The 144,179-nt window shown below is 43.4% G+C and overlaps 2 protein-coding genes across 6 annotated transcripts; both read left to right on the top strand.

Annotated features, from left to right (window-relative positions):
* Nucleotides 1-5,934: 5,934 nt before the first annotated feature.
* On the top strand, nt 5,935-16,835 carry LOC120064109 (putative methyltransferase DDB_G0268948). Its single transcript, XM_039014464.1, has 7 exons — nt 5,935-6,167; nt 14,240-14,364; nt 14,672-14,835; nt 15,788-16,001; nt 16,118-16,221; nt 16,351-16,488; nt 16,604-16,835. The coding sequence occupies exons 1-7, from the start codon at nt 6,140-6,142 to the stop codon at nt 16,695-16,697; spliced, it is 867 nt and encodes a 288-aa protein (XP_038870392.1). The 5' UTR covers nt 5,935-6,139; the 3' UTR covers nt 16,698-16,835.
* Nucleotides 16,836-45,314: 28,479 nt separating this feature from the next.
* Nucleotides 45,315-139,728, top strand: LOC120064108 (NEDD8-conjugating enzyme UBE2F-like). Of its 5 annotated transcripts, XM_039014460.1 has the most exons (11): nt 45,315-45,530; nt 48,838-49,002; nt 49,298-49,434; nt 55,144-55,173; nt 55,809-55,874; nt 71,793-71,860; nt 75,783-75,853; nt 76,333-76,390; nt 105,369-105,401; nt 107,896-107,958; nt 137,923-139,728. In XM_039014460.1, exons 3-11 carry the CDS (start codon nt 49,317-49,319, stop codon nt 137,971-137,973), a joined length of 558 nt encoding a protein of 185 aa, XP_038870388.1. In that variant the 5' UTR covers nt 45,315-45,530; nt 48,838-49,002; nt 49,298-49,316; the 3' UTR covers nt 137,974-139,728. The 5 variants fall into 5 exon arrangements, with proteins under 5 accessions (XP_038870388.1, XP_038870389.1, XP_038870387.1 ...); XM_039014461.1 differs by lacking the exons at nt 48,838-49,002; nt 137,923-139,728 and adding an exon at nt 108,255-108,876; XM_039014459.1 differs by lacking the exon at nt 48,838-49,002 and having other exon boundaries at nt 45,316-45,530.
* Nucleotides 139,729-144,179: the final 4,451 nt, after the last annotated feature.

The following is a 144,179-nucleotide window of genomic DNA, read 5'->3' as shown; positions in this document are numbered from 1 at the left end:
TCTAGATGCAGAGACTGGGCCAGAGAACAGAAAACATAACTGAACGTTCCCCTCTGAAAGAACAGAATACCGTAATAATAACAATAATAATGTAGGTCTAGTATATATCTGGTCAATGAAACATGTCATTTTGTGGTTGACAATCAGAGAACCAACATTAGGCTACTTGAGCAGAGAGTGTTTGTTCTCTCATTGAACATTGTTAAAAGACAAAAGCAAAGTTACCTTGAATGGTTGTGAGTTGAACATAAGACATAAGGTTGTTATTAAAATGACATCTGAACACTCCTCCATCCTCAAATGCCACTGGTGAAAGTCTCAGGGGAAAATCTTGCTGGTTGAACGTGGGAGATGAGAACCGGTCAATTTCTAGTCTATCATCTGATGTCAGAGTCGCAGGTGCTTCCGCTGGAGATGAGGCCTTGGTCCAGGAGGCTTTTCTGTACCCGTATGAAGACCTGCACATCATCTCCACCTCACTGCTGTTGCTGCTCTCTCTGAACAAAGTTACTGGCATGTTGAATGTGCCTGGAAAAAATGTACATTGTGGGAAAATACTATGAAGAAGAATATCTACAACAATCAAGTTAATCTACACATGATGAGTGAACCTGCAGTTACTGTTAATTAATTCATATATTACTGTTAATATCCATGAATCTAGCTAACTTACTTTTCTGAACATTCAAGGTATTATAAACTCCATATAACAATGTTCCATTCTGTCTGAGAGCACAGTTGCATCTCCCCTTATTGCTCTGATCAACACTATGGATGACCATGTGGACAGTGTTGTTGTAAAACAACGTGGTGTTAGAAGTGGGATCTCCTTTTCTTTCCCACTGAAGTGTGGTCCCTTCTGGTAGGCTGGACAGCTCACAACTAAAACTCACATCAGAACCCAGACGAAATGAAGGCCAATTATGAAGGCAAGCCCCATGCCTTATCTGTGGACATAGAAATATAATTATTCTAGTTCTGTTCTAAGGTGACAAACCAATGCCACTTAATCAGCTTAGTGTCATACCAGTCAAAAGTTTGTTCAAGGTTTTTTTTTTTTTTTACTATTTTCTACATTGTAGAATAATAGTGAAGACATCAAAACTATGAAATAACACATATGGAATCATGTAGTAACCAAAAAAGTATTAAGCAAATCAAAATATATTTTATATTCTTGAAAGTAGCCACCCTTTGCCCTGATGACAGCTTTGCACACACTTGGCATTCTCTCAACCAGCTTAACCTGTAATGCTTTTCCAACAGTCTTGAAAGAGTTCCCACATATGCTGGGCACGTTGGCTGCTTTTCCTTCACTCTGCGGTCCAACTCATCCCAAACCATCTCAATCGGGTTGAGGACAGGTAATTGTGGAGGGCAGGTCATCTGATGCAGCACTCTCTCACTCTTCTTCTTGGTCAAATAGCACTTAAACAGCCTGGAGGTGTGTTGGGTCATTGTCCTGATTAAAAACAAATGATAGTCCCACTAAGCGCAAACCAGATGGGATTTCGTATCGCTACAGAATGCTGTGGTAGCCATGCTGGTTAAGTGTGCCTTGAATTCTAAATAAAATCACTGACAGTGTCACCAGCAAAGCACCCCCACACCTCCTCCATGCTTTGCGGTGGGAACCACACATGCAGAGATCATCCGTTCCTCTACTCTGCGTCTCACAAAGACAACGGTTAAAACCAAAAATCTCAAATTTGGAAAGATTTCCACCGGTCTAATGTCCATTGCTCGTGATTCTTGGCCCAAGCAAGTCTCTTCTTCTTATTGGTGTCCTTTAGTAGTGGTTTCTTTGCAGCAATTCGACCATGAAGGCCTGATTCACGTAGTCTCCTCTGAACAGTTGATGTTGAGATGTGTCTGTTACTTGAACTCTGTGAAGCATTTATTTGGGCTGCAATCTGAGGTGCTGTTAACTCTAATGAACGTATCCTCTGCAGCAGAGGTAACTCTGGGTCTTCCTTTCCTGTGGCGGTCCTCATGAGAGCCAGTTTCATCATAGCGCTTGATGTTTTTTGCGACTGCACTTGAAGAAACTTTCAAAGTTCTTGAAATGTTCCGTATTGACTGACCTTCATGTCTTAAAGTAATGATGGACTTTTGTTTCTCTTAGCTTATTTGAGCTGTTCTTGCCATAATATGGACTTGCTCTTTTACCAAATAGCTATGTTCTGTATACCACCGCTACCTTGTCACAACACAACTGATTGGCTCAAACGCATTAAGGAAAGAAATTACACAAATTAACTTTTAACAAGGCACACCTGTTAATTGAAATACATTTATAGTGAATACCTCATGAAGCTGTTTGAGAGAATACCAAAGGTATCCACCAAAGGGTGGCTACTTTGAAGAATCTCAATATAAAATATATTTTAATTTGTTGAACACTTTTTTGTTTACTACGTGATTCCATGTGTTATTTCATAGTTTTGATGTCTTCACTATTATTCTACAATGTTGAAAATAGTAAAGAACCCTTGAATGAGTAGGCGTGTCCAAACTTTTGACTGGTACTGTACATTGAGCGAATAAAACATTATAAACACCTGCTCTTTCCGTGACATAGATTGACCAGGTGAAAGCTATGATCCCTTATTGATGTCACTTGTTAAATCCACTTCAATCACTGTAGATCAGCGTTTTCCCAAACTCGGTCGTTAGTTTTCCCCCCCCAACACTACACACCTTATTCAAATTATCAAAGATTGATGATTAGTTGATTATTTGAAATCAGCTGTGTAGTGTTACGGCAAAAAAATGACAGCACTTGGGGTCCCAAGGACTGAGAAACCCCGGTGTAGATGAAACCCCAGGAGAAACCCCGGTGTAGATGAAACCCCAGGAGAAACCCCGGTGTAGATGAAACCCCAGGAGAAACCCCGGTGTAGATGAAACCCCAGGGGAAACCCCGGTGTAGATGAAACCCCAGGGGAAACCCCGGTGTAGATGAAACCCCAGGAGAAACCCCGGTGTAGATGAAACCCCAGGGGAAACCCCGGTGTAGATGAAACCCCAGGAGAAACCCCGGTGTAGATGAAACCCCAGGAGAAACCCCGGTGTAGATGAAACCCCAGGAGAAACCCCGGCGTAGATGAAACCCCAGGATAAACCCCGGTGTAGATAAAACCCCAGGAGAAACCCCGGTGTAGATGAAACCCCAGGAGAAACCCCGGTGTAGATGAAACCCCAGGAGAAACCCCGGTGTAAAGCCTTTTAGATCTGAATTTAACGATAAACTGGGTGGTTCGAGCCATGAATGCTGATTGGCTGAATACCGTGGTTTACCAGACCGTATACCATGGGTGTCACGTTCCTGACCTTATTTCCTTTGTTTAGTCTTTGTTTAGTTGGTCAGGACGTGAGCTGGGTGGGCATTCTATGTTTTGTGTTTCTATGTTGGGTTTGTTGTTTGGCCTAATATGGTTCTCAATCAGAGGCAGGTGTTTGTCATTGTCTCTGACTGGGAACCATATTAAGGTAGCCTGTTTTCACTGTTTGTTTGTGGGTGATTGTTCCTGTTCGTGTGTTCATCTGTTCCGTGTAAGAAATTTAAAAAACAAAGAATAAAAGAGCAGCAGTAAATAACAATAGCGAGGTTATACACAGGGGGTACCGGTACAGAGTCAATGTGGAGGCTATATACAGGGGTTACCGGTACACGGTCAATGTGAAAGCTATATACAGGTGGTACCGGTACAGAGTCAATGTGGAGGCTATATACAGGGGTTACCGGTACAGGGTCAATGTGGAGGCTATATACAGTGGGTTCCGGTACAGAGTCAATGTGGCGGCTATATACAGGGGGTACCGGTACAGAGTCAATGTGGAGGCTATATACATTTGGTACCGGTACAGAGTCAATCTGGAGGCTATATACATGGGCTACCGGTACAGAGTCAATGTGGAGGCTATATTCAGTGGGTACCGGTACAGAGTCAATGTGTACATATAAACAGTGGGTACCAGTACAGAGTCAATGTGCGGGGGCACCGGTTAGTTGAGGTAGTTTAGGTAATATGTACATGTAGGTAGAGTTATTAAAGTGACTATGCATAGATAATAACAGAAAGTTGTAGAAGCAGCGTAGTGGGGAAGGGGGGTGCAAATCTTTACGTCTGTCTTGGTGTGCTGGGACCATGTTAGTTTGTTGGTGAAGTGGACGCCAAGGAACCTGAAGCTCTCAACCTGCTCCACTACAGCCCCGTCGATGAGAATGGGGGCGTGCTCGGTTCTTTTTCCTGTAGTCCACAATCATCTCCTTAGTCTTGGTTACGTTCAGGGATAGGTTGTTATTCTGGCACCACACGGTCAGGTCTCTGATCTCCTCCCTATAGGCTGTCTCATCGTTGTCGGTGATCAGGCCTACCATTGTTGTGTCATCAGCAAACTTAATGATGGTGTTGGAGTCGTACCTGGCCGTGCAGTCATGAGTGAACAGGGAATACAGGAGGGGACTGAGCACGCACCCCTGAGGGGCCCCCGTGTTGAGGATCAGCGTGGCAGATGTTTTGTTACCTACCCTTACCACCTGGGGGTGGCCCGTCAGGAAGTCCAGGATCCAGTTGCAGAGGGAGGAGTTTACTCCCAGGGTCCTTAGCTTAGTGATGAGCTTTTAGGGCACTATGGTGTTGGTATTACAGACTCAGACATGGACAGGTTGAAAATGTCAATGAAGACACTTGCCATTTGGTCAGCGCATGCTCGGAGTACACGTTCTGGTAATCTGTCTGGTCCTGCGGCCTTGTGAATGTTGACCAGTTTACAGGTCTTACTCACATCGGCTGCAGAGAGCGTGATCACACAGTCGTCCGGAACAGCTGATGCTCTCATGCATGTTTCAGTGTTACTTGCCTCGAAGTGAGCATAGAAGTTATTTAGCTCATCTGGCTGGCTCCTGTCACTGGGCAGCTCTTGGCTGTGCTTCCCTTTGTAGTCTGTAATAGTTTGCAAGCCCTGTCACATCCAACGAGCATCAGAGACGGTGCAGTTCGATTCAATCTTTGTCCTGTATTGATACTTTTCGTGTTTGATGGTTCGTCGGGGGGTATTGCGGGTTTCTTATAAGCTTCCAGGTTAGAGTCCCACTCCTTGAAAGCGGCAGCTCTAGACTTTAGCTTAGAGCGGATGCTGCCTGTAATCTATGGCTTCTGGTTGGGGTATGTACGTATAGTCACTGTGGGGACGACGTCTTCGATGCACTTATTGATGAAGCCAATGACTGATGTGGTGTACTTATTCAATACCAATGGAGGAATCTTGGAAACATATTCCAGTCTGTGCTAGCAAAACTGTCCTGTAGCTTAGCATCTGCTTCATCTGACCACTTTTTTATTGATCTAGTCACTGGTGCTTCCTGCTTTAATTTTTGCTTGTAAGCAGGTCAGATTTGCCAAATGGAGGACGAGGTAGAGCTTGTATGGGTCTCTGTGTGTGGAGTATAGGTGGTCCAGAGTTCTTTTTCCTCTGGTTGCACATTTAACGTGCTCATAGAAATTTGGTAAAACAGATTTAAGTTTCCCTGCATTAAAGTCCCCAGCTACTAGGTGCGCCGCCTCTGGGTGAGCGTTTTCTTGTTGGCTTATGGCGCAATACAGCTCATTTAATGCTTTCTTAGTGCCAGCCTCTGACTGTGGTGGTATGTAAACAGGTACAAAGAATACAGATTAAACTATCTCGGTAAGTAGTGTGGTCTACAGCTTATCAGGAGAAACTACCTCAGGTAAGCAATAGCTCGATACTTCCTTAGATATCGTGGACCAGCTGTTGTTTACAAAAATACATAGACCATCGCCCCTTGTCTTACCAGACGCCGCTGTTCTATCCTGCCGGTACATCGTATAACCAGCCAGCTGTATGTTGATGTTGTCGTTGTTCAGCCACGACTCTGTGAAGCATAAGATGTTAGTTTTTAATGTCCCGTTGGTAGTTTAATCTTCTGCGTAACTCAGCGATTTTATTATCCAAAGATTGCACGTTTGCAAGCAGAATGGAGGGAAGTGGGGGTTTATTCGATCGCAGCCGGACCCCTCTTTCTCCGCCTCCTCTTCAAGCAGATCACGGGGATCGGGGCCTGTTCCCGAGGAAGTAGCGTGTCCTTTGTATCGGTGCTCGCCAGAGTCGTGAAATGAAAAAGAGGATTCTGCTAGTCCGTGGTGAGTAATCGCAGTCCTGATGTCTATGAGTTCTTTTCGGTCATAAGAGACGGTAGCGGCAACATTATGTACAAAATAAGTAAAACAATAAGTTACAAACAATGCAAATAAGTGAACAAAAAACACAATCGGCTGGTGTTGATAATTCGTTTTACTTGAGACAGGAGACCAAGTGGAGACATAGGACGAGGTGGATAATTTTATAATAAGGCAGGTTTATTCAAGTGTAAAAATATTATGCAAAGCGTGCAGCACGGCTCTTTCTATCTGATCCGTATGGGGTCGTCAGGAAAAGAGAGAGTTTCCACAGTAGTACAGTTTTATATATAGACAACAAGCAAAGTAGGTTGATCTGCGAGTCTGGCCTTCCGATTGGACGATCTGGGTCTTGGGTAGTCCTGTACAGGCCTGGTGTCCACGTTCCATTGGTTCCTGAGGTAGTTCTTTGTCTGGAGCTCCAACCCTGAGTTGTGTGTGTCTGAGTGATTGTCATGGGGGAGGGGAGTTGTGGGTGTCGTGCATTTGTCCAATGAGTCCAGCTTATGTCCAATATAAAAGGGAGTGTGTATATTGTGTCAACCATAGCTAATGTTGAGAAGTTGTTAAAACAAGTTACCAATATCTAATACAATTCCTTACAAATCCCCCTCTTCACGTCTCACCAGAGACGTGACATAAAGTATATAAAAAGACAAAACTAAAGGATAAAATTTGTCAGAAGACAAATTTTTGATTCCCTCTCTTCACGTCTCACAAGAGACGTGACATAAAAGTATATAAAAAGACAAAGCTAAAGGATAAAATTTGTCAGAAGACAAATTTTTGATTCCCTCTCTTCACGTCTCACAAGAGACGTGACATAAAAGTATATAAAAAGACAAAGCTAAGGGACAAATTTTTTAATTCCCTCTCTTCACGTCTCACAAGAGACGTGACATAAAAGTATCTTAGTCCTCAAATAGATAGACAGGTCCAGCTTCCCCATCCTCAAGCAATGGGAACATTTGGGCCCTTTCCTGATTAGGGTCTATGGCTGCAGTTATAACACGGCTAGCAAGCGTGCGCGCACATGGAATGCAACAGCATCCACAAAGTACAAGAATGGCCGCAAAAACAGAAATTGATACTAGGATGGAGGAAACCAGCGTCTTATATTTACCAAAAGCATCCATCCATGAGTCCCACATAGTAGTGTCCACTCCAGAATGCTGTTTCATCTTACCATTAAGGGTACGAAGTCCCTCCAATGCTACAGTCAGACTCCCATCCGTAGCTGTGTTATTGGGAATGAAAGTACAACACTGTTCACCAAACATTTGCACAGACCCCCCCCCCGTTCAGCCAATAACATATCAACCGCGATTCTATTTTGAAATGCCATCAGGGACGTAGCTGCCAATTGTCCATGGACCGCCTCGAAGCCTTGTTGAGTCCAATTGCCCAGTTTCTGGACATTAAAATGAATGTAGTTAATTCTGTCCACATTTTTATTAACTGTTCACCACCAACAGACAGAAGATTCAAACCCAGCTTTCACTTGGTCCACCAGTTTATATTCATCTGGCACCCCCTAGGGACACCAATAGCATCAATGTAAGTTGAGTCGTAAATGAGCAAGGACCAAAAAGGAGACCACTCCAATAACTACCCCTGGAGTGGCCAACCACACATTAGTAAACCAAAAAACGAGAATATGTTAAACCCTCCGGTCCATCCCTCTATACAACCTGTACCAGGTGGGCTCGTCGCCACCCGGGAACTTCAAACCTTCACAACAGGGAGGACAAACATCACTTTTTATTCATTCAACAACATCATCTACAGCAAACCAAGGGTCCTCCTCTGTCAGCCCACTCTCCTGCGGAAGCTCGTTTTCGTATCAGCCTCTCCAACTGGAGCATCAACCAGAGGCCCCTTACACATCTGTAACAAACTTCTTCAAACAAGGTATGATACAGGCAACACAGAAATGAAAAACCACAACTAGTGTCAGAAATCCAGTAATCGTCCTTGCAGTGTACTTACCAAAACAACCACCCAGCCAGGGGAACAGTCCACTCTCCTCCACACCTGCAAGACCCTTCATCTCCACTGATAACCTTGCCAACCCACTCAGAGCTTTTGAAATGCTCCCATCCGGACTAGTATTGTTAGGAACAAACGTGCAACACTGTTACACCTCCCTTGTTGGCCAGACTTATGTCCAGTGTTAGTCTATTGTGTCTACTGGTTTGTGAGGCAGCATCCAATTGTTCAGCCATCCCTGTAAGTCCTGTGTGGGTGTGTTTGACAAATCATCATTAATTATAGTAGATATAATTGATCCAGACCTTTTGTTTTAGCATCAACAATAGCTGGGCCAATGATGGGCATCAGATGCCACAGGCCATCATTCCTGGTTAATGTCTGGAATTCGTGGGGGACCCCTATTGGGACCCCCAACAGGTTGGTGTGCATGTTATCTGTACCCTCGGACCAAGGAGCGTCACGTTTCTGCCGTCTCCTGGGTTGGTCCCAAGCCTCTGTGTCCTGTGTAGCTCCCAGAAGTTGATTAGCTATAATAATAGGCAATGGTGGTATCCGACTGGCCAAAACACATGAGCAACGACAATTTCCTTTCAAAAATAGGGTCAACCGCCTGGCAGGTCCACACATCCACCATACATCAGCAACACCTCTAGTTAATAGTGGTATTAGTGATGCAGGTAGTAGCAGGGAGCCTTCCATAGTCTATACCTCTACCTGTACCAGTGATACAGCTGTTATGTCCCCCATATGCCTTAACTCCCCACGGTACCTTCTGGGGAGGGACCACTGGGAACACAAGACTCAGAGTCTTACACAGGGTTGAATTTGGCTTGAACTTTTCCAATATGCACATCCAACCTTCCCCATTACTTAGGACAAATGGGTGAGCAGCCAGAATAGGTCTGGCATGTCCACATACGACACAGTCCTTTCTATTAAGTGTTTTGTAGGCCAACCACATATTCTCCCTTTCCTCATAACCAGTTTCAGTCCCCAAATGTTCACTATCTGAAATGTCTTTTATATTTATTATCTGTACCAGATTGGAGAGCTTAGGTGATGGCGTGGGACTTGGTCTTGAAGTGGTGGAGGAGACCGGCTGAACCCTGGTCCGTTGGAACTGGTGGTGGTTCTGGCAGCACCGCGATGGTAACATCCCCATCGTATCCTGATCAAACAGCTCAGGACTACAAGCAGTCCTGTAAAACCCCACCCTCTCCCAGAGAACACATCATCAGCCAGAGATCAAGCAACACTTTCACTTCTATGAACGTACACAGGGTTGAGAGGTCAGGGTCAGGGATTCTTCATTAAGGAGTTGATCCCCGAGCTCTATTAGCAACGGTTCTTCTCCTTAACTCTGTGTTCATTCGGCAGTGTCAGTGTGTCTCACCCTCCAAGTGCGATATGCCCCCAGGTCGAGTGATTCACCTTCTCCCTTGATTCACCTGCAATGTATAAACTCTTGGACATACAGGTTTGGTTAACAAACAGTTCCTCATTTGTTCTTTCTGATTATATATTTAACTTCTATGCCTAATTTTTTAGCTATAAATGTTTAATTTTAAATAAGTTTATTATCCAATGGGCCCCATCCTTTCCCAGTCCACAATGTACCCTCCTTCGTTTGATACCTGGCTCTGGCCAGGTATCAACCTTACCTACTCTAAATAATAACCTTGTACATCATATTATAGGAACGTCCCTTCTATTCCCCGCATATCCAATTCTCCCCTGGGCGCACATCCATATCTATTCTTTTCCAATTCTCTGTCAAGTGACCTTTCTACTTTGAAATGTATCTGTGCTGCTTATATATGTTAACCCATTTCCCTCCTATCTTATTTCACAGCCCACCTTGCTCATTTCCTGGTCCACCCTCCCCACTCTGCTCTCAAACCTTCAAGGTCTCAACAGTGCGGGGTAGACCCATCTGTCTGCCTTTTTCTATGTGTTCCTTTACAATATTAACTAAGTGTCTCACTGTTTTGACTTTATCTGCATGGATTTAAAAATAACAACAGGTCTTATAGTGTCAACCTTTAAAGTCCTAACATAACCTTAATTAACCTATCTCTATCTTCTAATGGCCAATACAAATGCTTACCTTATGGTCAAGAGTTATAAACTCTATTATAATCAATTTACCTCAAAACTAGTATCCCAAATGACACAATCTCATTATTCTCACCACATTTCCCCGCGAGTGATCAAGTCGCCGGAAAATGCAATGGAAACAGAAAACAGGTCAAAATGTTACACCTACATTCGTGTTCCATATCTAAACATACCAAAAGAACCCTTTATCTTCTCAAAGTCCCTTGCCTAAATAAAACTCAGAAAGTAAAACTCCTATTCCCATATGAGTGTATTCTTTTAAGATATCTTATCTCTGGGTACACGGAAACCCTTAACCTTAATGTTTACTCCAAAAAACAAAATTATGTCACCAGCATTCAACCAGTCGGCTGGGAGACCATTGGGTGCTGCAATACTGCCATCTTCTGTCCATTCTCTGCACAGCTCTCCACCCACTCTTATTCAACCTTCTCAATTTGAGCCATTTTAGTTTCTTATTTTAACTATTGTTTTCTAAATTTTTTAAATTTTTTTTAATTTTTTAATCTATTATTACCTAGTTAGACTAGAGTGTCCGTGACATACATCCATGGGGATCCGGTTATAGTTATTCTATTAACCATGTGAAAGTGCCCAGGGACACCCCAAATATCAGTAGGAATATCACAAATAAGGGGCCAGATATCCCTAGCCTTGCCCAGGGAGGGAGAAATATCCCTCTAACTGGGCGAGGTTCCTTTATCAGGGGAGACGGAGTTTGATTCCGCATCACCTGAGTCAGGAATGTCTTCCTTTGGAATCGAATTTAAGCTGTTTAAATCAGCTCTGACTTCTGTCAGTGTTCTAGAAGGGATTGGGGCTGGAGTGCAATGTGTGAGGTGGTGCCAAGGTGCGCCTGATTTACCTTTGACCTGGACTGAGTGTGAAGTAACCTCCCCCACTTCGTACAGTCCAGTCCACCTGGGTTCTAGCCACTTTCTCTTGTGGACATTAACCCCACCCAGTCACCAATTTTTACCTTCCGTGTGCCAGATCTCCCTTCTGCTTCCCCGTTGGACCTTGTGAATCTGTGTGGAGAGAGCTGCAGAAAGTTCCGTCAATTATCAAACATTACAATTTGTTGTACATCAAGGGCGGGCATATGACCTCCCTTCCTTGGTGAACCCAGCATGACTCCTCCAGCCATTGTCTCATGAGGAGAGAGATGGGTGCCTGCACCTGGAGAGGCTATCATGGCCAGCAACGCCAGGGGCAGGACTTTAACCCAAATCAACTTCAAACCTGCACATACATTTGATTGGCGCGTTCCACGAGACTTATGAGATTGTGGCCTGTACACTAACCCCATCATTAAACAACATCACTCGGCGGTCACTTAAACACAGCCTCAACCTAGCATATGGCTAATTAGTAGCAATCGGTCTCGTGGAACGTTCAATCACTCTCATTAATTTGGAGAGTTTCAGGTTTAATACCATTACTCCTATTTCAAGCTTAGATTTATCACCGATGCTCCTAGTTGAAGAATATTTCGACTAGTCCCAGATTACTAATGCGACTTGAATCCCAATACGCCAAGCTTAGATTTATCACCGATGCTTCTAGTGGAGTGCCATATCCACTAGCCTCAGATTACTAATACGACTTGAACAGGCTACATTACATTTCAACACTTTGAGTTTCAAGTTTAATACCATTACTCCTATATCAAGCTTAGATTTATCCCCGATGCTCCTAGTGGTGTGCCATGTCCACTAGTCCCAGATTACTAATTCGACTTGAACGGCGTCAAGCTTAGGTTTATCCCCGATACTCCTAGTTGAAGAACAATTCAACTAGTTCCAGATTACTAATTCGACTTGATCAGCCTCAAGCTTAGATTTATCCCCGATACTCCTAGTTGAAGAATAATTCAACTAGTTCCAGATTACTAATTCGACTTGATTTTATACTTCGCAAATATCTTTACACAATGCCTTAGATTCTAAACAATTCCACATAAATTTAGCAACAATTCACACTCACCTCAGTACTTCTGATCATTAAATTTAGATATTGGCTATAATACAATATGCAGATTTTGATTAAACCGGCTCTGCTTACCTTAATATTTTCGAGCTCTTTGATCAGTTTCCTGGGTGAGTTGAATCGCCGACGTCTCCCTCGAGCGGGTCACCTCTCCTTCTTGAATCTTTCTCCCTCTCGTCTCCTGTCCGATGAATTTTCTATTGGGCCGAATTCAAATATGTTTTAACCATCCTCTGCTACCAAGTCTGTTGATAATTCGTTTTACTTGAGACAGGAGACCAAGTGGAGACATAGGACGAGGTGGATAATTTTATAATAAGGCAGGTTTATTCAAGTGTAAAAATATTATGCAAAGCGTGCAGCACGGCTCTTTCTATCTGATCCGTATGGGGTCGTCAGGAAAAGAGAGAGTTTCCACAGTAGTACAGTTTTATATATAGACAACAAGCAAAGTAGGTTGATCTGCGAGTCTGGCCTTCCGATTGGACGATCTGGGTCTTGGGTAGTCCTGTACAGGCCTGGTGTCCACGTTCCATTGGTTCCTGAGGTAGTTCTTTGTCTGGAGCTCCAACCCTGAGTTGTGTGTGTCTGAGTGATTGTCATGGGGGAGGGGAGTTGTGGGTGTCGTGCATTTGTCCAATGAGTCCAGCTTATGTCCAATATAAAAGGGAGTGTGTATATTGTGTCAACCATAGCTAATGTTGAGAAGTTGTTAAAACAAGTTACCAATATCTAATACAATTCCTTACACTGGGGGCACGTGAAACATCTGCCATCTTCTCCGGCGCAATAAAACATGTATGCATGTTGACACATTTGAAACTTCTGTATATTATCAAACTTCAAAAACTTGTCTGGATTTTCTGTTACTTCCTTTTCAATATGGGGCGTATGGGGTCAATCAAGTGTATCATAATATATCAACAGGGTGACGTAACATTGCTGAGAGAAGAACTTGAATTTAAAATTTAGAGAGAGATCTGATTGTACAATATCTGAATAAGCAGGAAGGCTGGCTTTTTTGTCTTTTCCCACCTCCAATCATCACTGAAAAGCCACCTCATTGGCTAAGAAGATTACGATCCCTCCCCCATTCCATCTCCACAGGACTTCTTATTCGTTTTGACACCCCACACAGCTTTCTGTGAACCCATGTAACCCTGGCCCCCTTCTTAAAAGGCCTCATTACCAAACAACCCACATTCCCATGAAGCCACTGCAACTTCCCTTCCTTTCTCTATCCCGGGGCCTCTCTCATACATGCCTGGCCTAACACGTATTGTTTTCCCTAGAACTGGGCCTGTGAAGTAAGGGAATCTCCGGCGGTGAGTGTGCATCTGTATGTTTGTGATCACGTTTGTTTATGTAGCGACCACACCCCAGTGAGAAGGAGCAACCTGGTTTCAGAGCATTTCATATTATTCTGTACGTAAATCCGATACACTCCATTTAGGGGAAAGGGGGATACCTAGTCAGTTGTACAACTGAATGCATTCAACTGAAATGTGTCTTCCGCATGTAACCCAACCCCTCTGAATCAGAGAGGTATGGGGTGCTGCCGATTTAGTATGATATGTTATGTTTCGTATGGTCTGTATTAATTTGTGGATGTCCATCATCAATTTCATATGAAATGTTACAAATAATAATTCGTATGATATGTTACGAATTACAATGTGTTGTTGCTAATGTTGGCTAGGCTAGGGGTTAATATTAGGAGTTAGGTTAAAAGAATAGCTAAGAGGGTTTGCCTTAAGTAATCTTGTCTTATGTAACCATACCAAACATTACATATCAATTATCATTTGAGTGTCTAATTTAATTTTAGTCTAATAGACCAGGCTGGAAAGAGAGCTTGCCTGAGTAAAAGTCGTAAAGTAGCAGGAATCTTTCTGAGTAGAAGAGAACATTTCTATTCCTGTTGTTTTCTGCTGTAGTACAGCTCAGTGGCATGGCCCATCGTCTGTTTGAAGGTAAAGAGCATGCTACCTCCTACTGGAAGTACAGGGTCTCTCCCTCAGCTCAGCTCATTGAAGAAGTCATGTCCTTCCTAAAGAAAAAGGTTGGTGTGACATACGTGTTTCACAGAATACAAAGACTAATTGTTTGTTCTTATTTTAACATCATATATCACGCAATATGTATGAGTTCAAATCATATAGTTACTGTCTGTGGATGTAAAATATTTTCAATGACAAATAGTATTGCAGAATTAAATTACAGAATTATATTGCTGCATGTTTTATTCCTGCTTTTCAATGTTTTACTAATAAACTGGTCAATTGACATTCTCCTGCCTTAAAAAATATTCACATATACTAATGATGTCTCATACCTATGTGTGATGATCATGTGTCTTGTCCTGACAGAGGGGCGTGCAGCCCTGTGACCTGGCAGTAGACGTAGGCTGTGGGTCGGGTCAAGGGACCGTGCTTCTGGCCCCTCACTTCTCCTCAGTGGTGGGGACCGACATCAGCCCTGCCCAGCTGGAGGTGGCCCAGGAGCACGCCACCGCCCCTAACATCTCCTACAGGTCAGAGCCAGCCCCAGAGAGGTGGAGGTCTTCAGGAGGAGGATAGGGTTGTATTTTGTTGTGGTGACACTGACACTGATTCAAACCCTCTGATTCAAACACATTATCGTCACAGAATGAGTTTTGGTATAAGTAGGCCTACTGTAGAGGGTAGATTTTACCTACAGATTTATTTATTTCTGGGGCATTTCTCTGAAACCTAAGAAGAGTCCTGGTATAATGCAAATAATAAACTGCGTGGTTCGAGCCATGAATGTTGATTGGCTGCCAGCCATGGTATATCAGACCGTACACCACGGGTATGACAAAACACGGCTCTAATTGCGTTGGTAACCAGTTTATAATAGCAATAAGGCACCTCAGGGGTTTGTGGTATATGGCCAATATACCACAGCTAAGGGCTGTATCCAGGCACTCTGCGCTGTGTCGTTCTTAAGAACAGTCCTTAGCCATGGTATTTTGGGCATATACCACACCCCCTCGTGCCTTATTGCTTAACTAAACCAGTGTGATGGGAGAAGGAACGATAGGGTTAAAGTCCTTTGTTGAGGGGGACACGGTGAAATTAGGCAAAGGACCAAGACAGACAATGGGACCCTTGTCTGCTCAAACTCATGCATTTCTCCCTCTAGTGAGCAAACAAAGAAGCTACAGCTACTAATACTGTTCTGGAACACATCTACATGTACAGTAGATGTTCCCAGTTAGGACTGAATGAAGGGAGCCATATCCAAGGAACCAAACCAAAACACAACATTGTGTATGAATTCTAGTCTGGTTCCAGATTTGTTTGTGCTTTTTTGTCAACTCCTATTGTGACAATAATCTTAGGAGTTGGCAAAACAGCACTAACTGATTTGGTACCATTCTGTCGGATATCTTTAAATTACAACATGACCTGTGTTTGTATGTGTGTATCCATGTGTTAGTATGTCTCTGTGTCTCTGTTTAGACAGTGCCAGGCTGAGGAGCTGCCGTTTGCAGACAGCTCAGTGGACCTGGTGACGGCCATGTCTGCCTTCCACTGGTTTGACCGGCCGCGGTTCCTCCAGGAAGCCCACAGGATCCTGAAGGCTAAAGGTTGCCTGGCTCTACTCAACTACACCATGGATATGGAGCTTGAGTATGGAGACTGCTCCCACACACTCAACACAGTCTGCAAAAAGGTCTGGAAACTTTATAAAATAGAATACACGTGTATTATCCAAACACATAATGATAAGTCGATCACATACATGTTTGTTTTTTAAACATTTGTCTTTTTAAAATGTTATCTCATCAGTTTTATGCTGCACTCCTGCCCTATCGTAACCCCTGCCTGGGCCCTTGCTCTGTTGCTCTTTACAAGCAGTCCTACGGTTCCATCCCCTACACAGAGAAAGAGTGGTGAGGCCTGAGCTCGGATACATCCACTGCCCTCGTTGCTATTACCTATGTACTTACAAGAAGTGTTTGATTTGATGTACAAGATGGGTTGGGTATAACCTTAAGGTAATGCTAATGCTGTGTTGTTAGGCAGGAGTGTATGTGGGTGAAGAAGTCCATGACTCTGTCCAACTACATGGGTATGATAGAGTCCTTTTCCAGCTACCAGGCTCTACTAAAGAAAGACCCAGAGGAAGCCAGCAGACTGTCAACTGACATCACCCACAGGTTGGTCCCTGACACAATCCCTAGTTGATGCTGGTCAAAAACGTAAAAGTAACATTTCATGTTACATCTCACATCCATCTCTCCCCCTCTCTCGTTCTCTTTCTCTCCTCTCCAGACTGTTGGCTGTGATGGGGGTGACCTCCCCAGAGACTGAGCTTGTGGTTGGAGTAAGGTATTTCTTCCTGCTAGCCTGCAAGTCAGAGGACTAGCTACCGATCGATGACTGAGACTACACTGTGTCCCCTTTGGTGAAACTGGACACTAAGATGTGCTACTACTTATCTGTCTTGATTGTGTTATTGACTGTACGTTTGTTTATGTGTAACTCTGTGTTGTTGTTTTTGTCGCACTGCTTTGCTTTATCTTGGCCAGGTCGCAGTTGTAAATGAGAACTTGTTCTCAACTGGCCTTCCTGGTTAAATAAAGGTGAAATAAAATAAAATTGATTCATGGTGAACATGAAAAATGATAGAATTAGTGATTACATTTGTATTATAACTTTCCAATGATTGGTATCTCATTTGTTATATTTGTCACTCTGGCTCCAGTTTTGTTTACTTTACAAGCACACGAACCTAGCCCAGTGGTATGAGTGATACAGTGTGTGTGTGTGTGTGTGTGTGTGTGTGTGTGTGTGTGTGTGTGTGTGTGTGTGTGTGTGTGTGTGTGTGTGTGTGTGTGTGTGTGTGTGTGTGTGTGTGTGTGTGTGTGGAGAGTAGAGGATTCCTAGCAGAGGATTCCTAGCAGAGGGATCTCTTTATGGCTAAAATAACTGGTACCTAGCATAGCACTTTCAGTATCTAGTTTTCCTTCATGGATACAAGCTTCTATAGATTACTTTTCAGAATGTCTGTGTGTGGTGTTTCTAAGTCCTAAACTCCAATGGCGGTCTCTTTAGCTACACAATCTGGTCATGATCATTTATTGTTGCCAAACCAGAATTTTTCACATCAGATTACATGACATTTGTATAGATGCTACCTGTACTCTGCTGACTAAGGTGCTGTTCCAACTATGGTCACTAGAGGTCATTGTTTGAATGTTCTATTCTCAGTCAGGCCAATCTTTTCAAAGAAAACACATTTTAATTATATCTCTATTTGAGCAAAATAAGTAGTGTTGTTATGATCACAAGAAAATCTTAATAATTATGGTCTAGAGCCCCACAAATCTGAATGTTCTATCATAAAGTGAGAACAATTCGTTTCGCTGGCTGATATGGCTTCTACTTAGAAATGCTACAAGAGTAAATTAATAGATGACATTCACTGCTATAAACCTGTCTCCAATATAATCACATCATTTACACAGACCCACTTCGGACCTTCGTGTGAAAAGGCATTCCATTGTCTGTTTTGTCAACGAGCTCCATGCATTCCAAAGACTTGTGGGAACCAGATGATCCCAATAATGGTAGCCTAGTAAACGACGCCCCCTCTGGTATGATATTTTTGATTGATTTAACCTTTATTTAACTAGTTATATTACGAACTGTCTGGGACTTGTTGTTGTTTCCCTGTTTACAATTCAAAGATATTTTACTTATTAAGTCAAAGACAAAATTATCTGCAAATATATTAGCATAACTAGGCTACAAAGAACCATGGCGGACGTATTACAACGTGTCCCAGTCCAACATACCTAGCCCTCGTCGTATTCCACCGGATTGAGTTCTCATCACACCTGTGAGGAAATGTAATAGCCCAACTCTAAAAATAAAAAAAACAGGAAAGATTTTCTGTTAAAAAAATCCAAATGACATCAGTTTGACCGGTTGTCAGGAAATAGAAAGCTGTGAAAATGACCCAACATGTTTCTGATTAGATTTCAGTTCGGCTTCGACGCATATTATATGTGGTTGAAATACTATCAGCTTTTATGATGCTAATAAATATAGCATCTCTACAGACGGTATATAACTGCACATTCAGATTTTCTCAATATGCTAAAAGAAAGAAATAATTTTTTTTTTTTTTAAATACAACCAAATATATCTCTCTCTCTTGCTTCTCCTTAATTTTTGAAGGAATTAATTTGTTCAAAACTGTTTAACTATTGTCTTTTTCTCTCTTTGAGTCAGCTACTCACCACATTTTATGCACTGCAGTGATAGCTAGCTGTAGCTTGTGCTTTCAGTACTAGATTCATTCTCTGAACCTTTGATTGGGTGGACAACAATGTCAGTTCATGCTGCAAAAGCTCTGATAGGTTGAAGGACATCCTCCGGAAGTTGTCATAATTACTGTGTAAGTCTATGGAAGGAGGTGAGAACCAAGAGCCTCCTAGGTTTTGTATTGAAGTAAATGTACCCAGAGGAGGACAGAAGCTAGCTGTCCTCTGGCTACACCATGGTGCTACCCTACAGTGCTGCTGAGGCTACTGTATGTAGACCTTCACTGCAAAACTGTCACGACTTCTACCGAAGTCGTTGCCTCTCCTTGTTCGGGCGGTGTTCGGCGGTCGACGTCACCGGTCTTCTAGCCATCATCGATCCATTTTTCATTTTCCATTGGTTTTGTCTTGTCTTCCCACACACCTGTTTTCAATCCCATCCATTACCTCTTGTGTATTTAACCCTCTGTTTCCCCTCATGTCTTTGTCAGAGATTGTTTTATGTCAAGTGTTGTTTCTTGGTGTATAGGTGCGCGACGGGTCCTCGTACCCATGTATATTTTATGTATGTACATTTTTGTGTTTGGAGCATGTTAAGTGGACATTTATTAAAAGTCTCCATTTACACTCCGTTTAACTCTCCTGCGCCTGACTTCCCTGCCACCTATACACACGACTCTGACAAAAACAGTGTGTTTTAATCAATTATTTGGTGATGTGCATATATTTGGTATAGTTTTATCTAAAAAGGATAACTTTTTAAATGTTTCAATATTTTTATTTTTATGAAATTCAATGAGGAGGATGGTCCTCCCCTTCCTCCTCTGAGGAGCCTCCACTGGTCTAAGCCCAGATCTGATCTTATATTGAGCAATGCTTAAGCAACAATGGCCTATAGCTCCTATTTAAATATCTGTAAACTGAAGCCTGGCATGGATGGAGAGCGGCTTGGGAGACTGCTGGTGGCTTTAATTTCTAACAGGAAACGATTTTGGCTGCAGTGTTGACTGTCTGACTCACTGGAGGGCTTGTTTCTAATATAACGAGTCAAATCCAGATTGGGGTATAAATAATGAATCTAGCCTGAAAAATGGGTTTCCCAAGCCTGCCAGCATGCTTACAGTGTGCTGAAATGTTACAATGGTGTACTGACCAGCATAAGTACCTTAGGCAAACAGTTTCAGGCAAAATACTGTTTTTGATTGCCAAAAGCTTGAGTAGTTTTTGATGGATGACAGAGACTATGGCAGCATCCCAAATTAGACCTGTTTAGAAATAGGGTGCCGTTTGGGACTCATGCAATATGAAATAAGTGGCCATGCCTGTTATCATAATCCAAAACACACAGCGAATACTTAGTAGCAGAAATGGTGTTGGTGTTCTTCCACCGAGAAACAAAGTGCCTCTGCCCTGATCTATAAAACATCGGATGAAAACAGGAAGCCTTTTTATCTCTTTTAACAATGCATTGAATGCACTTTCCTCTTACATCAGATCTTTAAAGGCAATCAAAAGAATCCCACGTGGGTATATTTTATTACATTTCAGTCTCCTCCTCTTTTCAATGATTCAGCCTTAGTTTCTCTTTTTCTTTATTCAGGCATTGAGTTGTCCATCGTTAATTCATATCGTACGTTTTTCTCCCTCTTTGATTTCAATGATACAATATCATGGAAGGTTTCTTACAGATTGACATTATTGCCAAGTCTCTATACAAATAGTGGCCCTACTTCATAACTTATCTAACTTTGCTGTTGAAGTATAGACACCTGAGTTGCCTATCCCGTTCACAAGATTGGGTAACTCTTCAGGTTCCTAGGGTCTACACCGAGCTAGGTCAATCTGCTTTTAGTTTTAATGCACCGTGTTACTGCACATTTCAAAATACAAAATGGTTGCTGATAATGGGCCTCTGTACACCTATGTAGATATTCCATAAAAAATATGCCGTTTCCAGCTACAGTAGTCATTTACAACATTAACAATGTCTACACTGTATTTCTGATTAATTTTATGTTATTTTAATGGACAAAAAAATGTACTTTTGTTGAAAAACAAGGACATTTCTGAGTGACCCCAAACTTTTGAACGGTAGTGTACATTTAATATTGATGTTCTGGTGCCATTCGTGCAATTTAAAGTATTGATTGGGGACTTATTTGTGGAGCAATGTAACTGTTTTTCAGGGTAATATATGATGTTTTATTTGTGCTTCCCATGACTGTATTTTTGTATTTTAATGTGTATACAATGTGTATATATAATGTGTATATATCGTGGCCGATGCCTCCCCCCGAGCCCAGATGAGCGACCTAATGCGCATCTCCAGGGCGGGCTCCTAACCGACGTATCCACCCTCTCCATCATAGACAAAGTGGTCATGGATCGCTTCTCATGGGGCGCTATCCCACAACATTAAGAGGGCAGTGAGTCTACGTGCACCTCAGACCTTGGAGGGCCTCTTGCGAGCAGTGGAGATGCATCAGAACACTGAGGCCCTGCTGAAGGGGAGCCGGGCCGAGTCGGGGTCCCGTCCGAGGGGACGGAAGGACACTCCCACCGCTGTTTACCCCGAACCGACAGTCGGCGGGGCCAAAGGGCCACAGACCCGTGGAGAGACGGCTGGGGGAGAGCCGACCCGCCGACGACGACCCCAGATAGATGGTGACCAAAGGAGGTGTTTTGAGTGTGGCCCGGGGGCCCCTTGAATGGAATTGCCTGGCTCGAAATGAGTCGATGCCATCAGCAAGCCCCGGAGGCGAGGTGGGCCACTCATTGAACTATGTCACCTCCTGTTGGGCGCGCCACGAACCAACGGCACCCATGGTCCCGGTAAAAGTCGATGGACATGTCACTAAATCTCTATTGGACTCCGGGAGTGTGGTTTCGCTCGTAGCCACGAGTTTGCTGGCCCAGGGGGGCCGAACGTGGCTGGGAGATGTCCATTTTCTGTGTCCACGGTGACAGCAAGCGGTATCCAACCGTACAGGTCAACATCGTGACGCCACAAGGGAGCTGCCAGATGATGGTGGGTGGCGTACCGGAGTAGCCGGTACCCCTCCAAGTAGGACGAGAATGTCCGCTGTTTGCGGCACTGTGGAGGCACGGGCTGAGGAAAAAGGTACGAGCCGGCAGGAGACAGGAGCGAAGACGACCCGTCGTCTGCGCGGCTCGGAGGCAAGCAGTTGACAAACCCGTATTTACGGGTCCGGAGTCCGAGTCCGAGGGGGCACCGGAACCCGACCCCCCTGGTGAACAATTGGAGTAGGAGCCCATTCTCCACTTCATCGATTTCAAGGGACCAGCCGAGACAACCGCCATTGGCCAACTGAGGGGACAGTTCAGGACTGCCCAGTGGGAGGATCTGAACTTGAAAAGGTGTGTGACTGGCGATACCCCCATTTCCAAATCAAGAATAACCTTTTGTATCAGGTGTCGTGCCAACAGGGGGAACTTCGAGAGGTACTGTTGCTGCCCCGACGGTACGTGGCAACCGTTCTTCAGCTGGTCGACACCCTTTTGTTGGGTTTTGCAACTGGGAATGATAAATACCCGGGAACGGATCGCCGCCTGGTTCCACTGGCCCGGGATGAGGAGGGCCATGGAAGACTATTGTTGCAGCTGCCCGGAGTGTCAAATCACTGCCCCAAATGCACACTTCCGAAACTCACTGGTCCCCATACCAATCATCGGGGTGCCTTTTGAATGCATCGCCATGGACATAGTGGGACCCCTGGTAAAAACGGCACAAAGACACCGGTGATATCCTGGTAATAGTAGATTATGCCACCCGGTATCCCGAGGCCATTCCCCTGCGGGAATCACCCGGGAGCTGTTCCACCTCTTTAGCCGGGTGGCCATCCCGAACGAGATCCTGACCGACCAAGGTACAGAGTTCATGTCCCGCCTAATGAAAGATTTGTCTGCTCTCCTGCAGATCAAACAGATAGGGACCGCCGTCTTTCACACGCAGAAGGATAGGCTCGTCGAGCAGTTCGGGAAGAACAGGGACCAGCTACTACACCACCTAATGTTCTCCGTCCAAGAAGTGCCCCAGTCATCCACCGGGTTTTCCCCTTTCGAACTCCTCTACGGGAAGAAGCCACGTAGCCTAGTGGATCTCACCAAGGAAGTGTGGGAAGCCCAGCCGACCCCCTTATGCAGTGTGGTGGGATGCGTGGAGACGATGAGGGAGCGGATGACAGCCATATGGCCAGTGGTAAGGGAATGCGCCCAATCCCAGGTCTACAATCGGGGAACCCAATCCCGAGAATTCCAGGTGGGAGACAAGGTGCTGGTCTTAATCTTGGTGAGTAGTCAAGGGGCTGATTGCTCACCAGCTGGACGAGTCCCATAAAGGGGGTTTTCGAAGTGAGAAGGAGGATTCTTTAATATACTGGTTCAAGAGTTAAAATTTCAGTTGTTTTCAGAAGATGGGCAGGGACTGTTTAGATCCCTGTTAGTGAACATTTCTCCTTTGTCAAGATAATTCATCCACCCGACAGGTGTGGCATATCAAGAAGCTGATTAAACAGCATGATCATTATACAGGTGCACTTTGTGCTGAGGACAAAATGTGCAGTTTTGTCACAAAACACAAAACCACAGATGTCTCATGTTTTGAGGGAGCAGGAATGTCCAACAAAGCTGTTGCTAGAAAATTGAATGTTTATTTCTCTACTATAAGCCGCCTCCAACGTCATTTTAGAGAATTTGGCAGTACGTGCAACTGACCTCACAACCGTAGACCACGTGTAACCATGCCAGCCCAGGACCTCCACATCCGGCTTCTTCACCTGCGGGATTGTCTGAGACGAGACACATGGACAACTGATGAAACTGTGGGTTTGCATAACCAAAGAATTTCTGCACAAACTGTCAGAAACCATCTCAGGGAAGCTCATCTGCTTGTTCATCGTCCTCACCAGGGTGTTGACCTGACTGCAGTTCGGCGTCGTAACCAACTTCAGTGGGAAAATGCTCACCTTCGATGGCCGCTGGTATGTATGGTGTAGTGTGGTGTAGTGTAGGTGTGCGGTTTGCTGATGTCAATGTTGTAAACAGAGTGCCCCATGGTGGCGTTGGGGTTATGGTATGGCCAGGCATAAGCTACGGACAATAAACACAATTGCATTTATCGATGGCAATTTCAATACACAGAGATACCGTGAGGAGATCCTGAGGCCCATTGTCGTGCTATTCATCCGCCACCATCACCTCATGTTTCAGCATGATAATGCACAGCCCCATGTCGCAAGGATCTGTACATAATTCCTGTAAATTGAAAAAGTCCCAGTTCTGGCCGAATACTCACCAGACATGTCACCCATTGAGTATGTTTGGGATGGTCTAGAATGACGAGTACGACAGCGTGTTCCAGTTCCCGCCAATATCCAGCAACATTCCACAGGCCACAATCAACAGCCTGATCAACTCTATGCAAAGGAGACGTGTCGTGCTGCACGAGGCAAATGGTGGTCATACCAGATATTGACTGGTTTTCTGATCCCTGTCCCTACTTTTTTGTTGTTGTTGGTATCTGTGACCAACAGATCTATATCCGGAGTCATGTGAAATCCATAGATTAGGGCCTAATGAATAGTATTTCAATTGATTCAGTGTATATAGGTTAGGTATAATGTGTATATTTACAGTGCATTCGAAAAGTATTCAGACCCCTGGACTTTTCCAAATTTTGTTACGTTACAGCAACAAACTGAAATATCACATTTACATAAGGATTCAGACCCTTTACTCAGTACTTTGTTGAAGCACGTTTGGCAGCGATTACAGCCTCAAGTCTTCTTGGGTTTGACGCTACAAGCTTGGCATACCTGCATTTTGGGAGTTTCTACCATTCCTCTCTGCAGATCCTCTCAAGCTCTGTCAGCTTGGATGGGGAGCATCGCTGCACAGCTATTTTCAGGTCTCTCCAGAGATGTTCGATCGGGTTCAAGTCCGGGCTCTGGCTGGGCCACTCAAGGACATTCAGAGACTTGTCCCGGAGCCACTCCTGCGTTGTCTTGGCTGTGTGCTTAGGGTCGTTGTCTTGTTAGAAGGTGAACCTACGCACCAGTCTGGAGCAGGTTTTCATTAAGGAACTCTCTGTTCTTTCCCCCGTTCATCTTTCCCTCGATCCTGACTAGTCTCCCAGTCCCTGCCGTTGAAAAACATCACCACAGCATGATGCTGCCACCACCATGATTCACAGTAGGGATGGTGCCAGGTTTCCTCCAGAAGTGACGCTTTGTTTCATCAGATGAGAAAATGTTGTTTCTCATGGTCTGAGAGTCCTTTAGGTGCCTTCTGGCTTTAGGTGCCTTTTACTGAGGAGTGGCTTCCGTCTGGCCACTCTACCATAAACGCCTAATTGGTGGAGTGCTGCAGTGATGGTTGTCCTTCTGGAAGGTTCTTCCATCTCCACAGAAGAACTCTGGAGCTCTGTCAGAGTGACCATCGGGTTCTTGGCCACCTCCCTGACCAAGTCCCTTCTGCACCGATTGTTCAGTTTGGCTGGGCGGCCAGCTCTCGGACGAAAGTTGGTGGTTCCAAACTTCTTCTATTTAAGAATGATGGAGGCCACTGTGTTCTTGGGGACCTTAAATTCTGCAGACATTTTTTGGTACCCTTCACCAGATCTGTGCCTCGACACAATCCTGTCTCGGAGCTCTACGGACAATTCCTTCGACCTCATGGCTTGGTTTTTTCTCTGACATGCACTGTCAACCGTAGGACCTTTATATAGACAGGTGTGTGCCTCTCCAAATCATGTCCAATCAATTGAATTTATCACAGGTAGACTCCAATCTAGTTGTACAAACATCTCAAATATGATCAATGGAAACAGGATTCACCTGAGCTCAATTTCGAGTCTCATAGCAAAGGGTCTGAATACTTGTGTAAATAAGGTATTTCTGTTTTTCAATACATTTGCAAACATTTCTAAAAACCTGTTTTGATTTTGTCATTATGGGGTAGTCTGTGTAGATTGATGAGGATTTAAAAAAAATGTAATACATTTTAGAATAAGGCTGTCACGACTTCTACTGAAGTCGATGACTCTCGTTGTTCGGGCGGTGTTCGGCGGTCGATGTCGCCAGTCTTCTAGCCATCGCCGATCCATTTTCCATTTGTTTTGTCTCGTTTTCCCACACACCTGGTTCTCATTTCCCTCATTATGTGTTGTGTATTTAACCCTCTGTTTCCCCCATGTCTTTGTGTGGTATTGTTTATCTGTTTCATGTATGCGCACGTTAGACTGGTTGCGCCTGGTTATGTCAACCCGTATTGTATTTCGTGTTCGTTGTGCCGTGTGCTTTTGGTTCACATAAATAAAAGGCTCTGTTTGCTACCCAATATCTGCTCTCCTGCGCCTGACTCCCTTGCAGCCATTTACGCATACCTGACAAAGGCTGTAATGTAACAAAATGTGGAAAAGGGTAAATGGGTCTGAATACTTTCTGAAGGTACTGTATGTTGTATTATACACGGCACATTTGTAAAAGAGACCTAGGTCTCAATATATCTTCCCTGTTAAAATAAAGGTTAAATTAAAAAATCTGATCAAAAGATCAGTGTGTGTGTTTGTGTGTGACAACACTTGCGTATCTGTGTGTGTAATCAGATGTAGAAAGAGCGGATGTCACATGAGCTTGTCCTAACTGCGTGGGCACCACAGGGGACATAATTACCTCCATCTGTAAAAACCATCACAGAGACAGTAAATTACCCTGCCTTAGGAAAATATGCCTCTCCATGCCCCTTGAGTCCATCACAATGTTTGGTATAAAAAAAGCCAGCCAGAAATTGAAAAGTGAACTAAAATAAGCAGCTTGCTGTGCTGGATGTCCACCCGCTCTAAGCAGGGGAAATGTGTGTGTATGTTTGTTTATGTGTGATATAGGGCAATGGTTTCACATGTGAATACTTCAAGGGGGCCAAGTTGGGGGGGAAAAAGGGATCACAGATCGTATCCCCTAAACCCCTTTCCCTCAGTACCACAACATCACTTCTGGAGCCACTGTCACACCAAGGAGTCCAGACCAGGACCAGACTGCAGGAGTAAAGAATGTGTAGATACTGTAGATACACCCTCAACGCTGGGATTTTTAAATTTAAATTATTATTATTTTAAAAAAATTATTGGGTCCTCAGAGTCTATACAATAATGCTGACACACAAATGATATAATAAATCCGACCTCTGGCCTGCTCTGTGGATGTATAAGGTGGAAATGGAGAGCCATCAATCAGAGGCTGCCTGGTGGTGAACACATGTTGTTCCAGAGAGAACAGACTTTCATTGACAGATGTACTGCACCACGTTGTATTAGCTTTGTGAGAGGTCCTTGGCTAACAGCTTACACGTACATGCCAAATATTTTATTCATGAATATTGAATCAAATAAAATGCCTTAAAGAGAAAACTTTTTTGGAGCTCACGCGACTCTCGCTTCATCTAAGCAAATTCCATTTGTGGGGGCTGGGCTTGGGAACATTTAAAATTGTGATTGACAACTCAGTGTGCCGTGACAAAGCATGGATATTTCTGTCATAACTTTACAAAATATAGGCTATTTACATGTTTTATATTCACATGTGCAAGAAAATCATGGATATGTTCCTTCCATATATTTTCAAAATAGTACATTTACATAATGTTCAACCATATGTCTTCACCTGTCAAATACGTCCATACAACTAATCTTGACCTTCCAGAACACAATACACACATTTTCCACTGCCAAGGAGGCTCAAGACTTCTTGGAGAATAACATCAAACCCAACACACAAGGGGACAAGCCGACAGATGGAACCCCTTGACTGGCTTATTATTCAGGTATGCTATCCATGCAAAATCATGCAGCCTAGCCTATGATGCTGCCCTCCGCATAAGACAATGATGAGGATACCCCTTGTGTAAAAAAAGAAAAAAAAGAAATGGAATATCCCTTTGAGCATGTTGAAGTTTTTAATTACACTTTGGATGGTGTATCAATACACCCAGTCACTACAAAGATACAGGTGTTCTTCCTAACTCAGTTGCCTTCGAGGAAGGAAACTGCTTAGGTGACTTTAAAACAGTTACAGAGTTTAATGGCTGTGATAGGAGAAAATTGAGGATGGATCAACAACATTGTAGTTACTCCAAAATACTAACCTAATTGACAGAGTGGAATGAAGGAAGCCTGAACATTATACAACTATTCCAAAACATGCATCCTGTTTGCAATAAGGCACTAAAGTAAATTTGCAAAAAATGTAGCACAGAAAGAAAAAAATGTTCTGAATACAAAGCATTATGTTTGGGGGCAAATCCAACACATCACTGAATTCCCACTCTTCATATATCCAAGCATGGTGGTGGCTGCATCATGTTATGGGTTTGCTTGTCATCGGCAAGAACTAGGGAGTTTATGATAAATAGAAACGGAATAGAGCTAAGCACGGGAAAAATCCTAAAGTAAAACCTGTTTCAGACGGCTTTCCAACCAACTCTAGGAGACAAATTCATCTTTCAGTAGGACAATAACCTAAAACACAAGGACAAGTATATACTGGCGTTGCTTACCAAAACGACATTGAATGTTCCTGAGTGGCTTAGTTACAGTTTTGACTTAAATCAGCTTGAAAATATATGGCAAGACTTGAAAATGGCTGTCTAGCAATGATCACAATATTGTACAATCCAGGTGTGCAAAGCTCTTAGAAACTTACCCAAAAAGACTCACAGCTGTAATCACTGGCAAAGGTGATTCAAACATGTAATGTCTCATGATGATTCTAACATGTAATGTCTCATGATGATTCTAACATGTAATGTCTCATGATGATTCTAACATGTAATGTCTCATGATGATTCTAACATGTAATGTCTCATGATGATTCTAACATGTAATGTCTCATGGTGATTCTAACATGTAATGTCTCATGATGATTCTAACATGTAACGTCTCATGATGATTCTAACATGTAATGTCTCATGGTGATTCTAACATGTAATGTCTCATGATGATTCTAACATGTAATGTCTCATGGTGATTCTAACATGTAATGTCTCATGGTGATTCTAACATGTAATGTCCCATGATGATTCTAACATGTAATGTCTCATGGTGATTCTAACATGTAATGTCTCATGGTGATTCTAACATGTAATGTCTCATGGTGATTCTAACATGTAACGTCTCATGGTGATTCTAACATGTAATGTCTCATGATGATTCTAACATGTAATGTCTCAAGATGATTCTAACATGTAATGTCCCATGATGATTCTAACATGTAATGTCTCATGGTGATTCTAACATGTAATGTCTCATGGTGATTCTAACATGTAATGTCTCATGGTGATTCTAACATTTATTAGATATATCTATTTTTTGTATTATATCAGTTTCAGGTCAACATAAACAAAGTGTACATATATTTAAATTTCAAAATGAAACAAGGTAATGTACATGTATAACATATCTTAACAAACAAACACCAAAACAATGACAGTAAACAAAAACATACAGAAGCAATAAGAATTATACTGTACATTCACTTTCAGTTCTCTGCTCTTCATTTTTCATTACTATAATATACTTTTTTTCTCATTCATCTTTTATTTTCCTTACATCCCATTAATAATTTGACTGTCGCAAAATATGTGGCTGTAGTGTGTAATATACCTCTAAGACAGTATAGAGGCCTATGCAACAAGATAATTATTTTCTACAAGAAAGCGACCAGGGGCCAGTTAACCCATAAATTCATTTAAGTTTTATATTGACACTTCTTACGGTATCTGCAAGATTAGGGGGAAGAGATAGCAAAAAGGTGTCCCATATTGTAAAGAAATCCCCTTCCTTGCTACTGAATATAGCACAAATTTTCTCCAGTAGTAACACTTTAAAGATCTCACAATACCACTGATTTATTGTTCGTGCCTGGTCTTTTATCCAGTGAAGAAGAATGCATTTGCGGGCGACAAATAGTATTTTTTTAAGAAGATTGAGCTGTGCTAAGGTAAGTAAGGGCCTGTTCCCAACGACAGCCAGTACAAATCGCCATGGGTCCATTCTTATAGGACAGTGGTTCCCAAACTTTTTATAGTCCCGTACCCCTTCAAACATTCAACCTCCAGCTGCGTACACCCTCTAGCACCAAGGTCAGCGCACTCTCAAATTTTGTTTTTTTGCCATCATTGTAAGCCTGCCACACACACAAACACACTATACAATACATTTAATTAAACATAAGAATGAGTGTGAGTTTTGTGGGAAGTGACAAAGAACTCTTATACGACCAGGGCACAATTAATAATATAATAATCAATGTTGCTCTTTATTTAACTATCTTACATATAAAACCTTATTTGTTCATCAAAAATTGTGAATAACTCACCACAGGTTAATGAGAAGGGTGGCTTGAAAGGATGCACATAACTCTGCAATGTTGGGTTGTATTGGAGAGAGTCACAGTCTTTTTCCACACACAGTCTTTGCCTGTATTTAGTTTTCATGCTAGTGAGGGCCGAGAATCCACTCTCACATAGCTATGTGGTTGCAAAGGGCATCAGTGTCTTAACTGCCAATTTTCCAAGGCAGGATACTCTTGAGCGCAGCCCAATCTAGAAATCTGGCAGTAGGACTGGCAGAACATGAAAGGGATAACGAATGCAGTTGCTTGTGTGATCCGTTTCGGGAAAGTACCTGCGTAATTGCGCACCCAGCTCACTCAGGTGCTTCGCTATATCACATTTGACATTGTCCGTAAGCTTGAGTTCATTTGCACACAGAAAATCATACAATGATGGAAAGACCTGTGTGTTGTGATTGTTAATGCAGACAGAAAAAAGCTCCAACTTCTTAATCATAACCTCAATTTTGTCCCGCACATTGAATATAGTTGCGGAGAGTCCCTGTAATCCTAGATTCAGATCATTCAGTCGAGAAAAAACATCACCCAGATAGGTGAAAGTGAAAATAAGTGAATAAATGAAAGTTATGGTCAGTAAAGAAAACTTTAAGCTCTTCTCTCAATTTAAGAAAACGTGTAAATACTTTGCCGCTTGATAACCAGCGCACTTCTGTATGTTGTAAAAGTGTTACATGGTCGCTGCCCATATCATTGCATAGTGCAGAAAATACAAGAGAGCTCTGGGGCCCCTTTAACAAAGTGAACCATTTTCACTGTAGTGTCCAAATCGTCTTTCAAGCTGTCAGGCATTCTCTGGGCAGCAAGAGACTCTCGGTGGATGCTGCAGTGTACCCAAGTGGCGTCGGGAGAAACTGCTTGCACGAGCGTTACCACTCCACTATGTCTCCCTGTCATGGCTTTTGTGCCATCAGTACAGATACCAACATGAGCAGCAGCTCCATTTGGCTACATACGAACCATTAGTGGAATTCCTGCGAGAGAGTAAAGGTTAATGTGATTGGATATTAATTATTTGACTAGGCTACCTGTATTTGACATTGTGTTGTTATTTCGCTGAACACTAGAGGGTTGAATTTTATTTTTGGCAGTGAAACGAGGCTACTCAGGTGAGAAAAAAACCTCACCCAAATGTATCGCCCCATTGGAAAATATAAATGGACTGTTTGAAAATGTGAAGAAAAAAATTTACATTTTTATTTGGCGTACTCCCGACGGCATTGCGCGCGAGTACCCCAGTTTGGGAATACCTGTATAGGACATACAGTATGAACATGCCTTCCAGCTCCATTTGGACATCGTCCCGATTTTTTTTAACTGAATGAGTAAGTCCAAAACAGATGGCCATGAGTGCCCTTTTCCTTCTTACACTTACAACAGGTATCGGAGAATTCTGCTTTAATTTTATTACCTATCATGGGAGTCCTATGAATCCTTTGCAAAATCTTCTATTGCACCATGTTGCAGGTGAACAGTCGTCTTGCTTCGAGCCTTTGTCCAATTACGATTTTCTGGGCCTCTCCCCAGCTCCCTTTCCAATACCCTAATCAGAATACTTACTTTCAACATTAGAGTGTATGGCAGCATAAAATGAAGAGATAACGTGTTTAGGTCTTTTAGCTTCAACAGGAGATTGTCCACTGGGGTTCGTATTGGGTTGAACATCATCTTGGATTCAATTAAATGTCTTACTTGCAGATACCCCAAAAATGTTCTGTGTGGTACAGCAAATGTTTGTTGGATTTGCTAAAACGCCAGGGGGAAAGACCTTGTTATTAATAAGGGGAGAAAGTAATCCTTTCTCCTAAGGTGTTTGAAAATATCTCTACAGATCTTAAATAAATCCTCTTAAGGATCTCTACAGATCGGTGTCCCACACACAGGACGGTTGAGCTAATGTACGATAATGCAATCAGCATGAAGTTGTCACGCCCTGATCTGTTTCACCTGTCCTTGTGATTGTCTCCACCCCCTTCAGGTGTCGCTTATTTCCCCCAGTGTATTTATCCCTGTGTTTTCTGTCTCTCTGTGCCAGTTCGTCTTGTATGTTTCCAAGTCAACCAGTGGTTTTCCTGTACTCCTGCTTTTTGCATTCTCCTTTTTCTAGTCCTCCTGGTTTTGACCCTTGCCTGTTTCTGGACTTTGTACCCACCTGCCTGACCATTCTGCCTGCCTTGACCACGAGCCTGTCTGCCACTCGGTACCTCCTGGACTCTGATCTGGTTTTGACCTTTTTGTCTGTCCACAAACATTCTCTTGCCTTTGGATTAATAAACATCGTAAGACTCCAACCATCTGCCTACTGTCTGCATTTGGGTCTCGTCTTGTGCCTTGATAGATTGTAAGTAACAATAATATTTCCCAGGACATAGACATATTGGATATTGGCAGAAAGCTCTCGAAGCTAGGTGGCAGAATTTTTATGTTTGGAAAAATAACGTTCCCATTGTAAGCTGCCTATTTCTCAGGGCCGGATGCTAGAATATGCATATAATTGACAGAGTAGGATAGAAAACACTCCAACCTTTCCAAAACTGTCAAAAAATTGTCTGTGAGTATAACAGAACTGATTTTGCAGGTGAAAACCTGAGAAAATCCAACCCGGAAGTAACTTCTATTTTGAAAAATCCTTGTTCCATTGCCTGCCTATCCTCCATTTAGAGGGATATCAACCATATTCCTTTTCCTGTGGCTTCCTCAATGTGTGAAGTCTTTAGACATAGTTTCAAGCTTTTATTTTGAAAAATTAGCGAGATTTATCAAAACGCGTCAGTGGATAGACGGATGTTCTTGCGCGCGACACTGGTTGCTCAACATTTTCTTTCTCTCCAGTATTGAATAGTTTACAGTCCGGTTGAAATATTATCGATTATTGATGTTAAAAACAACCTGAGGATTGATTATTAAAAACGTTTGACGTGGTTTTACGACCTTTACGGATACTATATGGAATTTTCGTCAAGCCTTGATGACTTGCCTAAGGCTGTGGAATACTGTACATAACACGCCAAACAAATGGAGGTATTTTGATATAAAAAAAATCTTTATCTAACAAAATGAACATTTATTTTGTAAATGGGAGTCTCGTGAGTACAAACATCCGAAGATCAGAGGTAAGCGATTCATTTTATTGCTTTTCTGGCTTTCGTGACCATTCTACATGGCTGCTAGGTGTTCTTACTGTTTTGTCTAGTGATCGATAAACTCACAAACGCTTGGATTGCTTTCGCTGTAAAGCATATTTTCCAAATCTGACACGTTAGGTCGATTTAACAACAAGCTAAGCTGTGTTTTGGTATATTTCACTTGTGATTTCATGAAAATAAATATTTGTAGGTTTTTTTATTTGGCGCTCTGCAATTCAGCGGTTGTTTACGAAAATGATTCCGCTAAAGGGATCCGTGCATCAAGAAGTTAAAAATTCTTGATAATCTAACTGCACTGTCCAATTTACAGCAGCTGTTACAGTGAAAAAAGACCATGCTATTGTTTGAGGAGAGTGCACAGTTATGAAAAGTGATTAATATTTCAATTAGGCACATTTGGACAGTATTGATACATCATTTTGAAGATAAATGCAATGGTTCATTGGATCAGTCTAAAAGTCGCACATACACTGCTGTCATCTAGTGGCCAACATCTAAATTGCGGGCTGGATTTCAAAGATGATGGTACAGTTGTTTTTTTCTTTGTATTATCTTTTGCCAGATCAAATGTGTTATATTCTCCTACATTCCTTTCACATTTTCCACAAACTTCAAAGTGTTACCTTTCAAATGATATGAAGAATATGCATATCCTTGCTTCAGGTCCTGAGCTACAAGCGGTTAGATGTGGGTATGTCTATAAAGGCAAAAAAAATAATTTAAAGGGCGGATCCTTTTAACCAACAATGCAGTTAAGAAAAATACGTGTTATGTAAAAAAAAATAAGAAAAAAAAGTAACAAATTTAATTAAAGAGCAGCAGTAAAAAAACAATAGCGAGGCTATATGCAGGGGGTACCGGTACAGAGTTAATGTGAGGGGCACCGGGTATTCCCCGACCCCCTCTTCAAAGGGGGAGACACTAGACTCAAACTGTTACAGACCTACAGTTGAAGTCAGAAGTTTACATACACCTTAGCCAAATACATTTAAACTCAGTTTTTCACAATTCCTGACATTTAATCCTAGTATAGGTCAGTTAGGATCACCACTTTATTTTAAGAATGTGAAATGTCAGAATAATAGTAGAGAATTATGTATTTCAGCTTGTATTTCTTTCATCACATTCCCAGTGGGTCAGAAGTTTACATTCACTCAATTAGTATTTGGTAGCATTGCCTGTAAAATTGTTTAACTTGGGTCAAACGTTTCGGGTAGCCTTCCACAATAAGTTGGGTGAATTTTGGCCCTTCCTCCTGACAGAGCTAGTGTAACGGAGTCAGATTTGTAGGCCTCCTTGCTCGCACACGCTTTTTCAGTTCTGCCCACAAATGTTCTATGGGATTTAGGTCAGGGCTCTGTGATGGCCACTCCAAAACCTTGACTTTGTTGTCCTTAAGCCATTTTGCCACAACTTTGGAAGTATGCTTGGGGTCATTGTCCATTTGGAAGACCCATTTGCGACCAAGCTTTAACTTCCTAACTGATGTCTTGAGATGTTGCTTTAATATATACACATACTTCTCCTCCCTCATGATGCACTCTATTTTGTGAAGTGCACCAGTCCCTCCTGCAGCAAAGCACCCCACAACATGATGCTGCCACCCCTGTTTTTCACGGTTGGGATGGTTTTCTTCAGCTTGCAAGCCTTCCCTTTTTTCCTCCAAACGTAACGATGGTCATTATGGCCAAACAGTTATATTTTTGTTTCATCAGAGGACATTTCTCCAAAGTACAATCTTTGTCCCCATGTGTAGTTGCAAACCATAGTCTGGCTTTTTATGGCGGTTTTGGAGCAGTGGCTTCTTCCTTGCTGAGCGGCCTTTCAGGTTATGTCGATAAAAGACTCGTTTTACTGTGGATATAGATACTTTTGTACCTGTTTCCTCCAGCATCTTCACAAGGTCGTTTGCTGTTGTTCTGGGATTGATTTGCACTTTTTGCACAAAAGTACGTTCATCTCTAGGAGACAGAACGCGTCTCCTTCCTGAGCGGTATGACGGCTGCGTGGTCCCATGGTGTTTATACTTGCGTACTATTGTTTGTACAGATGAACGTGGTACCTTCAGGCGTTTGGAAATTGCTCCCAAGGGTAAACCAAAATTGTGGAGGTCAACATTTTTTTCTCTGAGGTCTTGGCTGATTTCTTTTGATTTTCCCATGATGTCACGCAAAGAGGCACTGCGTTTGCAGGTAGGCCTTGAAATACATCCACAGGTAAACCTACAATTGATTCAGATGATGTCAATTAGCCTATCAGAAACTTCTAAAGTCATGACATAATTTTCTGGAATTTTCCAAGCTGTTTAAAGGCACAGTCAACTTAGTGTATGTAAACTTCTGATCCACTGGAATTGTGATACCTTGAATTATAAGTGAAATAATCTGTCTGTAAACAATTGCTGGAAAAATGACGTGTCATGCACAAAGTAGATGTCCTAATTGATTTGCCAAAACTATAGTTTGTTAACACATTTTCTAAAGTCTTCGAAAGCCATGTGAACAAACAGATCATCGACCATTTCGAATCCCACTGTACCTTCTCCACTATGCAATCTGGTTTCCGAGCTGGTCAAGGCTGCACCTCATCCACGCGCAAGGTCCTAAACGATATCATAACCGCCGTCGATAAAAGACAGTACTGTGCAGCCATCTTCATAGACGTGGCCAAGGCTTTCGACTCTGTCAATCACCATAATCTTATTGGCAGACTCATCAGCCTTGGTTTCTCTAATGACTGCCTCGCCTGGTTTACCAACTACTTCTCAGAGTTCAGTGTGTCAAATCGGAGGGCCTGTTGTCCGGACCTCTGGCAGTCTCTCTGGCCGACTCTTTTCTCTGTATATATCAATGATGTTGCTCTCGCTGCTGGTGATTCTTCTCTGATCCATCTCTACGCAGACGACACCATTCTGTATGGCCCCTCTTTGGACACTGTGATAACAAATCTCCAAACGAGCATCAACGCCATACAACACTCCTTCCGTGGCCTCCCAACTACTCTTAAATGCTAGTAAAACTAAATGAATAGTCTTCAACCGATCGCTGCCTGCACCCGCCCTCCCAACTAGCAACACTACTCTGGACGGTTCTCACTTAGAATATGTGGACAACTATAAATACTAAGTGTCTGGCTAGACTGTAAACTCTCCTTCCAAACTCACATTAAGAATCTCAATCCAAAGTGAAATCTAGAATCGGCTTCCTATTTCGCAAACAAAGCATCCTTCACTCATGCTGCCAAACTTACCCTCGTAAAACTGACTATCCTACCGATCCTCGACTTCGGCGATGTCATCTACAAAAAAGATTCCAATACTCTACTCAGCAAATTGGGTGTAGTTTATGACAGTGCCATCCGTTTTGTTACCAAAGCGCCTTATGCCACCCACCACTGTGACCTGTATGCTCTAGTCGGCTGGCCCTCGAAACATATTCGTCGCCAGACCCAATGGCTCCAGGTCATCTATAAGACTTTGCTAGGAATAGCTCCGCCTTTTCAGCTCACTGGTCACCATAGCAACCCCCACACGTAGCACGCGCTCCAGCAGGTATATTTCACTGGTCATCCCCAAAGCCAACACGTCCTTCGGCCGCCTTTCCTTAGTTCTCTGATGCCAATGACTGGAACAAATTGCAAAAATCACTGAAGTTTGCGACATATCTCCCTCACTGACTGTCAGAGCAGCTTACCGATCACTGCAGCTGTACACAGCCCATATGTAAATACCCCATTCAACCAACTACCTACCTCATCCCCATATTTGTTTTTCTGCTCTTTTGCACACCAGTATATCTACTTGCACATCCTCATCTGCACATATATCATGTGTAAATTCCTAAATTGTAATTACTTCGCCACTATTGGCCTATTTATTGCCTTACCTCCTTACTTCATTTGCACACACTGTATACAGATTTTTCTATTGTGTTATTGACTGTATGTTTGTTTATCCCATGTGTACCTCTGTTGTTTTTTTCCGCACTACTTTGCTTTATCTTGGCCAGGTTGTAAATGAGAACTTGTTCTCAACTGGCCTACCAGGTTAAATAAAGGTGAAATAAAAAATTAAGTTGGGGTAATTGAGGTAATATGTACATGTAGGTAGAGGTAAAGTGACGATTATTTATTGAGTTCATTAAAAGTATTTTTCGTTATATATAATTGGACCATCTAGAGAGGATACAAAAGTCTGGGTAAAACATTCATTTTAATCAGAAACTCTACACATCCATGATAATGGCAGGTCCATCCACCCATCGAGGTCTTCCGTTACTGCCCTAAGGACAGGTGAAAAAGTGCTGATAGACAGGTTGTGAAGTTTATTCAACATTTCTATACTAAGATTAACTTCTCTGATCTACGGATACCGAATACGGGTTCACTTTCCTAAACAACCGCTGAATTGTGCAGGGCGCCAAATTCAAAAATATTCCTAAAAATATTTATAATCATTCAATCACAAGTGAAATATACAAAAACACAGCTTAGCTTGTTGTTAATCCACCTATGGTGTCAGATTTAGAAAATATATTTTACAGCGAAAGAAATCCAAGCTTTTGTGAGTGTAGCTTTCAATGCTACATCAGCTAGCCCCAAATTAGCATGGTCACGAAAGTGTGAAAAGCAATAAAATTAATCGCTTACCTTAGATAATCTTCGGACGTTTCCACTCACGAGACTCCCAGTTACACAACAAATCTTTTTGTTTGATAAATATTACTTTTATCACAAAAAAACGCCATTTGGGCTGCGCGTTATGATGGAAAAAAAACTACAGCCTCATTCCGGTCCTGAAAGGAAGACGGAAATTTCCAAACGTATCAGATTAAAAAATATTACTAAAAATATTTATAATCATGCAATCGCAAGTGAAATATACCAAAACACAGCGTAGCTTGTTTTGAATCCACCTATCATGTCAGATTTTGAAAATATATTTTACAGCGAAAGAAATCCAAGCTTTTGTGAGTGTAGCTTTCAATGCTATAACAGCTTAGCCTTATATTAGCTTGGTTAGCTTGATCACAAAAGTAAGAAAAGCAATTAAATTAATCGCTTACCTTTGATAATCTTCGGGTCTTTCCACTCACGAGACTCCCAGTTACACAACAAATGTTCTTTTTGTTCGATAAACATTACTTTTATCACAAAAAAACGCCATTTGGGTTGCGCGTTATGCTGAGAACTAAAGCCGTGTTCCGTTCGACAAATCCCAAAAAGTATCCGAAATGGTCGTAGAAACATTTAAAATGTTTTTTTATAATCAAACCTCAGGTTGCCTTTAACAAACATAATCGCTAATATTTCAACCGGAGCATAACCTATTCATTAAGAGAGAAAAGGAAAATGGTGAGCTCCTCCCGTGCGTGCAGGAAATATTCAGAGGACACCTGACCTCTTTTGAAACATCTCGCTCATTTTTCAAAATAAAAGCCTGAAACTATGTCTAAAGCCTGGTCACAGCCTGAGGAAGCCATTGGAAAATTAATCTGGTTGATACCCCTTTAAATGGAGGTTAGACAGGCCAGGAAACAAAGATTTAAAAAATATATATATATATACACTGCTCAAAAAAATAAAGGGAACACTTAAACAACACAATGTAACTCCAAGTCAATCACACTTCTGTGAAATCAAACTGTCCACTTAGGAAGCAACACTGATTGACAATAAATTGCACATGCTGTTGTGCAAATGGAATAGACAAAAGGTGGAAATTATAGGAAATTAGCAAGAGTGGTTCTGCAGGTGGTGACCACAGACAACTTCAGTTCCTATGCTTCCTGGCTGATGTTTTGGTCACTTTTGAATGCTGGCGGTGCTTTCACTCTAGTGGTAGCATGAGACGGAGTCTACAACCCACACAAGTGGCTCAGGTAGTGCAGCTCATCCAGGATGGCACATCAATGCGAGCTGTGGCAAGAAGGTTTGCTGTGTCTGTCAGCGTAGTGTCCAGAGCATGGAGGCGCTACCAGGAGACAGGCCAGTACATCAGGAGACGTGGAGGAGGCCGTAGGAGGGCAACAACCCAGCAGCAGGACCGCTACCTCCGCCTTTGTGCAAGGAGGAGCACTGCCAGAGCCCTGCAAAATGACCTCCAGCAGGCCACAAATGTGCATGTGTCTGCTCAAACGGTCAGAAACAGACTCCATGAGGGTGGTATGAGGGCCCGACGTCCACAGGTGGGGGTTGTGCTTACAGCCCAACACCGTGCAGGACGTTTGGCATTTGCCAGAGAACACCAAGATTGGTAAATTCGCCACTGGCGCCCTGTGCTCTTCACAGATGAAAGCAGGTTCACACTGAGCACATGAGCACATGTGACAGACGTGACAGAGTCTGGAGATGCCGTGGAGAACGTTCTGCTGCCTGCAACATCCTCCAGCATGACCGGTTTGGCGGTGGGTCAGTCATGGTGTGGGGTGGCATTTCTTTGTGGGGCCGCACAGCCCTCCATGTGCTCGCCAGAGGTAGCCTGACTGCCATTAGGTACCAAGATGAGATCCTCAGACCCCTTGTGAGACCATATGCTGACACATGCACATTTGTGGCCTGCTGGAGGTCATTTTGCAGGGCTCTGGCAGTGCTCCTCCTTGCACAAAGGCGGAGGTAGCGGTCCTGCTGCTGGGTTGTTGCCCTCCTACGGCCTCCTCCACGTCTCCTGATGTACTGGCCTGTCTCCTGGTAGCGCCTCCATGCTCTGGACACTACGCTGACAGACACAGCAAACCTTCTTGCCACAGCTCGCATTGATGTGCCATCCTGGATGAGCTGCACTACCTGAGCCACTTGTGTGGGTTGTAGACTCCGTCTCATGCTACCACTAGAGTGAAAGCACCGCCAGCATTCAAAAGTGACCAAAACATCAGCCAGGAAGCATAGGAACTGAAGTTGTCTGTGGTCACCACCTGCAGAACCACTCTTGCTAATTTCCTATAATTTCCACCTTTTGTCTATTCCATTTGCACAACAGCATGTGCAATTTATTGTCAATCAGTGTTGCTTCCTAAGTGGACAGTTTGATTTCACAAAAGTGTGATTGACTTGGAGTTACATTGTGTTGTTTAAGTGTTCCCTTTATTTTTTTGAGCAGTGTATATATATATCACTTCCGGGTTACTTTTTCTCAGGATTTCGCTTGCAGAATTAGTATTCTTTTTCTCACAGACAATATTTTTGACAGTTTTGGAAACTTTGGAGTGTTTTCTATCCTAATCTGTAAATTATATGCATATTCTACGATATGGGCCAGAGAAAATGTCCGTTTACGTTGGGTAAAAAAAATCTGACCCATAGCACTAAGAGTTAACAAGACAATTTTTTGTCAAATTGAATGGGAAAACATTCAAATTGTCACTCAAGCTCCATAGGAGCATAGCTTCTGATTCATAAAAAAATAAAATAGTAGCTGGAAAAAGAGGTAAACCTCTTAATTAAATAAATAGGGAGTTGAATACTTATCTAATCAAGATATGGTGTTTAATGTTTCATCCTTTATTTGTTTTATATTTTTTTTACAAAATGTGGAAAAAGTATAGTTTGTGTGAAGGCACTGTATGCTGGTGTATGGTGTCCCTTGAGAAACCCAACTACCGAGCCATTCAATGATTGGATTTATAAATACATTTTCTGGCCTCCCAAAAGGACTGAACTTTATAATCAGACCCCTTGAATTTTTCCACATGTTGTTACATTACAGCCTTATTCTAAAATGGATTCAATTGTTTTCCACCCTCATCAATCTACACACAGTACCTCATAATGACAAAGCAAAAACAGGTTTAGACATTTTCACACATTTATTACAAATAAAAAATGGAATTTTCCATAAGTATTCAGACCCTTTACTCAGTACTTTGAAGCACCTTTGGCAGCAAGTACAGCCTTGAGTCTTCTTGGGTATGACCCTACAAGCTTGGCACACCTGTACTTGGAGTTTCTCCCATTCTTCTCTGCAGATCCTCTCAAGCTCAACCAGGTTGAATGGAGAGCTTCGCTGCACAGCTATTTTCAGGTATCTCCAGAGATGTTCGATAGGGCTGGGCTCTGGCCGGGCCACTCAAGGACATTCAAAGACTTGTCGCGAAGCCACGCCTGTGTTGTCTTGGCTGTGTGCTTATGGTCGTGGTCCTTGATGGAGGGTGAACCTTCACCCCAGTCTGAGGTCCTGAGCGCTCTGGATCAGGTTTTTATCAAGGATCTCTCTGTACTTTGCTCCATTAATCTTTCCCTTGATCTTGGCTAGTCTCCCAGTCCCTGCCAGTGAAAAACATCCCCACAGCATGATGCTGCCACCACCATGCTTCATCATAGGCCTGGTGCCAGGTTTCCTTCAGATGTGACACTTGGCATTCAGGCAAAATAGTTCAATATGGGTTTCATCAGACCAGAGAATCTTGTTTCTCATGGTCTGAGAGTCCTTTAGGTGCCTTTTGGCAAACTTCAAGTGGGCCATTTACTGAGGAGTGGCTTCTGTCTGGCCACTCTACCATAAAGGCCTGATTGGTGGATTTCTGCAGAGATGGTTGTCCTTCTGGAAGGTTCTCCACAGAGAAACTCTAGAGCTCTGTCAGAGTGACCATCAGGTTCTTGGTCACCTCCCTGACCAAGGCCCTTTTCCCGCAATTGCTCAGTTTGGCTGGGCGGCTAGCTCTAGGAAGAATCTTGGTTGTTACAAACTTATACCATTTAAGAATGTTGGAGGCCACTGTGTTCTTGGGGACCTTCAATGCTGCAAAAATGTTTTGGTACCCTTCCCAGATCTGTGCCTCGACATAATCCTGTCTCTGAGCTCTACGGACAATTCCTTCGACCTCATGGCTTGGTTTTTGCTCTGACATGTATTGTCCATTGGGACCTTATATAGACAGGTGTGTGCCTTTCCAAATCATGCCCAATTAAATGAATTTACCACAGGTGGACTCCCTTGAGATGTTTCTACATCTTGATTGATGATCAATGGAAACAGGATGCACCTGAGCTCACTTGAGTCTCATAGCAAAGGGTCTGAATACTTATGTAAATAAGGGATTTATGTTGTTGTTTTTTTACTACATTTGCAAACATTTCTAAAAACCTGTTTTGGCTTTGTCATTATGGGGTATTGTGTGTCGATTTATGAGGGAGAAAATGTATTTAATCAATTTTAGGATAAGGCTGTAACGTAACAAAATGTGTAAAAAGGGAAGGGGTCTGAATACTTTCCGAATGGACTGTAAAACAACTTTTGGAAAGTGTTGAACAGATATAATTGAATCTGAAAAACCCTCTAACTGCAACAGAATATGGAAAAATATGACCTTGTCATCCCATAATACAGTCTGTTCACATATTCTGTATTTAGCACCAAGGAAATGTTTCATGGTGAAATTGGCCTCAACTGTCACTGTGTCCCCCAAAAATGTAAATGCAACAATTTCAAAGATTTTACTAAGTTACAGTTCATATAAGGAAATCAGTCAATTGAAATAAATTCATTAGAACCTAATCTGTATATTTTACATGACTGGGAATACAGATTTGCATCCTTTGGTCACAGATACCTTAAAAAAAAATGGGCCTCAGGATCTAGTCACGGTATTTCTGTGCATTCAAATTTCCATCGATAAAATGCAAATGTGTTCGTTGTCCGTAGCTTATGCCTGCCCATACTATAACCCCACCGCCACCATGTGGCACTCAGTTCGCAACATTGACATCAGCAAACCGCTCGCCATACACATGGTCTGCAGTTGAGAGGCCGGTTGGACATACTGCCAAATTCTCTAAAACGACATTGGAGGTGGCTTATGGTAGAGAAATTAACATTAAATTCTCTGGCAACAGCTCTGGTGGACATTACTGCAGTCAGCATTGCAATTTCACGTTCCCTCAACTTGAGACATCTGTGGCATTGTGTTGTGTGACAAAACTGCACATTTTAGAGTGGCCTTTTATTGTCCCCAGCACAAGGTGCAGCTGTGTAATGACCATGATGTTTAATCAGCTTCTTCGTATGCCACACCTGTCAGGTGGATGTATAATCTTGGCAAAGGAGAAATGCTCACTAACAGTGATATCAACAAATTTGTGCACAAAATGTGAGAGAAATAAGCTTTTTGTACATATGGAACATTTCTGGGATCTTTTATTTTAGCTCATGAAACATGGGACCATCACATGGTTGGAGACATGTTGGCTGGGTGGGGTTTGGGGAATGGGATGGGATGGGACGTTGGGAGTGGAGGCCCACTTATTTTTTGTTTTCATTTCCTGTTTGTATTGAATTTATTATCACTTAAACTATATGTATTTTTTACAGTTTTTTTTCTTGTTTTATGGGTACATGTTTTATAAACATATAATTTGAAATGGATAATGTATTGTAACCCCCCCAACAAAAACGAACAAAACAAATACAAATTTGGTCAATATGTTTCTTTTTACATGAGAGTTCTGAATGGAAAAATAAATGAACATAAATGCCTATGTCAATATCAGCTCAAGAAATGCCATTACAATAGCCATCTTGAACAAGCTGGTCTACCAGCTCAACCATGTTTCCCCCAGCTTGACCAATCTGGTATGGTCTGACTAGCTCAACCAGCTTGACCAAAATCCCTAGGCAGACAGGTTGCCTCCCACATTAGATGGGATTTCCAAGACTATGTAAAATACAGTGAAACCCAAGAAGTTCAAGTTCAAGTCTAAGACGTTGATAAAATATTGAATAACACATTTACAGATGGCAAAAAAATACAGTAAAAAAAGAAATCATAAGGAATATTGTTTTGAAGTGTCTGTCCTCTATCTAGGAGATATAAGAAAGTTTATGAAATTATACTTTTTTGGACACATATTTAACCTCTTATTTGTGTTGGCACAAAACTACCTCCATACTTTAATTTGTTTGTATGGGTTACCTTCAGACGAGCCCTGTGACTCCTGGGTCGTAGTGCAAAACACCATCATGTTCGTGAGAGTGTTCGGATGCTACAGACAGAAGTTGGCACATCAGCTCTACCAACTTCAGACGAGTCCCATAACATTTGTGGGGGTAGTACAGCCGTTCGGACACTACAGACATTTTCGTGAGAGAACCTATTTTCGGGATGTCTCATTGTCTGACAAACACCTCTGTAGCTCCGCCACCTTCCACCGGATTGAAATGCATATCTCTAGCTTAAATTGACGGATTTTTTTGTATTATGTAATTTAGATTGATGCACAGTGATTCAATACTCTTTGGGATTATTAATCACCAATAAAACAAGAACTGTCACCATCCAAGGTTTTGGGGTGTTTGCCGGTGGACCACTTTACCTCGATTTTCAAGAGTTCACATTATGTGAATTACTTTTTGGATACGGTTCAAATCAAATCAAAGTTTATTTGTCACGTGCGACGAATACAACAGGTGTAGACCTTACAGTGAAATGCTTACTTACAGGCTCTAACCAATAGTGCGGGAAAAAAAAGGTGTGTGTGTGGAGGTAAATAAAGAAATAAAACAGTAAAAATACATTTGAAAATAAGAGTAGCAAGGCTATATACAGACACCGGTTAGTCAGGCTTATTGAGGTAGTATGTATATGTAGGTATGGTTAAAGTGACTATGCATATATGATAAACAGAGAGTAGCAGTAGCGTAAAAGGAGGGGCTGGCGGGAGGTGGGACACAATGCAGATAGCCCAGTTAGCCAATGTGTGGGAGCACTGGTTGGTCGGGCCAATTGAGGTAGTATGTACATGGATGTATGGTTAAAGTGACTATGCATATAAGATAAACAGAGAGTAGCAGCAGCATGTGGTTGTAAAATGTGACTGCAAGCTGTAACTGGAAACCATACTACTACTGAGATGTCCTGTACCAAAAATAACACAACATAATATGTTTTTAACATAGGGTTAGGGTTAGTGTAATACAATGCTGGTGTAATACAATGTTGTATTAATTCTTATCCAGTCCATTGGCCTGTGCAAGTGAGACAAAGCAATAAACATGCTGGTATCTTTCCAACATTGAAACAAGAACAAATGTTAATGAGTAATTTCAGCATCTTGCTACGAAATAATGTGTTGCTTATTTTGCTAAACTGCTTTGACTATTTTCTTTGCTTTCTCCTGCGGAACAAATGTTCTCTTTTGATATTTGCTCGGACAACAATAACGAACGGAACAATCGCTGCAATTCTGTTTATGATACCGGGAGCGAAGTTGTTACAGCTGATAGTCAGCTTGTTTACATTTCATTATATATTTGTAAGGTTATTTGGCGACCGAAATTCAGTTTTCAATCTGTTGCAGTTGCAGCCAGAGCCTTTGCTTCCGAGTGTCGTTGATTATGGTGTAGACGGAGCCCTTTTCTCTGAGACAGCAGGTAAAGCACAACAACGGGCAGACATTAGCTAGCATGCTAGCCAAGTGACATTTCTTCGATACTTATTTATAATTGTCTCTGATAGACACGTGTTACCCTTTTGATGTATTTGTATGAATTTATCCAGTTGTCATCCCATTCTAACCTTGTAACTAAAAGTTAGTGAATATTTCTGTAACGTCGGCTAGCTGGTAACTAACTTTCTTCTTACCTAGCTAGGTAACGGTAGCTAGGTAACACCATAACCAAATATCTCATTGTTCTGTGATTGTGGCATAACTAGCCTGCTATATATGGTTGAGCTGTAGCTATCTAGCTAACTTGTTATTTGATAGAATATATCACGCTTAACAGCTGGTTAACTAGATTGCTGTACTGATTAGTTAGCTAATTATTCATATGTCTTGGTACTTAGCTAGTTAAATATTTAGCTTAAAATGTTAGTTAGCTTGCTATGTCATTGCTTTTGTAGTTTACTAGCTAGCTATACAAAAACAATGTTGTGTAGCTAACTAGGTAAAAAATGTTCCCACACTGATGTCACATGGGATAAAGGTTAGCTACCTAACTAGTTACTCTTAGCTATCAGTATTTTCTAGAAATGAACTAGCTAACCAGATTTAAGTCTCCCCTTCGTGCCGGCCACACCCTAGCTACGTCCTAACTGAACTTCACTTTTTTTATTTGTAATTGAAGTGGGAAATGACAAAGATGTCTTAAGCAGCATAATCCTGGCAGTGCTTATTATGGGAAAACAAATCGGTTTGTCGGACTTCCTGCATTGGTGCAATGCAGCTCTGCCCTTTGCCTGGAAATCCGACGTTGAATTCCTTGGAATTCTATGTCTGGCAGAAATTAGCGGTTGAATCAGGAACGTTTCCTCTCACGACCTGTACAAGCCAGAATGTTGACTAGAATACATTTTAACCTACTTTACCGGTTGTCCGTGTGGTTGGTCCATTTGGCGGTAGGAGTGTGAGACGATATAGGAAAGTATTATAATTCTATCAGCTTTCCAAAACGCTGGCAGTGCATTCAGACATCTATCACGTGAGGCATACACACCAGTTCAAAATCCATGCACGAGACGCGTGCAACTTGCTGAGCTCGTCCAAGTGTTTACATGGTTCTGCGCATGCTTCAGATGAGAGCACTGCCAGTCCTTTGAAAAGTTTATGTAATTATACTTTCATGTGGACATATTGTCTCACAATATTTTATTCAACATTCTGGCTTGTAGAGGTCGTGAAAGGAAATGTTCATGATTCAAAAGATAATTTCTGCCCGACATAGAATTTTATAGAATTCTATGTCGGGTTTCCAGACATTGAATTGGGGAAATGAACAACCTGCCAATCCAAGCTGTTGAATTATTTACATTGTCAGTCTGTAAACATGGCTAGGGCAGTCAGCTTCTTCTAAGTAAGGCCTGAATGCATGCCGGTTCTGTGCAGGCTGAGCATGCCCTGTATTGCTGGCTGGCAGGCAGGCAGGGAAGCAGTGTCAACTGAAACAGGTGGGGGTCAGACTGGGCACACATTTCATGGAAACATTGATATCTGATACCCAGGCAACCCTCTCTCACACACACTTCTCTGAACACAAGCCCTCACTCCACATTTTCCCACACAGGCAGCCTAGGGCGGCAAGATTTTGGGGTTGATATTCTGGTTTAGGTGCAGCCATCCCATGCCTGGGGGTTGTTCCTATTACTTTCAGAACAAGGAAGAGGATTTGATGGATCAATACAACATTATCATAGTCTGGTATCAATTTGGCCTACTTGTGAACTTCAAGAGCCGGCTTGACTGCAGTCCTCACTGTTATTATTGCAGCATAAATGCATGCAAGAGTCGCAGACACATTCCATTCCTGTGTATGAAACTGAGTAGGCTACTCAGTCAGTGATTCTTCAAGCCAAGCTAAACTATTTGAATTATTCTGGCTGGGTAGGTAGCTGTTCTAGCCACTAGCCAGCTATGACAAGCCTAGCCACTAGCCAGCTATGACAGCCTAACCCCCTCAAACTCAAGTCTGGACTTCGAAGGCAGAAATTCCCTCTGCATTTCTTCATTGTTCCCCACTAATCAAGGACTGCTTTAGACCTGGGAAACCAGGTGCGTGCAATTAATTATTAGGTAGAACAGAACCAGTAGGCTCTGGACCTCGCAGGGTAGCAGTTGAGTACCCTTGGCCTAGCCACTAGCCAGCTATGACGGTCACTTGCAGCTCACAGCTGAACTGAGAGAATAACCTCATCGGAATGACCACATCGCACAGCCAGTCTCACAGCGGGTGAATGACTCATACAGAAGGCTAGTCTGACTGAACTACTGTGTATTGTTGTGCTTTTGCTCCTCTCCTGGCAGTTTGTCCTTTGCTGCCAAGCTGGCCCTAGATTGTGTTGTGTTGACTGAAGAACTGGAGTTGAAGCCTGCATGATGCCAACCATCTGCTCATGTTCAGACTAAGCTGACCACTGGGAACACTTAGTAAACAAGCTGATTTAAAGGAAAAACTGTCTAAAGACTGTCTATAGTGCCCTGCATGATCTCTCTCTCTCAATGTCAGCCTAATTGGAATTAACACCTAATCACCGTCAGCTACTTTATTATTTCTCGGTAATTAGCCTGGCTGTAATTAGTTCACTCATCCTGATCAAAGGTGTGAACAGCTGGGAAGTGAATACCTCTCCCTCTTACAGTTTTAAGCATTCATGTCATGGTATTTGTCTGTGTGGGACAAACTTGTATTAGGCGAGGACAAGCTCTATTCTGGGTCCATTAGGGCTGACTTGTAAAATGGTTACTGTTGGGACTTTTTCTGAAAACCACACCACCTGGCCTCTATGCCTATCCCCCAGCCTGGGCCCTGCCCAAGCCACTGGAACATTGCTTATACCTAGCCTATCCAACTGCACACCTAAAGGGAATGCCAGGGGGAATAGGCTAGCTAGAATTGGTTGGTTGGTCTCTCCCCTGTGGTGGTAGACTAGAATGTAGCCTAGGCAAGTGATTGAGGAGAACAGAGAAGTTCAGCCCATTAAAACAGAGGAGCTGTCAGACATGGGCTTTGTTTTAAAGTAATGCTTTAATTAAGTCTGACTTAAATGACTAAACACTATAAAACTGACTAAAACCTAAATAGAGTTAACTAATTATAAGTCTGATTTTGTAGTCAAGCATGACCGTCTAAACATTCTTTCTGACAACTGTCAAGATAAGTGATTTTGGATTCATTCCATTAGTTGTGCCACTGTGCCAGTCTATCAAACATGTTTCACATCGTATGTAATTCCCATTGACAGCGACGGTTCCAGTTGCATGAAGGAGTCACCAGGTCATGTGGTTGAAGAGCCATTGTTGTTATCAGCAACTTCGATGCTGCAGTGACTTTTGGGATAATGAGGCGGGTCCCGGAGGTGCTGGACGAATGGTGTCCTAATTCCACTGAGCCAGCAGGGGACAAAAGGGTATCTAATGGGGTACTTGTCGCTAACACATTCAGTCACAATCCGGCAGCCAAAGTGGTTGTTGAGTGGCAGTATTCCTGTACGTGCTCTGGCAGGACTTTACTTTGTCTAATGAACTTGTGAACTGCAAACGAGTGTATTCAGGGATTTGAGTGCTTAGTTATTTCCTTAATTTGTTTTCATGTGTGTGTATATAGCCTACTGCTATTATTAATTGGTCATGTTGTATTGTAATATCACTACATGTGTCACAGTCACTGATCAACTGCTCTGTCATGTCATTGTGTGTTTTCAGGAGAGAGCGCGGGGCAGCCATGCTGACGTTGGCCAGTAAGCTGAAGAGGGACGAGGGGGTGAAGACTGGCCGGCCCCCTGGGGGCCCCTCCGACTCCTCTCACAGGGTCTCTATCAGGGACCGACTGCTCATCAAAGGTACAATACACACGATGTCCTCTACATGTATATATGGATCTCCTCCAGTAACTCTTTTCACACTAGCATACGGATGGACCTTGCTGTGCTTCTTTGTAATGCTAGTATTTCCTCTATATTCATTTAGCAGAGTTGGGTCGCTGCTGCTAAATCGTCACTGCCATGCACAAAAATATATAGAGATCTTTTTTTTGGTATGGTAAAATGTTTTCAATATAAACTTGAACAACTAAAACCAGATATGAAGAATGTAGAAAAAAATAATGGAGCTATTTTTTTTTAAATAAGATAATCTTTGAGAACTAAGAATCACCCAAATAAAAACTAGACAGTCGGGGAGAATACACTTGGCATAAATCATGGCAAAATGTGTAGACTACAGAATATTATACAGTAAAAGGATGTCCAATATCTCTTTATTTTAGTTAGAAAAGTTGGTAACACTTGACACCCAGTGTTATGACAGTCATAACCATGTCACAACAGCTGACATAACATGTCATAACCTGTCATAACATTGTCACGTCCATATATATTATAGGGCTGACGCCATTTAGTTGACTGGTCAATTGTTTGGTCGCTAGGCTGTTAGTCGACCAAGATTTCTTTAGTCGAGTGGTAGCAAAATAAAGAAATAATAATAATCATGGTTTCGTCACTGCCAAGACACCTGTCTGATTCGCGCCTGTCTGAGTGGACTGATCCACTGTGGAGGCCGTGGGGATGGCACAGTCCATCAGTCTAAGACATTTGCTACTGAAATTGTATATGGTTATATTATGTAAGAACAACACCAATAAAAATAATATTATTTTATAACAAATGTGCTTTCTCCCGCGTTGGATAGCAGGCGCTGTCCGCTGTTGAATTGGCACCTTTGCTTAGACCATGTGGCTATATGCATATTGGCAAGGTTAACCAACATATTGGTGTTGAGAACAATACGGTGGAGGCATGGTAAGGAGAGAGGAAACCCCAACTTAATTAGGTTTATAATCAATAGCCTAACCGTCAAATGTGCCTGTCAAATGTGCCTGGCTTTAAATCATATACATACATACATACACTACATGACAAAGTAAGTGGACTAACTCGTCGAACATCTCATTTCAAAATCATGGGCATTAATATTGAGTTGGTCCCTCCTTTGCTGCTATAACAGCCTCCACTCTTCCGGTAAGGCTTTCCACTAGATCTTGGAACATTGATGCGGGGATTTGCTTCCATTCAGCCACAAGAGTATTAGTGAGGTCGGGCACTGATTTTGGCCGGTTAGGCCTGGCTCTCAGTCGGCGCTCCAATTCATCCCAAAGGTGTTCGATGGGTTCAAGTTCTTCCACACCGATCTTGACAAACTATTCCTGTATGTACCTCGCTTTGTGCACGGGGGGGGGTTGTCATGCTGAAACAGGAAATTGCCTTCCCCAAACTGTTGCCACAACGTTGGAAGCCCCTCCTTACCTTATTTTTCTTGATCTCCAGTGTTTTCCACAACTAGTCAAATTGATTCTACACATCTGACTTCCCTTTACCTCCCAAGCAACCAGTAAACATTCCCCCGTTTCAAGTTTATTTGTCACGTCCTCTGTATCCATTTTGCTTTCACATGTGTCACGTTTTTCAGAGTTTATTACCAATTTATTGATGTGATTATGATATGCCATAGGTCAGGCCCTTTGTCACGTGCATACATGTGTCACGTAAAGATAGCAAGGGTTGATGGAATAGAGAATGTTTTTCCTAAACAAATGAGGGATTTCGGTAACAACTTTTCAGTCAAATGGCTGTAATTATGTTACAGCTTCAGCAACACAGACATCGCAATAAATACTGTTGATGTTCTGTGGTGGTCGCTGCAGCAGGGAGGATAGAGAGACAGCGGGTGCTAGTCACAGTCACTAGCTGTCTTTTATTTTTTTACGCAGCGTAGCAAGTCTGAGCCAGGCCCGGCACAATCAAATCAATTAACCCTCAACAATTAACGTCTCTAGTCATTGTGTCTTAATTATTTCATCAAACAGTTCGCTTAAAGCATCAGACAAGCTAAGTGCATATAGTTGATTTGATTTAACCACATAGGACGTGTATATGTGGAAAAATACATGTTTTAAAATTTCGACCAATCTAAGTTTTTACCACACTTGTGAGAACATATATTGCAATATTTTATGACTGGTTATGACATCTACATGGCACAACGCCTCTCCCATATTTGACCTACAGTACCAGTAAAAAGTTTGGACACACCTACTCATTCCAGGGTTTTTCTGTATTTTTACTATTTTTTACATTGTGGAATAATAGTGAAAACATCAACTATGAAATAACACATGAAATCATGTAGTAACCAAAAGGTGTGGGGGGGAAAAAACTAAATATATTTCATATTTGAGATTCTTCAAAGTAGCCACCCTTTGCTTTGATGACAGCTTTGCACACTCTTGGCATTCTCTCAACCAGCTTCACCTGGAATGCTTTTCCAACAGTCTTGAAGGAGTTCCCAATAATGCTGAGCACTTGTTGGATGCTTTTCCTTCACTCTTTGCTCTAACTCATCCCATATGTGTTATTTCATAGTTTTGATGTCTTCACTATTATTCTACAATGTAGAAAATAGTAAAAATAAAGAAAAACCCTTGAATGAGTAGGTGTGTCCAAACTTTTGACTGGTACTGTAGATTTTGGGTGTATGTCTTGATATGTAGGCTATGTGTACCGTTTTAAAATGTATGTAGTTCTGTCCTTGAGCTGTTATTGTCTATTAATCCAGCTGTTATTGTCTATTAATGTTCTGCATTGTCATGTTTTGTGTGGATCCCAGCAAGAGTAGCTTCTGCTTTTGCAACAGCAAATGGGGATCCTAATAAAAATAAAAATACCAAAAATAAGAGTCAAAACCCACATTTATTCAAATTCGCAAATGCTTTGCCTTGCGTGGTGGTTTTTGACACTCTTGTAGGTGTCATAACCAGTCATAAAATAACACACGAGACATATGAAAGGAGCTACAGTAGTACGCACCTCAACTAAAGCTGGAGGACTGTTCTGTAGACAGTCCAGGCTGGGCGATATTGTGGATATAGGGAATATAGGCAGTCTGGCTTCACTGTCTGTCTGGGTTGTCTAATCTGCCTTTGGTTTTAGTATTCATGCAGCGGCCCATGGAACTGTCTGTCGGGGTGGGTTTTGTCCCCCTCGTCCTCTTCTGCGTTCCAGCTCAGATATCTCTCTCTTTTTGTCTCTCTTCCTGCCTCGCTTTATCCCCTGATCTCAATCTTCTTTCCCCTGAATGAGGGCTTCCAGGGCCTTAAGCAGTATTTCTCTTCTCATGAATTTCAAAGGTTCCATCTTTCCGTGTCTGTCTTTTTTTCATACTCTTTCCATACTGTCTTTCTTTACATTTGATCACTATTGTCCTGTTGCTCACTCTTTATAGTCTTTCCATCCCATTAATCTTCCTCCCTAGACCGCTGTCCTCTCCTGTTCTTTACATGCTCCCATTTTCTCTCAACTTCTGTAGTTCCTGTTTTTATATCCATTCAGATTCAGTCTAAAGCCTATCTTATGCAAATTAGATGGATGTCTTCCTGTTCACAATCACATTGGATGTTCTCTCCCCAGTCTCTGCCCCATGTTTCCTCCAAGTATTGTTTTTTATTTTAGATCAATGGCATTTTTTATTTGTTTTCATTTCCTGGGTAGTTCAGGTCAAATAATGTTCTTAAGTTCTTTCTGTCATTTGAGTTTGCTGTTATGTTACGTGTCTTAGCCTGCAGAGCCAGAGTCAGTCCTCCAGAGGAACGCTAGGAGAGGTCATATTTTGCCCACTTCCTCTTTAGTGTTTCTTTAATGGCTAGCTAGAGTCAAACATCTCTTTTGGTGCTCATCTGTCCAGTGAAGTGATTGAGGAGGTGGGCTTGAACGTTAGCAAGACCGGAACGTTGTTCTGAGGTAGCTTCATCATCGGCTCTAGACTCCTTTACGGATTCAGATGTATCTTTCCTCTCTTCCACCACCAGTCCTTGTCCGTCTCTATTACTGCCATATTCACTGTTTATTGTCCTACCACTGTTCCATAATGTGGTAGAACAATCATCCTCTTTTAAAGCTGAAATATGTAACTTTTTGGGTGAGCGACCTGACAAAATTCACATTGACAGATCTTCATATTGAATTCATATTTCTTTCTCAATGAAAGCAATTCTAAGAAGTGTGCTATGTGCACTATTTCTATGTTTAATTTTTGAGTCATTTTACTTTTGGTTTTGTACACCAGCATGATACTGCTGAAAATACAATACTGTTGATTATGGAAAATATATTTTAAAGCGGTTTAGAGGGTACAATGTTTCTCTACACTATACTTGCTTGTTTTATGTCATACTGAAATTAGGCAAACTATTACAATTTTAGCAGCCAGGAAATGGTGGAATGATTTCTGCATATTGCAACTTTAATCATCCACCCCAACATCTACTGAAGGCAGTTTTCCCGCAAAGTACACAGTCAGATGCTCCGTATTCTCTGAGATCTGAGCGAGGGAACATGCTGCACAGTGTGGAGCTTAAACTACACCAGACTAGTCATTGTATAATCCATGTAAAGTTTACACTTTCCAATCTCAATTTTCTCATGATTTATTGTTTTAATATTGCTTGCACAGTACTGTATCAAAGCCTCATTTACTGTAGCCAGAGCACCGGCAGGGATTGTAAGGAAAGAGGAACACAAAGTGTTACCCCTTCTCCCCCGACAGGACTCCATAGTGTTACTGTTACTATACAGTCATACACTGGACTGTCTGGAAGAGGGTAAAAATCTAGCATTCTCAAGCTCCTGTGTGTGTGTGTGTGTGTTTTTATTATGGATCCCCATTAGCTGCTGCCAGGGCAGCTACTCTTCCGGGGGTCCAGCAAAATTAAAGCAGTTCTACATTACAATACATTCACAACAGATTTCACAACATCTAAAGTGTGTGCTCTCAGGTCTTTCCTACCACATATCTACAACACGAGTACATGTGTGTATAGTGCGTATGTTATCATGTGTGTATGCATGTGTCTGTTTGTGTTGCTTCGCAGTCCCCGCTGTTCCATAAGGTGTATTTTTATCTGTTTTTTTAATCAAATGTTCCAGTTACCTGATGTGAAATAGAGTACCATGTATTCATGGCTCTATATAGTACTGTGCGCCTCCCATAGTCTGTTCTGCACTTGGGGACTGTGAAGAGAGAGTGTGTGTGTGTGTGCTTGCAATGCAAACCCTTCCTCCTGCTGAGTTAGGTCTGCTCCACTTGATTCTGTCTGTAGACAACCTGACTTGGTTACCAGGTACAAATTATTTGCTGAATCGTCTGCAAGTCTGGTCTATCCGTCATATTGTCTTTTTTTGTTTGAGTTATTGGCACCCTGATTTATGAGATGCATAATTACACTGTGTAGCTACAGTTTCATAACATTTGTTTTAATGACACATTCAGCCTATGAGGTGACTGTTTTGCAGGGTTATTTTGGGAATCTCCTCTAGTTAGTTTGTAGCATCCAAACAACAAAGGTCTGAGGGAGACAGGAGAGACCGGGAAGGGAGTGTGGGAGAGGATGTGTTGTTCCTTTAGGATTTGGTGCACACCACTGACTGCTCTTTCCTAGCTACCGACGCAAGCAGGATGCGTTTTTAGTTTGTCCCCCCCCTCCTTCTCTCTCATTGCAGAAGTTGCAGAACTTGAAGCCAACCTCCCTAGTAAGTATACACCCTTTAACACCATGCAGTGTACCATTATACAATAGCTGATTTGTGTTTTTATTGTTCTGATGGCTCATTAGTCTCACTGTGTGTTAGAGGGAGAGATGTGCTGACAGGTGCAGACAGCAGTGGCTGGCTCAGCTGTAGTGTAGTGCTCCACTCTGAACACTAGGGGGCGATTCAGAGCCACTGGCAGATGATGTTACTGCTTACTTCCACAGCCAAATATAGTACCCCATTGAGTTGCACCCCCCTATGTGAATCCATCTACATTTCCCAGCAAAGATAAATGCAACTGTAATCATTGGCTGGTAACAACTGAGATATTAAGGCAATAAGGCACCTTAGAGGTTTGTGGTATATAGTCAATATACCACGGCAAAGGGCTGTTCTCGATACAGCCATTAGTCGTGGTACGTTGGCCATATACCACAAACCCTGAGGTGCTTTATTGCTATTAGAAACTGGTTACCAAGGTAATTGGAGCAGTACAAATAGAAGTTTTGTCATACCCATGATATATGGTCTGAAATACCACTGTTTTCAGCCAATCAGGATTCAGGGCTCAAAACACCCAGTTTATAAATGCCCTTATCGCTCTCTCTTCTCCCAATTCCTCCTCCCTATCCCAGGTACGTGTAAAGCCAGCTTCCCTGATGAGAACAAGCTACACCACTTTCAGCTTGCTGTCTCTCCAGGTAAGACCAGCCACCCTCCATCTCATTAATATCCAACCTGTGTGTATGGAGACCCACATAAAATAACAAATCTATAACAAAAGTGTGCAGGTAGCTAGTTACTGTGATAGTTATGATACGGTGGCAGTTTGGAAGCTGTTTATAATCCCTTTAGTCTTCAGAGGTAGGTAAAAGTGCGTCAGAAGTTTACATTCACTAAGTTGACTGTGCCTTTAAACTGCTTGGAAAATTCCAGAAAATGGTGTCATGAATTTAGAAGTTTCTGATAGGCTAATTGACATCATTTGAGTCAATTGAAGGTGTACCTGTGGATGTATTTCAAGGCCTACCTTAATACTCAGTGCCTCTTCGCTTGGGAAAATCAAAAGAAATCAGCCAAGACCTCAGAAAAAAAATTGTAGACCTCCACAAGTCTCGTTCATCCTTGGGAGCAATTTCCAAACGCCTGAAGGTACCACGTTCGTCTGTACAAACAATAGCACTCAAGTATAAACACCATGGGACCATGCAGCCGTCATACCGCTCAGGAAGGAGACACGTTCTGTCTTCTAGAGATTAACGTATTTTGGTGCGGAAAGTGCAAATCAATCCCAGAACAACAGCAAAGGACCTTGTGAAGATGCTGGAGGAAACGGGTACAAAAGTATGTATATCCACAGTAAAACGAGTCCTATATCGACATAACCTGAAAGGCCGCTCAGCAAGGAAAAAGCCACGGCTCCTAAACTGTCATAAAAAAGCCAGACTACGGTTTGAAACTGCACATGGGGACAAAAATGTCCTCTGATCTGATGAAACAAAAGTAGAACTGTTTGGCCATAATGATCATCGTTATGTTTGGAGGAAAAAGGTGGGGGCTTGCAAGCCGTAGAACACCATCCCAACCGTGAAGCACAGGGGTGGCAGCATCATGTTGTGGGGGTGCTTTGCTGCAGGAGGTACTGGTATACTTCACAAAATAGATGGCATCATGAGGATGGAAAATTATGTGGATATATTGAAGCAACCTCCAGATATCATTCAGGAAGTTAAAGCTTGGTCGCAAATGGGTCTTCCAAATGGACAATGACCGCAAGCATACTTCCAAAGTTGTGGCAAAATGGCTTAAGGACAACAAAGTCAAGGTTCTGGAGTGGCCATCACAAAGCCCTGACCTCAATCCTATAGAAAATGTGTGGGCAGAACTGAAAAAGTGTGTGCGAGCTAGGAGGCCTACAAACCTGACTCAGTTACACCAGCTCTGTCAGGAGGAATGGGCCAAAATTCACCCAACTTATTGTGGGAAGCTTGTGGAAGGCTATCTGAGACATTTTACCCAAGTTAAACAATTTTACAGGCAATGCTACCAAATATTAATTGAGTGTCTTCTGACCCACTGGGAATGTGATGAAAGAAATAAAAGCTGAAATAAATCATTCGCTGTACTATTATTCTGACATTTCCCATTCTTAAAATAAAGTGGTGATCTTAACTGACCTAAGACAGGGAATTTTTACTAGGATTAAATGTCAGAAATGGTGAAAAACTGAATTTAAATGTATTTGGCTAAGGTGTATGTAAACTTCCGACTTCAACTGTACATGAGGATCCAGGATCACGTCTGTCCTGCTCTGGTCTAAGTGACTGTTTTCTGTATTTAAGTGCGGACTGGCTCCAGTAGTCAGGCTGCCATCATTATTCCCCTTGCAGGTCTTGTCTGCTTGCTCAGCATTGTGTTCTTACTACTCTGCCTACCTGTCCTGTATCCTGTAGTCTGAATACGTACTGATACTGGAGCAGCCTGCAGGAATTATTCATGCCTTAGGAGACCTTCTTCTTCTAACTCTCTGTCTCTGTGTGTGTGTGTGTGTGTGTGTGTGTGTGTGTGTGTGTGTGTGTGTGTGTGTGTGTGTGTGTGTGTGTGTGTGTGTGTGTGTGTGTGTGTGTGTGTGTGTGTGTGTGTGTGTGTGTGTGGTTTTACTATCCTTGTGGGGAACAGAAGTCCTCACAAGGATAGTAAAACAAGGAAATTCGGACAAGTGGGGACATATCGCCATACCTCAAGTAGAAAGGCTATTTTAGGCTTGGGGGTTAAAAATAGGGGTTTGGTTTAGAGTTAAGGTTAAGGGTTAGGATTAAGGGGAAATAGGGAAAATTGTATTTTGAATGGGAATTAATTATTTGGTCCCCACAACGATTGTAAAACAAACAGTGTGTGTGTCATCAGGTCTCCTTTCTTCCCTTAGAAAAAAGAGCTCAGTTCCTTCTTTTAGGCTTCATAAAGTGCAGTATCAGCAGATTCTCTCTTCATTCAAAGTGTTTGTCACCATTAAAGCAGGGTTACTCCAGGGTATTACCAGAATATGCAGCTGTGAAGTGAGTTGGAACTGGAGCCAGGAGGCTTGACTACCTGTGTTTAGCCTGCTTTGTCCAGGCTCAGGATGATTGTGGGTTAGCCTTCCAGTCAGGGGTTCACTACTGCTGTTAGGATAGTCATGTTTTACCTACATTCCTCATCACATCTGCTGAATGTCTTTCTCAGACTGACCTATCTTATTTTGTCCAAAGAAAGCCTTTACCATTTTGTACTATCTCTGTGTCAGCAGGGCTGCTCCATTTAAGAACTTGCCCTTGCATGGAGACCCATTTCACCCACTGAACCATCTTAGAATCGAGCTCCTCAATACCTTGCCTTGGCTGGAACATCGGTGCCTCAACACTCCCTGTTTGAGGGGTGGAGTAACAATTATCCTCATGCTGTACTTTCGTTTGACAAGCCCCAAATTGTTCCTCTGCTGGCAGGCCGGCACGCATTGGGTTCTGGGAGGTGTTTGGTTTGAAAATATTAAGAATGGGATCTACCTAAGCTGATCCTAATTGTTATAGGCCAATTTCGATTTTGCCCTGTTTAATCAAGTGTTGTTTAATCAAAAACTTGTCAATAATCAACTGACTGGCTTTCTTGATGTCTATAGTATTTTCTCTGGTATGCAATATGGTTTCCACTCAGGTTATGGATGTGTCACTGCAACCTTAAAGGTCCTCAATGATGTCACCATTGCCCTTGATTCTAAGTAATGTTGTGCTGTTATTTTTATTTACTTGGCCAAAGCTTTTGATACGGTAGACCATTCTGTTCTTGTGGGCCGAGTAAGGAGTATTGGTGTCTTTGGCCTGCTTTGCTAACTACCGCTTTCAATGAGTGCAGTGTATAAATTCAGAACATCTGCTGTCTCAGCCACTGCCTGTCACCAAGGGAGTAGCCCAAGGCTCGATCCTAGGCCCCACACTCTTGTCAATTCACATCAACAACATACAGTAGCTCAGGCAGTAGGAAGCTCTCATCCATTTTATATGCAGATGATAGTCTTATACTCAGCTGGCCCTTCCCCGGATTTTGTGTCAGCGTGCACTGCACCCGGCCTGCCACAGGAGTTGCTAGGGCACGATGGGACAAGGACAACCCGGCTGGCCAAACCCTCCCCTAACCCGGACGACGCTTGGACAATTGTGCGCCGCCTCATGCGACACAGCCTGGGAACGAACCAGGATCTGTAGTGACGCAGCCTTAGACTGCTGCACCACTCGGGAGTCCCACATTTGACATGATCTTTTTAAACAAAAAAAATAAGGCCTACATCGTTTCATTAACAATATACAGTCGTGGCCAAAAGTTGAGAATGACAAATATTAATTTTCACAAAGTCTGCTGCCTCAGTTTGTATGATGGCAATTTGTATATACTCCAGAATGTTATGAAGAGTGATCAGATGAATTGCAATTAATTGCAAAGTCCCTCTTTGCCATGAAAATGAACTGAATCCCCAAAAAACATTTCCACTGCATTTCAGCCCTGCCACAACAGGACCAGCTGACATCATGTCAGTGATTCTCTCGTTAACACAGGTGTGAGTTGACGAGGACAAGGCTGGAGATCACTCTGTCATGCTGATTGAGTTCGAATAACAGACTGGAAGCTTCAAAAGGAGGGTGGTGCTTGAAATCATTGTTCTTCCTCTGTCAACCATGGTTACCTGCAAGGAAACGCATGCCGTCATCATTGCTTTGCACAAAAAGGACTTCACAGGCAAGGATATTGCTGCCAGTAAGGTTGCACCTAAATCAACCATTTCTCGGATCATCAAGAACTTCAAGGAGAGCGGTTCAATTGTTGTGAAGAAGGCTTCAGGGCGCCCAAGAAAGTCCAGCAAGCGCCAGGACCGTCTCCTAAAATTGACTCAGCTGCGGGATCGGGACCCACAAATCCCTCAGCCCCTGTCTTCAGGACTGAGCCCCAACTGTTATGAAACAACTCTGGCCCTGGTGTCAAAACTCCCCAAAGGCAGCCTAAAAAGTAGCTGAATTGGTCGCAATAATCTTTTAATATTAAAAGTCACTGAAGGGGTCTGAACTCGTTTAATATACAAAGTCGCTAAGTTGGCAACACTGCCACTGGGGATCAACGAACTCTAACCACCTATTCCCGCATCATAGGGTCCTTCGACAGGGCATGTGCATCCTGCTAGAAGGATGCATTTGCATGGTCAATCCGTATAGGGCTTTTCAGCCTCAAACGGCAGTGATCCTTGGCGTCGATGAAACAACAGAATCCAATTCAGTGAAGTGGGTGGAAGGGTGATTTCCATGTGGAGCTTGGCAAAAGGGGGCATGATTTGTTGACATAATTGTAATCCCAACCTTAATTTACTCGGCTGTTTGCAAAGGTATTAGTTGGTTTTTGGGGGCAGTTGATCTTTTTAAATACACAAACTGTGGGAGAGATAATGGTGATTTATAGCTGAACGACCCAGGAGAGAAATTATCCTTAGTTTCTACTATACAGGTGTTGGAATAACCCACCGGCTGGAATTGAAATTCCAAGAAAAGCGGGAACGTTATGCATTTAGAGATGTGGTGTATTAGTTAAGGAGACACCTCTTCTCACTCTCTTTCTGCACTGCTGTCAGCCAGTCAGTCTTTTAAAAGGAGACCCTTTTATTTGCTGAGCTGTCAGTCGGTTCTGTGTGTGTGTGCCCACCGCCAAGGCTCTAAGCCCTCTTTAACTCTGAATTAAGTGTATTCTCTTCTCTTTGGCATCCTGAGTGGTGCAGCGGTCTAAAAGCACTGCATCTCAGTACTAGAGGTGTCACTACAGACCCTGGTTCGATCCGGGGCGGTATCACAACCGGCTGTGACCGGGAGTCCCATTTGGCCCAGCGTCGTCCGGGCTAGGGGGGGGGGGGGTTTGGCCGGGGTAGGCCATTGTAAAATAAGAATGACTTGCCTAGTTAAATAAAGGTAAAATATATATTTTTAAAATAAACATCTTATAGCCTGCTATTGTATTACATCATTAAAGTCATGGCACCTCCGCTCTGGAGTCGACCTCTAATGACCAGTAGAGGAGCAGAGAGGTGAGTGTCCGTCTGGTAGTCTCAGCCGCTGAATTATTGAAGGACACACAGGGAGAGAGAGAGGGTTAACTAGTTCACCTCAGTACAGCTGTCCCACACACACACAGTCCCTACTGTGTTTCTCTTCTCAGAAACTAGACCTGTATTCCAGATTTCAACATGATTCGTCATTGATCAATCATTATTCTATCCTTAGCTATAATGATCATCATCAGCTTAATGTAAGCAATAATGATCATGATCTTTCCCACCCTCATCCTCCATCCTCTAACACTGTAGCTGTCTCTTACTCTTCTCTCAGGCCGTGGGTGGCTGGATGACATGAAGTCTTCCCCATCTTTTCTATGAGTTTCTGTCAATCACTCAGGAAGACGCAGGCAGGCGGTAGTCGCTGGACTGGAAACTGCAGTTTGAAGGCTGTTTATAGTGATAAAACTGCAGGGAAGCAGCAGTAGTGAAATGTAGCCTTCTCTCACTGGGAAGGGGAATGCTTGGGAACTTAGAAATGCACTGGTATGAATATGAGATGGTGCAAAATCAGAGGTTAACACTGCCATTTTTTTGTTGAATGTTTATTTAGCAGCCCAAACGAGCATTTATTTTCAGCGTTGACCTGCACACTGAGGGACTTTAACTGGAAACAAACTTTATACAAATTCTGTAAACTAAATAGAAAAGCTTTTTGAGCAAACAGGCCTCATTTTTTTTTTTTAAAGTTTAACCTAACAGAAAACACACCACAGAAGACATGCATGTCTCTGTGGTCCAACAGAGAAATTCTCGTGTTATAGGGTGGTGTGTTCGGAAAGTTTTCAGACCCTTGAAATTTTCCAAATTTTGTTACGTTACAGCCTTATTCTAAAATGGATTAAATAATACATTTTCCTCATCATTCTACACACAATACTCCATAATGACAAAACCAAAACAAGGACATTCAGAGACTTGTCCCGAAGACACTCCTGCGTTGCCTTGGCTGTGTGCTTAAAGTCGTTGTTCTGTTGGAAAGTGGACCTTCGCCCCAGTCTGAGGTCCTGAGTGCTCTGGAGCATGTTTTCATCAAGGATCTCTCTGTACTTTGCTCCGTTCATCTTTGCCTCGATCCTGACTAGTCTTCCAGTCCCGCTGAAAAACATCCTCACAGATCAACTCTAGAGCTCTATCAGAGTGACCATCGGGTTCTTGGTCACCTCCCTGACCAAGACCCTTCTCCCCTGATTGCTCAGTTTGGCCGGGCGGCCAGCTCTAGGAAGAGTCTTAGTGGTTCCAAACTTCTTCCATTTAAGAATGATGGAGGTCGCTGTGTTCTTGGGGACCTTCAGTGCTGCAGAACTGTTTTTGTACCGTTCCCCAGATCTGTGCCTCGACACAATCCTGTCTCGGAGCTCTACGGACATTTCTTTGACCTCATGGTTTGGTTTTTGCTCTGACATGCACTGTCAACTGTACGACCTTTTATATAGACAGGTGTTTGCCTTTCCAAATCATGTCCAATCAATTGAATTGACCAAAGGTGGCCTCCAATCAAGTTGAAGAAACATTGGAAAGATGATCAATGGAAACAGGATGCACCTGAGCTCAATTTCGAGTATCATAGCAAAGGGTCTGAATATTTATTATAAAATTTTATACATTTGCAAACATTTCTAAAAACCTGTTTTTGCTTTGTCATTATGGGGTTTTATGTGTAGATTGATGAGGAATAAGGCTGTAATGTTACAAAAAGTGTAAAAAGTCAAGGTGTCTGAATACTTTCCCAGTGCACTGTATTACTGTAGGTCCAAGATGGAGGAATATTCTATAAAATGTCAATTTTAGCAGTAGAAGAAGCGTTGTGATATGAGGAAAGAAGCGTCTGCTAAGACAGCCTTATTGGACGCTGCTTTGCCCACTAAAAGGGCAGCTAGAGAGGAAGGACATGTAGAGATCACCCCCTTCTCATATGTGTTAGCGTGTATGGGTACATGACGGGTGGGTGTGTGTGTGTTGGGGTAGATGGCTGTAATTGCATTCACCTGCAGAGTGTGCTGTGCAATCAGAGTTAATGTGGTTTGAGCAATGACTGTAATCATGGAGGACTAGCCTTGTATACAGACAGGAAATGAGGCTACACGGCAGGAAGCAGTATTGGAGTGTCGCAGAACCCATTAGTATCCAATGAAAAGACAAGACGATGAATAGAGTGAACAATTCTACATGATACTAGCTTGGTATTACCTTTCACAGTAATCTATAGGTTAGCCTCAGCCTTAGCAATATAGGCAATGCCACTTACTTGAATGGCTGATTTGTTACAAACCTCATTCATGTTTTTGAAGAGGAAGTGACTCAATTTGCTTCACAACATAACATGCAACCCATTCCTAAGACCTGTCCTGCTGTAAATAAAGGCAGTACTTGAGCTAGCTAACATTGGCACCATTCACAAGGGTTTCCAAGGTTGTCGTCATCACAATGACCATGGCCCTACTTACAACCCTGTCTGTCTGTGTCCCTTCAGAATGAACCCTACTCACTCTGTCCCCTGTGTCCTTACAACCCTGTCTGTCTGTGTCTCTACAGAATGAACCCTACTCACCGGTCAACCCCTATCCCCTACTCTCAGCAAGACTTAGTGGAACCACACTGTTCTCGGGCCCTACTCACCCCATTTTGCCTGCGTTTTACAGCACTATGTCTCAGGATCTCCCTTTAGAAGGGAGGGTTCACTTGGTACTTTTGTTCTGGGTTATTTGTGGCCGTTATGAGTCAGAAACTTTCCCTGGTTGGATATGGAGCCTTTAGCAGAGAACAGCAAGGCTTGTTTATAAAGGAGAGTAGCTTTAAACAATTTGAACACAATGCCGGGAATGCCTGGACTGAATTGGCCCAGTCCAGTTTGGGTTTTTGATATGTGACCATGGTGAAGTTGAGCTCTGGCTGTTCATAATGTATCAGAGTAGGAGCTCTAGGATCGAATTATAATGAATCGGTCAGCTCAGGTATTGAGGAACGTAGAGAGTGAAGAGTTATCTGTAGATAAGGAAATGTTATTTTAATGATGTCTTAACAGGGAGGGGAATGATAGGCTGGCTGTCTGAATGTTTTCTGGACTTTAGTCAGTTCAGAATCCACAGTCTCAGAGGGAGGCTGGGAAACAAGTTGTTGATGCATTTGATTTAGGCATATTGACTGGCATTTCGCCTTGTAGCAAAGACCACAGGAGAGAGAGGACGAGAGCCAACTGTTTCACAAATTAGATTTTCAAACATGGAGCTCATGCCAGATTTTCTCTACTACCTACTGCTGTCCACATTGTGACTTGAGTATCTATTTCTGTAATGAGAAACCGCAAAGCCAAAGAGCTGCAAGACAAACTCTCTGCATGGTCCAAAACAACAACATGTCCTTTCAAGTAAACCGGCATGTTTAAGGAGATACATTATTTGCATTGACTGTTTAGTAACACCTGTTCGTCTATAGATGTCACCTCCATGCTGAATGAACTCGCTACTGTATAGTTGCAACAAAAAGTTTAAATTTTTAAAAGCACATTTAGGCTACACAACCTGTTACTCAATAGATTTGACTATCTGCTTTGTAATGATAATATTAATCTACTTATCATGCAATATTGTATGTTTTGGAGATCTAGTAATCGTTTCAGTAGTTTCTCACCACCTGTGGCTGTGTAGATAGTTCCTCCAGAACGATCATTCAGTAGTCCACAAGAAAATGACTTATTTACTAAGTATCAGTCATTTCCTCTCAACAGCTGTTGCTGTATGCAGCCTGCTGCAATATCTTGTTGTGTGTTAGCCTGTTTTTAATCCGGAAGTATATACAGTGCATTCGGAAAGTATTCAGACCCTTTGAATTTTTCCACATTTTTTTACGTTACAGCCTTATTCCACTGTATGATTGCCCTGGATAGTTAACAAAGTCTTGTCCCTGGCCTGACACCTAATGGAAAAGACTGATAAAGATTGATTAGCCTGGTGCTCACCGTGACTAATTCATCCTCTTTTACGGTTAACCATTAATAGTGCTGAGTGATTAGTGATTTTTGCGGTTGTTTCGGTTTGATTATATTTTTAAGTAATCATGTTTATAAAAAAAATAAAAAATGAATGCTGTAACACAGAATAAAACAATTATATGATGGTAGTGACCACTTATTACTGCTTATCACTTATTAACCATTTATTCACATTACTTTACTTTAGGCGAGACCAACTTTATCAGGAGTTATTGTGAGCCTATTTGCAATGTCTTAACACAGCGGGAAATGCAGAAGTATTTTTTATTTTCTATGATCTGCTTGTTAGAAAATGACGGATACAAACTTGAAACCACTGATCATGACGATGGGGTGAAACTCTATAACAGTTGTTATTGTCCATTCCATATTGTTCATTTTACTTTGACCTGTCCTGTTTTTAGGATATGTTATATGTTTTTTTGTTTGTTGATTGAGCGCCATTTAGTTTAGGCTATTTGATCGGAAAAAGTGTCCGTCTCATTACATCGTATCTCCAGCCTGTAGGCTACAGAGAAGGCCACATACTCTTTCTACCATATGCTACATCTGCTACATGATTTATATTAGATACATTTTTTGTCTGAGAGACACAGCAGTCTAGGTTATTGGTTAGAACTTAATACAATGGCAAACGGTCCCTAGCGGACCAACACAATATGACACGTGTTACACAAGATGGAAATTTAAAGAAAGAGAGGGAGAGAAAGTGCGAGAAAAGCTCACTTGGATACATTTGTAAACTATGCTTAGTTTAGCCCTAACACCTTGCCCTGAACTGCCGCTCTTATGGGTCAGAATAATAATGCATGTATTTACGTGTTGAAGGTCTCCGTTGTGTATCTCTTCGTGGGCCGACTTCCGCTTAGTGGGATATGTTTGGCCGACGCCCTTTTCTTTCGATGGCCTCGTCTCCTTCCTTATCGGGTGTAAGTCTCTGATTGTCCACGCGATGGCCTTTCTCTTAGTTGTCTCTTTCCTTGCACTCGTTCTGTGAGAGTGGTCTTCTTAGGAGGCTAATCAGTTGTGTCGACGCTCCCAGCTTGGGTAGGAGGGCCGTGTAGACAACCGATGACTTGAAGAGAATAACCGGTTGGTCCTTCTTGAATTCACCTTCTTAGATACAGTACTCAGTCATAGCATTGATTGTTAAGAGGTTCCTTTGTCCTCTTCCTCGTGTTGCGTTTTGGGGTCACCACTAGTGGTAGACCTCGGCTACAGCGCACGGTCAATTTAGTCTGGTACGTAAATTCTTAACTCACATGTTTTATACCCCAGGGTAGGAAGGGCGTTCCCGTCTTTGACACGCTCTCTGGGTTCCCTGGGGCGTAACTAGCTACGAGGCAAGGTATTATAAATTGCCATGATCTCGTTTAGACAACTAAAATCAGTCTTATCGTCACCAAAACATTCTCTTTCATCTGGATATTTTCTACACAACATAAAGTATGTAAACATTACATACACATTATGAAAACTCTTAATGTTTTCGTTATAACGGCTTCATAATATTTTTAATAACATAACGAAATCGACCTTCATTTTCATATTCCATCTATCATTGATACCACCATTTTGGTTGATGCAATATAATGTCCCAATGTCCATTTATTGCATGTTACAGTTTTGAGCTAGATTTTCCATAAGGCCCACACACTAAAGGAAAAAGGATTCATCTGCTGCCTTAAGATGTACAATGGAGGTGTCATAACCCCCCCCCCACATCAATCCCTCTACCTCTCCCCCTCTGTGGGGGTGAGAGAGATCTCTGAAGTTGTTCCACTTAACAGAGGGAGACCCATCCGGCAGCTGTGGTGTGTCCTGATTGACTAGTACTCTGAGGAACATGGTGGTGTGTCCTGATTGACTAGTACTCTGAGGAACATGGTGTGTCTCAGATGGGCCCTAAATGGTCCTTTGGTGGGAACGTCGTGATTAGTACACAGTAGTCACGGACAGAGTAGAGGAAGCACCATAGTGTTGTTATCCCCCAGCCTGACCTGCGGTTTTGCCATCCTCATTCTCGCAACATTTAGCCTGTCAAAGGCAGGAATCACGCACAAAAGCCAGGAATTAGATGGGCTTGTTCCAACCTCTGTGTGATGACTGGTAAAATGGTTTTATTTTTTGTTGATTTGAACCTTTATTTATACTAGGCAAATCAGTTAGGAACAAATTCGTATTTACAATGACGGCCTACCCCGACCAAACTAGGACGACGCTGGGCCAATTGTGCGTGGCCCTATGGGACTCCCAATCATGGCCGGATGTGAAACAGCCTGGATTCGAACCAGGGACTGTAGTGACACCTCCAGCACTGAGATACAGTGCCTTAGACCGCGGCGCCACTCCGAAGCCCAGTGTGCCACTCGGAAGCCCGGTGTGCTGGAGTGGAGTGTGTAGCTTAGTGTAGACCTAAAGAGTGGTGCTGTACCCAGTCATATCTGTACACATTTGACACAGTTGTTGTTGTTGTGTGAAATGGGTGTGTGGAATTCAGTCTCTCCAAGAATCCTAAGTTGTGTGAGGAAACCTGATCTGTGTGGAGAATGGGGAGAGAAAGTGGTATTACACCAGATAGAGGTATTAGGGGGACGTGCGTGTGTGTGTGCTACACTAGATCAGCTTTGAGCGAGGCTTGAGACTGGAGCAAGTTCCTTCAACCTCCACAGGCTCAGTAGACAGCCTACACAGACTATTGTCCTGATAGTGGTGGGCCAGGGAGGATTAGGGGGCTGATCGCTCGCTCAGAGCATCAGATCCCTCTGGTTCTGCTGCATCCTGCCCTGTATCTCAGTGAAATAGGTTTGAATGAGCATGGGCAACCGTATCAGGTCTATGGAATACCTGGACATGGAAAAGTTACAACATTCAATGTTCACAAAGATGATTTAGCTGGTTAACAACGTTGGTTGGTTTTATTTTAGATCAAGCAAGCCGGTCTCTCTCTGGAGATGTTAATATACTGCAAGGAATCAGACCATTGCATTGTTGGTGAACATTTTAGAGCATCTCATTCTCACAACATGCTTAGTCTCATTAAAAAATCTCAGGACATTTCTAATCTTTGACTGTATGGAGTATTAAACGGAGGCATCTGGTAGGCTTCTGCTGTTATGCCGCGTGTGTGTCAAGTGGCAGTTAGCCCAGAACAGAGCAGCACGGCTAGCCCTTAAATTTACAGCAAATTACAGTTAGCCCAGAACAGCGCAGCACGGCTAGCCCTTAAATTTACAGCAAATTACAGTTAGCCCAGAACAGCGCAGCACGGCTAGCCCTTAAATTTACAGCAAATTACAGTTAGCCCAGAACAGCGCAGCACGGCTAGCCCTTAAATTTACAGCAAATTACAGTTAGCCCAGAACAGCGCAGCACGGCTAGCGCTTAAATTTACAGCAAATTACAGTTAGCCCAGAACAGAGCAGCACGGCTAGCCCTTAAATTTACAGCAAATTAGTTAGCCCAGAACAGAGCAGCACGGCTGGCCCATAAATTTACACTGAGGGCTAATATCATAATAACATGAATGTCAATCTCTCCTGGCTTAAAGTAGAGGAGAGATTGACTGCATCACTACTTGTCTTTGTGAAAGGTGTTGAAAGCACTGAACTGTCTGTTAAAAGAGTTAACACACAACTCAGGCACTCATATGTAACCGATGTGAAATGGCTAGCTAGTTAGCGGTGGTGCGCGCTAATAGCCTTTCAATCGGTGACGTCACTTGCTCGGAGACCTTAAAGTAGTTGTTCCCCTTGCTCTGCAAGGGCCGCGGCTTTTGTGGCGTGATGGGTAACGATGCTTCGTGGGTGTCAGTTGTTGATGTGTGCAGAGGGTCCCTGGTTCGATCCCAGGTTGGGGCGAGGAGAGGGACGGAAGCTATACTGTTACACATACATATGCCACCAGGGGTCTCTTCACAGTCCCCAAGTCCAGAACAGACTCTGGGAAAGGCACAGTACTACATAGAGCCACGACTACATGGAACTCTATTCCAGATCAAGTAACTCAAGCGTGCAATAAATCAGATTTAAAAAACAGATAAAACACCTCACAGCGCAATGCGAACTGTGAAGAGACACACACGCATATGTGCAAACACCCACACATTGTAATGTTGTATTATTGTATATTTGTACTAATGGCGTGAAGTACATATGTATAATGCACAATGTATTGTTAATGTACTGTTTTCTTCCTGTTTGAACCCCAGGAAGAGGAGCTGCTGCCTTGTCAGCAGCTGATGGGGATCCTAATAAATACTAAATACTCATTTGGCCTAGACCACATTCACTGTTGTGATCTCTGCCGCGCCATCTGTGAACTGTACCGCCCCCTGTACCCAGCAAACATGTGCCAGGCTAGCGCAGCTCATTCTGACTGCAGCGATCACTCTGTAGACATCAAGCAAGTAGCATGCTACTTAGTCACCTTGGAATCAGGACATGGTGCCTCTGCTTTCCACCCCTGCTTGCTCTGACTCCTCAGCATGTGTCCATGCTTTGGTGCAGAGAGTGAAGGGATCAGACCTGCTGATTTCAGTGACTGAAGTCATTTGTAAACCAGCCAACCTCAATATCTCACTGAAATTGCATGGAAATGTCCAATTATGGGACAATCATAGCTTTTTAGCAAACTGCTAGGTTGAGACACCTCCAGGTTTGAAGAGGTTGCATTGGTCCATGCTTTATTACCCAGGTAGATTGCCCTCTTATTTCACAATCATGTCTTTCTACTCAGTAAAGTTGTACACATTCTGAAGGCCATATAGCCATTTTTGTTTGTGCATTTGTTAATAATATAACACACAACATATAAAAAAGTTATTAAAGCAAGCAGCTAATATTTCCACCTTTTTAAAGGGTTTAAATAATCATGGATTTCAACATGAAATGTATTATGAAATAATGACATTACAGGGATTTTTAATGGAAATTGCAAAGCCATTCAATTGCCAAAACATTGAAAATATTCCATTGTCTTTGTCAGGTCCACATTGGGTAGACATAAGTAGGAAATTACTATGCAATAATAAAACATTTCAGTTGTGTATATTACTTTTGTTTTTAATTGATAACTTTAATATTTTTCATTCCATCATCTCATCTCTGCTCAGCCAGTAGCAGTCAGGCAGTAGCAGTAGCAGTCAGCCAGTAGCAGTCAGCCAGCCAGGCCATCTAACGTTGTGTGCTCCCCATACTGTACTGTCTATAGTCATCCTATTTAGCTACCCTGCCTAAGTACTGTATGCTGGAGAGGTGTCTGGCAAAATCATATTACTAGTTCTCATGAGTAAAAGTGTATCCATACAGAGATCGGTATACAATGACGAGATACTCATGTCTTATGTCCTAACACTAGGAGTCATTGTCCCCAACTTCTCCCTTCGCATCTTCCTCTTTCATCCGTCTCTGATTCGGGGGAAAATGGCACAATGGATTATGGTGATTGTAGTTAATTACCACATTTCTGTGCTGAACTAGGTTGAATATTTGCTTAATGAAAACTACAACTCCCTTTAGCCCAGATAGTTCTTGAGTTGATTTCTCAAATTTCTCTTGTGAATGATTCGATTTTTGTCTCTAGAGAAACGGCATGTTGGACTTACCAAAAAAAGAAACTAAATGGATTTCAAGTAATTCAACCGACCTTGGTCAATTCGTTGTTTAATAACAAATAAAAAATCCAAAAACGTTGGTTAATCGCTCCGCACTAATCAGAGCAGAAGCAGTGTTTTCTCAGACTGGTTCCAAGGCTGATTCATAATGTGTGTGTCTGGTGTCAAGCTGCTGCTAATTAGACCAGTCTGTTTCCCTCTGCTCAGGTCTGTTCAGGGTTAAGAGACATCCTTCCCCAGAGGGAGGGGACAGCTCTGGTTTTATAGACGTCTCTCAATAACAGACCCATAAAGGCTTGGAATCACACAGGAATTTATTGGCCGTCATCCCAATTAAGACAGCCATATCCGCTGGAGACAGTTCCTAGAGAGCAGCTCATTACTGGGCCATGGTTGCTCAACCAGTGCATTAGACTAGAAGATTTTTCACAAGTATCAGAAAGGTCACCTTCATTGACTGACAGAGAGAGCATGCAGGTGACCGGTGTGAGCCTCTCCTCCTACAGGCTACAGGGAGAGACCGGTTGCATGCCAAATGGGACCCTATTCCCTTAATAGTGCAGTATTGTTGACCAGGGCCCTATAGGGTGCCATTTGGGAAACCGCTAGGGAGAGAAGTTGTTGTATCCCTGCTAGTTGGCTGTAGCCTGAGCTTTTTGCTTTCAATCCTCAGCAGTATGGAGAGGTGGGAAGAGGCCATGGAGAGCCAAGGGAATCCAAAGGGTCATATTTCATGTTTCCACCACTTCCTCATTGAAACCCTGTCCCTGTCGCTGGGAGCCTGACCCAGCCATCAATCCTTCTGCTGACTAACAACACAGCCCCCCCGGGAAACCGCTTCCACCAGATAAACCTCACTGCTGCTCACTGTTTCTTTCTCTCTCCATCTGCAGATGAAGGCTACTACCAGAGTGGAACGTTCCATTTTGAAATAGACATCCCTGAAGCCTACAACATGGTGGTAAGTGGTCCTGTCATGTCTCATTAGTGTGTGTGGGTCAGATAGAGGTGCTACTGATAACAGGTGATGAGGGATGCTGAGGAGGACTGGTCATTTAGTGGTATACATTTCCATGTCTAATTCTGTTAGCGTATATATAAATTAGCTGAAAAATAAACAATTGTAATCAGTTTTAGAATAAGGCTGTAACGTAACAAAATGTGGAAAAAGTCAAGGGGTCTGAATACTTTCCAAATGCACTGTATCAACCTCACACGGTAGAGGTCTTCCAATCATACAGTCCAGCTGCACTAGGGCAGCTCAGGGTCAGGATCTATGAAACATGTCAGATCCTCCCTTCCATTTGAATGTCCTCCAGGCCAAAGCATACAATTGCTAAAGCTCTTGTCAAAAGTAGTGCACTTTACGGAATAGGGCTCCATTTTGGCCGCACACCAGTAGTTTCGTGGCGATAAGCCCCCTGTGAACAGCAGCAGCATGGGTCATTTACGCTGTCCCAGTTTGCCTGCTGTCCACGGCCCTGTCAGGAGAAAGTGAGTTAGTCCTCTCCCTGAACAGGCTAGCGTGGAGGTTTAGGTGGAGTTAGCAGGGTGAGTTACAGCCCCACACAGTCTCAGCCTTTCCTTTTCTCTCCATCTCTCCATTCTTCTTTATCTGGCACCCATCCATCCTGGATGCAGTTTTATCTCACCGCACTACACACATACACACACACACACACACACACACACACACTCCCAAGTACACACATACACACATTCTCGTGTGTCATCATTAGAATTTACAACCTGTTTCATACCAAAACCTAATGCTCTGTGCTTTATCGTAATGGAGGTTAATTAGACAGGCAGTAAATGCTGTGTTTACCACCTGCCTGTATGGATTTATCAGGCTTTTATGAGAGCTAGTAAACTGCCTGAAAGAGACCCATAAAGAACCTGACAGCTTTTTGTTGTTTCTGCCTAGGCCCTACATACCCAACACATTACGTTTATTAGAACATCTAACCATTATATCGTTATACATCAAATACACCAACACAGTCGTGCAGATCTCCAGCTGCACCATTGAGAGCATCTTGACTGGCTGCATCACCGGTATGGCAACTACTTGACATCCGACCGCAAAGCGCTACAGAGGGAAGTGCGTACAGCCCAGTACATCACTGGTGCCAAGCTTCCTGCCAGCCAGGACCTCTATACCAGTCGGTGTCAGAGGAAGGCCCTAAATATTGTCAAAGGCTCCATCCACCCAAGTCATAGATTGTTCTCTTTGCTACCGCACGGCAAGTGATACTGATGCGCAAAGTCTGGAACCAACAGGACCCTGAACAGCTTCTACCCCCAGGTCATAAGACTGATAAATAGTTAGTCCGGTAGCTTCTCGGTTAACTATCTGCATTGACCCTTTTTTGCATTATTTTGATCACGTTCTGCTGCTGTCTGTCACTTTATTCCTAGTTATATGTACATAACTACCTCAATTACCTCGTACTCCTGCACATACTCGGTACTGGTACCCCTTATATATAGCCAAGTTATCGTTACTCTGTGTGTTTTATTATAGATTTTATTGTTACGTGATTTACTGCTGTGCTATTGATCTATTGTCTTTCTCTCTGCGTTGTTGGGAAGGGCCAGTCAGTAAGCATTTCACTGTTAGTTCACACCTCTTGTTTACCAAGCATATGATGAATAACATTTTATTTGATTATAGCAAACTGGACCGCAATATTGTACAAAGAGATTAAAACAATATGAGATTATTTTAGAGTTTTTCTAAATTGTGTAATGTCTTGATCCCAGCCTTGAATAGTAAAGTATTTTTTTTTTTTCTAAGCCAGTGGTAAGGTAGTAAACTGAGGCATTTGATAATGGTATAAGATGACGGTATGGGTGGCAATGGAAAGAACAGTACACTCTACTGTATAAATCTATAATTTATAGACGTTCTTAGCCAGGACTGGCCTCATTAGCACTCAATACTGGGGAATGAAAGAGCACAGTTAGACTACAAAATATAAGGTTATCTCAAATCCATTTTGGGACTAAAGAAGAGAAGAAAAAAACCCGAATCTGGACCAACCAGTGAGGAAGCCGACTAAACCATTCCAACGTTTCTGAAACTACCCCCCCTAACAAGCAACGTTTGAAATGTGTTCTACCGTCTTGTGGTTTTGAGTCAGTGACTCTTGTCACTGAGTAAAAATTCACTCCTTTTTCTCTCTCCAGTTCACCTTAGTTAGTTAGTGAATATTTTTAACTGGCTGCTTTAGAGAAAAGTATCTCCTTAAAGCTTGACAGCATAAACAATATTAAGAGAGAGCAGAGGTTTCATGCAGAGCACACTAGTCTTGAGTTGGGATTCAGCAAGTTTTTCATTCCATGCTAGTAGGTACTGCTATGCCTAAATGTCTTTTGAAATGTCTCTTTCATGTAATATTTCAGATAGTGCATGTTTCATTTGGGAAATTGACGGGAGGAGAGAGGGGTGGTTTTGGAAAAGTCCAATGTGAACCATTTAAGGAAGTTCTAACTATCTTGTTCTTTTCATCAGTCCATTGTTTTGCATGTCAGCAATCAAGTTTTCAAAATACAGAAATACAGCCGTATGATGCATTTTGCATCATATGATGCTGCATTTTGCAGTATACCGGCTGTATTTCTGTATTTTAAAAGTCAATAATTACAGTATGCGCAAAAACTTTATTGCGCTAAGCGTTTAGCATATGTATTACATTATTGGCAATTTATTACATTATCAGCATTTATTACATTATAAACGCAAAAGTTAACATTATTAGCAGCTATTACATTATTGTCAGTTATTACATTATCAGTTGCTACAAGGCCTCTTTGATCAACTATGGTAGACTGACACGTCTAGTTCTCTCTCTGTACTATTTATTATACAGCTTTGTTTCTCTGCCACCATGCCGTTCTCATCTCACAGTTCTGAGGAACACTATTCAGGTCTAAGGCTGACATATATAAATAAACAAAGATAAAGAATCTGAAGACTACTTTTTTGGGTGTGTTTTTCTTGTTTGTTTTTTGTTTGTCTGGGGGAGAAAATATACAGGGGTTTGTTTTTAAGAGTTTCAGTACTACTCTCCTCAGCTATGCTGTGTTTTGTTTGTGGAGGGTAGTTTGCCTCAGGGGAACCTACACTCACTGTCTAGTTTATTAGGTACACCCATCTAGTACCGGTCGGACCCCCCTTCACCTCCAGAACAGCTGGAATTCTCCGGGGCGTTCTACAAGGTGGCAGTAACATTGCCATGCTGGCATCATGCAGTTTCTGCAGATTGGACCAAAGATTCTCTATAGGGTGACAAGGATCGACAAGTTGTGCATTCCGAGATGCCGTTCTTCACACCACTGTTGTACTGCGCCATTATTTCTGGTTTTGGCCCGACTGTAAGCTTGCATGATCATTCTTCTTCAACCTCTCTCATCAACGAGCTGTTTTCACTCTGAAGACTGCCATTGACTGCATGTTTTTTGTTTGTCGCACCATTCTTGGTTAAACCTAGTCACTGTTGTGCGTGAAAAGCCCAGGAGGTCGGCTGTTTCTGAGATACTGGATCCGGCGCGCCTGGCACCGACGATCATACCACACTTAAAGTCGGTTTGGTCACTCGTTTTGCCCATTCTAACGTTCAATCAAACAGTAACTGAATGCCTGTCTGCCTGCTTTATATAGCAAGCCAAGACCACGTGACTCACTGTTTGTAGGAGTGATCCATTTTTGTGAGCGGGGTGGTGTACCTAATAAACTGTCCGGTTAGTGTATGTGTTCCATTCTAGTCAAACCTTGCGATACAATTGGTCCTCACCTCTTCCCCAGGCTCAAGAGAGAGCTGACTGGTGGACGAGATGAATCCTATGCTAACGGGTGGTTGTCCCATGTTTCTCTCCAGCCTCCCAAAGTGAAATGCCAGACCAGAATATGGCACCCCAACATCGCTGAGACGGGGGAGATCTGTTTGAGGTAATTCACTTCTCACATCGCCACACACTCATTGACACTTCATTTAATTCACTTCCGCTCAAATAATGGCTGCCATTGTTTTCAATACATTTTGCAACGTTTGTTATGTGGCTACGTCACGTTTCTTGGCATACTTTCCCTTTCTTTGAAATATGTACAAACTGAGTACGCATGTGAGAATTGCCCTCTGTGCTCCGTTTCACATACTTTGATTTGGACTCACGCTCTGACCCTCCCGTGCTCCAATTTGCGTGCTTGTACCACGGTAGTATGCATATTGAGAAACATTCCTAGATGCTTGGCTGGCTCATTTTCTTTTGGGATTTCCAATCATTTATAGAGCAACCAATCACAAGTGAGGGTGTCATGGAAGAAAAGGTCTGGCAGTAGTACTAGACTATTTAAATGTGGATTTTTTCCCACCGTGATTTCCAATATGATGATGGAGATTTGATTTCTACTTGTTTCTGTTTCCCCAGTTTGTTGCGGGAGCACTCTATTGACGGCACGGGCTGGGCCCCTACCAGAACGTTAAAGGTAAGTCTCTAATCTCTCTGGTATCAGTGCCCATCTGATTGAACCTCTCTAGTCCCAAAACCCCCACTCTTATACTAGTAATGTACCTTTTGAAGCACCATTCACCCTCTTCCTCCCTGCTCTGAGAGGGAGATAGATACTAGAGGTCGACCGATTTATGATTTTTGCAAAAACAAAAAATAATGCAAAAACAAAGTGTTGGAGAAGAAAGTAAAAGTGCATTATGTGCCATGTAAAAAAGCTAACGTTTAAGTTCCTTGCTCAGAACATGAGAACATATGAAAGCTGGTGGTTCCTTTTAACATGAGTCTTCAATATTCCCAGGTAAGAAGTTTTAGGTTGTAGTTATTATAGGACTATTTCTCTCTCTACCATTTGTATTTCATATACCTTTGACTATTGTATGTTCTAATAGGTTCTTCAGTATTGCCAGCCTAATCTCGGGAGTTGATAGGCTGGAAGCATTGCGAAGAGCTGGAAAGTGCTGTTTGAATGAATGCTTATGAGCCTGCTGCTGCCTACCACCGCTCAGTCAGACTGCTCTATCAAATCATAGACTTAATTATAATATAATAACACACAGAAATACGAGCCTTAGTTTCCGGATTTGACCATATTAAAGACCTATCATTTCGAAAACAAAACATTTATTCTTTTAGTGAAATACGGAACCGTTCCGTATTTTATCTAACGGGTGGCAACCCTAAATCTAAATATTGCTGTTACATTGCACAACCTTCAATGTTATGTCATAATTACGTAAAATTCTGGCAAATTAGTTCGCAACGAGCCAGGCGGCCCAAACTGTAGCATATACCCTGACTCTGCGTGCAATGAACGCAAGAAAAGTGACACAATTTCCCTAGTTTAATATTGCCTGCTAACATAAATTTCTTTAAACTAAATATGCAGGTTTAAAAATATATACTTCCGTGTATTGATTTTAAGAAAGGCATTGATGTTTATGGTTAGGTACATTCGTGCAACGATTGTTCTTTTTTCGCAAATGCGATTTTCTCAAATCATCCCCCGTTTGGCGAAGTTGGCTGTCTTTGTTACGAAGAAATGGTATTCACACAGTTCGCAACGAGCCAGGCGGCCCAAACTGCTGCATATACCCTGACTCTGTTGCACAGAACGCAAGAGAGGTGACACAATTTCCCTAGTTAAAAGAAATTCACGTTAGCAGGCAATATTAACTAAATATGCAGGTTTAAAAATATATACTTATGTATTGATTTTAAGAAAGGCGTTGATGTTTATGGTTAGGTACACATTGGTGCAACGACAGTGCTTTTTCCGCGAATGCGCTTGTTATAGGCTGTGATTCAATGATAAATTAACAGGCACCGCATCGATTATATGCAACGCAGGACAAGCTAGATAAACTAGTAATATCATCAACCATATGTAGTTAACTAGTGATTATGTTAAAATTGATTGTTCTTTATAAGATACGTTTAATTCTAGCTAGCACCTTACCTTGGCTCCTTGCTGCACTCGCATAACAGGTACTCAGCCTGCCACGCAGTCTCCTCGTGGAGTGCAATGTAATCGGCCATGATCGGTGTCCAAAAATGCCGATTACCGATTTGTTATGAAAACTTGAAATCGGCCCTAGTCTAAAAAGTGCTGCGTGCGTCATAAATGTGGAAATTAAGAGTGGAAATTGTCATTCAATGTAGAAGTTGCGACTGCGAAGCACATACCTGTTGGTTTTCTTAATACCTTGCCTGCTTCTCAAGGTTCGTTCTAAAATCTAAACGAGCACTTAAGTGTGTTCTTTAAACTAGCATGAACCATGACTGTCTTCCACCAGCCTTTCTCATCTCTACAATTGAAAGATCCCAGTCTTCTCTAAAAAGGAGGGCACTTTAAATTGTGTGAGAGGTTAATGCCATCAGCCTTACATTGCGTTTGGTAGATGTCCGGACTGAGAACGTAGGATAAATCTCACTGCGTTAAGGAGACTGAACTGTAGGTAGACCTGGGGTACTTTGCTAAACCTTTCTCTGCTGAGGGGTGTGTGTTATTGAACCAAAGAAACTGATTTCTCAGGACGAGGCCCTATACTACTCTCATTGGTGGTGGTCTGCTGCTAACAGGTATAGTCATGTATTGATCCTCTAGGAATTGCCTCACTATGAAGCAGGGCTCCATGCCTGAAAACCCCAAAAGTTTACCTTTTGATAAATGGCACACACTTGACCCCAGAGACATGGGTTTGAACATGTACTATGCATTAGACTTGCTTTAGGGTCATTTGGTGTTTCAAACCTAGGCCTAAATCTATTAGATGTGTCCGTATGACTTATGACCAATACACACCACCAATGTTTTTGGTGTTCAACCTCAGACTGTATCTTAATGGTAAAACTCAACCCTGAAGCATAGCCAGCAGATCCGACCACTTGCTTACAGCTACACTAGGGTCAGACAGACTTTCTGTGTAGATTAAGACGCTAGCGCGAGATATGGCTCGGAATATGTACCTCAATCCAGAGATGAGAAATGCGTTGTACTCCGAATTGTCCCATTATCCCAACTGTTACACAGAAGAAAACGGTCCTTTTCCTCCTCATACTAAGTAGCATCAGCCATAGTGCAATTGTAAGCAAGCTGGTCAGATCTGCTGGTTCTCCTGAGGCCTTGATTGTGTTGATTGTGTCTCACTGCTGTGTTACCCTTCTCAGAAGCCACAACCCGACCAACAACCCCCTACCTTTGCTCCTTCTCTAACCAACTACCTTCCATCTATCTCCCTGTCACACCTACGTCATACCAAATCAAAGTTTATTGGTCGCGCACACAATTTTGCTGGTGTGTTACAGCAAGTGCAGTGAAATGCTTATGTTACTAACCCCAACAGTGGATTATGTGTCTTGCAAATAAAATACAAATACACAAATATATATTTTTTTACATTTAACCTTTATTTAACAAGGCAAGTCAGTTAAGATCAAATTCTTATTTATAATGACGGCCTAACCTGGCCAAACCTGGACGACGCTGGGCCAATTGTGCGCCGCCCTATGGGACTCCCAATCACAGCCGGATGTGATACAGCCTGGATTCGAACCAGGGACTGTAGTGACACCTCTTGACCGCTGCGCCATTCGGCAGCCCAAATCAAAATAAGAAATTACAGAACAAGTCCAGTTAACCATCCAGAAGATGGGGTGTATATCTACTCTATCTCCTCTAAACCCCTCTGTCACGCTGAGATCCCATTCAAATGGATTCCGTTTGTAGTGCCACAGCCGCTGCATATTTAAAGGCCCTCGGCTCAAAACTTTGTTAATTAAATAGACGGTGCGGGAGATAAAAGACACTGAAATAAGCTGTTGTTATTGTTGTGCTGCTGCTCATCTTCAAGTTGCTATGCAATACACACACACACACCACGTCCATCACAATATGCTATGTTAATTACATTAGAGGGGTTGCTGTGACGTCATACCAGCTCCTCTCTAGAAGCTTCCTTCCTTCCACAGTTAGTTAGGACGTGCAAGCCCCCTGTCCTGACCCCAATAAGGAGCTTGTTGGTTAGGACGTGCTAGCCCCCTGTACTGACCCCAATAAGGAGCGTGTTAGTTAGGACGTACTAGCCCCCTGTACTGACCCCAATAAGGAGCTTGTTAGTTAGGACGTGCTAGCCCCCTGTACTGACCCCAATAAGGAGCTTGTTAGCTAGGACGTACTAGCCCCCTGTCCTGACCCCAATAACATTTACATTACATTTAAGTCATTTAGCAGACGCTCTTATCCAGAGCGACTTACAAATTGGAAAGTTCATACATATTCATCCTGGTCCCCCCGTGGGGAATGAACCCACAACCCTGGCGTTGCAAGCGCCATGCTCTACCAACTGAGCCACACGGGACCCAATAAGGAGCTTGTTAGTTAGGACGTGCTAGCCCCCTGTACTGACCCCAATAAGGAGCTTGTTAGTTAGGACGTCTTGCCCCCTGTACTGACCCCAATAAGGAGCTTGTTAGTTAGGACGTCTTGCCCCCTGTGCTGACCCTAATAAGGAGCTTGTTAGTTAGGACGTGCTAGCCCCCTGTACTGACCCCAATAAGGAGCGTGTTAGTTAGGACGTACTAGCCCCCTGTACTGACCCCAATAAGGAGCGTGTTAGTTAGGACGTGCTAGCCCCCTGTACTGACCCCAATAAGTAGCTTGTTAGTTAGGACGTCTTGCACCCTGTACTGACCCTAATAAGGAGCTTGTTAGTTAGGACGTGCTAGCCCCCTGTACTGACCCCAATAAGGAGCTTGTTAGTTAGAACCTGTAGCCCCCTGTACTGACCCCAATAAGGAGCTTGTTAGTTAGGACGTGCTAGCCCCCTGTACTGACCCTAATAAGGAGCTTGTTAGTTAGGACGTGCTAGCCCCCTGTACTGACCCCAATAAGGAGCTTGTTAGTTAGAACCTGTAGCCCCCTGTACTGACCCCAATAAGGAGCTTGTTAGTTAGGACGTGCTAGCCCCCTGTACTGACCCCAATAAGGAGCTTGTTAGTTAGGACGTCTTGCCCCCTGTACTGACCCCAATAAGGAGCTTGTTAGTTAGGACGTACTAGCCCCCTGTCCTGACCCCAATAAGGAGCTTGTTAGTTAGGACGTGCTAGCCCCCTGTACTGACCCCAATAAGGAGCTTGTTAGTTAGGACGTCTTGCCCCCTGTACAGACCCCAATAAGGAGCTTGTTAGTTAGGACGTCTAGCCCCCTGTACAGACCCCAATAAGGAGCTTGTTAGTTAGGACGTGCTAGCCCCCTGTACTGACCCCAATAAGGAGCTTGTTAGTTAGGACGTCTTGCCCCCTGTACTGACCCCAATAAGGATCTTGTTAGTCAGGACGTCTAGCCCCCTGTACTGACCCCAATAAGGAGCTTGTTAAATAGAACGTCTAGCCCCCTATACTGACCCCAATAAGGATCTTGTTAGTCAGGACGTCTTGCCCCCTGTACTGACCCCAATAAGGAGCGTGTTAGTAGGACGTGCTAGCCCCCTGTACTGACCCCAATAAGGAGCGTGTTAGTTAGGACGTACTAGCCCCCTGTACTGACCCCAATAAGGATCTTGTTAGTCAGGACGTCTAGCCCCCTGTACTGACCCCAATAAGGATCTTGTTAGTCAGGACGTCTAGCCCCCTGTACTGACCCCAATAAGGATCTTGTTAGTCAGGACGTCTTGCCCGCTACGCAACACCATGCTCATCTCCACACTACATACAGCCAACTGCCAGGTCTACACACACACACATATACACACGCACGCGCTCACGACTACTAACTACATCATGCTCCCTGACTCGCTCTTGTTTCTGTTCCTGTGAGAGGGCTTCCTTGTGTAATTAACAGTTCTGATATCCCCGTGACGCCCTCAGCTAACCGATGTCTTACTTAGCGAACGATGACTAGATAAATCGATCAACCAATATAATCGTCCAATATTATGGGCCTACCGATGTAAGCCTTCCAGAGTGGGCATGGTGGTTTGACGGTGAGTAGCTTGCCACAGCGTATTTGAATAGGTAAATAATCAAAAGTACACTTCACCAAGCAAGCAGCCCTGTCCTCATCACATTCTATTTTTTCTGCAGTAACATTTTCAGTCATCAGCGCATGCCATTTGCAGTTGAAATATATAGCCAGTACATTTTGTATTGGATAACATTGTAATTGACATTATGGTTTCAGTAAGAAAACATTGTCAGAATGAGCATCTTGCGTGTGGTTGTTGCATTCCGTTCACAACCACCTGAGGTATAATTAGAATGGTCATAACAAGCTCTCATTGCCATGTTGCCATAAAGTGTTTCTTTACATGACCTTTGACTGTTGTAAAGCACTGTTGTGAATCTACTAATACAAAATGCTGACATCTAGTGGTGACATTACAGGGCTCCACAGTGCCACCATTTTACTTGCATATGTGCCTAAATATTTTGCTGTGCAACTTGAACTTGTATTTCAGAGCACCAGTACGCCTAGAAAAATGAACGATTCTAGCTTTATTACCTCAAATATTTTTCATTGTGCTCCTAAATGTCTTTGTGTGCTCCTACATTTTTCAACTTAGGTGCACACGCGATCCAACAAAAGGTATGTTTTTCAGTCCACCTCTGAAAAACAATATATCGGTAATTGGCGACTTTTTCCTCCCTAAAATCGGTATCGGACCCAAAAATCCCATATCGGTTGGGCTCTAACAATTACACCCACAGCCAGTCAGGGTTACTATACAGTGTGGAGTGAGACTGTTTCAAAAGCAATTGATATTAAGGTATCCTCATTAACCTGGCTCAGTTAGTCTTCATACTGTGATAACATCCAGATATTTCTGCAGTCTCAAAGCTGTGGGAAAGGGTTTCACCCATATTGGTGTAAAATAGTAGTTGGACTATGGACAGCAGTTGGATAGCTGGCAGTATACTACTATAGCTTAGCTAAGGTGTGTAAGAAGGATAGCATCTGACTTTAGGCAGTGAAGTAAAAATGGTCCATGCAGATAGTCTGGGTAGCTATTTGGCAGTCTAATGGCTTGGGGATAGAAGCTGTTCAGGGTCCTGTTGGTTCCAGACTTGAATCATAGGTACCGCTTTCCGTGAATAGCAGAGAGAACAGTCTATGACTTGAGTGGCTGGAGTCTTTATCAATTTGTAGGGGCTTCCTCTGACACCGCCTGGTATAGAGGTCCTGGGTGGCAGGGAGCTCCTACGCACTACCCTCTGTAGTGCCTTGCTTGTCGGATACCAAGCAGTTGCCATACCAAGCAGTGATGCAGCCAGTCAAGATGCTCTCACTGGTGCAGTTGTAGAAATTGTTGAGCAGCACAGTAGCTATTTAAGAGAATAAGGTGGGCAGGAGGCACTGTCTGAGCAAGGGATTTTTTGTAGGGGAGAAACTGCTAACTTCCTTAGCTAGCTAACTTCCTTTCCTTCAAAATGTGGCATTTCTACAGCTTATTTCCTGTAATTCAATATTATTTTGCCAAGGGTTATGACCTGTTTGTGTGTGTGTCTATGTATGTGTGTGTGTGTGGGGGGGGGGGGGGGGTTGACCTCCAGGGTGCCCCCAACCCAAAAAAGAGACTGTGTTCCCCCCATCCTTGAGAGGTGGGGGGGGGGGGGGGGTGCGTGGTACGCCATTGACAGGAGGAGTAATACTAATATCAGTTCTGAGGAGAAGATTGTAATCATTAGGCATTAGGCTCCTCTACTGCTGCTGTCAGGCAAAGGGAGGAAGTGATTTAAGTCAGTCAGTACCTAAGGTGATGGTTGGCTGCCTGGCCTGTTCAGGCTCATCCTACTGGACAGCTGTGATTTTGCGTGTAAATTAGCCAGCCTAGTAATTGAGGCAATCTGCTGCTGCACAAGGTCTGCTTTCCAAATGACGGCCTATTCCTTTAGAGCACTACTGTTTACCAGGGCCCATAGGCCTCAAAGTACTGCAATATATAGGGAATAGAGTGCCATTTGGGACGTAGACTAGGTCTAGCCTACTTTATTGGCCGTAGTGAGACAGCAACGTGAGGAGACCGTGGCTGTGTCCGAATACTCGTACTTGTGTTCTAAATAGTCGGGATTTTGGGTATGCAAAAACAGACTTTTAAAGTATATGGAATTGTTTAAATTGAGCTTGCTTTATATGCCAGGATTTACGAATGGAAGGAATCAACACAATTGTGCATTAATGAGGCATTCTCAGTATGGATGAGCCTAGTATGTTATTTGTTTCTGCTTTCGTTTTTACTAAACAGTGCTTTTCTAAATATTATGTAGTACAATTATTACACAGCATGTCGTTGTAGTAAATAGTATGTATGTAAGACAGATTTCAGACATAGCCATCGTCTCTTTTTGCACATGCTAGTCAGTAGGCATATATGAGGGTGCTTGTTATTCATCGGAGTCATTACTTGCTAGTATTATGCTGAGCATGCCTTGTGGATAATCCACAAAGGTAGTTAGGAGAGTCTTATTTCTGCCTTCCTCCAGCAGTCTCCTCGAGGGAGGTGTAATACATTGGACTGAGTATCATCTCACTACAATGAAAGCAAGTTCTCTCTATTAGCTACCAGTAGCTGGCCCGTAGGAACAAGCTCTCTATCAGCTACCAGTAGCTGGCCCGTAGGAACAAGCTCTCTATCAGCTACCAGTAGCTGGCCCGTAGGAACAAGCTCTCTATCAGCTACCAGTAGCTGGCCCGTAGGAACAAGCTCTCTATCAGCTACCAGTAGCTGGCCCGTAGGAACAAGCTCTCTATCAGCTACCAGTAGCTGGCCCGTAGGAACAAGCTCTCTATCAGCTACCAGTAGCTGGCCCGTAGGAACAAGCTCTCTATCAGCTACCAGTAGCTGGCCCGTAGGAACAAGCTCTCTATCAGCTACCAGTAGCTGGCCCGTAGGAACAAGCTCTCTATCAGCTACCAGTAGCTGGCCCGTAGGAACAAGCTCTCTATCAGCTACCAGTAGCTGGCCCGTAGGAACAAGCTCTCTATCAGCTACCAGTAGCTGGCCCGTAGGAACAAGCTCTCTATCAGCTACCAGTAGCTGGCCCGTAGGAACAAACTCTCTGTCAGCTACCAGTAGCTGGCCCATAGGAACAAACTCTATCAGCTACCAGTAGCTGGCCCGTAGGAACAAGCTCTCTATCAGCTACCAGTAGCTGGCCCGTAGGAACAAGCTCTCTATCAGCTACCAGTAGCTGGCCCGTAGGAACAAGCTCTCTATCAGCTACCAGTAGCTGGCCCGTAGGAACAAGCTCTCTATCAGCTACCAGTAGCTGGCCCGTAGGAACAAGCTCTCTATCAGCTACCAGTAGCTGGCCCGTAGGAACAAACTCTCTATCAGCTACCAGTAGCTGGCCCGTAGGAACAAACTCTCTATCAGCTACCAGTAGCTGGCCCGTAGGAACAAGCTCTCTATCAGCTACCAGTAGCTGGCCCGTAGGAACAAGCTCTCTATCAGCTACCAGTAGCTGGCCCGTAGGAACAAGCTCTCTATCAGCTACCAGTAGCTGGCCCGTAGGAACAAGCTCTCTATCAGCTACCAGTAGCTGGCCCGTAGGAACAAACTCTCTGTCAGCTACCAGTAGCTGGCCCGTAGGAACAAGCTCTCTATCAGCTACCAGTAGCTGGCCCGTAGGAACAAGCTCTCTGTCAGCTACCAGTAGCTGGCCCGTAGGAACAAGCTCTCTATCAGCTACCAGTAGCTGGCCCGTAGGAACAAACTCTATCAGCTACCAGTAGCTGGCCCGTAGGAACAAGCTCTCTATCAGCTACCAGTAGCTGGCCCGTAGGAACAAGCTCTCTATCAGCTACCAGTAGCTGGCCCGTAGGAACAAGCTCTCTATCAGCTACCAGTAGCTGGCCCGTAGGAACAAGCTCTCTATCAGCTACCAGTAGCTGGCCCGTAGGAACAAACTCTCTATCAGCTACCAGTAGCTGGCCCGTAGGAACAAACTCTCTATCAGCTACCAGTAGCTGGCCCGTAGGAACAAGCTCTCTATCAGCTACCAGTAGCTGGCCCGTAGGAACAAGCTCTCTATCAGCTACCAGTAGCTGGCCCGTAGGAACAAACTCTCTGTCAGCTACCAGTAGCTGGCCCGTAGGAACAAACTCTATCAGCTACCAGTAGCTGGCCCGTAGGAACAAGCTCTCTATCAGCTACCAGTAGCTGGCCCGTAGGAACAAACTCTCTGTCAGCTACCAGTAGCTGGCCCGTAGGAACAAGCTCTCTATCAGCTACCAGTAGCTGGCCCACAACAACACCCCTGCCCAGACCCACCTGTTCACACCCCCATCTCCAGAGCCCTCATCACTCTGTCACATGGCCTCAAACTGCACCATTTTGTTTCTCTCCGTTGCCCACACACTTTAACATTTAGATAATAAAGCATTTGACCTTTCCATTGTGTTAACGATGGAGGATTGGTTGACTTACAGTTTTTAAGTATACTTTTTTAAAGATGATTGATGAGAAAAGTATCGTCCAACCCATCTTGTATCTCACTGCACCCTCTTATGTCATTTCTTGAAATATGCAGACAGATTAAAATTTAATTGATATTGTAATACTTCTGCCAACTTTCTAACTCCCCCCATAACTTTTGGACTTCATAGCAATCCCAGAATGCATGGATTATTGAGTCATTGTTAGTTTTACTTTTGATGGCATAGAACGCCCTTCTTGCCTTGTCTCTCAGATCATTCGCAGCTTTGTGGAAGTTACCTGTGGTGCTGATGTTTAGGCCAAGGTAGGTATAGTCTTTTGTGTGCTCTAAGGCAACAGTGTCTAGTTGGAATTTGTATTTGTGGTCCTGGTAACTGGACATTTTTTGGAACACCGTTATTTTTGTCTTACTGAGATTTACTGTCAGGGCCCAGGTCTTACAGAATCTGTGCAGAAGATCTAGGTGCCACTGTAGGCCCTCATTGGTTGGGGACAGAAGCACCAGATCATCAGCAAACAGTAGACATTTGACTTCAGATTCTAGTAGGGTGAGGCTGGGTGCTGCAGACTGTTCTAGTGCCCTCGCCAATTCATTGATATATATGTTGAAGAGGGTGAGGCTCAAGCTGCATCCCTGTCTCACCCCACGGCCATGGGAAAGAAATCAACAAAGCATGAGAGGACTTTGCTTTTATTTAGGTTTGTTAGTCAATCACTTCTGTGGATTGGGGTGATCAGTCCTTGGTTCCAAATAATGTTAAAGAGTATAACCAATTTGAATTTGTGATCTGTATATTTTATCATTTAATTTAGGGTACCATCAACACCACAGGCCTCACTACAGACACCCTGGTTCAAATCCAGGCTGTATCACAACCCGGCTTTGATTGGGAGTCCCATAGGGCGGCGCACAACTGGCCCAGCCTCGTCCGGGTTTGGCTGGTGTAGGCCGTCATTGTAAATAAGAATTTGTTCTTAACTGACTTGCCTAGTTAAATTAAGGTTACTTTTTTATTTTTTATTAAACCATTTAGTGTTCACCGAAATAACAACACAATGTCAAATGCAGGTAGCCTAGTCAAATTTTATTTTATTTTTATTTCACCTTTTATTTAACCAGGTAAGCTAGTTGAGAACAAGTTCTCATTTACAACTGCGACCTGGCCAAGATAACGCAAAGCAGTGCGACACAAACAACAACACAGAGTTACACATGGAATAAACAAGTGTACAGTCAATTTTATTTTATTTTATTTCACCTTTATTTAACCAGGTAGGCTAGTTGAGAACAAGTTCTCATTTACAACTGCGACCTGGCCAAGATAAAGCATAGCAGTGTGAACAGACAACACAGAGTTACACATGGAGTAAACAATAAACAAGTCAATAACACAATATAAAAAAATAATGTCTATATACAGTGTGTGCAAATGGCGTGAGTAGGTAGGCAATAAATAGGCCATAGTAGCGAAGTAATTACAATTCTGCAGATCAACACTGGAGTGATAAATGAGCAGATGATGATGTGCAAGTAGAGATACTGGTGTGCAAAAGAGCAGAAAAGTAAATAAAAACAATATGGGGATGAGGTAGGTAGATTGGGTGGGCTATTTACAGATGGACTATGTACAGCTGCAGCGATCAGTTAACTGCTCAGATAGCTGATGCTTAAAGTTAGTAAGGGAAATATAAGTCTCCAGCTTCAGCGATTTTTGCAATTTGTTCCAGTCACTGGCAGCAGAGAACTGGAAGGAAACGCGGCCAAAGGAGGTATTGGCTTTGGGGATGACCAGTGAGATATACCTGCTGGAGCGCGTGCTACTGGTGGGTGTTGTTATCGTGGCCAGTGAGCTGAGATAAGGCGGAGCTTTACCTAGCATAGACTTATAGATGACCTGGAGCCAGTGGGTCTGGCGACGAATATGTAGCGAGGGCCAGCCGACTAGAGCATACAGGTCGCAGTGGTGGGTGGTATAAGGGGCTTTGGTAACAAAACGGATGGCACTGTGATAGACTGCATCCAGTTTGCTGAGTAGAGTATTGGAAGCTATTGTGTAGATGACATCGCCGAAGTCGAGGATCGGTAGGATAGTCAGTTTTACTAGGGTAAGTTTTGCGGCGTGAGTGAAGGAGGCTTTGTTGCGAAATAGGAAGCCGATTCTAGATTTAATTTTGGATTGGAGATGTTTAATATGAGTCTAGAAGGAGAGTTTACAGTCTAGCCAGACACCTAGGTATTTGTAGTTGTCCACATATTCTAGGTCAGAACCGTCCAGGGTAGTGATGCTAGTCGGGCGGGCGGGTGCAGGCAGCGAACGGTTGAAAAGAATGTATTTGGTTTTACTAGCGTTTAAGAGCAGTTGGAGGCCTCGGAAGGAGTGTTGTATGGCATTGAAGCTTGTTTGGAGATTAGTTAACACAGTGTCCAAAGAGGGGCCAGATGTATACAGAATGGTGTCGTCTGCGTAGAGGTGGATCAGGGAATCACCAGCAGCAAGAGGGGCATCATTGATATATACAATTATAATTAACATCCAATCACAATAACTGTTACTCTCTCGCGGGAAACCTTCACTCTTGCGCAGACATTTAGAAACAAAACATGACAGTTTGGAAGATAAGCCACGGGAGTTTTTTGAGCGAGAATTAAGACGACTTTTGAGTAGTATGTATAGTGACATGTATAAAAGCCACAGATATCATTAATAAGAAGGGGCTAGAAGCAACTATGGTGAGCTACTGAATGGCTAGGACAGGCAAGCCACATTGTGGAGGACTTAATTCTTCCTGCTACCGCAAGGACCAAAAGAAACGATACAAACAATGCCTTCATCAAATAACACTGTTTCACGACGCATCAGTGACATGGCAGGAGATGTTTTGAAACAATTACTGCTTCACATACAAGCCAGTGAATTATATGCGTTACAGCTGGATGAGTCAACAGACATGGCGGGCCTGGCACAGCTCCTGGTATATGTCCGTTCCGTTTATGGGCGGTCAATTAAGGATGACATCCTCTTCTGGAAACCAGGACAACAGGAGAAGATATTTGTAAAGTACTGGACAGCTCGGTGACATCAAATGGACTTTGGTGGTCAAGATGTGTTGGTATCTGTACTGATGGCGCAAAAGCCATGACAGGGAGACATAGTGGAGTGGTAACGCGTGTGCAAGCAGTTGCTCCAGACGCCATTTGGATACACTATACAATCTATGCTTGATGCCCTCAATCTCACACAAATTATCAATAAACCTAACAGGTACCACTCCAAAGCCGTAAACACGGGCACCCTCATAAATATCATCCTAACCAACTTGCCCTCTAAATACACGTCTGCTGTTTTCAATCAAGATCTCAGCGATTACTGCCTCATTGCCTGCATCCGTAATGGGTCAGCGGTCAAACGACCTCCACTCATCACTGTCAAACGCTCCCTGAAACACTTCAGCGAGCAGGCCTTTCTAATCGACCTGGCCCGGGTATCCTGGAAGGATATTGACCTCATCCCGTCAGTAGAGGATGCCTGGTTATTTTTTTTAAATGCCTTCCTCACCATCTTAAATAAGCATGCCCCATTCAAGAAATTTAGAACCAGGAACAGATATAGATAGCCCTTCTCTCCAGACCTGACTGCCCTTAACACGAAAACATCCTATGGCGTTCTGCATTAGCATCGAAAAGCCCCCGTGATATGCAACTTTTCAGGGAAGTTAGAAACCAATATACACAGGCAGTTAGAAAAGCCAAGGCTAGTTTTTTCAAGCAGAAATTTGCTTCCTGCAACAGAAACTCAAAAATGTTCTGGGACACTGTAAAGTCCATTGAGAATAAGAACACCTCCTCCCAGCTGCCCAATGCACTGAGGATAGGAAACTCTGTCACCACCGATAAATCCACTAAAATTGAGAATTTCAATAGGCATTTTTCTACGGCTGGCCATGCTTTCCACCTAGCTACCCCTACCATGGTCAACAGCACTGCCCCCCCCCCCCCCCCCACAGCAACTCGCCCAAGCCTTACCCATTTTTCCTTCTCCCAAATTCAGTCAGCTGATGTTCTGAAAGAGCTGCAAAATCTGGACCCCTACAAATCAGCCGGGCTCGACAATCTGGACCCTTTCTATCTAAAATGATCTGCCGAAATTGTTGCAACCCCTATTACTAGCCTGTTCAACTTCTCTTTCGTGTTGTCTGAGATTCCCAAAGATTGGAAAGCAGCTGCAGTCATCCCCCTATTCAAAGGGGGGGGACACTCTTGACCCAAACTGCTACAGACCTATATCTATCCTACCCTGCCTTTCTAAGGTCTTCAAAAGCCAAGTCAACAAACAGATTACCGACCATTTCGAATCCCACCGCACCTTCTCCGCTATGCAATCTGGTTTCAGAGCTGGTCATGGGTGTACCTCAGCCACGCTCAAGGTCCTAAACGATATCTTAACCGCCATCGATAAGAAACAATAATGTGCAGCCATATTCATTGACCTGGCCAAGGCTTTCGACTCTGTCAATCACCACATCCTCATCGGCAGACTCGATAGCCTTGGTTTCTCAAATGATTGCCTCACCTGGTTCACCAACTACTTCTCTGATAGACTTCAGTGTGTCAAATCGGAGGGCCTGTTGTCCGGGCCTCTGGCAGTCTCTATGGGGGTGTCACAGGGTTCAATTCTTGGGCCGGCTCTCTTCTCTGTATACATCAATGATGTCGCTCTTGCTGCTGGTGAGTCTCTGATCCACCTCTACGCAGATGACACCATTCTGTATACTTCTGGCCCTTCTTTGGACACTGTGTTAACTAACCTCCAGACGAGCTTCAATGCCATACAACTCTCCTTCCGTGGCCTCCAACTGCTCTTAAGTAAAACTAAATGCATGCTCTTCAACCGATCGCTGCCTGCACCTGCCTGCCCGTCCAGCATCACTACTCTGGACGGTTCTGACTTAGAATATGTGGACAACTACAAATACCTAGGTGTCTGGTTAGACTGTAAACTCTCCTTCCAGACTCACATCAAATATCTCCAATCCAAAATTAAATCTAGAATTGGCTTCCTATTTTGGAACAAAGCATCCTTCACTCATGCTGCCAAACATACCCTCGTAAAACTGACCATCCTACCGATCCTCGACTTCGGCGATGTCATTTACAAAATAGCCTCCAATACCCTACTCAATAAATTGGATGCAGTCTATCACAGTGCCATCTGTTTTGTCACCAAAGCCCCATATACTACCCACCACTGCGACCTGTACGCTCTCGTTGGCTGGCCCTCGCTTCATACTCGTCGCCAAACCCACTGGCTCCAGGTCATCTACAAGACCCTGCTAGGTAAAGTCCCCCCTTATCTCTGCTCGCTGGTCACTATAGCAGCACCCACCCGTAGCACGCGCTCCAGCAGGTATATCTCTCTGGTCACCCCCAAAGCCAACACCTCCTTTGGCCGCCTCTCCTTCCAGTTCCCTGCTGCCAATGACTGGAACGAACTACAAAAATCTCTGAAACTGGAAACACTTATCTCCCTCACTAGCTTTAAGCACCTGCTGTCAGAGCAGCTCAAAGATTACTAAACCTGTACATAGCCCATCTATAATTTAGCCCAAACAACTACCTCTTCCCCTACTGTATTTATTTATTTATTTATTTTGCTCCTTTGCACCCCATTATTTCTATTTCTACTTTGCACATTCTTCCACTGCAAATCTACCATTCCAGTGTTTTACTTGCTATATTGTATTTACTTCGCCACCATGGACTTTTTTTGCCTTTACCTCCCTACCTCCCTCCATTTGCTCACATTGTATAGACTTATTTTTCTACTGTATTATTGACTGTATGTTTTTTTTTACTCCATGTGTAACTGTGTTGTTGTATGTGTCCAACTGCTTTGCTTTATCTTGGCCAGGTCGCAATTGTAAATGAGAACTTGTTCTCAACTTGCCTACCTGGTTAAATAAAGGTGAAATAAAAAATAAAAAAACACTGCAGCATCCACCGAGAGGCTTTTGCTGCCAAGGGAATACCTGCCAGGTTGAAAGACGTTTTGGACACTACAGTGAAAATGGTTAACTTTGTAAAGCTTGGCCAATGAACTCTGGTGTATTTTCTGCATTATGCAATGATATGGGCAGCGACCATGTAACGCTTTTACAACATACAGAAGAGCGCTGGTTATCAAGGGGCAAAGTATTGACAATTTTTTTTTAAGTTGAGAGACAACCTTAAAGTTTTCTTTACTAACCATTACTTTCACATGTCTGACCTCTTGCATGATGATGCGTTTCTCACACGACTGGCCTATCTGGGTGATGTTTTTTCTCGCCTGAACGATCTGAATCTAGGATTACAGGGACTCTCCAACTATATTCAATGTGCGGGACAAAATTTAGGCTATGATTAAGAAGTTGGAGCTCTTCTCTGTCTACATTAATAAGTACAACACACAGGTCTTTCCATCATTGTATGATTTTTTGTGTGCAAATGAACTTAAGCTTACGGACATTGTCAAATGTGATATAGCGAAGCACCTGAGTGAGCTGGGGGCGCAATTACGCAGGTACTTTCCCGAAACGGATGACAGACAACTGGATTTGTTATCTTTTTCATGCCCTGCCTCCAGTCCTCTTACCAATATCTGAACAAGATCCTCATCGAAATTGCAACAAGCGGTTCTGTGGAAATGTTATTTAATCAGAAGCCACTGACAGATTTCTGGATAGGGCTGCGCTCAGAGTTTCTTGCCTTGGCAAATCGCACTGTTAAGACACTGGTGCCCTTTGCAACCACGTACCTATGTAAGAGTGGATTCTCAGCCCTCACTAGCATGAAAACTAAATACAGGCACAGACTGTGTGTGGGAAATGATGTAAGACTGAGACTCTCTCCAATACTTACAACATTGCAGAGTTATGTGCATCCTTTCAAGCATACCCTTCTCATTAACCTGTGAGTTATTCTCCATTTTTGATGAACAAGAAAGAGCAATATTATTGATTATTATTATTTGTGTCTTGGTCCTATAAGAGCTCTTTGTCACTTCCTAGGAGCCGGGTTGTGACAAACTCACACACATTCTTATGTTTAATAAATGTATAGTGTGTGTGTGGCAGGCTTACAATGATGGCAAAAAAAATACATTTGAGTGTGCGCTGACCCTGGTGCTACAGGGGGTACGCAGCTGGAGGTTGAATGTTTGAAGAGGTACGGGACTGTAAAAGTTTGGGAACCACTGGTTTAGTGTATTCTGATTTTCTATAGATTCTGGTGCTTCTTCAATTACATTGAGCTGGTTTCTGATGTACTGTTCCTTCTTTTTTCTTAGTGTATTTCTGTAATGTTTTTGTGTTTTACAATAGTGAAGGTGTAGGCCAGGGTTTTCTGCGTCTCTGTTTTTGGTTGGATAGGTTTTTCAATTTCTATGTTAGCTTATTGCCTTCATCAAGCCATTTGTCATTGTTGTAATTTTTTTTAGGTTGTCTGCTTGAATTGATTTATTTTTGATAGGGAAGCAGAAAGGTCAAATATACTGTTTAGGCTTTCTACTGCTAAGTTTACACCTTCACAATTACAGTGAAATGTTTTGTCCAGGAAGTTGTCTAAAATGGATTGAATTTGTTGTTGCCTAATTGTTTTTGGGTAGCTTTCTACACTACTTTCCTTGCATCTATAGCATTCCTTAACATTATGCAGTTCCTCTGGCTTTGATGCCTCAAGATTGAGTATTGCTCTGTTCAAGTAGACTGTGATTTTGCTGTGATCTGATAGTGTCAGTGGGCTGACTGAACCCTCTGGGAGACTCTGGGTTGAGGTCAGTGATAAAGTAATCTACATTACTTCTGCAAAGGGATGAGCTGCAGGTGTACCTACCGATGGAGTCCCCTCGAAGCCTACCATTGACCAAGCGTGCGACAAAGCTGCAAGAGTTTTTGTTGGTTGTTTTGTCGTAGTTGTGTCTAGGGGGGTATATTGGAGAGGGAATGCTGTCACCTCCAGGTAGGTGTTTGTCCCCCCTGTGTGCTGAGTGTCAAGTTCTTGTCCAGTTCTGGCATTTAGGTCGCCACAGACTAGTACATGTCTCTGGGCCTGGAAGTGAATGATCTCCCCATCTAGGATGAAGAAGCTGTCATCATTAGTATGGGGTATGGGGATTCTATTGGGGGAATATAGGTAGCACACAGGAGGACATTTTTCTCTGTAGAGATCATTTCCTTTTTAATTTCAAGCCAGAGGTAAAATGCTCCTGTTTGACTAATTTAATATAGTGGGTTAGGTCTTCTCTATACCAAATCAGAATACCCCCTGAGTCTATTCTCTGTTTCACACTTGGGAGTTTGGTGGATGGGACTACCAGGTGTGTATCTCTCTATCTCTCTCTCATTAAATTCAATGGACTTAATTGGCATGGGAAACAAGTTTGCATTGCCAAAAGTAAACATTACACTCACAAGTTTTAAAATAATATAGACATTTCAAATGTTATCACGGACAAACTGAATTGGTCCACCCACACAGACAGCGTTGTGAAGAAGGCGCAGCAGCGCCTCTCCAACCTCAGGAGGCTGAAGAAATTCGGCTTGTCACCAAAAGCACTCACAAACTTCTACAGATGCACAATCGAGAGCATCCTGTCGGGCTGTATCACCGGCTGGTACGGCAACTGCTCCGCCCACAACCGTAAGGCTCTCCAGAGGGTAGTGAGGTCTGCACAACGCATCACCGGGGGCAAACTACCTGCCCTCCAGGACACCACCCGATGTCACAGGAAGGCCATAAAGATCATCAAGGACAACAACCACCCGAGCCACTGCCTGTTCACCCCGCTATCATCCAGAAGGCTAGATCAAAGCAGGGACCGAGAGACTGAAAAACAGCTTCTATCTCAAGGCCATCAGACTGTTAAACAGCCACCACTAACATTTAGTGGCCGCTGCCAACATACTGACTCAACTCCAGCCACTTTAATAATGGGAATTTATGGAAATTTATGTAAAAATGTATCACTGGCCACTTTAAACAATGCCACTTAATATAATGTTTACATACCCTACATTACTCATCTCATATGTATATGTATATACTGTACTCTATCATCTACTGCATCTTGCCATCTTTATGTAATACATGTGTCACTAGCCACTTTAAACTATGCCACTTTGTTTATTTACCCTACATTACTCATCTCATATGTATATACTGTACTCTATACCATCTACTGCATCTTGCCTATGCCGTTCTGTACCATCACTCATTCATATATCTTTATGTACATATTCTTTATCCCTTTACACTTGTGTGTATAAGGTAGTAGTTGTGGAATTGTTAGGTTAGATTACTTGTTGGTTATTACTGCATTGTCGGAACTAGAAGCACAAGCATTTCGCTACACTCGCATTAACATCTGCTAACCATGTGTATGTGACAAATAAAATGTTATTTTATTTGTTATATTATTGGCTATGTGCAGTGTTGTAACAATGTGCAAATAGTTGAAGTATGAAAGGGAAAATAAATAAACAGATAAATATAGGTTGTACTTACAATGTTGTTTGTGCTCCACTGGTTGCCCTTTTCTCATGGCAACGGGTCACACATCTTTCTGCTGTGACTGCACACTGTAGTTCACCTAACAGATATGGGAGTTTATCAATGTTTGATTTGTTTTCAAATTATTTGTGGGTCTGTGTGATCTGTAAGAAATATGTGTCAGAATAGGAAGATCGCACTGAAAAAAGACACGTCTAGATGCTCGAAAGTTGCTTTGTGGTCTGATTGTGTTCAGATCTGTCTGGCCAGCAGGTGGTCAGGGATGCATTGTGTGTGGATTTCTCCTCAGTCTGGACACAATCAGGCTACCGAAAGCACATACAGTGGGCTATGTCATCAACATTCCTCCCACAAGTCTCCTCGTGTGTTTTGGGACTAAGAGGCACCTTTTCATTAAAACGTTGGAGGAAATACCCCACTAGCGTGTGAGGAACGTGTTTGCTTGTCTCTTAAATGCTAGCCAGCTAGCTACTATTATTTATTTTTTTATGTTTTTGCTTGGCTAGAGTTATGCTGACCCGTTTGCAATCCCTTTTAGCGTTGCTTGCTACCTATAGTTAGCTCCAGTAGTTAGCTACTGCCATCAGTTGTTGTGTTATTATCATATTTAGCCTATTCCACCATTTATAGAATGTATACTGGCATTTGAATATAGCGCGGGAAAAGGGAATCAGGACACACTAGACACATTTACATGTAGGTGTAGATGCATGACGTTTTCCGAAGTCTAGACACAGCCTCTCTCGCTCTCTCTTTCTCTCGCTCGGTCTCTCTCGTCTTTCTCACAGGATACACATTAAACAGAGACGAGAAGTGACTGTACCAGTCCTTCTTTTCCCAAACTCCTCTAGAACATCATGTGAGTCTGTTGCTGGGGAAGGATTATGGATTTCATTGTCATCAACCTTGAAGTGGAGTGAGCGAAACAAAAGCGACTCGATCATCCAATCCTCAGACGGTGACCAATGGCCAATCAGCCTCTGAAAGCCTTCTCTCAAACACAAGCCTATAAAAAGAGTTATCGGTTTCTGTAGCCTGGATAGATAAAGATGTCTGGATCTCCTCCTCTCCTCTCGTGTCCTCTTGTCCTCTTCTCTCCTTTTCTCTCTGTTCTGTCTTCCTCCTATGACAAACAGTACTGGCCAAAACAGGAAGTAATTTTAGTTCTATGCTAGTTTCCTAATTTGTTTCCCTTAAATGTCTCATTAGAGGAATGTGAATGGGAACCTGGATTGCCTTTGATTATCAAATGAACAACATCACATAAAAGCAAAAAAAAATTTGAGCTAGCTTCCCCGCACCTCTGATTCAGAGGGATTGGGTTAAATGCGGGAAGACACATTTCAGTTGAACTCATTCAGTTGTACAACTGACTAGGTATCCCCCCTTTCCCTTTAATCCCTTTAAGGTATTGTCTTAAGGCACAGCTCAAATATTTCTTAAACCTGTTCCCAGACTATCGGCTGTGCTCTGCAGACTCCAGTTTCTACCCTTGCACAATAACAGACAGACAGCCCATCGTTCTATCTGCAGGTGTAATTGATACCAGTGTTTCTGTCCTTCGATGGGCCCCAGGATCTCCTGGCCCCTCAGCCTCCTGCCTAATCAATCAGGGTATTGATATCCCCCGTCCCTGGTCCCCTGGTCGATGAATGCTAAGAGTGAGCACCTGACTATTAACTACTGTGTGGGTGGGGAGGTGTTGGTTGACACACACACATTAACAACATTGTCTTGTTAGGTACATTGTGGTTTTTGGCAACAAAAAAATTGTTTTGTTTTTGGTCAAATACTCAAATCTGCAAAAATAATTGTTTCATTTAGAAAATCTGTTCACCAAGTATTCCACACATAAATACAAAAATAGACGTGACTGTCTCAGTGTAATCAAGGTATGAAATTCTTGTTATTTTCAAATAAACTCTGCAAAAAAAGAAACGTCCCTTTTTCAGGACCCTGTCTTTCAAAGATAATTTGTAAAAATCCAAATAACTTCACTGATCTTCATTGTAAAGGGTTTAAACACTGTTTCCCATGCTTGTTCAATGAACCATAAACAATTAATGAACATGCACCTGTGGAACGGTCGTTAAGACACTAATAGCTTACAGACGGTAGGCAATTAAGGTTAGTTATGAAAACTTAGGACACTAAAGAGGCCTTTCTACTGACTCTGAAAAACACCAAAAGAAAGATGCTTAGGGTCCCTGCTCATCTGCGTGAACGTGCCTTAGGCATGTTGCAAGGAGTCATGAAGACTGCAGATGTGGCCATGTCCGTAATGTGAGACAGGAAGGACAGCTGATCGTCCTCGCAGTGGCAGAGCACGTGTAACAACACCTGCACAGGATCGGTACATCCGAACAGCAGACCTGCGGGACGGGTACAGGATGGCAACAACAACTGCCCGAGTTACACCAGGAACGCACAATCCCTCTATCAGTGCTCAGACTGTCCGCAATAGGCTGAGAGAGGCTGGACTGAGGGCTTGTAGGCCTGTTGTAAGGCAGGTCCTCACCAGACATCACTGGCAACAACGTCACCTATGGGCACAAAACCACCGTAGCTGGACCAGACAGGACTGGCAAAAAGTGCTCTTCACTGACGAGTCGCGGTTTTGTCTCACCAGGGGTGATGGTCGGATTCGCGTTTATCGTCGAAGGAATGAGCGTTACACCAAGACCTGTACTCTGGAGCGGGATCGATTTGGAAGTGGAGAGTCCGTCATGGTCTGGGGCGGTGTGTCACAGCATCATCGGACTGAGCTTGTTGTCATTGCAGGCAATCTCAACGCTGTGCATTACAGGGAAAACATCTTCCTCCCTCATGTGGTACCCTTCCTGCAGGCTCATCCTGACATGACCCTCCAGCATGACAATGCCACCAGCCATACTGCTCATTCTGTGCGTGATTTCCTGCAAGACAGGAATGTCAGTGTTCTGCCATGGCCAGTGAAGAGCCCGGATCTCAATCCCATTGAGCACGTCTGGGACCTGTTGGATCAGAGGGTGAGGGCTAGGGCCATTCCCGCCCAGAAATGTCCTGGAACTTGCAGGTGCCTTGGTGGAAGAGTGGGGTAACATCTCACAGCAAGAACTGGCATGTCTGGTGCAGTCCATGAAGAGGAGTTGCACTGCAGTACTTAATGCAGCTGGTGGCCACACCAGATACTGACTAACTTTTGATTTTGATTTTGTGTCCCCTCCTTTTGTTCAGGGACACATTATTCAATTTCTGTATGTCACATGTCTGTGGAACTTGTTCATTTTATGTCTCAGTTGTTGAATCTTGTTATGTTCATACAAATATTTACACATGTTAAGTTTGCTGAAAATAAGCTGAGTTTACAATCTCTTTTTGGGCTTAGTTGTGGTCAATTTGCAGTGTACTAATTATTGTAATTATGTTCCGGCTCTCAGACAAAAATCGGCCCACGGCTGAATCTAGTTGCCAACCCCTGATATATAGTATTCATTTTTTATATCTGTGTCCATATTGTCCATTACTTTCTAGTGGATAGACCATATGGTTCAAGAGAATCCTAATGAATGAAAAAACCATACATTCAACAATGCCATTATTTTCAACAAATGTTTCAATTAACTCTGTAAATTAACATTTACAACAAAGACGTATTGACATAGTGATATAAATAAGTGTGTAAAAAAATACATAAAGGGTTTTTCATGCTGAAACCCTCAAGATTTTTTTATATATTAGATTAGATTTTAAAATATATATTTGACATGTGATAAGGCCACACAGAGGGCCAGAGATAATTAGGCCAATGTGATAATCTGAAGTATTCAAAAAGGCCACTAGATGCCATCTGATAAAATTGCATATATTCCTTGAAAGTTACCGAAGTTCTGGTAGGTTACTGGTAAACTTCAAAAGTTTCCAGTTGTATACCCTCCCTTTGCAACCCAACTCCCACCAATCAATACAGTATGCATCACTGGTACTCTCTCTTCTCTCTGAACCTAAGATTCAAGAACATTTAGTGACTATCGCTCCAAATGTCAAACGCTCTCTGGATACGAAGCTTTTGTTTTCCCACCTGCGAGGGATTGATCCAGCCTACACACTTTAGAGAGAGAATGATGGAGGTCGCTGTGTTCTTGGGGACCTTCGATGCTGCAGACATTTCTGGGTACCCTTCCCCAGATCTGTGCCTCGACTCAATCCTGTCTCCGTGCTCTATAGACAATTCCTCATGGCTTGGTTTTTGCTCTGACATATATTGTCAACTGTGGGACCTTATATAGACAGGTGTGTGCCTTTCCAAATCTCCACAATCTGACAATGGAGACTGTATTCCCTAGCCGGCCGGATGCTCTGCGGTCCATTTCAGTGGTTGTCATGAAGTGTGTGTGGTTTGTGGGTAATGTATCACTGGCATCAACCACAGATGCAGCTTTCTGCATTTTTATTTCCGAATGTACTGTGCCTTTCAGCAGTGAGTTGCAGTAGACAGAAGTAACCTATATTGTTAATACTTAACAGGCTGCTTTAAATGAAGAACAAACAAGATCTAGAAAAGAGCGGGTAAAAAAAAATTTGAAGCTTTTTTGTATGATAGAACCTGGCCCGGGGCATTCTCTATGATAAGTGTATGTCAAATGAGTGGGTGTGTAGATTAGTGCATTGCGTGTGTGTGTTCGAGAGGGTGACGATGTCCTGTCTCTTCACTGTCAGCTCCTGTCACCTCTACTGTGCAGCACAGCTCCAACCCACACAGCTACTGTCACCTCTCATCTCTCTCCTCTTCCACTAGGCAGCCCAAACACACACACACACACACATTCACTCAGGCACAAAACATGTGTCAATAGATAAACATAGGCACACACCTACATGTTTAGCCATTTACTCTCTCTCTCTCACTCACTCACTCACTCACTCACTCACTCACTCACTCACTCACTCACTCACTCACACACACACACACACACACACACACACACACCACACACCACACACACACACACAGTGCTTGACTCATTTTGAATTGGCAGCCTGACAAAAGAGGAGTTTTTAATAATTTGTCTATCCATCCTACTCACCTCCAGTGACATGCCCAAAACTAACTTCTACCAACATAACATGTCCTCAATTCTCTTTAATAGTCTTCATTCTTCCTCCCCCACATGTTCTTCCCCTCAATCTCACAAAGCTTACTACTCACTTAAAAATAGACTGCTATCGCTTTGTGGGGGGGTGCTCTTTGGTAGTTGCAGTCAGATCTGATCAATAGTTACATACTGTATCCATAGATTCAGTCCTCTTTGAACCAGTGGAGAGTCCTGTTTAACAAACTGAGTGGTATAGGAAGGCTAAGTGCAATCACAAGCAAGAGAAGGCTTGAAACATCTAGTTTAGTTGGTGGATAAGTCCCATAGCCCTCAGCTGTGTGGCGTTATGGAGCCTTTTGTGGGTTAGTTTTCCTGTAAGATATCACCTTCGTAATGTCAAGGATAGAGAGCAAGGACAGGTGACTGACTGTCTTCTTAGCTATTCATGTGTTGTTGGGTCTCTTATTCATCATTCAGTACAGATAGGGTTTCTAATGGACAGTGCATTCTTAACAAGTGGTACAGTAGGCCACTACGCCTGAGTTTAGTTATTGACCATGCTCTAGCTAACCTATATCAAGCTGTGGGTCTGCATTAGAATATTCCGCTACCGAAGAATGGTCAAGCACCCTTTACTGGCTCAAATAACCGACCAACCCGCCTGTTACCAACCCGCAGTAAACTTTTGGGAAAAAATTGTGTTCGACGAGATACAATGCTATTTTACAGTAAACAAATTGACGAACTTTCAGCATGCTTATAGGGAAGGACATTCAACAAGCACAGCACTTACACAAATGACTGATGATTGGCTGAGAGAAATTGATGATATAAAGATTGTTGGGGCTGTTTTCTTAGACTTCAGTGCGGCTTTTGACATTATTGATCATAATCTGCTGGTGGAAAAACGTATGTGTTACTGCTTTACACCCCCTGCTATATTGTGGATTAAGAGTTACCTGTCTAACAGAACACAGAGGGTGTTTTTGTAATGGAAGCCTCTCCAACATAATCCAGGTAGAATCAGGAATTCCCCAGGGCAGATGTCTAGGCCCATTACTTTTTTCAATCTTTACTAATGACATGCCACTGGCTTTGAGTAAAACCATGTATGCGTGTTTATGTATGCGGAAGACTCAACACTATACATCAGCTACTACAGCGACTGAAACATCTGCAACACTTAAAGAGTTGCAGTTAGTTTCAGAGTTGGTGGCAAGGAATAAGTTAGTCCTAAATAAAAGCATTGTATTTGGGACAAATCATTCACTAAACCCTAAACCTCAACTAAATCTTGGAATAAATCATGTGGAAATTGTGCATGTGGATGTGACTAAACTGCTTGGAGTAACCCTGGATTGTAAACTGTCATGGTCAAAACATATTGATACAACAGTAGCTAAGATGGGGAGAAGTTTGTCCATAATAAAGTGCTGCTTTACCTTCTTAACAGCACTATCAACAAGGCAGGTCCTACAGGCCCTAGTTTTGTCGCACCTGGACTAAAAACGGACTTAGGAAAATTGCAATTGGCTCAGAACAGGGCAGCATGGCTGTCTCTTGAATGTACACAGATAACTAATATCTCTCCTGGCTCAAAGTGGAGGAGAGATTGACTTCATCACTAATTGGATTGATGAGCGGTATTGACATGTTGAATGCGCCGAGCTGTCTGTTTTGAACTACTGGCACACAGCTCGGACACCCATGCATACCCCACAAGACATGCCACCAGAGGTCTCTTCACAGTCCCCAAGTCCAGAACAGACTATGGGAGGTGCACAGTACAACATAGAGCCATGACTACATGGAACACTATTCCACATCAAGTAACTGATGCAAGCAGTAAAATGTTATTTAAAAAAACGATAAAAATACACCTTATGGAACAGCGAGTGACTGTGAAGCAACACAAACACACACACACACACACAATAACATACGCACTACACACGTACACATGGATTTAGTACTGTAGATATGTGGTAGTGGTGGAGTGGCGGCCTGAGGGCACACAGTGTGTTGTGAATGTATTGTAATGTTTTTAAAATTGTATAAACTACCTTAATTTTGCTGGACCCCAGGAAGAGTAGCTTTGGCCTTGGCAGCAGCTAATGGGGATCCATAATAAATAAAAATACAAATTAGAATCAAACCACAGATCTTGGTAAGGAAAGTCAACTGCAGGTTTATTATGCACAATGGTATTTTCAAGGTCAAGAGCTGGATCTCGTTAGAGAAATAAGATAGAGGGCACGTCCTGTAGAGAAAGGTATTGACCATTTCATTTAAATGCAATTCCACCAACTTTCAATCATTGCGTCTGACAGCAGTTTGCATCACAACCCTGGAAAACATTCTTTGTTGTTTTATTCCATGTCTGTTTTATCGGCCCATCTTCACTGTGTCCTGCTCTTTGATCTTCACTGTGTCCTGCTCTTTGATGGGACCACACTTTGTTTTATAAAGAAATGGCTAGATAAGAGTGATAAGAGTAAATTGGGCTCATTGCCTTTGTTTTCTGCGAGGCGTATATCTGTTTTAATGTGTATCTATTACCATTAGAAAACCCCATTAGGGATAGTATCCATTAACAGTCATGTTTTGTTGTTCTTATTGAGACTCTCATCCTGCCCTGCATGTGTGACAAGTCTATGACAGCTAGTGCCGATCCTAGTGGTGCGTTCTGGCATGTATATTTGCATATTTCCTTTGGGGAATATTCTTCTCTGTGAACTGTGTGTGTGCAATAACTTAATTTGCCTTTTTTTTTTACTTTGGAAAATATACAAAACTTAGTGCACTTTGTTCGTAACAGATTCTAGCTTTGAGAACAGAAAACTGTATTGCCATCGGGCTTTTCTTCGATGAGAAAATCAGCAGAATGTTGGCCCAGTTCCATCTCGCTCCATACTCTCCCACTGCCGGCCACTTGGCTTCCTCTCCTCACCATATTTGGTGGGGAGGGGAAATTCCAACCGGATTCTTGAGATTTCTACATCTGGTGAAACATGTGGCTTCTTGTTCTGTCTGTGCTGGCATCCTGGAAGTGAAGCTAGCATACATGAATACATTAAGATCTACAGGTAACTGTCAAAATAATGGAAACACTTGAGTAAATGATGGATACAAAGTATATTGAAAGCAGGCACTTTCACACAGGTGTGGTTCCTGGGTTAATTAAGCAATTAACATCCCATCATGCATGTATAGAAATGCTGGGCAGGCCATTATTTTGACTACCATGGCTATGCCCCTATAGGATGACAATGACCCCATCAACAGGTTATGAGTGGTCACTGAATGGTTTGATGAGCATGAAAACGATGTAACCAACCAGGGTTGGTCCCTGGATGGGAGACCTGTGTAGGGTGCCGTCTTTTGGATGGGATGTTACACGGGTGTCCTCACACTCTGTGGTCCCTAAAGATCCCATGGCACTTATCGTAAGAGTAGGGGTGTTAACCCCAGTGTCCTGGCTAAATTCCCAATCTGGCCTTCATACCATCATGGCCACCTAATCATCCCCAGCTTCCAATTAGCTCATTCATCCCTCCTCTCCCCTGTCACTATTCCCCAGGTCGTTGCTGTAGATGAGAATGTGTTCTCAGTCAACTTACCTGGTAAAATAAAAAATGATATGCCATGGCCGTCTGTCACCAGATCTAAACCCAATTAAATACATGGGAGATTCTGGAGCAGTGCCTGAGACAGAGTTTTCTACCACCATCAACCAAACACCAAATTATGGAATTCTCGTGGAAGAATGGTGTCACATCCCTCCAATAGAGTTTCAGACACTTATAGAATATATGTCAAGGAGCATTGAAGCTGTTCTTATTCATGGTGGCCCAACAATTAAGACACTTTGTTGGTGTTTCCTTTATTTTGTCAGTTACCTGTATTAAGGGTAATTGTTTACACGTTGTTTAATTAATTAAATTAATTAATCTCTTTATGATTCATGAATTCACACCCCTCTGAGATGCTGAATTACAAATGCCAGTATCCTTTTATAATGTCCTCAAAATAGATATGCTAATTAATACCCATCATAATCACTTCTTCACAGTGTTTGAACATCAAGGAAATTTGCCTAATATGCGCTGAGAGACAATCCACTTGCGTATTCACAGAAGGTTCCTGTCTTCGTAAGATACAATGGTGACTGTAGAGACGATAGAAGGCCCCGCTTTATAATCTATTTGGGGAATTCAACAATTTTGTTTGTTAATTTGTTGGAATGAAAATGCTCAACGATGACCTGGTTATTAATGACTAGTTTAGTTTCAATTTTAATGGTACATAAAATGTGATGGATGGTCTATGAATGGTCTATGAATGGTCTCTGGATGGTCTATGAATGTTTATGTTTTTGTCTGTTTCTGTGTCTTTCAGGATGTAGTCTGGGGATTGAACTCCTTGTTTACCGTAAGTACCTTTTAATCAATAAACTGATTTGAAAATTATCTTAAAATGTGTTCTTTCTTGGTGTACAGTGCCTTCTGTAATGGGTGATCTATCACCAGCAACACACAGAGGTGACAGATCAGTGCCACAGCAATTACCATAACACATAGGGTATACAGTGCCTTCAGAAAGTATTCATACCCCTTGACTTATTCCACATTTTGTTGTTACAGCCTGAATTCAAAATGGATTCAAGTGATTTTTTTTCTTGCCCAGCTGCTCTAAATACCCCATAATGATAAAGTGAAAACATGTTTTTAGACATTTTTGCAAATGTATTGGAAGTGAAATACAGAAATATCTAGTTTGCATACAGTAAGTATTCACACCCCTGAGTCAATACATGTTAGAATTACCTTTGGCAGTGATTACAGCTGTGAGTCTTTCTGGGTAAGTCTCTAAGCGCTTTACACACCTGGATTGTACAATATTTGCACTTTTTTTATTTTTTTATTCTTCAAGCTATGGCAAGTTCGTTGTTGATCATCACTAGACAGACATTTTAAAGTGTTGACATAGCTTTTCAGGCCGATTTAAGTAAAAACTGTTTGAAAGTCAACATTGGCCTCATGATTAAATCGCTGAGCGGTTTGCTTCCTCTCCGGCAACTGAGTTAGGAAGGACGCCTGTATCTTTGTAGTGACTGGGTGTAATGACACACCATCCAAAGTGTAATTAATAACTTCACTATGCTCAAAGGGATATTCAAATTAGTTGTTTTATTTACACATCTACCAATAGGTGCCCTTCTTTGCTAGGCATTAGAAAACCTCTAGTCTTTGTGATTGAATCTGTGTTTAAAATTCACTGCAGGGCTGAGGGACCTTACAGATAATTATATGTGTTGGTTACAGAGATGAGGTAGTCATTCAGAAATCATGTTAGCACTGTTATTGCACACAAAGTGAGTCCATGCAACTTATTATGTGACTTGTTAAGCACATTTTTACTCATCAACTTATTTAGGCTTGCCATTACCAAGGGGTTGAATACTTATTGACTCAAGACATTTCATTTGTTTATACATTTTTATAAATGACTAAAAACATAATTCCACTTTGCGTGTAGTCCAGTGACAAAAAACTGAATTTAATCCATTTTAAGTTCAGGCTGTAACACAACAAAATGTGGAAAAAGTCAACGGGTGTGAATACTTTCTGAAGGCGCTGTATGCCCATATATGAGGAACAGGTAGACTGAGGATGCTAAAATCTCTTATTTCAAAAAACAAATAAACCCGTTTCCTAACATTCCCCAAGCATTTTGTGTAAACTTTGAGGAGAATACAGGTGGGTAAATGAGAATTTGTGAGTTAAGTGTTTTTGGAATGGCTGCTGTTGCTTGTTGGCTGCGTCCCACGGTAATGATAAGAGACTGACTCATATGTTTTTGTTGTTGGTCGGATTCTGATTTTTCTGCATATACACTGTTTTACAGCACGGAAATGAAAAAGTGTAATTTCTTCCCACGTGTTCTCAAATTGCCATCTAAAAGAGAAATTGTTCAAGAAATATGCTTAAAATGTTTATTTCTTATATTGTAAAATAATAACACACACCTACTCATTCAAGGGTTTTTCTTATTTTACTATTTTCTACTTTTTTACTATTTTCTACTTGCGAGAAATGCGAGAGAGAGAATGTTAAAAAATAGAAACCAAAAAATAAACATTTAGCTTTTCTTGAGAAATAAAGTATAAGTCAGACCACTAAAGAAATGCAAGTGAATTTTTTTGTTAATAACACTACATTTATAAAGACCACCATCGATTATAATTTAAACATTTTTGTGGGGGGGGGGAAAACTACTCCAAACCCACACTGAAGCTGTTTTCTGCTAACTGTACAGTTTTTTAATGATTATCTAGACAACTCCCTAGCAAGCATTAGTCCTGTCAACTGTAAATGGAAAAAGTAGACTACATTGCAACACCCTATGTACAGTATATTATATATATTATATTATATTATATTATATATATCACGAGAATGGTCGCAAATGATCAGATAAGCATGAAATGTCCTTTTTTCATCCTTTTTATTGAAAATCTGTTATCTGTGACATTTTCATCCGATACCAATATATCGGTAAAAGGCCAATTTCAGCCACTAATATCGGTGAACCGATATATCGGACGGACTCTGGTGGTGCTGCAGCCTGATGCTCAGTCATGCCCTGAGGCGTAGCTTTTAATCAGGAAGTGAGGCGCTCGCCACACAGGCCTAGCCGCCATTTTATCTCCCTAATAACACAATGCACCTCGCTCGCCATGCACACAGTCTCTATGGCAACAGGATTATTACACTACTTTGTCAGTTAGTATCAGACAACAACAAACCTAATAGTCTGGCAAGTGGTTGTTTGTTTTAATCTTGGTTAGCAGGTTGTTGTTTATTTAAACAGCTTTTTTGTAAACTTCCGCTGTCTCTCTTTGTCGCTCTCTCATTTCCCTCAGGATCTACTTAACTTTGATGACCCATTGAACATTGACGCGGCCGAGCATCATCTGCGTGATAAGGTAACGACACCAACCAGTCCACCTGGAGGGAAGTCATCTTCCCTCTATCCTGTACATGGCCTAACATGAGCAGCAGGAAGTTGGAATTGTTGTCGAAAAGCTCTACAAGTGGAATGTGGGGTAGTTCTGTAGAACTCTCTCTTACCACCACTGGACTGTGAGTGGGTCAAATGGACCATTCAGAACCACTAGGGACTGGGCTGTAGTGTATGTCTCACTCTGTATGTCTAAGCAGGGCACTATATAGTAAATAGGGAGCCATTTGGGATGTACCCTATGTCTCATTCTCCCTGCAGGAGACAGACCAGTGTGTCGACGTGGATTAACTTACATCCTGTTGTACACACTGCTGCTGAAACATCCAGCCAACCAGGCCCCCAAGAGCTGGTCTGGGATCAGAGGTTCCCAGAGGAACTTACATCCTGACACATTAACTACCAGAACAGCGAGTCCCTAAGCCAGCCCCCCAAGAGGTGATCTGGGAACCTCAGATCCCAGAGGAACTTACATCCTGACACACTGACTACCGGAACAGCCAGCCCCCCAAGAGCTGGTCTGGGATCAGACTGTTGTTGACATGAGTGATTGGATTCACTGTGATGTGTCTCCAACCATACTGCCGGCCTAGCCTGGCCTAGTAGCACCATTGCAGAGAGACAGAGCTAGCAGCTGTTCCAACCGCTCCATAATTAAACTGTGGTGGGACCACTCACACTCCCTCCCAAATGGTGCTCGGCTGGGGCTTGCAGTACTCCCCAGGTGCTCCCCAGTCCCCAGTCCCCAGCCAGGCATGTGATTCACTGCAGAGAGACGGAAAGAGCAGCTTAATATCTCAACAGCAGGGCAAGACTACTGTACTGTCTCCATGGACTCATGCTTTATTATAGGTGGTTTACAGTCAAACGCTCCCTAAAACACTTCATTTACATTTAAGTCATTTAGCAGACGCTCTTATCCAGAGCGACTTACAAATTGGTGTATTCACCTTATGATATCCAGTGGAACAACCACTTTACAATAGTGCATCTAACTCTTTTAAGGGGGGGGGGGGGGGGGGGGGGTTAGAAGGGTTACTTTATCCTATCCTAGGTATTCCTTAAAGAGGTGGGGTTTCAGGTGTCTCCGGAAGGTGGTGATTGACTCCGCTGACCTGGCGTCGTGAGGGAGTTTGTTCCACCATTGGGGTGCCAGAGCAGCGAACAGTTTTGACTGGGCTGAGCGGGAACTGTACTTCCTCAGAGGTAGGGAGGCGAGCAGGCCAGAGGTGGATGAACGCAGTGCCCTTGTTTGGGTGTAGGGCCTGATCAGAGCCTGAAGGTACGGAGGTGCCGTTCCCCTCGCAGCTCCGTAGGCAAGCACCATGGTCTTGTAGCGGATGCGAGCTTCAACTGGAAGCCAGTGGAGAGAGCGGAGGAGCGGGGTGACGTGAGAGAACTTGGGAAGGTTGAACACCAGACGGGCTGCGGCGTTCTGGATGAGTTGTAGGGGTTTAATGGCACAGGCAGGGAGCCCAGCCAACAGCGAGTTGCAGTAATCCAGACGGGAGATGACAAGTGCCTGGATTAGGACCTGCGCCGCTTCCTGTGTGAGGCAGGGTCGTACTCTGCGAATGTTGTAGAGCATGAATCTACAGGAACGGGTCACCGCCTTGATGTTAGTTGAGAACGACAGGGTGTTGTCCAGGATCACGCCAAGGTTCTTAGCGCTCTGGGAGGAGGACACAATGGAGTTGTCAACCGTGATGGCGAGATCATGGAACGGGCAGTCCTTCCCCGGGAGGAAGAGCAGCTCCGTCTTGCCGAGGTTCAGCTTGAGGTGGTGATCCGTCATCCACACTGATATGTCTGCCAGACATGCAGAGATGCGATTCGCCACCCTGTTATCAGAAGGGGGAAAGGAGAAGATTAATTGTGTGTCGTCTGCATAACAATGATAGGAGAGACCATGTGAGGATATGACAGAGCCAAGTGACTTGGTGTATAACGAGAATAGGAGAGGGCCTAGAACAGAGCCCTGGGGGACACCAGTGGTGAAAGCACGTGGTGCGGAGACAGATTCTCGCCACGCCACCTGGTAGGAGCGACCTGTCAGGTAGGACGCAATCCAAGCGTGGGCCGCGCCGGAGATGCCCAACTCGGAGAGGGTGGAGAGGAGGATCTGATGGTTCACAGTATCAAAGGCAGCCGATAGGTCTAGAAGGATGAGAGCAGAGGAGAGAGAGTTAGCTTTAGCAGTGCGGAGCGCCTCCGTGACACAGAGAAGAGCAGTCTCAGTTGAATGACTAGTCTTGAAACCTGACTGATTTGGATCAAGAAGGTCATTCTGAGAGAGATAGCAGGAGAGCTAGCCAAGGACGGCACGTTCAAGAGTTTTGGAGAGAAAAGAAAGAAGGGATACTGGTCTGTAGTTGTTGACATCGGAGGGATCGAGTGTAGCTTTTTTCAGGAGGGGTGCAACTCTCGCTCTCTTGAAGACGGAAGGGACGTAGCCAGCGGTCAAGGATGAGTTGATGAGCGAGGTGAGGTAAGGGAGAAGGTCTCCGGAAATGGTCTGGAGAAGAGAGGAGGGGATGGGGTCAAGCGGGCAGGTTGTTGGGCGGCCTGCCCTCACAAGACGCGAGATTTCATCTGGAGAGAGAGGGGAGAAAGAGGTCAAAGCACAGGGTAGGGCAGTGTGAGCAGAACCAGCGGTGTCGTTTGACTTAGCAAACGAGGATCGGATGTCGTCGACCTTCTTTTCAAAATGGTTGACGAAGTCATCTGCAGAGAGGGAGGAGGGGGGGGGGGAGGGGGAGGAGGATTCAGGAGGGAGGAGAAGGTGGCAAAGAGCTTCCTAGGGTTAGAGGCAGATGCTTGGAATTTAGAGTGGTAGAACGTGGCTTTAGCAGCGGAGACAGAAGAGGAAAATGTAGAGAGGAGGGAGTGAAAGGATGCCAGGTCCGCAGGGAGGCGAGTTTTCCTCCATTTCCGCTCGGCTGCCCGGAGCCCTGTTCTGTGAGCTCGCAATGAGTCGTCGAGCCACGGAGCAGGAGGGGAGGACCGAGCCGGCCTGGAGGATAGGGGACATAGAGAGTCAAAGGATGCAGAAAGGGAGGAGAGGAGGGTTGAGGAGGCAGAATCAGGAGATAGGTTGGAGAAGGTTTGAGCAGAGGGAAGAGATGATAGGATGGAAGAGGAGAGAGTAGCGGGGGAGAGAGAGCGAAGGTTGGGACGGCGCGATACCATCCGAGTAGGGGCAGTGTGGGAAGTGTTGGATGAGAGCGAGAGGGAAAAGGATACAAGGTAGTGGTCGGAGACTAGGAGGGGAGTTGCAATGAGGTTAGTGGAAGAACAGCATCTAGTAAAGATGAGGTCAAGCGTATTGCCTGCCTTGTGAGTAGGGGGGGAAGGTGAGAGGGTGAGGTCAAAAGAGGAGAGGAGTGGAAAGAAGGAGGCAGAGAGGAATGAGTCAAAGGTAGACGTGGGGAGGTTAAAGTCACCCAGAACTGTGAGAGGTGAGCCGTCCTCAGGAAAGGAGCTTATCAAGGCATCAAGCTCATTGATGAACTCTCCAAGGGAACCTGGAGGCCGATAAATGATAAGGATGTTAAGCTTGAAAGGGCTGGTAACTGTGACAGCATGGAATTCAAAGGAGGCGATAGACAGATGGGTAAGGGGAGAAAGAGAGAATGACCACTTGGGAGAGATGAGGATCCCAGTGCCACCACCCCGCTGACCAGAAGCTCTCGGGGTGTGCGAGAACACGTGGGCAGACGAGGAGAGAGCAGTAGGAGTAGCAGTGTTATCTGTGGTAATCCATGTTTCCGTCAGTGCCAAGAAGTCGAGGGACTGGAGGGAAGCATAGGCTGAGATGAACTCTGCCTTGTTGGCCGCAGATCGGCAGTTCCAGAGGCTGCCGGAGACCTGGAACTCCACGTGGGTCGTGCGCGCTGGGACCACCAGGTTAGGGTGGCCGCGGCCACGCGGTGTGAAGCGTTTGTATGGTCTGTGCAGAGAGGAGAGAACAGGGATAGACAGATACATAGTTGACAGGCTACAGAAGAGGCTACGCTAATGCAAAGGAGATTGGAATGACAAGTGGACTACACGTCTCGAATGTTGAGAAAGTTAAGCTTACGTTGCAAAAATCTTATTGACTAAAATGATTAAAATGATACAGTACTGCTGACTGGTGAAGTAGGCTAGCTAGCAGTGGCTGCGTTGTTGACTTTGTTTGAAAGTGTAGCTGGCTAGGTAACCTCGATAACTGGCTAGGTAACCTCGATAATTACTCTAAACTACACAATTATCTTAGATACAAAGACAGCAAAGACAACTATGTAGCTAGCTAACACTACACTAATCAAGTCGTTCCGTTGTAATGTAATAGTTTCTACAGTGCTGCTATTCGGTAGAAGTTGGCTAGCTGGCTAGCTAGCAGTGTTGACTAGGTAGGAGAACGGTGGCGCGGCGGACGAGAATAGCTGGCTAGCTAACCTCGATAGTTACTCTAAACTACACAATTATCTTAGATACAAAGACAGCAAAGACAACTATGTAGCTAGCTAACACTACACTAGTCAAGTCGTTCCGTTGTAATGTAATAGTTTCTACAGTGCTGCTATTCGGTAGAAGTTGGCCAGCTGGCTGGCTAGCAGTGTTGACTAGGTAGGAGAACGGTGGCGCGGCGGACGAAAATAGCTGGCTAGCTAACCTCGATAGTTACTCTAAACTACACAATTATCTTAGATACAAAGACAGCAAAGACAACTATGTAGCTAGCTAACACTACACTAATCAAGTCGTTCCGTTGTAATGTAATAGTTTCTACAGTGCTGCTATTCAGTAGAATAGCAACTTCGGTAGAAGTTGGCTAGCTGGCTAGCTAGCAGTGTTGACTACGTTAGAAGTGCGAAAATAGCTGGCTAGCTAACCTCGATAATTACTCTAAACTACACAATTATCTTTGATACAAAGACGGCTATGTAGCTAGCTAAGATCAGACAAATCAAACCGTTGTACTGTAATGAAATGAAATGAAATGTAATACTACCTGTGGAGCGAAGCGAAATGCGACTACTCGCTCCAACCCGGAAGTGCTAAACACACAGCGCTTGAGTGAGCAGGCCTTTCAAATCGACCTGGCCCGGGTATCCTGGAAGGATATTGACCTCATTCCGTCAGTAGAGGATGCCTGTTTGCTCTTTAAAAGTGCTTTCCTCTCCATCTTAAATAAGCATGCCCCATTCAAAAAATGTAGAACTATGAACAGATATAGCCCTTGGTTCAACCCAGACTTGACTGCCCTTGACCAACACAAAAACATCCTGTGGCATTCTGCATTAGCATCGAATAGCCCCCACGATATGCAACTTTTCAGGGAAGTCAGGAACCAATATACTCAGTCAATAAGGAAAGCTAAGGCTAGCACTTTCAAACAGAAATTTGCATCCTGTAGCACTAATTCCAAAATGGACACTGTAAAGTCCATGGAGAATAAGAGCACCTCCTCCCAGCTGCCCACTGCACTGAGGATAGGAAACATTGTCACCACCGATAAATCTACGATAATTGATCATTTCAATAAGCATTTTTCTACGGCTGGCCATGTTTTCCACCTGGCTACCCCTACCCCGGCCAACATCTCAGCACCCCCTGTAACAACTTACCTGCCAATGACTGGAACGAACTGCAAAAATCTCTGAAGCTGGAGACTCATATCTCCCTCACTAGCTTTAAGCACCAGCTGTCAGAGCAGCTCACAGATCACTGCACCTGTACATAGCCCATCTGTAAACAGCCCATCTATCTACCTACCTCATCCCCATACTGTATTTATCTTGCTCCTTTGCACCCCAGTATCTCTACTTGCACATTCATATTCTGCACATCTACCATTCCAGTGTTTTAATTGCTATATTGTAATTACTTCGCCACCATGGCCTATTTATTGCCTTAACTCCCTTATCTTACCTCATTTGCACTCACTGTATATAGACTTTTTGTTTTCTTTTTGTTCTACTGTATTATTGACTATGTTTTGTTTATTCCATGTGTAACTCTGTGTTTGTAACGTCCTGACCAGAGTTCTTATGTGTTGTGCTTGTTTAGTGTTGGTCAGGACGTGAGCTGGGTGGGAATTCTATGTTGTGTGTCTAGTTTGTCTGTTTCTGTGTTCAGCCTAATATGGTTCTCAATCAGAGGCAGCTGTCAATCGTTGTCCCTGATTGAGAATCATATATAGGTGGCTTGTTTTGTGTTGGGGATTTTGTGGGTGGTTGTTTTCTGTGTCAGTGTTTGTGCCACACGGGACTGTGACGGTTAGTTTGTTTGTTATTTTGTATAGTGTCTTGTTTTTGTGTTATTAAATCATGGAAACTTACCACGCTGCACATTGGTCCTCCGATCCTTCTCGCCTCTCCTCGTCCGAGGAGGAGGAAGAGCTAGACTGCCGTTACAGTGTTGTTGTATGTGTCGAATTGCTATGCTTTATCTTGGCCAGGTCGCAGTTGCAAATGAGAACTTGTTCTCAACTGGTTAAATAAAAGTGAAATAAAATAAATTTCACTGGTCATCCCCAAAGCCAAAACTTACTTTGGCCGCCTTTCCTTCCAGTTCTCTGCTGCCAATGACTGGAACAAATTGCAAAAATCACTGAAGCTGGAGTCTAATATCTCCCTCTCTAACTTTAAGCATCAGCTGTCAGAGCAGCTTACCGATCACTGTACCTGTACATAGCCAATCTGTAAATAGCCCACCCAACTACCTCACCCCCATATTTTACTTACCCTCTTGCTCTTTTTCACCCCAGTATCTCTACTCGCACATCATCATCTGCACATCCATCACTCCAGTGTTAATGCTAAATTGTAATTATTTTGCCTCTATGGCCTATTTATTGCCTACCTCCCTACTCTTCTACATTTGCACACACTGTACATAGATTTTTCTATTGTGTTATTGGCTGTGAGTTTGTTTGTGTAACTCTGTGTTGTTTGATTTTGTCGCACTGCTTTGCTTTATCTTGGCCATGTCGCAGTTGTAAATGTGAACTTGTTCTCAACTGGCCTACCTGGTTAAATAAGGGTGAAATAAAAATAAAATACAGGAAAGGTCAGGCCTTCAGTCTGTTGGCCACTCGCAGCAGGTCAATATCGCCACCGTCTCCTCCTGTGTAGAATGGAGGCTTTGACTGCCTGGCTTGGTGACCGGTTCACACCGGTTGGTTTCGCACACCAACACCCCAAGCCCTGTTCAGGAACACAAACTAGAGGAAAAGAGACAGGAGAAAGTATGTGAGGGAAGGAAGGAACATGCTAAACTGATGTCTGAGAGGAGGCAGGAGACAGGAGTGGAGGCAGGACCTACAGGAAGTATTTATTTCAATTGATGGTTTCCTCTGGTCTCTACATCCTGAGGGATCCGGTGTTGTCTTTCGTCTCTAAAGTTCTGTCTGTCTAACCTTCGCAAGGCCTGTGCAGTGAATCTGTGTTCTGCAACATTACACACCTAAAACTTCCACCTTTTACAGGAGGAGTAGGGGTTGACATGTAGTTATTAACCAGTGCAGTATGTGCATATGTGCCGGATGTTTGTATGAAAACTATTAATCCACTTTAAAGTATATATTCTTTCATATGAACATCCGCGCTATTAACATCCTTAGATGAGTTGCCAACTAAGTATTAAAATGTTTATTTCAAATAACTCCTAAAGCTCTTAGAATTATTTATATCTTCAATGAATGCAACATCATTTGCATATTACTAATCCAGGCCATACATTTCCTTATGTGTTTTCCAGTTGTAGCTTCTAGCATGGCCTCTATAGTACAATGCCTGGAGCTGTGCATTCAGACATGTATTTGCATATTATTTACATTTTGAGTTAGTCATACAATTAGATATATTCACTTAAAACCACTGTCTTCTGCAAACCTCATATTTCTCAGCTTTGTGTACTTCAGCCTTTCTACCAAACAGGCATCTGCAGCTGGGGCTGTATCCCAACTGTGTTGCTGCGGCAGCCATTTGGTCACATTAGGAGTATGGATCCGTCTGTGTGATGGTCTGTCCATCCTGTCTGTCTGAATGATTCTGCTCAACTGGCCGGGCAGGCGGAAGGTTCTGTTGGGGAGACGACTCATCTCTCGCACACCACTGCAACTGTAAGGTTGTGGTTCAGAGCAGCCATTCACACCAACTACAGAGAGAGTTACAAAGAGAGTAGTGTCCACAGGCCATAGTGGGCTTCCTACACAGTGGACCCCAAAACCCTCAGGAAACAAGGTGCTACACTGTGAACTACACTGTGAACTGAGAAACCCTCTTGTGTTAGAACAGCTTCCCCTGGACAGTACCGGTGATCACTACTGTGACAGGTTCCCCTTGACAGTACCGGTGATCACTACTGTGACAGGTTCCCCTGGACAGTACCGGCGATCACTACTGTGACAGGTTCCCCTGGACAGTACCGGTGATCACTACTGTGACAGGTTCCCCTGGACAGTACCGGTGATCACTACTGTGACAGGTTCCCCTGGACAGTACCGGTGATCACTACTGTGACAGGTTCCCCTGGACAGTACCGGCGATCACTACTGTGACAGGTTCCCCTGGACAGTACCGGCGATCACTACTGTGACAGGTTCCCCTGGACAGTACCGGTGATCACTACTGTGACAGGTTCCCCTGGACAGTACCGGTGATCACTACTGTGACAGGTTCCCCTGGACAGTACCGGCGATCACTACTGTGACAGGTTCCCCTGGACAGTACCGGCGATCACTACTGTGACAGGTTCCCCTGGACAGTACCGGCGATCACTACTGTGACAGGTTCCCCTGGACAGTACCGGCGATCACTACTGTGACAGGTTCCCCTGGACAGTACCGGCGATCACTACTGTGACAGGTTCCCCTGGACAGTACCGGCGATCACTACTGTGACAGGTTCCCCTGGACAGTACCGGCGATCACTACTGTGACAGGTTCCCCTGGACAGTACCGGCGATCACTACTGTGACAGGTTCCCCTGGACAGTACCGGCGATCACTACTGTGACAGGTTCCCCTGGACAGTACCGGCGATCACTACTGTGACAGGTTCCCCTGGACAGTACCGGCGATCACTACTGTGACAGGTTCCCCTGGACAGTACCGGCGATCACTACTGTGACAGGTTCCCCTGGACAGTACCGGCGATCACTACTGTGACAGGTTCCCCTGGACAGTACCGGCGATCACTACTGTGACAGGTTCCCCTGGACAGTACCGGCGATCACTACTGTGACAGGTTCCCCTGGACAGTACCGGCGATCACTACTGTGACAGGTTCCCCTGGACAGTACCGGCGATCACTACTGTGACAGGTTCCCCTGGACAGTACCGGTGATCACTACTGTGACAGGTTCCCCTGGACAGTACCGGTGATCACTACTGTGACAGGTTCCCCTGGACAGTACCGGCGATCACTACTGTGACAGGTTCCCCTGGACAGTACCGGCGATCACTACTGTGACAGGTTCCCCTGGACAGTACCGGCGATCACTACTGTGACAGGTTCCCCTGGACAGTACCTGTGCACCTATTTGTTTTTCATATCAGGAAAAACTCACTTCCCTGAAGTCTCATCATCCCTATTTAGTGAATTTGAAGGTCAATTTGATTCACACCACTCTGCAGGAAATGGGAAAATGAAAATAAGCAGGAATGTTTCTCGAAACAGACCGAACTAAAAGTTTTCTGCTGTGTCAGAATGATTCTCAAGCCAGCTCCCCTGTGGCGGTGAAAATGGCTGAGTTGCGCTAGTAACAGCCGGGGAAGCCACGTCGGGTGTTGGTGTGAGTCAGGTTCACAATCAAAGCAAAGTAAAGGAACAGTGGCCCATGCAATATTCCCTAAAAAATGTCTCAGCACTGAGTAAATTTCAGGTCTTCTGCACGCAGACTTGAATGTTGTGAAAATTCTGTGCAACTTCCAGTGTGCTTTTACTGTGAACACTGAGGCTGTACCCACTTTGTTAGTTTTAACAGGGGCTAAGTAGGCTATTGTGGCAATTTGATCATAACTAAGGCCTACCAGAGTGGCCTACCATCAAAAACAATGTAGAAAATGCATCCCATAACATTTTTACATAGAAATAGCTGTTCTATCATTCAGCCTACAGTAGCAGCCAATGTGTGGTGTTTCAATGTAGGCCTACATTCCATGAGACTTTTGAAAAAGAACATGCAGGGCTTGACATTAACCTATTTATCCACTTGTCCTTCAGACAAGGAGGTGATTGAAAATGGTATTGTTTGATGAAAGAAACCACTTTACAAAATAAAATGCATTACTATTCACATAGCATTATTATAGAGAATCAGACCAACCCTATTGGCTACTTAGCTTATTCAAGCATGTCTCGAAATACAACACTGCCACTTTAAGACAAAAAAAGTTATTTACCTGACTCACTATTCAAAGATGTCTATGAATGTACAAGTGTTGTGCTCTTGTAGGAAGCAATCCCTCCCCTATTGCTGACTAAAAATGGTCTATAACTTTGCTCATAACTCACTAACTAGTAAAAGATATGAACAAAACATGTACACGTGGCTACATGCAGCTCTTGCTTTGATCTCAAAACAAGCACATCTACTCAGGACCACAGCTGTAAATACAGTCCAGATCAAAGTAAATGGCACAGATCCATATATGGCAATGGTCTATTTGCATATAGGCCTACTGCAGCTGTGATTGGTTATGCCACACCGGTCTGTGTAGAGTAGGGGCGGAGTCGTGTGTGTCAATGAAATAGAATCCTACTTAAATGCGTTCTGCAAAATCTATTGCATAGCTTGTTTTGTTTCGGTATGTTGCATTCAAAGTGGATAATATTGTGTGGATTCAATCCCAATTGCCACAGTAAAGGGAAACATTGATAGTGTTAACTAACAGGGACAACTCTAGAATGTTGAGTGAAGTTTAATATCATGCTTCTCTCCGTGGGCTGATAGAGTATTTCTTCTGCGCGGCAGTCTCGGGGTGCGCGTGCAGCTTAGAGGGAACATTGTACATGCTTCCACACGCTAACACAGATCTGTAGTAGTTGTCCCAGCTGCCTCTCCCACCCCCTGCCGAGTGTGATGTCCACGGTCTGTGGTTCTCGACGTGAGGGCGGGGGCATATGTGAGCAGTGTCCAATCTGGGTCTCCCCTGACTCTGTAGCAGTGGCATGCTGACTGAACATCAAGTCTCTGTGCAGGAGGGAACTGGGGAACCACAACTCACACGTCCGCCACATAGCACGTCTGCCTCACTAATGCTAAATGACCATGTAATGACCATACTGATGCATCATTTGCCCTGCTTACTGACTCCCCTGTGGTGTCTCTTCACAGGCAGCTGGGCCTCAAACTCTCGCTCTCTTTCACTCTCTCTGTCTCTTTCACACCCTCTCTTTCTCCCCTCATCTCTCTCTCTCTCTCCCTCTACCTCCCTCTTTCAGAGTGGACAGGACACCTCCATGGGGGTCATACAGTAGTTCTGTGTGAGAGATGGAACATACCAAAATGGAATAGACTGCTATTTGACCGTTGACCTTAAAACTATAGCGCCTAAAGAAACCGATGATTAGCCAGGCGAGATGTCTGTCTTGACCTTCATACTGTATGTTTTTTAACAAACACAAAATAATATTGGACCTATACGTTGACATGTCAATGTGGTATACACCTAGCTATAGCAATGCCACAGAAAACGGTTGATTTTCAAGTTGGCCACAGCAAACTAACAGCAACATTTCCAGTGATAAGTCACTCTAGCATGGTCAGCCATTCTGCACCATTAATGAGCCCCAGTCCGATGGCTTAGAGAATCCTTTACACAAGGTTCTCCTGAGGAACCATGAGGAACCCTGTGGTCTTCTGACTGCATCCTAATGCAAGTCTATGGATCTCCATCCAGCACAGGACCAGTTTGTCTCACTGGATTAATAGCCAATTAACCAACTGTTTGTTTGCATGTCGGATCTGGTTCTTCATGGTCCTACATTACATGGTTCTACATGGTTCTGCATTACATGGTTCTACATGGTTCTACACAGTGGTCATTAACGCCATGTATGTCTGTTTCATGAAGTGAAAATCTGGACGGTGTAGAAATAGTTATTTTCATTCTGTCAATCATTCTGTGAATTCACTATCTGACCTGTGTGATGTCAGACTGTCTGTCTAGTGTTTAACACCTTGGTGGTTGTAAGCCACCTTCAACCCTGACCTGATCTGACCTGAATCGATCCCATCTACCAGGTGAGCCATTGGCCTCCGGAATGTTTTCTCAGTAGCCCTGCTGTGTCGGTAGAGGGGATTAACAGTGATAAAAGTGAGAGATGAGTGCCGTGAGGTGTCCTTTCTCACCACATATCTATCTCTCTATCGGCCACCCGCTCCTTTTCATCCTCCCATCCACCTCTCCATCCCTCCCATCCTTCCACTGCCTATCATGACAGCCTCTGCTGAGAGGGTGTTCAGGTGATGTTATTACCGCTACATAACCAGACTATTGCTCCTGCCTGCAGCAATAGTGGTGTACAGCATGCCTGGGCCTCTGAGCTGATAGGGTGTACCAGACACGGTAGTGTTCCACTACCCAGGAAGCCCTGTTGCAACACTGCTATGATATATGTTGTTTCCTGCCTGTGGTGTACACAGTGGCGTCAGGAGAGAAGAGCAGTTAACAGCAGAATCACATTAATGCTGGGCTGTCTGGTACCATCTGGACAGTGCACATCCAGTTTGGGCTATCAGACTATTTAGGCTGGAGGGGGAGTGAGTGTTTGATGGTCTCTCACTCTGCACATGGTCCAAACTGTCCCAAAATAGAGAGGAGTATAGAACATCTCTGGATGACGTGCTCCTCACTAAGTAAAAAGGTCAAGTCACCTGTTATCTCTGCCTGGATAGGGAGGAGAGAAGAGGAGCCATGCAGGCCTGTGTCCTGACGTTACCTTGTTTGGTGTAAGAAATTATGTCACAGGGTCACTGAATGTCATTGATTGGTCATTTTTGTGTCTGAAAACTTCTAAATGGCCAAACCAAATAATGTCATCTCTCCCATCTGAGTCTAATAAACAAACGTGCCGTATCAATGACAGCTCACTCAATCATCGCCTGGGAGTCTGAACACTGACATTGAGATCTGACAGGAAATTCTGCTTGTCTCTTTCCCTGTATTCTCTACCAGGGGAGGGACAGTATGTCGTTTTACAAATCTGCATGATTATGTTGAGTCACTTCAGTTTTACTTTTGAAGTCGTTTGAGGACATTGTACTCTCAATGGCCAGTTTATTAGGTACACCCATCTAGTACTGGGTCGGACCCCCCCTTTGCCTCCAGAACAGCCTGAAATCTTTGTGGCATGAAAATTGGTATCAAGGGACCTAACGTGTGCTAAGAAAACATTCCCCACACCAGTACACCACCGCCACCAGCCTGTACCGTTGACACCAGGCAGGTTGGGTCCATGGCCTCTTTCGCCAAATCCTGACTGCCATCAGCTTGATTCATCGAACCAGGCAATGTTTTTCCACGCCTCAATTGTCCAGTGCTGCTTCTTCTTGTTTTTAGCTGATAGGAGTGGAACCCGGTGTGGTCATCTGCTGCAATAGCCTACCGTGACAAGAACCGACGACTTTTGCGTTCTGAGATGCCGTTCTGCACACCACTGCGCCGTTATTTGTTTGTTTGTGGCCCGCCTGTTAACTTGCACAATTCTTGCCATTCTCCTTCGACCTCTCATTCTGCGAGCTGTTTACGCCTACAGGACTGCCGCTGACTGGATGTTTTTTGTCTGCCGCACCATTCTCTGTAAACCCTAGACACTGTCGTGTGTGAAAAGCCCAGGAGGTCAGCCGTTTCTGAGATACTATCATACAGAACCACGCTCAAAGTCACTTAGGTCACTTGTTTTGCCCATTCTTACGTTTAATCTAACTGAATGCCTCAATGCCTGACGTGACTCATAGCTGATTTATGCTTGATCCGGTAATGCTCTCTGGAGGCGCAGCATGGAGGGTGTGATGCAATTGTGGAGGCTTGCAGAGGCCAAATCGAGCCCTTTACTGCCATACGCCTCCCAATTTTTGTAGCAATGCAGAGGGCTCCGTGTAGCTCCGCACTGACATGATTGGTTGACGGTAGGTGGGGGCGGGAAGTCCTGTATAAACACACAATCACTTTCTTGACAACTTCCTTCACAACAGCACTGCTCTGCAAAGCGCAAGAAGCATGAATGCCCTGACTTCTACATAGGCCGTTTCACAGTAAATCCTGTACGGACACTGCAGACATCGGATTGACCATGCAGAGTCTTTCACTGTCTGTAGGAGCGAACCATTTTAGTGAATGGAGTGGTGTACCTAATAAACTGTCTGCTGAGTGTACGTCTGAACTGTTCTGATTGTCATCATTCATCTCCATTATGATTATTATGATTAGTTGTAGTTAAGCCTAATACTATAACACTTTGTAACACTGCATATGGAGGTGTATCAAAAGGCAATTAGCCAGGGAAGAAAGGCATGGCCCAATCAGCTTAGCCAAAACTCCACAATCCACCAGACACCCCTCACATTTATAATGGGTCATATTAATAAGCATAATTACATGGGGCTATTTAATACTCTGTGCTGCACTTGGCTCACTGAGTTACTGCCAAAATATTTAGCGGGCTGCAGCGTTATGCAAGAGGTGGAGCGGGGGGTTGGAGGGGGCAGGGGTGGGACTGGGGTGCAGCAGTGGAATTCCCGGGGGTCTCAGCATGGTGGGATCAGAGTGTTCCGAGGTTCCAGTTCTAACTGTAGTCTCTGTTCTGTCTGCTTAGCTGTGCTGAGGGCTCTTTAACTTAGTGCTGTTTGCTTTGCTCTGCTGCTCTAGTCGGACTAGAAAGCTGTAGCGCGTTCCACCCAAGGGGAAGTACAACCATTTGCATTCATTAATTTACCTCTTGAAGATGTGTTTTGAACACTGGTGTACCTGCCTGCTGGGAGGAAGAGCTAATTGGGTAGGATAGGTGACATGGTTCAGTTCACTAAGGAATGACCACTAACGTTAGTTGGACAGTCAGTCTGTTTCAACTACATGCCTCGTTTGTTTGGTTTCCTACCTAGCGCGTTGCTTTCATATCAGTTCCTGTTTCTGTCCTCCCCACGTCCTTGCAGTTTCAAGTAACAGACAGACGTAATAATCTCTCAGTAAAACTGCTCCTTCCGTTTCGCCCTGAGGTCAGGTCCCCAGTCATTATTTGAGGTATTACTGTTTAACGGGGAATTTATATGGCTTTCACTAAGGACTGAGGAGATCCAGTAGATTATGACTCAAATAGCTGGTTTCCAACCAGCCAACCAGTCCTTAGTGAAAGCCTGACTGTGATTTTCATCCACAGTTTAGACTGTGATTTTCATCCACAGTTTAGAGTGGATTTACAGGAAGTAGAGCCTTCAGGAAGTACTCATACCCCTTGACTTATTCCACATGTTGTTGTGTTACAGCCTGAATTCAAAATTGATTAAATAGATTTTTTTTCTCTCACCCATATGCACACAATACCCAGTAATGACCAAGTGGAAACATGTTTTTTGAAATGTTTGTTCATTTATTGAAAATTAAATGCAGAAATATCTCATTTCCATAAGTATTCACAGCCCTACTTTGTAAAAGCACCTTTGGCAGCAATTACAGCTGTGAGTCTTTATGGGTATGTCTCTAAGAGCTTTCCACATCTGGATTGTACAACATTTGCCCATGATTATTTTCTAAATTCTTCAAGCGCTGTTGAATTGGTTGTTGTTGTTGATCATTGCTAGACAACCATTTTAAGGTATTGCCATAGATTTTCAAATAGATTTAAGCAAATAGTCAGAAACTTTCCGGTAAATTTACGTAATTTTTAAGCCCGGAAATTTTGCTTAAATGCATCAAAAAAGGTAGCTCATAACAATGAACCTTTTTTGTGGGATACACAAGGCAATTCTAGGCCTTGTGGTGTATTTTGGTTAAACTATCCCCAATTCAATGGAATTGCAACCCTCTGCATGCACAGGGCATTCTTCCATCACATGTGCAGTGCATTCTTCCATCACATGTACAGCTGATTCTCAAGATCTTGCACACTAATGAGATGCTATTGATCCCACACTACTACACTGTCTGAGCTAAGGACCACATGCTTTTTGGTAAGTTTTGATTACAATACTGGGTGGGGTGAATATATTTTATATGACATCATTTTTTGTTAACTAGTAAATAGTAGCCTACAGCAAAGTGTGTTTAGATCATTTCTAACTTAGCAATTTCTGCGAGTTAGTTTTTTGCTACCATGTGGGTTTTAGCTTGCTTGAGCCTGCTAACTGAGGAGTGTTAATTGCCGCGGTCATCCCCCTCTTCAAAGGGGAAGACACTCTAGACCCAAACTGCTACAGACCTATATCTATTCTACCCTGTCTTTCTAAGGTCTTCGAAAGCCAAGTTAACTTCTTTGGGGTAGGGGGCAGTATTTTCACGTCCGGATGAAAAGCATGCCCAGAGTAAACGGCCTGCTACAAAGCCATAAAAGCTAGAATATGCATATTATTAGTAGATTTGGATAGAAAACACGCTGAAGTTTCTAAAACTGTTTGAATGATGTCTGTGAGTATAACAGAACTCATATGGCAGGCAAAAACCTGAGATAAAATCCAACCAGGAAGTGGGAAATCTGAGGTTGGTCGATTTTCAACTCAGCTCCTATTGAAGATACAGTGGGATATTGGTAATGTTGCACTTCCTACGGCTTCCACTAGATGTCAACAGTCCTTAGAACCTTGTCTGATGCTTCTACTGTAAAGTGGGGGCGAATGAGAGAGGAATGAGTCAGGTCTATCATGACCTGAACATGCCCTGACCACGCGCGTCCACGTGAGAGCGAGCTCTGTTCCATCGCACTTCTGAAGACAATGGAATACTCCGGTTGGAACATTATTGAAGAATTATGTTAAAAACATCCTAAAGATTGATTCAATACTTCGTTTGTCATGTTTTTACGGACTGTAATATAACTTTTTTAACTTTTCGTCCATACTTTCCGCTGGACCTGCCCGCGCGTCATGAGTTTGGAAAGTGTACTGAACGCTAGAACAACAAGGAGGAATTTGGACATAAATTATGGACATTATCGAACAAAACAAACATTTATTGTGGAACTGGGATTCCTGGGAGTGCATTCTGATGAAGATCATCAAAGGAAAGTGAATGTTTATAATGTCACTTCTGACTTCTGTTGACTGCATAATATGGCGTATATATTTGTGTCTTGATTGGGCTCTGAGCGCCGACTCATATTAATGCATGGTTTGCTTTTTTCGTAAAGCTTTTTTGAAATCTGACACAGCGGTTGCATTAAGGAGAAGTGCATCTAAAATTCCATGCTTAACAGTTGTATCTTTTAGCAATGTTTATTATGAGTATTCCTGTAAATTGATGTGGCTCTCTGCAAAATCAAAGGATGTTTTGGAACTTCTGAACGTAAGGCGCCAAGGTAAACTCAGATTTTTGGATATAAATATGAACTTTACCGAACAAAACATACATGTATTGTGTAACATGAAGTCCTATGAGTGTCATCTGATGAAGATCATCAAAGGTTAGTGATTAATTTTATCTATATTTCTGCATTTTGTGAATCCTCTCTTTGGCTGGAAAAATGGCTGTGTTATTCTGTGAATAGGCACTCACCTAACATAATCGTTTGGTTTGCTTTCGTCGTAAAGCCTTTTTGAAATCGGACACTGTGGCTGGATTTACAACAAGTGTATCTTTAAAATGGTGTAAAATACATGTATGTTTGAGGAATTTTATTTATGGGATTTCTGTTGTTTTGAATTTGGCGCCCTGCAGTTTCACTGGCTGTTGAAGAGGTGGGATGCTACCGTCTCACGTACCCTAGAGAGGTTAACAAACAGATTACCGACCATTTCGAATCCCACCGTACCTTCTCCGCTATGCAATCTGGTTTCAGAGCTGGTCATGGGTGCACCTCAGCCACGCTCAAGGTCCTAAACGACATCATAACCGCCATCGTTAAGAGACATTACTGTGCAGCCGGATTCATCGACCTGGCCAAGGCTTTCAACTCAATCACCACATTCTTATTGGCAGACTCGACAGCCTTGGTTTCTCAAATGATTGCCTCGCCTGGTTTACCAACTACTTCTCTGATAGAGTTCAGTGTGTCAAATCGGAGGGCCTGTTGTCTGGACCTCTGGCAGTCTCCATGGGGGTGCCACAGGGTTCAATCCTCAGGCCGACTCTCTTCTCTGTATACATCAATGATGTTGCTCTTGCTGCTGGTGATTCTCTGATACACCTCTACGCAGACGACACCATTCTGTATACTTCTGGCCCCTCTTTGGACACTGTGTTAACTAACCTCCAGACGAGCTTCAATGCCATACAACTCTCCTTCCGTGGCCTCCAACTGCTCTTAAACGCAAGTAAAACTAAATGCATGCTATTCAACCGACTGTATTGCAATCCTCTCTGATGGGTGGTTGAATGTTTGTGGGCTAGGGTACCTGGCCAACATCCAGTGAAATTGAAGAGCACCAAATTCAAAAACAGAAATACTCATTATAAAAATTCATAAAAGTGTTATACATCGGTTTAAAGATTAATTTATTGTTAATCCAACCACGGTGTCAGATTTCAAAAAGGCTTTACGGCGAAAGCATACCATGCGATTATCTGAGAACAGCGCCCATTACAAACAGTTACCAGCCAAGTAGGAGTTACACAAGTCAGAAATAGCGATAAAATCAATCACTTACCTTTGATGATCTTCATATGGTTGCACTCACAAGACTCCCATTTACTCAATAAATGTTTGTTTTGTTCGATAAAGTCCCTGTTTATATCCAAAAACCTCAGTTTTGTTCGCGCGTTTTGTTCAGTAATCCACAGGCTCAAACACAGTCACAACAGGCAGACGGAAAATCCAAATAGTATCCGTAAAGTTCGTAGAAATATGTCAAACGATGTTTAAAATCAATCCTCAGGTTGTTTTTAGCCTAAATAATCGATAATATTTCAACCAGACAATAACGTCGTCAATATAAAAGGTAAACAAGAAAGGCGCGCTCTCGGTCGTGCGCATGAAAAACCTCTGGGACACTGTAGGGTCCAGTCATTCAGAGTCGTCTTACTCTCTCATTTTTTAGAATACAAGCCTGAAACAATTTCTAAAGACTGTTGACATCTAGTGGAAGCAATAGGAAGTGCAATTTGAGTCCTAAGTCAATGGATACTGTAATGGCATTCAATAGAAAACTACAAACATAAAAGAATCCCACTTCCTGGATGGATTTTTCTCAGGTTTTCGCCTGCCAAATCAGTTCTGTTATACTCACAGACATTATTTTAACAGTTTTGGAAACTTTAGAGTGTTCAATTATATGCATATCCTAGCTTCTGGGCCTGAGTAGCAGGCAGTTTACTTTGGGCACGCTTTTCATCCGGAAGTGAAAATAGTGCCCCCTACCCTAGTGAAGTTAACTACATCATCTCCACCCCTCCACCAGTATTCTACAAGAGCACAGACACAAGGAACAACAGACACACCGGTCTCTACATTGTAGGTGAGCTGAAGGCAGTCATCAATGACCTTGGACCACAGAAGGTATTTGCACTGGTAACAGACAATGCTTTGACAGTCTCCTGGAGGGAAAGGAGTCTCTCCAAGAAATGGCCATATCACAGTCTGCCGATATGGACAACCCCATCAAGAGGATCCTCCTGGATGACGTATTTTGGGAGAGTGGTAAGCAGCCTGAAACTCCTGAAACCTATAGCAGTAGCCATTGCACAGATTGAGGGAGACAGTTGCCAACCTGTCTGATGTTCAGACTCTGCTTGCAGATGTAAGAGAAGAAATCCGTACTGCCCTGCCCACTTCATTGTTGTTCCAAGCAGAGAAAACTGCAGTTCTGAAATACATCAAAATGAAGACTTCTGCCTAAAGCCCATACACGCAGCACCGTACATGTTGGACCCCAAGTATGCTGGCAAGAGCATCCTGTCTAGTGCAGAGATCAACAAGGCCTATGGTGTCATCACTACCGTGTCTCGCCACATTGGCCTGGATGAGGGCAAGGTTCTTGGCAGTCTGGCGAAGTATACTTCCAAGCAAGGGCTTTGGGATGGAGATGCAATATGGCAGTCGTGCCAAAATATCTCATCCGACACCTGGTTGAAGGGACTTTGTGGATCTGCGGCTCTTTCCCCTGTTGCCTCCATCATCATCCTCCAAATCCCACCAACATCAACCGCCTCAGAGCGCAACTGGTCCTTGTTTGGGAACACACACACCAAAGCACGCAACAGGCTGACCAATACAAGGGTTGAAAAATTGGTGACCATCTGGGCAAATTTGAGGCTTTTTGAGCCTGACAACGAGCCATCCTCAACAAGGTTGGAAAGTGACAGTGAAGATGAGGCCTCAGAGTCTGATGTTCAAGAGGTGGACATTCAGGAGGTCCAGGGAGAAGACATGGAAGCCTGAGAGGAAGACAAGCAAAGCTTTAGTTTCTAGACTATCATTTTACAGATGTATGTTGAAAACATTTTTTGGGAGATGTGATGGATCATTGGGGATCATTCAATATTCCTTTTTGTTCAGTGAAATCATCCCATGTGAAGAGTCAACTCATTTAATTAAAGTTCAATTCGTAACTAAATAGTTTTTTATTTCTATTGGAAGGATTTAATCATTTGCAATTATGTCTACTTATGATAAAATGTTTGTTTCTGTCTCCATATGATATGGTAAATATATCCAATGCAAAAAACATCTACATTTAAATTGTATTAAGATTAATTTGCATATATTCCCGTTAATTTCCACATATTCCCGTTAATTCCCACGGAAAGTTTCCACCTCTGAATATTCCCCAAAATGTGCAACCCTAGATTTAAGTCAAAACTGTAACTCGGCCACTTAGGAGCATTCACTTGGTAAGCAACTGGTGTAGATTTGGCCTTGTGTTTTAGGTTATTGTCCTGCTGAAAGTTGAGTTCATCTCCCAGTGTCTGGTGGAAAGCAGGCTGAACCAGGTTGTCCTCTAGGATTTTGCCTGTGCTTAGCTCCATTTCTTTATTTATTCAGAAAATTCCCCAGTCCTTAAACATTACAAGCATACCCATAACATGATTTAGCCACCACTATGCTTGAAAATATGGAGAGTGGTACTCAGTAATGTGTTGTATTGGATTTGCCCTAAACATAGCACTTGTTATGGCGCCGACAGAGATGGTCGCCTCGCTTCAGGTCCAATTATTTGTTTTTTTAATGTATTATTTTATGTATTATTTCTTATATTGTTAGCCCAGGAAATCTCAAGTGTTATTACATACAGCCGGGAAGAACTATTGGATATAAAAGTGATGACAACTTACCAACATTACGACCAGGAATATGTCTTTCCCGAAGCGGATCCTTTGTTCGGGCCTCCACCCTAGACATGGGATATTATCACAGAGGCCAACCCAAAACAATGAGGTCGCCGCAGGAGAGGCAGACGGAGTGGCCTACTGGTCGGACTCAGAAGGCGAGCACACCATCCACCGCTTCCGAGCATATTACTCGCCGATGTCCAATCTCTAGATAACAAGGTGGACTAAATTAGGGCACGATTTGCCTTCTAGAAAGACATCAGAGATTGTAACGTTCTCTGTTTTACGGAAAAATGGCTCACTTGGGATATGTTGTCAGAGTCGGTACAGCCATATGGTTTCTTCACGCATCGCGCCGACAGAAACAAACATCTCTCTGGTAAGAAGAAGGGCGGGGTGTATGCCTTATGGTGTAATCACAATAACATACAGGAACTTAAGTCCTTTTGTTCACCTGACCTAGAATTTCTTACAATCAAATGCGACCACATTATCTTCCAAGAGATTTCTCTTCGATTAATGTCACAGCCGTGTATATCCCCCTCCCCAAGCAGATACCTCAACGGCCCTGAAAGAACGTCATTGGACTCTATGTAAGCTGGAAACCATACATCCTGAGGCTGCATTTATTGTAGCCGGGGATTTTAACAAAGCTTACATGAGAACGAGACTTCCTAAATTCTATCAGCATATCGAATGTGCGACACGGGCTGGTAGCATTCTGGATCATTGCTACACTTAACTACCGCGATGCATACATAGCCCTCCCCCACCCTGCCACAATAGGTCCACTGAAGATGCAATCGCCATCACACTTGCACACTGCCCTATCCCATCTGGACAAGAGGAATACCTATGTTAGAATGCTGTTCATTGACTACAGCTCAACATTTAATACCATAGTACCCTCCAAACTCGTCATTAAGCTTGAGACCCTGGGTCTCGACCCCGCCCTGTGCAAATGGGTCCTGGACCTTCTGACAGGCTGCCCCCAGGTGGTGAAGGGCGGAAACAACATCTCCACCCCACTGATCCTCAACACTGGGGTCCCACAAGGGTTCGTTCTCAGCCCTCTCTTGTACTCCCTGTTCACCCATGACTGCGTGGCCATGCACGCCTCCAACTCAATCATCAAGTTTGCAGACGACACTACAGTGGTAGGCTTGATTACCAACAATGACGAGACGGCCTAGAGGGAGGAGGTGAAGGCCCTCGGAGTGTGGTGTCAGGAAAACAACCTCTCACTCAACAAAACAAAGGAGATGATCGTGGACTTCAGGAAACAGCAGATGCAGCAACCCCCCCCCATCCACATCGACGGGACAGTAGTGGAGAAGGTGGAAAGTTTTAAGTTCCTCGGCATACACATCACGGAAAAACTGAAATGGTCCACCCACACAGACAGCGTGGTGAAGAAGGAGCAACAGCCCCTCTTCAACCTCAGGAGGCTGAAGAAATTTGGCTTGTCACCTAAAACAGTCACAAACGTTTACAGATGCACAATCGAGAGCATCCTGTCGGGCTGTATCACCGCCTGGTACGGCAACTGCACTGCCCTCAACCGCAAGACTCTCCAGAGCGTAGTGAGGTCTGCACAACGCATCACCGGGGGCAAACTACCTGCCCTCCAGCACACCTACAGCACCAGATGTCACAGGAAGGCCAAAAAGATCATCAAGGACAACAACCACCCGAGCCACTGCCTGTTCACCCCACTATCATCCAGAAGGTGAGGTCAGTACAGGTGCATCAAAGCTGGGACCGAGAGACTGAAAAACAGGCCATCAGACTGTTAAACAGCCATCACTAACATGGAGAGGCTGCTGTCAACATACAGACTCAAAACTCTGGCCACTTTAATAAATGGACTTAATAAAAGGTATCACTAGTCACTTTAAATAACGCCACTTTAATAATGTTTACATATCCTACATTACTCATCTCATATGTATATACTGTTCTATACCATCTACTGCATCTTGCCTATGCTTATCATTAGTCACTTTAAATAACGGCACTTTAATAATGGTTACATATCCTTCCTCACTCATCTCATATGTATATACTGTACTCTATACCATCTACTGCATCTTGCCTATGCCGCACGGCCATCGCTCATCCCTATATTTATATGTACATATTCTTATTCATCCCTTACATTTGTGTGTAAAAGGTAGTTGTTGTGAAATTGTTAGATTACTTGTTAGATATTACTGCATTGTCGGAACTAGAAGCACAAGCATTTCGCTACACTCGCATTAACATCTACTAACCATGTGTATGTGATCAATAGAATTTGATTTGATTTGTATTCAGGACAAAAAGTGAATTGCTTTGTCACATTTTTTTGCAGTTTTACTTTAGTGCCTTGTTGCAAACAGGAAGCATGTTTTGGAATATTATTATTCTGTACAGGCTTCCTTTTCACTCTGTCAATTAGGTTAGTATTGGAGAGTAACTACAATGCTGTTGATCCATCCTCAGTTTTCTCCTATCACAGCCATTAAACTCTGTAACTGTTTTATTCACTATTGGCCTCATGGGGAAATCCCTGAGCAGTGTCCTTGCTCTACGGCAGGTACGCGCAATGCCGTCAGGTGTACGCCAAATAAAAATGTGATTCACATAAAAATATTCAAACAGTACATTTATTTTTTCCAACGGGGCTATACATTTGGGTGAGGTTTTTTTCTCACCTGAGTAGCCTCGTTTCACTGCCAAAAATAAAATTAAACCATCTAGTGTTCAACGAAATAACAACACAATGTCAAATACAGGTAGTCTAGTCAAATAACTAACATCCAATCACATTAACCATTACTCTCTCGCAGGAAACCTTCACTCTTGCGCAGACATTTAGAAACAAAACATGACAATTAGAAAAATAAGCCACGGGAGTTTTTTGAGCGAGAATTAAGACAACTTTTGAGTAGTAACACGTATAAAAGCAACAGATACCATTAATAAGAAGGGGCTAGACGCATCGTATGGTGAGCTACCGAGTGGCTAGGACAGACAAGCCCCATACTATTGTGGAATACTTCATTATTATGGCAGATATGGCTCAGACAATGCTGGGAGAAAAGGCCAAAAAAGTTATACAGACAGTTACTTCATCAAACACTGTTTCACGAAGCATCAGTGACATGGCAGGAGATGTTTTGAAACAATTACTGCTTTGCATACAAGCCAGTGAATTATATGCGTTACAGCTGGATGAGTCAACAGACGTGGCGGGCCTGGCACAGCTCCTGGTATATGTCCGTTTATGGGCGGTCAATTAAGGAAGACCTCCTCTTCTGCAATCCACTGGAAGCCAGGACAACATGAGAGGATATTTTTTAAGTACTGGACAGCTTGGTGACATCAAATGGACTTTGGTGGTCAAGATGTGTTGGTATCTGTACTGATGGCGCAAAAGCCATGACAGGGAGACATAGTGGAGTGGTACCGCGTGCAAGCAGTTGCTCCCGACGCCACTTGGGTACACTGCAGCATCCACCGAGAGGCTCTTGCTGCCAAGGGAATACCTGACAGCTTGTAAGACGTTTTGGACACTACAGTGAAAATGGTTAACTTTGTTAAAGGGCTAGGCGTCCCGCTAGCGAGACAACTTCCGGTGAAACTGGAGGGCGCGCAATTCAAATATATAATCATTAAAATTATGTATATTAAACATTTAGGTACATATAAGTGTCTTATATCGGCTGAAAGCTTAAATTATTTTTAATCTAACTGCACTGTCCGATTTACAGTAGCTATTACAGCGAAAACATGCCATGTGATTGTTTGAGGACGGCGCCCCACATCAAAATATTTTTCCACCGGCACAGGTTTCATAATACCGATTTAAATATTCACTTACTTTTCTTCCCTGATTTGTCATCCAAAGGGTCCCAGCTATAACATGTCGTTTTGTTAGATAAAATCTTTCTTTATATCTCAAAAAGTCTGTTTTAGTTGGCTCCATCAATTTGAGTAATCCACTCGTTCCTTTTAGAGAAAGGAATCCGGAAAATCTACCCCTAAACTTTGTTTCAACAAGTCAAAATATGTTTGTATTGCATCCTCAGATACCCTAAAATGTAATCAAACTATAATATTTCTTACGGAAAGAAGTATGTTCAATAGGAAACCAATTTTAGCAGGTGCGTCCTGTCTTCATGGCACGCACAAACACGATTTCCAAGACTGTTGTGTCCCTGTACTAAAACTGATATTTCCTATTCGTTTTTGAAGTTACAAGCCTGAAACCTTGAACATAGACTGCACATAGACTGCTGACACCCTGTGGAAGCCATATGAATTGCATCCAGGGAGCAAATTCTCAATATGACCTTATACTTGCCATTCTAAGAGGATGGTCTCTCTCAAAAACAAAATAAAGTGTTTTTCTTTGGATTTTCTCCTACCATATCTATTGTGTTATTATCCTACATTATTGTAACATTTCTACAAACTTCAAAGTGTTTTCTTTCCAATGGTACCAATTATATGCATATCCTGGCTTCAGGGCCTGAGCAACAGGCAGTTTACTTTGGGAACGTCATTCAGGCAGAAATTGAGAAAAAAGGGGCCTAGCCCTAAGAAGTTAATTAAAGTAAGGCCCCTGAACTCTCGTGTATTTTCTGCATTATACAATGATGTGTGAAGTGACCATGTAACGCTTTTACAACATACAGAAGTGCGCTGGTTATCGAGGGCCAAACTATTGACACATTTTTTTTTAATTGAGAGATGACCTTAAAGTTTTCTTTACTAACCATAACTTTCACAGGTCTGACCTCTTGTATGATGATGAGTTTCTCACACGACTGGCCTATCTGGGTGATGTTTTTTCTCGCCTGAATGATCTGAATCTACGATTACAGGGACTCTCCAACTATATTCAATGTGCGGGACAAAATTGAGGCTATGATTAAGAAGTTGGAGCTCTTTTCTGTCTGCATTAACAAGGACAACACAAAGGTCTTTCTATCATTGTATGATTTTTTTGTGTGCAAATGAACTCAAGCTTACGGACAATGTCAAATGTGATATTGCGAAGCACCTGAGTGAGTTGGTGCACAATTACGCAGGTACTTTCCCGAAACGGATGACACAGACAACTGGATTTGTTATCCCTTTCATGCCCTGCTTCCAGTCCACTTACCAAAATCTGAACAAGATCCTCATCGAAATTGCAACAAGCGGTTCTGTGGAAATGTTATTTAATCAGAAGCCACTGCCAGATTTCTGGATAGGGCTGCGCTCAGAGTTTCTTGCCTTGGCAAATCGCACTGTTAAGAAACTGGTGCCCTTTGCAACCACGTACCTATGTGAGAGTGGATTCTCGGCCCTCACTAGCATGAAAACTAAATACAGGCACAGACTGTGTGTGGGAAATGATGTAAGACTGAGACTCTCTCCAATACAACCCAACATTGCAGAGTTATGGATGTCCTTTCAAGCACACCTTTCTCATTAACCTGTGGTGAGTTATTCACCATTTTAGATGAACAAATAAGGTTTTATATATAAGATGGCTAAATAAAGAGCAATATTATTGATTATTATTTGTGCCCTGGTTCTATAAGAGCTCTTTGTCACTTCCCAAGAGCCGGGTTGTGACGAAAACTCACACTCATTCTTATGTTTGAGAGTGCGCTGACCTTGGTGCTAGTATGCAGCTGGAGGTTGAATATTTGAAGGGGTACGGGACTATAAAAAGTTTGGGAACCACTGTCCTATGGCATCTGAGTTAGGAAGAACGCCTGTATCTTGTAGTGACTGGGTGTATTGATACACCATCCAAAGTGTAATTAATAACTTCACCATTCCAAATTGTAATTCATAACTTCAACATGCTCAAAGGGATATTCAATGTCATTTTTTATTTTCAATCTACCAATAAGTGCCCTTTGCGAGCATTGGAAATTGTCCCTGGTCTTTGTGGTTGAACCTGTGTCTGAAATTCACTGCTCGACTGGGGGACCTTACAGATAATTGTATGTGTGGGGTACAGGAATAAGGTAGTCATTCAAAAATCATGTTTAACACTGTCGTTTTACTCCTGAACGTATTTAGGCTTACCTTAACAAAGGGGTTGAATACTTATTGACTCAAGATATTTCAGCTTTTCATTTTTTATTAATTTGTATTACAAAAGATCGAAAATCATAATTCCGCTTTGACATCAAAGTGTGTAGGCAGTGACCAAAAATCAAAATGTAAAATCAGTCCGTAACAACCAAATGTCGATAAAGTCAAGGGGTTTGAATACTTTCTGTAGGCACTGTATAAGCTTTTGTGCAATAGCTCCCCTTTGGAGGGGCGGTCTAAGGCAGTGCTAGAGGCATCACTACAGACACCCTGGTTCGATTCCAGGCTGTATCACAACTGGCCGTAATTGGGAGTCCCATAGGATAGTTTGGCCGGTGTATGCCGTCATTGTAAATAAGAATTTGTTCTTAACTGACTTGCTAGTTAAATAAAGGTTCAATTTAAAATAAATGTTTTTTAAAAACTATGTTGGACGGAGAGAGAAAGAGATCTGCAGTGCTAATTGACTTTCCATGAGGGTAAAGTAAGCTGTAGAGTAGCAGGCCCAGGCTCTTTAGATGGTATGCTAGGAACTAAGTCAGCCACACACATTTGTCCTAAAGTAGTCTCCATTTCAAAGCAGTATGTCTTGGTCTTATCTCCTTAAGTTAAATCACATCTATCAAATGTATTTATAAAGCCCTTTTTACATCAAGTTGTCGTCATGGTTGGCATCTTTGTTGTTCTTGGCTGAGAGTCACCTGACCTTTTCCAGCCCTGGCCAAGCCTCCTTCTGAGCATATTCTCTTAAGAACTGAATCCCATCTTGGGAAACATGCATCTGTGAAACTGAAGCTTAATGGGTAAATAATGCATTGATGTCAATAGGAGGTTTCTGTGCAGATTGGAGGAGGGTTTACTGTTGCTGCTCCCTTCACTTGCCTTGGCTCCTGATACCAGGGCTGTGTAGTCTTTTAGTGGGCACCACCCCCTTCCTACCCCTGTCCAATCGAACCCAAAGCCTGGACCACCAGTGAGAAAATAAGTAGGCTTTCGTTTTATGTTTGTTGCTGTGCTGTGCTGGTGTGGTTTAATATAGCTGGCCATGGAAAAGGGAAAGGGCAGGGGGAAAGCTGACACAGGAGAGACAAACAGAGTATGTCAACCACTTTGAGTTACTGCCCGCCACCATCCGCTACATACGCTGCCATGCCAACCTGTCTCCACTTCTCTCTCTCCCTTTCATCCATCATCAAGCTGCCATGCCAACCTGTCTCCACTTCTCTCTCTCCCTTTCATCCATCATCAAGCTGCCATGCCAACCTGTCTCCACTTCTCTCTCTCCCTTTCATCCATCATCAAGCTGCCATGCCAACCTGTCTCCACTTTTCTCTCTCTCTTTCATCCATCATCAAGCTGCCATGCCAACCTGTCTCCACTTCTCCCTCTCCCTTTCATCCATCATCAAGCTGCCATGCCAACCTGTCTCCACTTCTCTCTCTCCCTTTCATCCATCATCAAGCTGCCATGCCAACCTGTCTCCACTTCTCCCTCTCCCTTTCATCCATCATCAAGCTGCCATGCCAACCTGTCTCCACTTCTCTCTCTCCCTTTCATCCATCATCAAGCTGCCATGCCAACTTGGCTCCACCTTTGCTCTCCATCCATCATCAAGCTGCACCATGGAACACTGTCCCCAGAGGGGTCATGGGAATTGATTTGACTTCATTTTATTTAAACCCTGCACACACACAGAGTACACGCACTCTCTCTATATCATGTACACACACTCACTCGGACCCAGGCTATAACTCCCCGGCTCTCCATTCAGCTCTCCATTCATGTCCTGTAATGGAGGTACTTCACTGTAGTGTCCGACACCATTCAGAAGGATGCGCCAGCTGGAGGAAAAGAGGTGGTCACAGACAGATCAGAGCAAAGGCTGTGTGCCTCAGGACTCCATGTAGACTGGGGTTATTTACAGCCTGGTACTTGTTATGGAGCAATGGGCCAGCAGAGTCCATGTGAAGAATCCCGAGCCCTCCTGGGTTCCATTCAGGCTCTGACATCTTGTTGCTGGAGGCTGTTTATTCGGAGGGAGCCAGAGCTGCTGTAGTGACCTCCATATCTATCTCCATCTCCACAGTCTAGCTATGGTGACTGTATTCCCTAGCCGGCTGGACGGACGCTCTGCGGTCCATTTCTTTCATAGTTCTGGCTGATGCCAGAGCAGTGGATGTCATGTTTTGCTGTCATGAAGTGTGTGTGGTTTATGGGTAATGTTTTCATCCCACTGTATCACTGGCATCAACCCTCTGATGGCGCTTACTGCATTTCTTTATTGAATATCTCCATAAACGTAATTTCAACTGATGAACACACTGTATATTGGCCTAAAGATTTTCAGAGCAGTTCCATTGGGGGTTAGATGTTTGTAAAAATGAAACAAGGATATTGATAGAGAAAAGATCACTGATGTTGTTTGTGTGTCTTGCTCTAGGAGGATTTCCGGAATAAGGTTCAGGATTACATCAAGCACTACGCCAGGTGATGACTGCATCAGCTGCGCCAGCTGCCTGCACCCCCCTCCCCTCCCCCGTCTGTGACTGCGCAGCTGAATCCCGTCCCTAATGTCTCATCAACCAACTAACCGCTGCGCACCGCTGACACGCCCCGACTGCAATAAGACGTCGCTGGAAGAAGAAAAGATTAAACACGTTTTTTTTAAGTTTGAGGAGGGACTTGTTTATTGTCCTGAGTGGACCAGAGTAATCATCTGTCACAACAGGGATCGTCCAATGACTGGGCTTCTCGTTGTGTCTGAGCCAATCAGAGTGGGCGCCGGAGGCAGTGAGGACCCGGGATTTAAACAATCCAGTTATCTGTTATTTAAGAATCTGCGAATCAAAGAGAAAGATGATCTGTTAGTTTTTCTCAGTTCTAGTGCCTGCCATGTTTGTGTTGCAAAGAAAATGCACGCGAGCGCACACGCACACACAGAATCCCTTCACGCACATTGAGAAACAAACATACTCAACTAGCTACTCACAACACACAGCACTTGGCTGTGCATGCAAACACACAGCTGGAAAAACGACATATCTGTTATGTCACTCGTTCCTGCCCACCCCCAACTCACCAGACAGCATGTGAATGACAAGTGCCACCAACCCAGTCCCCATTCTAGTCATTCCCCATTTGACCCAGTCAGTCCCTATTCCAGTCAGTCCCCATATTGTCCATTTCACTCTGGATATATCTGAAAAGGAACCCTAATAATCCCAATAATCCCAACCCTATAGGCCCTGGTCTAAAGTAGTGAGTGCATTATATAGGGCAGGGTTATTCAACTCTGACCCTACGTGGGCCGAAGCCTGCTGGTTTTCTGCTCTACCTTATCATTAATTTTATCCACCTGGCGTCCCAGGTCTAGAATGGAGAAAGAGCAGTGGAGCTGGTTTGAAGGTCCAGAGTTCAATACAAGGGACATGGGGAATAGGGAACCATTTTAGACTCACCTCAGACACGCCCACTTCCTGTCTGTTCTGTTCACTCATCCAGAGGGGAAACACTATGTACCGGTGCCCGAGACGCACTGTAACACTGTCTAGATGAAGCTTCTAGGAAAAGTTGTACAACCACACTTGACCCTTGACCTTAGCTAACCCCTGGGGAAGCCAAACAGAGGACATTCTGCCTCTGAAAGTCTCTCTTTTTCTCGCGCTTTCTTGCTCCATCCCTATCCTGCTGTTTTTTCATCCCTCTATCCTGCTGCTTTTCATCCCTCTATCCTGCTGCTTTTCATCCCTCTATCCTGCTGCTTTTCATCCCTCTATCCTGCTGCTTTTCATCCCTCTATCCTGCTGTTTTTCATCCCTCTATCCTGCTGTTTTTCATCCCTCTATCCTGCTGTTTTTCATCCCTCTATCCTACTGCTTTTCATCCCTCTATCCTGCTGTTTTTCATCCCTCTATCCTGCTGTTTTTCATCCCTCTATCCTGCTGTTTTTCATCCCTCTATCCTGCTGCTTTTCATCCCTCTATCCTGCTGTTTTTCATCCCTCTATCCTGCTGCTTTTCCCTCCACACCTCTTAGGCCCCACCCACCTCGTGTTCTCCTCTGTCCCCATGAAGGTAGGGGAATACCAGGGCGCTCTCCCTCTCCTAGGTTGTGTATGAGTCCTCTGATTAGTTGTCTAAGGGAGGGCCTGTGGTCTCGCTCTCTTCTATGTCCTTGTGTGTCTGTCTGTCAGTGTGTGTGTTTGAGAGGTGTGTGTGTGTGTGTTTGAGAGGTGTGTGTGTGTGTGTGTGTGTGTGTGTGTGTGTGTGTGTGTGTGTGTGTGTGTGTGTGTGTGTGTGTGTGTGTGTGTGTGTGTGTGTGTGTGTGTGTGTGTGTGTGTGTGTGTGTGTGTGTGTTTTTGATGCTTTGCCTGGGCTGGCTTTGTGCCTGTATGCACATTGGAACATAACATTCAGTGTCATCACTGTATTAAACATTGTATTTACGTTTCCATGAGGCAAAGTGTATGTGATCAGGAGGTGGTGTATTTTAGTGTGTGTGTGTGCGTGTGCGTGTGCTTTCAAATGAACGGGTTCAGATTTGACTTGTTAGCATGCTCTGGTTCCTAGCCCCACACTCCTTGTTTTACTGTTTTACCTAGTTCCCTGTGAGGCTCAGGAGGGTCTGTCCCTCAGTTCAAATCCTCCTTTGCTTTCTCAGATTGTATATCGTTTTTTTAAGATGTATTAAAGAGGATATAATAAGGAAAATGAACCAGTATTTTATTCTATAGTCTGTGTCCCTGTCATATTCATGGGTTGGGATTGTTGCCATTGATTCAACTACAATGTTAATACTGTATTTACAACAATGTGACATTTTAAGCTAATTACTCATCATGGTACACTAGTCCTCAGGTCTCACACAGTACTGGTTAGTGTCCACTAGCTCTGTTTAGTGTCCACTAGCTCTGGTTAGTGTCCACTAGTTCTGGTTAGTGTCCACTAGCTCTGTTTAGTATCCACTAGCTCTGGTTAGTGTCCACTAGCCCTGGTTAGTGTCCACTAGCTCTGTTTAGTGTCCACTAGCTCTGTTTAGTGTCCACTAGCTCTGTTTAGTGTCCACTAGCTCTGGTTAGTGTCCACTAGCTCTGGTTAGTGTCCACTAGCTCTGGTTAGTGTCCACTAGCTCTGGTTAGTGTCCACTAGCTCTGTTTAGTGTCCACTAGCTCTGTGCTATAGAACGTGATGACCATAGCAGAATGTTAATCCAGGCTGTCAGATAGTCAGTGTCCTGAGAGACAGGGCAGTCAGAATGTCAGCAGCCTGGACAAACTCCCCTCCCCTCACACTTCTTCAGCCGACTTCTTCAATCACTCACACACACCTTCTCCCGGGTCTCTGGGCTTGGGCCGGAGCATCAACACACTGACATGGTCACACTGGCCTGCAGGTATGAGCAACCTCTGCCTTGCCGTGAGAGTTGGTCTGGCTGGCAGAGAGGCTGTAGACTGCTGTTCCGCCCCACGCTCTCTTCTAACGAGGGGGAGACTGCTGTTCCGTCCCACGCTCTCTTCTAACGAGGGGGAGACTGCTGTTCCGTCCCACGCTCTCTTCTAACGAGGGGGAGACTGCTGTTCCGTCCCACGCTCTCTTCTAACGAGGGGGAGACTGCTGTGCTGAGGCAGGCAGATGGAGCAGTTGGACTACGGCCATCTTGCTTGAGCCTGAGACACCCACTTTACCATCATTGGGTCGAAGCTTCTTCCTTTCCCCATGAAAGATTCCTCTCATTGCTACTGCCTCCTTAACTAGCGGTGTACACCCAGAGCTATACACCCACACACCTTTTCTTCCTCTGCACGTAGACCTTAACTTCTTTACAACACTGCAACCTTAGGGACAAGGTTTTTATTGACCAAAAGAGCTGATTCCCCCAACCTTTTGTGGCCCCTTTGTCCACGACCATCTGAAGGAGATGGTATCTATTTATCTATTAAGTGTTGTACTAATCTCTTTCCACGCTTTCTGACTGATTTATTGACTGGCTGGCTGGCTGACTATCTGTCCACACAATGACTGACTGACACTGGCAGCGCGTCTTCCTACCTGCCATGTGTAGAGTGGCTGAATGAAGGTTCCTCTGGACCGCTGACGGTGGGTAATCAGACGGTCATGGTCGGTAGATTAGGTACTCGCACACAGAGAGTGTCCTTAAAGAGACCAGAGTCGGGAAGATGTCTCTCGAAGATGTATCAACCCACTAACTGTAATCCTCCTTATTCAAAATATGACTCTTTGGATCCTTGCAAAGCCCTGATATGAACTAAATGTAATATTTAGTTTATTTCCATAGTATGAATCAGCACTAATGGAGCATAACAAAGCAGAGTGGAGAGATTGTATTTATTATGTTTATTCTGATTCTCCTGATAAATACAATGTTCACAAAACATTAAGCACACCTTCCTAATATTGAGTTGCACCCCCCCCCCCCCTTTTTACCCTCCGAACAGCCTCACTTCATTGGGGAATGAACTCTACAAGGTGTCAAGTGTTCCACTGGGATGCTGGCCCATGTTGACTCCAATGCTTCCCACAGTTGTGTCAAGTTGGCTGGACGTCCTTTGGGTGGTGGACCATTCTTGATAGACAGGAAATTGTTGAGTGTGAAAAACTCAGCAGCGTTGCAGTTCTGGACACAAACCGGTGCACCTGGCACCTACTACCATACCCCAAAGGCACTTAAATGTTTTGTCTTGCCCATTCACACTCTGAATAGCATACATACACAATCCATGTCTCAAGGCTTAAAAATCCTTCTTTAACCTGTCTCCTCCCGTTCATCTACACTGACTGATTGAAGTGGATTTAACAAGTGACATCAATAAGGGATCATAGCTTTCACCTGGATTCACCTGGTCAGTGTCATGGAAAGAGCAGATGTCCTTAATGTTTTGTACACTCGGTGTAGTTTCCATTTTCACTTGTGATTCAAATCCAGGCTCTTAGCATTAAAGAGGTGCTCATGTACTCAATGAATACCATTATGTTGTTGTTTATTGATTGTCACCACTCCAGTGAGTGTTTTGATGATGAGAAGTGAAGGTCTTACGCGAACAAACCAGGACAACTCTCCACATTGTGTTAAAATAGGAGATCATGGGCTCTGATCAGTCATGCCCCGTTTACATCGCAAAGTATTTTGTTACACCATACGTCATCTTCATGCAATCTCCTTCCGCTACTGGATTGAGAGCATAGGGAGGGTTTCACAACGCAAGACAAGATGGAGGAGAGCCATTATCATTACAAATGTCATTACCATCAAAATAAACAAAAATGGAAAGCAACAGTCATATATAATTGGCTTAACAGGCCATGTGTATTGACATTTATATAAAATATTACTCGCTAGCTATCCCATTCTGCTGAAAAACACATTTTCATCTTATTCTGTGGTTTGGTAACTTGCTGTTCTGTTGACGGAATCTGGCTGCACTAAAGATGACGCAAAGTTTGGAAAAATTGAAATGATGCGGTATCTGTTTCCCAACGGAACCTTCAACAGCAAGGGGGAGCTGCGATGCCACTTTTTTGGACGGTCCCCAATGAAATGAATAACATCTGGCGCAATAGAATACACTTCTCAACATCAGTCAGCCTGTCGGAAAGTGTTTTTCATTGTGCCCACACCCGTACAAACCCATCTCCCTCACTCACTCACCCACTCTCTCGTTTCTAAAAACAGTACAATGACGATTGTGGTAGGATGAGTCATTAGTCAAATCTGTAGGTAGCCATCATCCTCATCAACCACATCCAAACCCAGCACTAATAACCAACCACAGGCTGTCTGCAGTGCACAGTGTGTTGTTACATCATTATCTGCTTTCAACATGACATGTACACTCATTTCACATGAGAAACAGGAGAATTGTCTTTGATGATAACCCACACACACTAACCCAGAAAAAGGAATGGCAGATGTAGCCATTTTTTCACAGCAGGAGCAGAACAACGATTCCCTCCTCTTTTCTAGTACAGATGTGATGGTACACTGAACAAATATATAAATACAACATGCAATCATTTAAAAGATTTTACTAAGTTACAGTTTAAGGAAATCAGTGAATTGAAATACATTAATTAGGCTCTAATCTATGGATTTCACATGACTGGGAATACAGATATGAATCTGTTGGTCACAGATACCGTACTTTTAAAAAAGTAGGGGCGTGAATCAGAAAACCAGTCCGTATCTGGTGTGACCACCATTTTCCTCATGGAGTGTGACATCTCCTTCGCATGGAGTTGATCAGGCTGTTGACTGTGGCCTGTAGAATGCTGTCCCACTCCTCTTCAATGCCTGTGTGAAGTTGCTGGATAGTGGCGGGAACTGGAACACGCTGTCGTACACGTCTATCCAGAACAACCCAAACATGCTCAATGTGTGACATGTCTGGTGATAAATGCAGGCCATGAAAGAACATTTTCAGCTTCCAGGAATTGTGAACAGATCCTTGAGACATGGGGCCATTCATTATGCTGAAACACGAGGTGATGGAGGCGGATGAATGGTGTGACAATGGGCCTCAGGATCTCATCACAGTATCGCTGTGCATTCAAATTGCCATCGATAAAATGCAATTGTCTTCGCTGTCCGTAGCTTAGGCCTGCCCATACCATAACCCCACAGCCACCGTGGGGCACTCTGTTCACAATGTTGACATCAGCAAACCGCTTGCCCACACAACGC

Source organism: Salvelinus namaycush, chromosome 19 (assembly GCF_016432855.1).
Source record: "Salvelinus namaycush isolate Seneca chromosome 19, SaNama_1.0, whole genome shotgun sequence".
NCBI lineage: Eukaryota > Metazoa > Chordata > Actinopteri > Salmoniformes > Salmonidae > Salvelinus > Salvelinus namaycush.
The sequence above is the reverse complement of the archived record's forward strand: the minus strand, read 5'-3'. Positions and strand labels throughout refer to the sequence as shown.

Excerpts from the sequence above, each read along its gene's own strand:
- LOC120064108 (XM_039014460.1), top strand. The coding sequence starts at position 49,317 with ATGCTGACGTTGGCCAGTAAGCTGAAGAGGGACGAGGGGGTGAAGACT. Across the intron at positions 75,854-76,332 it reads ACGGGGGAGATCTGTTTGAG|TTTGTTGCGGGAGCACTCTA; the intron begins GTAATTCACTTC and ends CTGTTTCCCCAG. Across the intron at positions 105,402-107,895 it reads GATTGAACTCCTTGTTTACC|GATCTACTTAACTTTGATGA; the intron begins GTAAGTACCTTT and ends CATTTCCCTCAG.
- LOC120064109 (XM_039014464.1), top strand. The coding sequence starts at position 6,140 with ATGAAAAAGAGGATTCTGCTAGTCCGTG. Across the intron at positions 16,222-16,350 it reads CCCTACACAGAGAAAGAGTG|GCAGGAGTGTATGTGGGTGA; the intron begins GTGAGGCCTGAG and ends CTGTGTTGTTAG. Across the intron at positions 16,489-16,603 it reads TCAACTGACATCACCCACAG|ACTGTTGGCTGTGATGGGGG; the intron begins GTTGGTCCCTGA and ends TCTCCTCTCCAG.